General features: G+C 42.7%; 6 protein-coding genes across 44 annotated transcripts; 2 read left to right on the top strand and 4 right to left on the bottom strand.

Annotated features, from left to right (window-relative positions):
* The first annotated feature begins 5,198 nt into the window (after positions 1-5,198).
* On the top strand, positions 5,199-35,012 carry LOC110492455 (uncharacterized). 3 transcript variants are annotated; one of them, XM_090203654.1, is made up of 5 exons: positions 5,290-5,515; positions 24,287-24,430; positions 24,523-25,178; positions 25,398-25,691; positions 30,429-35,012. In XM_090203654.1, exons 3-5 carry the CDS (start codon positions 24,626-24,628, stop codon positions 32,444-32,446), a joined length of 2,865 nt encoding a protein of 954 aa, XP_090059780.1. In that variant the 5' UTR covers positions 5,290-5,515; positions 24,287-24,430; positions 24,523-24,625; the 3' UTR covers positions 32,447-35,012. The 3 variants fall into 3 exon arrangements, with proteins under 3 accessions (XP_021422459.2, XP_090059780.1, XP_090059778.1); XM_090203652.1 differs by lacking the exon at positions 5,290-5,515 and adding an exon at positions 6,145-6,688; XM_021566784.3 differs by having other exon boundaries at positions 5,199-5,515; positions 24,287-25,178.
* Positions 35,013-35,014: 2 nt separating this feature from the next.
* On the bottom strand, positions 35,015-38,377 carry LOC110492458 (cytosolic sulfotransferase 2). 2 transcript variants are annotated; one of them, XM_036947449.2, is made up of 8 exons: positions 37,988-38,377; positions 36,738-36,876; positions 36,521-36,643; positions 36,245-36,345; positions 36,034-36,160; positions 35,839-35,936; positions 35,516-35,690; positions 35,015-35,267 (listed from the first exon to the last, which is right to left on the bottom strand). In XM_036947449.2, the coding sequence occupies exons 2-8, from the start codon at positions 36,874-36,876 to the stop codon at positions 35,155-35,157; spliced, it is 876 nt and encodes a 291-aa protein (XP_036803344.1). In that variant the 5' UTR covers positions 37,988-38,377; the 3' UTR covers positions 35,015-35,154. The 2 variants fall into 2 exon arrangements, with proteins under 2 accessions (XP_036803344.1, XP_036803345.1); XM_036947450.2 differs by having other exon boundaries at positions 37,102-37,997.
* A 10,206-nt stretch (positions 38,378-48,583) lies between these two features.
* On the top strand, positions 48,584-53,674 carry LOC110492442 (cytosolic sulfotransferase 3). Of its 21 annotated transcripts, none has more exons than XM_090203647.1 (9): positions 48,614-48,860; positions 50,155-50,215; positions 51,232-51,370; positions 51,507-51,635; positions 52,032-52,132; positions 52,502-52,628; positions 52,781-52,878; positions 53,043-53,217; positions 53,320-53,674. In XM_090203647.1, exons 3-9 carry the CDS (start codon positions 51,232-51,234, stop codon positions 53,325-53,327), a joined length of 777 nt encoding a protein of 258 aa, XP_090059773.1. In that variant the 5' UTR covers positions 48,614-48,860; positions 50,155-50,215; the 3' UTR covers positions 53,328-53,674. The 21 variants fall into 21 exon arrangements, 18 of the variants coding, with proteins under 18 accessions (XP_036803340.1, XP_090059770.1, XP_036803334.1 ...); XM_036947446.2 differs by having other exon boundaries at positions 53,315-53,674; XM_036947441.2 differs by having other exon boundaries at positions 48,655-48,860; positions 52,002-52,132; positions 53,315-53,674.
* Positions 53,675-58,754: 5,080 nt separating this feature from the next.
* On the bottom strand, positions 58,755-67,244 carry LOC110492441 (cytosolic sulfotransferase 2). The gene is made up of 6 exons (XM_036945792.2): positions 66,930-67,244; positions 61,360-61,557; positions 60,588-60,714; positions 60,397-60,494; positions 60,074-60,248; positions 58,755-59,767 (listed from the first exon to the last, which is right to left on the bottom strand). The coding sequence occupies exons 1-6, from the start codon at positions 67,242-67,244 to the stop codon at positions 59,655-59,657; spliced, it is 1,026 nt and encodes a 341-aa protein (XP_036801687.2). The 3' UTR covers positions 58,755-59,654.
* Positions 67,245-72,469: 5,225 nt separating this feature from the next.
* On the bottom strand, positions 72,470-93,242 carry LOC110492439 (cytosolic sulfotransferase 3). 13 transcript variants are annotated; one of them, XM_036947437.2, is made up of 9 exons: positions 92,807-93,242; positions 89,137-89,266; positions 80,101-80,239; positions 79,837-79,965; positions 79,342-79,442; positions 78,846-78,972; positions 78,600-78,697; positions 78,258-78,432; positions 72,470-78,161 (listed from the first exon to the last, which is right to left on the bottom strand). In XM_036947437.2, the coding sequence occupies exons 3-9, from the start codon at positions 80,237-80,239 to the stop codon at positions 78,049-78,051; spliced, it is 882 nt and encodes a 293-aa protein (XP_036803332.1). In that variant the 5' UTR covers positions 89,137-89,266; positions 92,807-93,242; the 3' UTR covers positions 72,470-78,048. The 13 variants fall into 13 exon arrangements, with proteins under 13 accessions (XP_036803332.1, XP_036803329.1, XP_090059761.1 ...); XM_036947434.2 differs by having other exon boundaries at positions 79,342-79,472; positions 92,807-93,200; XM_090203635.1 differs by having other exon boundaries at positions 79,342-79,466; positions 92,807-93,200.
* Positions 93,243-96,478: 3,236 nt separating this feature from the next.
* LOC118936306 (cytosolic sulfotransferase 3) lies at positions 96,479-105,723 on the bottom strand. 4 transcript variants are annotated; one of them, XM_021566766.3, is made up of 8 exons: positions 104,757-105,723; positions 103,752-103,890; positions 103,504-103,632; positions 103,075-103,175; positions 101,470-101,596; positions 101,175-101,272; positions 97,011-97,185; positions 96,479-96,893 (listed from the first exon to the last, which is right to left on the bottom strand). In XM_021566766.3, the coding sequence occupies exons 2-8, from the start codon at positions 103,888-103,890 to the stop codon at positions 96,781-96,783; spliced, it is 882 nt and encodes a 293-aa protein (XP_021422441.2). In that variant the 5' UTR covers positions 104,757-105,723; the 3' UTR covers positions 96,479-96,780. The 4 variants fall into 4 exon arrangements, with proteins under 4 accessions (XP_021422441.2, XP_021422443.2, XP_090059764.1 ...); XM_021566768.3 differs by having other exon boundaries at positions 103,752-103,914; positions 104,757-105,722; XM_090203638.1 differs by lacking the exon at positions 103,752-103,890 and having other exon boundaries at positions 104,757-105,304.
* Between the last annotated feature and the right edge of the window lie 7,441 nt (positions 105,724-113,164).

The following is a 113,164-nucleotide window of genomic DNA, read 5'->3' as shown; positions in this document are numbered from 1 at the left end:
AGCACAAACAGACCTGGCTAGAGTGTATGGATTTGAGTGTGTCACTCAAAAATCAAGACATTCATAGATCAAGACACTGTAATTGAAGTACATAACATTCGTCATCTATACTGAATGGATATGTGTGCTCATTAATGGGTAGCCTAAGCTACTTATGTAAGCATACATATGTACTTGCATATGTGTGTATGTCTGCATACATAGGTTATTTGTGTGTGTGTGTGTGTGTGTGTGTGTGTGTGTGTGTGTGTGTGTGTGTGTGTGTGTGTGTGTGTGTGTAAGCGATGTGTGTATAAGGGGTGTGTGTGTGGTGTGTATGTGTGTATAAGGGGTGTGTGCAGCCATGTGTGTGTTAATGTGTGAGTGAGTCAGCTTTCATCTCCAGTCCAGTTGAGTTGGGCAGGAGCCGGGGTCCAGCTTTAGGGCACAGAGAGAGAGAGAGCACACAGATATAAATAGGAGTGGAAGAACAGGAGGGAAAAAACAGCGGGATGGATAGAGGAGAAAAGGGGGGGTTGACGTAAGTCCACTAAATAGGCGATATCTGCAACGTGAACACAAACACATTTGCTCGCTATGACCAAAATAGCCCTACAACCCTGTATGTTGCGTAAGTGATATGTCCCAGTGTGTGTCTTGTCTGTCTATAGTGTGTATGCTGAAAGGAGAAGATGCTGGTCCCCTGAAGCGGTTGTGTTACTCTCCTCAGCCACCAGGGGGCACACTCCCAGAGCCCCAGCACAAAGAGGGGCTTGTGTCCCCTGCCAGATGTGCAGCAGTAGGGGTGTGTTTGCTTCCCTGCGCAGAAACATGTGAGGTTTGTGAGAGAAGGTTGTGTGTGTGGAGATGTGTTACAGAGAAAGAGTATGGTGTGTGTGTGTGTGTGTGTGTGTGTGTGTGTGTGTACACGCATGTACTTGAATGCATGCGTGTGTGAGAGAGAGACCGAGTGTCTTAGTATGCTAGAAATGTATGTGTGTTGATTTATCTGTATGAGTATGCCTCCATGTTGCTCTCATTGTTATGGCTTTGGTGTTCTTCTGAAATGGAAAGACAGCGTGAAAGCCAATGGAACATCTGCCTCTTCACAACTTTCTCCGACACACATGTGCTCTGTTCTCCCCTCTCTCTCTTCCCTACACATACACCAAACATGGTCTGTCTGTCTCCTACTGTTCCTCTCCCCTCTGTCTAATAATACAAGACACATGATAGCTATTCTATTAAACAATAACAGCTGCAATATTTGTTTTATCCTCTGTTAAATAGACACTGAGATGTGTATAGTATCATACTGTACAGAGACTGGAATGGGGTACACCCCTCTTGTCCTTCCAGATCTGATGAAACCCAATGCTGGTGGAGTGAGAGGGGGAAACTGAGGGAGAGGGAGAGCGACCCCTATACAGATCTCTCTTTTTGGGGCCCAGAGTGGGGGATTATCCCTGAGTGTCTAGACAACCAGAGAGAGGCCGGAGCCAGTGGAGGTATTTTGGTGCTAAGCTCCCCACTGACTCCTCTGTGGTTATACATTAGCATATGAGAAGCCTGAGCTAGGGCTAATAAGCAAGGGTTTATCACATCAATGAAATTAATATGGGTCCTAATCTGATTGCTTTTATCCTGCTGCTGCAGTGTTATTTACATGCCTTTTTTTGGAAGGAAAGATCTGTTCTGATTTAGAGGTAGATGTGTTTGGCTTCCTGGCAGGACAGCGTTTTTTCCATTGGGTTTCAGTCTAGAAGTCCTAATGGTATGCATCTACCTCATTGTTCCAGGAAGGTGTGTGATCTACTGCCTGCCTGACTGTTTGTGTCTGACTACTGGTATGTTTGCTAACATGAGGCTGTGAATTTCTGTGTGACAGTTTGTCTCTGTGTTTTCAGACCGACAAACTCCCTCTCTCAGCTCAAGGACATTTCACAAAGAACACATATGGCTTCAAGTGTGCCGGAAAGCAAACCATGTTTGTTTCTAGACCTCCTGAAGCATGTACTGTACCCCTCTAACTTTCTGTCTGTCATGTTCTCTATCTCTCCCTGTGTCTATAATATGGCTTAGGTTATCCTTCTGTCTCTCCCAGTGGTCCTCTCGTTCTCTGTCAATACTTCTCTCTCTCTCTCTTTCTCTCTCTCTCTCTCTCTGTCTCTCTCTCTCTACCTCTCTCTCTCTCTCTCAATTCAATTCAATTCAGGGGGCTTTATTGGCATGGGAAATATATGTTAACATTGCCATAGCAAGTGAGGTAGATAATATACAAAAGTGAAATCTCTCTCTCTCCCTCTCCCTCTCTCTCTCTGATATACATTTCCATGTGAGACACATGGACACTTGAGTGAACAACCCCCCCCCCCCCCCCCATTTCGCCCTCAGAACAGTCTAAAGTTGTTGGGGCATGGACTCTACACGGTGTTGAAAGTGTTCCACAGGGATGCTTGCCCATGTTGACTTCATTGCTTCTCACAGTTGTGTCAAGTTGGCTGGATGTCCTTTGGGTGGTGGACCATTCTTGATACACATGGGAAACTGTTGAGCATGAAAAACCCAGCAGCTTTGCAGTTCTTGACACAAACCGGTGCGCCTGGCACCTACTGCCATACCTCGTTCAAAAGCACTTAAATATTTTTGCCTTGCCTATTCACCCTCTAAATTGCGCACATACACAATCCATGTCTCAATTGTTTCAAGGCTTTAAAATCCTTCTTTAACCTGTCTCCCCTCCTTCATCTACACTGATTGAAGTGGATTTAACAAGTGACATCAATAAGGGATCATAGCTTTCACCTGCATTCACCTGGTCAGTCTATGTAATAGAAAGCCCAGGTGTCCTTAAAATGTTTCACACTCAGTGTAGATATTCTCTCGTATATCGCACAGGCAGACAGATGGACTCCTGTGTTGGGCTGGTGACTCATTGGGGCCTTTTGGGGGATTTTAGGCTGTCAGCTGAAACAGGCCCAGTGATAGGACCAGATTACTGTAATCTTGTTAGCCAGGTAACGTTGCTGGGTAATTCCCCGGTCATACGCTAAACACACAGCAACACAGTCTCCCATTCACACTATACACATTCCTGTGGTCATTCCTATAGCGTAGCCTTTATGTGCTGTGGTCATTCCTATAGGGTTGCCTTTATGTGCTGTGGGCATTCCTATAGGGTTGCCTTTATGTGCTGTGGTCATTCCTATAGCGTAGCCTTTATGTGCTGTGGTCATTCCTATAGCGTAGCCTTTATGTGCTGTGGTCATTCCTATAGCGTAGCCTTTATGTGCTGTGGTCATTCCTATAGCGTAGCCTTTATGTGCTGTGGTCATTCCTATAGCTGTTCCTGTAGGAGTCATTCAAATTAAATCATACATTAAAACACATACTGTACATGGTCACAAGTTTTCATACTACACATTTACAACCTGAAAAGACGTAAGGATCACTTTCAAGTAGCTTGCTTGCAGAAATCTTATCAGAAATTCAGTTCCATTGAACTTTTTCTGACTCTGTCTCTGTCTTCCACACTGTCAACATAATTGAGGGTCAATGAAAGACAGAGACAAAGAGGCAGAAACACACAGTCATTGTCTCACAGACACATTCATAAATGCAACTCTTGTGTTTGATTGGAGAGAAAAAATGCTGTGGATATAATAAATAGTAACTATTCCAAAGTATTTTATAACAGCCTAAATGATGCGTGCGATTGCCTCGTCTGTCCGGGCAGCTGTGAAGCTATGAGAAATCTTTTGTACCTGCTTGACTTGATGGAGGATTTGTCTGTTTGTTTGTTTCCTGTCTCTCTGTGCGTTTTGAATGTCATTTGCACTCTTCACCCCAAGCCTCTCTGTTGCTGGCTCAGTACTAATGTAATGGTCCTAGGAAAATCCTTAGAGCTAAACAGTGTATTTTAGGTCCTTGTTCTCGGAGCAGTAGAGAGAGAGAGAGAGAGAGAGAGAGAGAGAGAGAGAGAGAGAGAGAGAGAGAATCACTTAGACATGGGAGTCAATTGATTATCTGTGACTTCCTTCTGAAGTCTTCATCATTGTGTGTATGGGTTGCTTGTTTACAGTCTATGTGGCAGTGGAACACTGCCTGGCATTGTGGATAGTACATGTACACAGGCCTTGTATCTGGGGTGCAGCAGGACAGATAATGTAGTTCAGCCTGGAGGACTAGAGGAAGGGTGAGGGTCTACTCTTATCACTGTTAAAAAAACTGCACTGAATAGAACACTGTTGACACAGAGTCCATGGACAGCTTAGATAAACACTGATAAACACATGACTACAGGTGTGTGTGTGTCATCTGTAACTCCCCTGCTCCTTTAAGCAGTCGCTAGGTTCTCCCTGAATCACCTGGACACACCCATCCTCGGAAGGTTTGGGGGGGGGGGGGGGGGGGGGGGCGCTATGATAGGGTGGCATGGAGCCAGGGTGCAGAGCTTGGCACAGGGAAATACCAACAGCCCTGCCTGCCTCTCTCCCCTCCATGACTGAAAGAAAGGGGAGGAGGAGGGTAGAGTTTCACTATGAGAACGCAGTTTGTTCAAACCCCTTTGTCTCTCCTGGCCTGCACTATTCTCAACCTGCCTTAGTTGAAAGTTAGACATTATCTCAGGTTGGGGTTCTCTTCATATACAAACAAGCCTTTCTCCTGGTAGCTGGAACAGTTAGGTGTCAAGCCAGCTTTCACATGATGTTTTATGACTTCCTAACTACTGGGGTGGCAGCAGCAGCTCATAACTACTTCATTTACTGCAACAACCTCTCTGAACTGAAGGTCAGAATCTGACAATCCTAGAGGTTAAATTGCTGGCTTCAGAACTATTTTATCACACCTTGTCAATATTATCACCCTCATCATGCAGTCTTACAGTCGCATTACCAGATGCTGATAGCATAAAATACGTACAAACAGAATGTAATTATGAATAATAATAAAAAAGGTTGAAAGATAGCAAAACAAAGACCTGACATTTTATCGTTTCTTTGAGAGAGAGCGCACAAGAAGGGGAGAGAGAGTGAAAATCAATATTCTGACTATGAGTGGAATAAAAACGTCCGTATTCATCCCATCATGTAAGGCTGGAATCTAAATATCGGCTAATTTGTTGGTGGGCCCGGGGTATCGGTGCTTGAGCAGATCAGTTGTGTAATAGTAACCGCTTCGGGCGGTTGGAGGTAATCGTGTTGATCCGCATGTGAGCCAGAGAGAGAGAGGGAAGGGAGGGAGAGAGAGAGAGATGGAGCAATTTTAAAGGGGCGTGAGTTCCCGTGCTTGCTCCTGCTGGTTTGGTTTATCGTAGAGAGAACTGGCTGAGGTAGTCTTAAATCAATATCGACAGTAGACCGACTTTCCGTATTTTAGCCTATAGTTTGCGGCTCACCAGAGGTGGAAGCGCGAGACCGGAGGCTGTGGATACGCATCAGTGTGGATACGCATCCGTGCCCGCTGCTATATGCCCGAGTCATAATCGGATGCAGACGACGTCATATCTGAGGACAGGACATATGAGCGAGCACAGGTAGGTTTTGAATGAAGAAAGGCGAGTATGGGAATAGCCTACATTAAAACTGTATGAACTAAGACGATGCGATAGGCCTGCAGGCTATGAATGATCCATATGTGACCTGTGCGCTTAAATATATCATATTCATATAGCGTTTTTATTATAAATGTATTATACATTTTGGCCTATGGTGCGCTATGTATGCCATATCCTGTCAATATGAATGAATAAAGTCGAACTTTAAATATTTATGTGGCTGCTGCATGCAGTCGTTTTTATATTGTTGGTAATCTGTGAAAGAGGCAAAAAGCAGGCGGGGACCGTGGGGACACAGGCTGCTGCGGAAATTCTAAACCAGTTGCGAAGATTGGCAGCATCGTCAAGTCTGTAGCCTTTCGTATGGAAAGAACGGGTAGGAAAGACGAGCCTCTCTTCCCAATGATGCGATGATACCAGATAGGCTACAACACCAGACTATTCTCCTCACGACGACCTACTCATGTTTAATTACATGTCATACCCAGATCCCCAATTTACAATCGGAAAGAGGAGAAGGGTTCAGTTTGGACACACGCAATAAAGGGATTATTGAGATCTCGATTCTGGACGTGGATTACGATTATTCAAATAGTTTAGTGTTCGTTGAATGAGCAAGCAACACGTTCATGGGCACACAACACACCCCATTAGTGCTTCTGTGTGTTTAGCCTGCTCATTTGAAAGTGCGCCTGAGGTCTGTCCTCAAACTGGCACGCGTGTTGTGTTTGTGAGTGTGTTTACAAGGGTTGCCCAACCAAGGCCCGAGGCAGATGGTAGGCGTATGGGGCGGTTGGAGAATCTAGATTCACCTGTTTCTCATCAGGACTTCAACGACAGTCGCAGTTGAATCCAGCTGAGCGAGGGATAAAGGGGGAGAGGGGGGCGTGCCACTGCGAATCTGGATCGTAACGGGCGGCAAACTGCTCCAAAGAGCTCCTGGCTTGAACACAGAGCCCTGCCAGACCACTTGGATTGCAAAGAGAAACAAAAACACGTCGATCCACCGACTAGAATAACAGAATGTCAACCCCAAGAATAGCATTTTTCTCCGGGAGGATTTACTGCCTGCTTTGATACCTACTCTTATCTTAGAGAAAGAGGCTTTTAGAAGGGACACGTGCAGACCATACACCCCAGACCACCTTGAAGGTATGGGATATCAAAGCAAACTTATGGTTTAATCTGTTAAGAGTTTATCGTTCTGTCATATGTTAGGCCAGAGTGGGGTGTGAAGCTGGCAGGATAGTGGGAGGGAAATCCTCTCCAGATAGTAAAGTGCACAGGGCAGACAAATCACCCATCAACAGCAGGACAGATAGTTCACATATGGGCAATTCCACAGTAAAATAATGATGTTGAGACTTTAAAATTGATGTCAAACAAAAACGAACTATTGAAAATGTAACCAAACCATACAACTGTTACTGTTGAATTGTCAATATCTGACTGACAAAACCTTCAAGAACAAAAAGGCTACCTGACAGAAAACATCACTCACAACCAACCCCAAAACCTACTGACCAAGCACCATGACACACCGCAGACAGAACACAGAGCAGACAGAACAGAGAACAAAACCAAAACCAGAAAACTAGAACCAAAAACAAAAGACTGCAAAATGTGTAGATCACAGAACTTGTGATCTGACATTATGCTGTGGATAGTGTAACATTCTACAGGGAAAGTGATCCATATGGATGACTCATCAATCAATCAAATGTATTTAGAAAGCCCTTTTTACATCAGCAAATGTCTCCAAGTGCTTATATAGAAACCCAGCCTAAAACTCCAAAGAGCAAGCAATGCAGATGTAGAAGCACCGTGGTTAGGAAAAACTCTAGAAAGGCAGGAATTTATGAAGAAACCTAGAGAGGAACCAGGCTCTGAGGGGTGGCCAGTCCTCTTCTGGCTGCACCGGTGGAGATTAGAAGAGTACTTTGGATGGGCAGCCTCCTCACTATTCCACTACTCTCAGCTTTTATCATCAGTTAAGAGTCTGCCAATCAGGGTGTGTTTTCTGTGTGTCTCTGCTCTTGTCTGTATTTACATCTGAACTATAGTGTTGGTATTCACAAATGTGTTTTTGGGGTTTCATGATCCTCTATGCTCTGCTCATTAGTGTTACAAAGGCAACCCGTATTTGACCTTTGTGTGTCTGTACGTGTGTTCATGCGTGAGTGGGTGTCTAACTGCAGTTAAAATACCTCCCTGTCAGAGTCAATCTTGGCCTTTGAACTGTGGCCTGTCTCAGAAGAGGCAGAACATCAGAGAAGATGTCTGCCTCCGATGTAGTTGGGTGTCCACCTCATCCAGAGGTCAAAACATGAAGGCAGGAGTCAGATGATTGGTTCTGGAGCCACAATAACAAGCCCAACCCAGTGGACCAATGGACACGTCTCTAAGGCTTTTCATGTGACCCTTCTGTGTGGTCCAAGTCACATTGGACAGGGTTATAGCCCCTGACAGAGGGTCAGGGTCAACGACCTTTAGTGCATGGCTGAATAGAGGTTTCATGATGGTGTGTTTATAGGTTTAATGGAGTTCCTTTCACCAGGTATTTATGAACTCATTTTGGAGATAACTTATCATGACAGTTATCACAAATACTGCATGTTGTGCTTATCATTGGATCCTTTAAACGCTTAATGTATTTATAACTATATGTTTTCTCATCAAGGTATTGAGACAGAGATAATGCGCTACAGGTAATCAGAGTTGTTGGGAATAAATTAGTAAGTTAGTGTGTATGTGTGTGTCAGAGGAGGGATGGTCTGGCTTGATAGTGAGTGGTTTGTTTACATTTCTGCAAGATGGTGGAATCTTAAGGATCATATAGACCCCCTCTAACCTATTTTACCCCATACATACATACATACATACATACCACAAACACACACACTCACCTCTCCCTTCTCCCCTACATGGCACTCTTATAGGCCATGCATAGGTACCTTAAGCTGAGGGTAATGCAGTAATACTTTAAAGGTCCACTGCAGCCATTTTTATCTAAATATCAAATCATTTTTGGGTAACAATAAAGTACATTACTATGATTGTTTCAATTAAAATGGTCAAAAATAAACAAAAATAACTAAATGCAATTTATCAAGCAAGAATTTTGCTAGGACTGTCTGGGAATGGTCTGAGAAAGGGGTCTAATTGGAGGAGCTGAATGGGAGAGATGTGTAACCTGAAAACTAGCTGTTATTGGCAGAGAGGAGGGCTAACTCTTTGTTATTGGTCTATTAACCTAAATCCAAAAACTCCACTGAGCCAAACAAGCTAAAATTTCAAGCAGTCTTACACTAAATGTGCATTATCATAATTTTCACAATTTCACAGTATTATTCCAACCTCATAATGTGGAATTATATATAAAACACAGGAAAAATCTAGTTTTTGACTGCACTGCCGCTTTAACTGTTCTGTTGGACTTTGGAACCGCTCAGTGTCCCTCCATGGCATATCTCTCTAGAGTGCTCTATTTCTGTCTCTCTTTCTCTATCTGTTTCTGAGCTATAAACCTCCCCTATTATTCTCACTCTCTCAACCTCTCTCTCCGCATGTATGCTATCAGTTCTTTGATCATTATTTCTCTCTTACCTCTCCTCTCTCTCTGCCACTCTGTTTCCCACTCTCGTTCTCCAGATTGAACTTTATTTTTCTGTAGCTTTCTTCCATTATTTCTGTCATTCTCCACTTCCGGCCTTCCTGTTCTAAGGTTCTAACGTAATTAGAGGGCCACCTTGACATTCGAGACCCCACAGTCACTCCCATTCACTCACTCACTCACTCACTCACTCACTCACTCACTCACTCACTCACTCACTCACTCGCTCACACGCTCACACACACACATGCAGACACACATGCATGAAGGCCAGTATGTCACCGTTCAGACTGGTGCTTGCTGGGGAGAACTCAGCGATCCCTCTGTCCACAAACAGGATAGTGTCTGTTTCTGGAAATATTCACTCAAATTAAGATGCTCAGACTCTCTGGAATCTGGCATAAATGTGTGTGTGTGTGTGTGCAAGAAATATAGAGAAAGAGTTTGTTTGTGTGAGTGTGTGTGTGCGCGTGTGTGTGTGTGCGTATGTATGTCAGTCTGGGCAATGTGTAGGTCAAAAGTGGCTATGAAATGTGGTCATTTCAGTTGAATCTGGAACAGAGATTTCTTTCAGAATTGTAGAGGTATTTAGGCTTGCTATGATTATGTGGCTTGGTTTAGGTTCAGTTTAGTTTGAGCTTAAGGAATTAACTTTACAGTTCCTGATATTTGCCTGTGGTTTTTGGAAGCCATTCTTTTTTGGAAATAAGGGTTTGCTTTGCACCTGTTTAATTTTTGCACCTGATATTAGTAGAATCAATAGTATTATCATTAGCAGTCCAGTTACGGTAATAGAAGTGTTACAAACAGAGAGAAGTGTAACTTTACTTGTAATAGTAGTAGTGGTGTCATGCAATACATATCTGTATGTATGGCAATCTGCAGCTTGTTGCATGTTGTTCTACTATATTATATTGTCCTCAGGCCTTCCTGTAGATGGATAAAGACGTTATTGTGAGAGTGACGGCATACCCCCCTCCTCCATTCCATTGCCCGCACTTAGTGTTCTTCTGCCTCAAGGGGCAGATCTCAGGATATAAATACCCTCCTCCTCCCTGCACCCATTTGCCCTCTACAGATATTCACAGAAAGACACTCACAGATGCTGTAGTATTGTGTGTGTGTGAGTGAGAGACAGACAGAGAGAGAGAGAGAGAGAGAGAGAAAGAGACAGAGAGAGAGATAGAGAGAGATTAATGTTGACAGTGATTCAGATAAAGCAGCAGGGTGTTTCTCCTCTCTATGAATCCCATTTGGCTAAGGGCCCTCAGTGTCTTAAATCAGGACCACCACCTACGCACACACACTCACACTGGATGAACTGTGATTGCAGTAGTAAGACTACCATTGAGGGGAAATGTTTTTTTGTAGGCCCATTTTTCATCTGTCAGTTTGTTTAAAGTCAGCTGGCAGGTTGCTAGTTTTACCCTGTGATAAGGTGAGATGGCTCAGTTCCACTGTGTTCCAGGCTGCCCAGAGTGACATCTTGACACACACCTCACCACAACTTTAGAGACTGTACACACTTCTAGCCCCCTCACAGTTTCTCTATCCCCTCCTGTCTCTGTTACTTTATTTTTAACTTAATCACATACACACAGACTAATTTGCTATGGTCAAGACATACCAGCATCACTGAGTCAGTTTCCCCTGAAACCGTGTCTCTCTGCCGCCCACATTCTCTGCTTCATCATATCCCTAATGCTCACCTCACCCTCTCCCTCTCTCTGTCTATCGTTTATTTTCCTTTCTTTCTCCATACTTTCCACTCCCCCTCTCTGTACCTTCCACTGTCTGCTTCGTTATATAGCTATCATCACCTTTTTCCATGCATCTCTCCCAACCCTCCTCCCTCTCTCATTTTCTTCTTCTGTTTATCTCTCTATCTTCACTGCCCTATATCTCCTCCCGCAGGAGTACAATACAACCATGTTGAAATAACACCGCCAGAATGAGGGAAGAAGGGGGGGGGGGGGGGGGGGGTAAAACAAAGTGATTCATCAGAGGTGGATTGGCCAACAGAAGGCTGGAGTCTGGGAGAAAGAGATGGTTGAGTGGGAGAAAGAAAATAAACAGCAAAACTACTGTGACGAGGTGGAGATGGAGACTTATACCTCTTACTTACGCTCTCTTTCTCTGTGCTTCTCTCTCACTATCCTGCCCTAAATCCATACATTTCTCTGTCTTTCTTAGTCTGTTTTCTCAGCTTTCTTTAACATCTATATGGGAATATTTGAGCATCACAAGCTATTAGCAAGATCTCAGTTACAGGGACAATCTGTGATTGCTACATGTGTTTTGTGACTTTTCAATTCATGAAATATAGCCATTGATTTTATAACGTGTGCCCTGGGAGTTGGGAAGCATGTTCAGGGAGTAAATCATTTAATAAATTAATGAAAAAGAATATAAAACAAGAAACACGAACAACGCACAGACATGAAACTGAAACAGAAACCATAACACCTGGGGAAGGAACCAAAGGGAGTGACAATAATAGGGCAGGTAATCAAGGAGGTGATGGAGTCCAGGTGAGTGTCATGAGGCACTGGTGCGCGGGAAGATTGTGACAGGTGTGCGCAATAATCAGCAGCCTGGTGACCTAGAGGCCGGAGTGGCAGCACACGTAACAGATCCTTGTAGAATATAACTTATAAATGCCTCATGAGCTTAGTTCAACTGTCATACCCCATCAGAACCAGAATTATGAACTTGTTTTACTCTTTGTTAAATAATGTAATTGTAAACAAACACCATGTGGTCAATATTATAATTTTGATATCATAAATGATTAGTCCTTGCATTTAAATGTTTTTATTTAAAAAAAGTAACCTTTAATTAACTAGGCAAGTCAGTTAAGAACAAATGATTATATACAATGACGGCCTACCCCAGCCAAACCCTAACCCGGACGACGCTGGGCCAATTGTGCGCTGCCCTATGGCCAGTTGTGATACAGCCTGGAATTTAACCAAAGTCTGTAGTGACGCCTCTAGCACTGACATGCAGTGCCTTAGACCGCTGTGCCACTCAGGAGCCCATAGCTCGGTCTTTGAATTTGAGAGTGTTTACATTTCTCCAGCCCTATCCCTCCAGCCCTATCCCTCAGCTGTTTACTGAAACAGTGGCAGGATGACTTTGTTTGAACTGCAGATGGCCCCTTTTAAGATTTAAATTCCTCACATGTACCCATAGATTTTCTCACACATGCTCACTCTCCTATGATGGTGTACACACACACACACGGTGTCCTTACACATACTTACTCACGTATGTCACTCCCATAAGCACTTCACACACGTGTTGTTCATGTGCAGAACACACACATGTCATGATTAGCGCACATATGTTTGTTCTTCTACATGTGATTTAAGAGAATGAGGCATTGGTATAGAAGGGGAATTAATGACTCATAACAAGTAGGATGAGGTTGCCCGAGATACTGATCCGTGTTTTGTTTTCTTCTCTAAGGGTTAACGTTAGGATTTGGTGAGGGTAAGCTGGTCCTAGATCTGTGCCATGGGTAGTTTCTCCCTAGTCTGAGTTACAGTAACTGGTTGCGTGGGTAGGGGATGGGATTTTGAGTTAGCGGATGCCAGAATGAAGGAAGGGGAGTGTTTTTGATAAGACCTGTGGGGTGAGCTATTCTGATCCAGGAGAGCAGCAGGGTGGGCATGCTTTTGTTTCAGCCCAGCTCTAATTTAATACACCTGCTTAAACCCAGCCATTAGTTTGATCAGGTGTGTTGGTGCTGTGTTCCACACCCAGATGCCCTTGGTACCAGAGAAGCTCACCCCTGGTCTTATGAAAAACATCCCCCTCAGTCACTACCTCATCCTCTGGCTCAATAGCCCACACCTGGTTAAGACAGACAGACATGGTGACTGTATGAGGATTAGACAGACTGTTTACTATGATTGATAGGATTGTGTGATCATGTACTGTAGGAGCATCCTGTTCACTGTCTTCTACTGCATCACCTTCAGCCAATGTTACTGCTGTTGATTCAGACCTGGAGTGAATGCACAGAGAAAAAATAGAGAAATAATACATCAATTATAACACAAGGAATAAATACACAATGAGTAACGATAACTTGGCTGTATACATGGGGTGCCAGTACCGAGTTGATTTGTTATTTGGATTTGCAGGGGTACGAAGTAATTGAGACAGATATGTATATTATACAGTACTGTGAAAAAGCATTTGCCACCTTTCTGATTTTCTCTTTTTTTGCATATTTGGGATACTGAATGTTATCAGATCTTAAACCAAAACCTTATATTAGATAAAGGGAACCTGAGTTTACGAATAACAAAATAAATGAATGCTTATTTTATTTATTTAATTAACATCCAATGTTAATGCAACACCCAATTCCTCTGTGTGAAAAAGTAATTCCCCCTTACACTCAATAACTTATTGTGCCACCTTTAGCTGCAATGACTGCAACCAAACGCTTCCTGTAGTTGTTGATTGGTCTCTCACATCACTGTGGAGGAATTTTGGCCCACTCTTCAATGTGGAACTACTTTAACTCAGCGATATTTGTGGGTTTTCAAGCATGAACTGCTCGCTTCAAGTCCTGCCACAACATCTCAATTGGGATTAGGTCTGGACTGACTAGGCCATTCCAAAACTTCAAATGTTTTACTTTTTAACCATTTTCATGTAGACTTGATTGTGTGTTATGGATCATTGTCTTGCTTCATGACCCTGCTGCACTTCAGCTTCAGCTCACTTACGGATGGCCTGACAGTCTCCTGTAGAATTCTCTGATACAGAGCAGAATTCATGCTTTCTTCTATTAAGGCAAGTCGTCCAGGTCCCGAGGCAGCAAAGCATCCCCAAACCATCACACTACCACCACCATGCTTGACCGTTGGTATAAGGTTCTTATTGTGGAATGCAGTGTTTGGTTTTTGCCTGGCATAATGGGACCCGTGTTGCCCACAAAGTCATATTTTTGACATTTGTCCATAGAACATTCTTCCAAGAGTCTTGATGTTCATCAGGTGCTTCTCCGTGTTTTTTGGCGAACTTGAGTCAACTTTTTGGATGAGATCGGTGCCATTTTGTCGGGTGAAAACCAAACACTGTATTCTGCAAGAGGCTGTCAATGTTGCAGCTGTAGAACTTGTTGAGGATTTGAGGGCCCATGGTGAATCTTTTCAGCCTCCTGAGGGGGAAGAGGCGTTGTTGTGCCTTCTTCACGACTGGGTTGGTGTGTATGGACGATGAAAATTCCTTAGTGATGTGGACACAGAGGAACTTGAAGCTCTCGACCCACTCGATTAGTCGATGTGGATGGGTGCATGCTCGGCCCTCCGTTTCCTGTAGTCCACGATCAGATCCTTTGTCTTGCTGACGTTGAGGGAGAGATTGTTGTCCTGGCAACACACTACCAGGTGACTGACCTCCTTCCTATAGGCTGTCTCATCGTCATCAGTGATCAGGCCAACCACCGTTGTGTTGTCAGCAAACTTAATGATGGTGTTGGAATCATGCGCGGCCACACAGTCATGGGTGAACAGGGAGTACAGGAGGGGACTAAGCATGGACCCCTGAGGGGCCCCTGTGTTGAGCGTCAGTGTGTCGACCCGTCAGGAATTCCAGGATCCAGTTGCAGAGGGAGTTGTTCAGTCCCTTGGGTCCTGAGCTTAGTGATGAGCTTGGAGAGCACTATGGTGTTGAACGCTGAGCTATAGTCAATGAACAGCACTCTCACGTAGGAGTTCCTCTTGTCCAGGTGGTTCAGTTGAACAGAGGATGGTGTTAGTAATATAGGTATAGAGAAACTGTATAAAGAGGCTGGGAGAAATAAAAAGAGATAGTCCACATAGAAGAAGAAGCCAATGAGAAAGAGAAAAATAAAGATAGAAAGATAGTGCTCATCTGCCTTGGAGGAGTGAAACCATCTGTGCTCCTTTGCTCTGATCATTCTGCAGTCTTTCTGCATTATGCAGCTTAAGGTGTGGGCCAAAGTCCGGTCTGTGTGTGTGTGTGTGTGTGTGTGTGTGTGTGTGTGTGTGTGTGTGTGTGTGTGTGTGTGTGTGTGTGTGTGCATGTGTGTGTGTGCGTTCATATGTGTGTGTGCATATGTGTGTGTGTGCATATGTGTGTGTGTGTGTGTGTGTGTGTGTGTGTGTGCATGTACGTGTGGGTCAATGACTCACTGTAACTACACACGACACCACACCCCTCTGTGTGCGTGCTGCTGTCATGCCGCTTGGACCTCTGGGAGAATTCTGTGACATGCCCTCTGAGTCAGCACAGCAGAACAGCTATAAACACCCCTCTATAAAGGCACACATACACACACACACATGCTATACAAAAACTCCTCAATAAAGAAAGAGAGAGATTCACACAAAGACCATATCTATGAACCCAAGTACGCCAGAGAGATACAAACATATCCCTATACCACTGATGCTGTATTGGCCCCTCTAGCTTTGCGTTGCATAATATGTACATGTGTGTATGCTGCTTATGTGGTTGCATGTGTTTTTCTCTGAGAGCTCCACCAAGTTAATGTGTAAATGATATATGCAGAGGTAATCATGTGTGCTCTGCGGAAGTGACATTTTATTCCAAAGACAGTGATGTGTATGTTACCAGGCCCTGAACATAATCACTAGCCGGTTACTCATCCCTGCATCTTAGACGCTGCTGCCCTATGTACATAGACATGGAACACTGGTCACTTTAATAATGGAACACTGGTTACTTCAATAATGTTTACATACAGTTGAAGTCGGAAGTTTACATACACCTTAGTCAAATACATTTAAACTTAGTTATTCACAATTCCTGACATTTAATCCTAGTAAAAAATTCCCTGTCTTAGGTCAGTTAGGATCACCACTTTATTTTAAGAATGTGAAATGTCAGAATAATAGTAGAGAGAATTATTTATTTCAGCTTTTATTTCTTTCATCACATTCCCAGTGGGTCAGAAGTTTACATACACTCAATTGGTATTTTGTAGCATTGCCTTTAAATTGTTTAACTTGGGTCAAACATTTCGGGTAGCCTTCCACAAGGTTTTTGGAGAAAAAGTTGGGTGAATTTTGGCACATTCCTCCTGACAGAGCTGGTGTAACTGAGTCAGGTTTGTAGGCCTCCTTGCTCGCACACGCTTTTTCAGTTCTTTTTTCAGGGTTGAGGTCAGGGCTTTGTGATGGCCACTCCAATCAATACCTTGACTTTGTTGTCCTTAAGCCATTTTGCCACAACTTTGGAAGTATGCTTGGGGTTATTGTCCATTTGGAAGACCCATTTGCGACCAAACTTTAACTTCCTGACTGATGTCTTGAGATGTTGCTTCAATATATCCACATAATTCTCCTTCCTCATGAAGCCATCTACACTGCTCAAAAAAATAAAGGGAAAACTTAAACAACACAATGTAACTCCAAGTCAATCACACTTCTGTGAAATCAAACTGTCCACTTGGGAAGCAACACTGATTGACAATAAATTTCACATGCTGTTGTGCAAATGGAATAGACAACAGGTGGAAATTATAGGCAATTAGCAAGACACGCCCAATAAAGGAGTGGTTCTGCAGGTGATAACCACAGACCACTTCTCAGTTCCTATGCTTCCTGGCTGATGTTTTGGTCACTTTTGAATGCTGGCGGTGCTTTCACTCTAGTGGTTGCATGAGACGGACTCTACAACCCACACAAATGGCTCAGGTAGTGCAGCTCATCCAGGATGGCACATCAATGCGAGCTGTGGAAAGAAGGTTTGCTGTGTCTGTCAGCGTAGTGTCCAGAGCATGGAGGCGCTACCAGGAGACAGGCCAGTACATCAGGAGACGTGGAGGAGGCCGTAGGAGGGCAACAACCCAGCAGCAGGACCGCTACCTCCGCCTTTGTGCAAGGATGAGCAGGAGGAGCACTGCCAGAGCCCTGCAAAATGACCTCCAGCAGGCCACAAATGTGCATGTGTCTGCTCAAATAGTCAGAAACAGACTCCATGAGGGTGTAATAAGGGCCCGACGTCCACAGGTGGGGGTTGTGCATACAGCCCAACACCGTGCCGGATGTTTGGCATTTGCCAGAGAACACCAAGATTGGCAAATTCGCCACTGGCGCCCTGTGCTCTTCACAGATGAAAGCAGGTTCACACTGAGAACATGTGACAGTCTGGAGACGCCGTGGAGAACGTTCTGCTGCCTGCAACATCCTCCAGCATGACCGGTTTGGCGGTGGGTCAGTCATGGTGTGGGGTGGCATTTATTTGGGGGGCCGCACAGCCCTCCATGTGCTCGCCAGAGGTAGCCTGACTGCCATTAGGTACCGAGATGAGATCCTCAGACCCCTTGTGAGACCATATGCTGGTGTGGTTGGCCCTGGGTTCCTCCTAATGCAAGACAATGCTAGACCTCATGTGGCTGGAGTGTGTCAGCAGTTCCTGCAAGAGGAAGGCATTGATGCTATGGACTGGCCCGCCCATTCCCCAGATTTGAATCCAATTGAGCACATCTGGGACATCATGTCTCGCTCCATCCACCACAGACTGTCCAGGAGTTGGCGGATGCTTTAGTCCAGGTCTGGGAGGAGATCCCTCAGGAGACCATCCGCCACCTCATCAGAAGCATGCCCAGGTCATACAGGCACGTGGAGGCCACACACACTACTGAGCCTCATTTTGACTTGTTTTAAGGACATTACATCAAAGTTGGATCAGCCTGTAGTGTGGTTTTCCACTTTAATTTTGAGTGTGACAATTTTTGTGTGATTTTGTTGTCAGCACATTCAACTATGTAAAGAAAAAAGTATTTAATAATAATATTTCATTTATTCAGATCTAGGATGTGTTATTTTGATGTTCCCTTTATTTTTTTTAGCAGTGTATTTTGTGAAGTGCACCAGTCCCTCCTGCAGCCAAGCACCCCCACAACATGATGCTACCACCCCCGTGCTTCACGGTTGGGATGGTGTTTTTCAGCATGCAAGCCTCCCCATTTTTCCTCCAAACATGACGATGGTCATTATGGCCAAACAGTTCTATTTTTGTTTCATCAGACCAGAGGACATTTCTCCAAAAAGTGCGATCTTTGTCCCCATGTGCAGTTGCAAACCGTAGTCTGGCTTTTTTGTGGCGGTTTTGGAGCAGTGGCTTCTTCCTTGCTGAGCGGCCTTTCAGGTTATGTCGATATAGGACTTGTTTTACTGTGGATATAGATACTTTTGTACCTGTTTCCTCCTGCATCTTCACAAGGTCCTTTGCTGTTGTTATGGGATTGATTTGCACTTTTCACACCAAAGTATGTTAATCTCTAGAAGACAGAACGCGTCTCCTTCCTGAGCGGTATGACAGCGTCGTGGTCCCATAGTGTTTATACTTGCGTACCGTTGTTTGTACAGATGAACATTGTACCTACAGGTGTTTGGAAATTGGTCCCAAGGATGAACCAGAGGTCTTGGCTGATTTCTTTTGATTTTCCCATGATGTCAAGCAAAGAGGCACTGAGTTTGACGGTAGGCCTTGAAATACATCCACAGGTACACCTCCAATTGACTCAAATGATGTCAATTAGCCTACCAGTAGCTTCTAAAGACATAATTTTCTGAAATTTTCCAAGCTGTTTAAAGGCACAGTCAACTTAGTGTATGTAAGCTTCTGACCCACTGGAATTGTGATACGGTGAATTATTAGTGAAATAATCTGTCTGTAAACAATTGTTGGAAAAGTTACTTGTGTCATGCACAAAGTAGATGTCCTAAGCGACTTGCCAAAACTATAGTTTGTTAACAAGAACTTTGTGGAGTGGTTGAAAAACGAGTTTTAATGACTCCAATCTATGTGTATGGAAACTTTCGACTTCAACTGTATATATATACCAGACTCAGACATTGCTCGCACTAATATTTCTAAATTCCATTTTCTTACTTTTAGGTTTGTGTGTATTGTTGTGTGTTTATAATGCCAAAGAAGCCTTTGTTTGGAGGATATATTGTTGTTAGGCTTAAGACAAAGTCGAGTGGCGGCAAACCGTGCCAATATATCCTCCAAACACCGGCTTCGAGGGCATTATCACTTTTATACAATGGGCTACCAACATATTCAAATAATGATTTCATCCTTCCACAAGATATAGTCCCGACACAAATCTAGGGTTGCTACGGCTGGTTGTTCGTTCTACCAGTTTGGTTGCTAGAGACGCGACCCAGTCGTTCAGTCTTTTTGTTCTGTATCTATGGATGCAACCCAGTCGTTCGTTCTAAATGTTCCATTGCCATACTGGCTGGCAATGTTCTTATCCCTTGCTTGCTAGCTAACCATCTACTGCTAACTTACAGTCACGTCAAAAGGTTTAGCCAGAATAACACTAAAGCAGCTGCATTTGCATTTGTTTAAGTTGTTTTCGAGATAAATTTATTTGGATATATCCATAACAATGAGCTATTGAGTCGCGATTTCGCCTGGCATAGAAAATGTGCTCACTCGTCCGGACACTCTGTTATTCAGAGGAGCTAGCCAACAACACAGCTAACACAATCACTTCAAACTGGAGCTGGAAAGACTGCAAACTAGCTGCACTTTGTTTCGTGGTACCTTTTTTCAATTTACATTTCTTTGTATATATCCATAAAAATTATGTGAGCTGATTCATGATTTCGACTGGCTGAGAGACGCTGCCTGACTGCCTGCCTCGTCCCAACCCCCAACACGTTAATTACTATGGGACAGGTGGAGATCAAATTTGAATATTTAAACTGTTGCAAATGTCGGAGGGACAGACAGCAAGGTTTATACAAATCTTAGCTGTTGAAAACGAAATGTTAGTCTAAAAGAAATGTAAGATAATGTCTAGATCAAGTTTAGAAATTGCTTGGTTGGGCTGATGAGACAGTGGATTGCGCAGTCAGATTTTTTATATTTTAAAATTTTTTAAAATTTTTATTAACAACAAATCAATACAGAAAGTACATGAGGGAACATAAGTATATATAGATTATATACAATGGACAATCGAGCTTGGGGGTACAATATCACATTACAATTACACAAGGACCTTAAGGGACATACATACACTTTCAGTTCTAACAGCTTTTTTTGTTAGTAGAGTATCTAACTGTCTTAAAATACAGATCAATTTATTTTTGTAGGGTAAGAACATGTTTTTTTGTTTGTAAATTTACATTTGTGTATATGAAATTTGGCCAAAAGAATAATGAAATTAATTACATAAAAATGTTTCAGCTTATTTCTATTGTATGTAAAGAACCCAAGCAGTACATCTCTCCACAATAGTGTAATATCTTCATAAATGTGTTCAATTATAAATCTACTGATGTCTTGCCACGGTTTTCTTACATGAATACAATGCCAAAAAAGATGCAACACTGTTTCTGGGTGGTCATTACAAAAGGAGCTATTTGAGTTGATGTTTTCCTTAAACTTCTTCATATAGTGGTTGGCAGGATAATAATTATGAATAATTTTAAAGGAAACTTCCTTAATTTTGTTAACAAGTAGGTATTAATGTGTGGCAACATCCAAACTTTTTTCCAACAGATATTATCAATAAATCCATTCCAATAAGGCATGACATAAGGTATAGATACAACATCCTGCTGAAACAAGGATCGTATCGCTCTGTTGTTGAATGGACCAAAAGAGAAACAAATCTTTCCTACTGATGAGTCAACAGGGTCAATAGAAGGTAGGCTCTGAGGGTCAGGTCTTGACACGTTCCTGAATAACAGAGCAACACCTGAGGGAATGGCATCTAAAACAATTGCAAAATCTTTAGGTGTTACAGGGACCTTGTAAAGTGATAAGAATTCCTTATAACTGAGTAAAAGACCCTCTGCATTTACCAGTTGGCTCACCAATAGGATATTATTTCGGAACCAATATTCTAAAAACAAATAATTATTTTTATACAATATATCCCGATTATTCCATATATAATATCTGTGTGGAGAAAAATTGTGTTTATAAGTCCAGAAAATTCAGTCCACCATTCTCATAAGTGTTCATTGCAACAGTTTTCCTAATGTAATGAGTACGGCTTCTCCAAAGAAAGTTGAAAAGCATCTGGTCTATCTCCTTGCTTATTTTACTGTCAAGATATAAAGATAAGTGCACCATATGGACTCTACCTTTTAAAGTCTCTCTGTAGCCATTGATTTAGTTTCTTCTGGGTATTTTTAATAAGAGGGTTAAAATTTAGTAAGCTTTTAGACTTTTGATCCTTTGTAATGGTTATGCCTAAATATGTAAGTTCTTCTTTTTCTGGAATACCATAATATGAAGGTGTCACACAATATTTGACAGCTTTGAGTTCACATTTATTCATGTTATGGTATAGACCAGACGCTTTGGGAAAGTATTGTATCACATTGATCGATATGGGAATTTGGTTAGCGTCTTTCATAAAAAGTGTACTATCATCAGCCAGCTGGCTTATAATAATTTCTTTACCAGCTATGGAGATACCTTGTACAGGACTATTATTTAAAGAATTTGCAAGAAGTTGGGTGATTAATAAAAACAGGTACGTAGAGATAGGACAACCTTGCCTAATTCCTCTCTTTAACTCAAATCTAAGTGAGGTGCCATATTTCAATTTGATAGAGCTGTTACCATTTGCATAGAGAGTCTTAATAGCCTTGCAGAAAAAATCCCCAAAGCCAAGTCTCTCAAGGGAGTGGAAGAGGAACTGATGCTCTACTGTGTCAAATGCTTTATAAAAATAAAAATAATAATATGAAGCTATCCTCAGTTAGTAGGTCTGAGTAGTCAAGTATGTCTAATACTAGTCTGACATTGTTAGAAATATGTCTGTTCCTCATGAAGCCAGACTGTGTTTCATCAATGATTGCATCCAGGACTTCTTTAATTATTTTTGCAAGTAGTAAGGCTAATATCTTATAGTCATTATGTAGAAGACAAATTGGACGCCAGTTATCGATGAGCAGCACTTCTTTTTTAGTATCAGTGTTATTAACCCCTGACTCATTGTAGGAGGGAGAACATTGTTTTTAATACTCTCTAAAAAGACTTCAAATAGGAAGGGAGCTACTTGTTCAGAAAATAATTTGTCAAATTCTGATGTAATTCCATCAACACCTGGTGATTTATTGTTCTTTAGATGTTTGATAGACTCTATAATCTCTTCAATTTTGTTCATCACACTGTTTAGATTCTATGTCACTGTTAGAGTGAACATTATTCAGTGAGTTAAAAAACATATCTGTGGATTCCTGACAGTACGTAGAGCTATACAATTTTCTGTAAAAATTGCTACAGTATTTCATCTTTAATAACACCATCAATGTTTAACTTATGGATAGTGTTATTTTTAGAGTGACATTTCTCAAGTCTAAAGAAATAAGATGAATTCTGTTCTCCCTCCTCAATCCATTTTGTCCTAGATCTAATAAAGGCTCCTTCTGCTTTTAATTTATATATTATCCAGTTAATTTTGTAACTCAATTAGTTCCATCTTCTCCTCCCCCGAGAGGTTGGCTGGTAGACATTGTTATTCTTTCCCACACTTTTTTCATCTTTTGCCACTCTCGTTTTCACATGCTTGATTTCACCACATGCAAACTCCAGTCTTTTTCAAGCCTTCGATAACCATGGTGTTCGCGCCAACCATTTTCTCAATGGCGTCAGACCTGTAGTTGATGAGTAAGGAGAGGGTAGCCACGATGTCAGAGTTCATGTTGAGTTTTTTGGAGGGTGGAGGTTTGCACGGAGTAATCGGTAAAGAGGGGAATTCGTCATCTTCAACAGCATTCGAAAGCATGATATTATCCATAGGGCAAGCGTAGTTATGGCAGTTGTCTATAAGCACGTTTCTCTCTTGTTGATTAGCATTAGAACGGCTAACTTCTTCCTTTTTTTTTTTGACACGACTTTGCATGGACATGCCGAAATAAATTAGCCAATTATTATTCCAGTAACAGGAAATGTCTTATATCTTAAACAAATAAAAATAGCAATGACTGTAAACTTGTTTTTTTCACAATCTTTCTGAAGTTTGGTACGGAGCTTGGTAAAAAAGCGTCTGTTCAAGCCCCCATCTTGGCACCTTCGATTGCGCAGTCAGATGGAACAGAGTAAATAGGCATTTTAACATCAAAGATTTAGCAGGTGGTAAGTTGTCAAAAAGACACCGGCTGGAATGCGGTTTTAATCAATTCAGGATTAGACCCACCCATTGTATAATGTTAGATATTACTGCACTGTTAGAGCTAGAAACACAAGCATTTCGCTACACCTGCAATAACATCTGCTAAATATGTGTATGCATCCAATACACATGTTTATTTGATTTGATATCATAAAACTGGTTGTTTGCATCCTGGATTCTGATTGATATGCGGAAGTTGTAGGACAACAAATCCCGCAAAATACCATCAGGTGTTAATGTCATCAATCCACTGTCTCGCAGCCCAGGCAGGAAATTCAGAAACTTCATCTCCCGCAGGAAAAAAGCATCTACACATTATTTTTCCATGCTACTATTTGTTTTGCAACCGTCTGGCTCTACAACCTGTGCAACAATGTATCATTTTACAAATGTGATCACTCCCATTCCAGTAGGCTAGCTAACCCAAGAAAGAACCGTAAACACTCTGAATTCCATTCATTCATTAAACAGCACAGTGCGGTCTATGTAGGTCAATTGGATATTTATTAAATCGTTATTTATTGAGGTTCTTGTCTCTCACCATCATTGAATCTCTGCTAGCTAGCTACATGCCATTGATTTGTTTAGCATAGCAACGTCGAATGAATAGAATTATTAAAAACGGGGTCAAAACATGAGAAAATAACTAACAACCAGCCTACTTGGATAGCACCTTCAGAAAAAACAAAAACAAATGTACTCATAATAATATTTGTTATAAAAAAATGTCATTCATATTTGTATACATATATTGGCAACCATTTTATAACAGCAATAATGCTTTCAAACCCATTAATTATCATGTGACAACTCCCTCCAAGGGCTGTATCCCGGCCCTTGGCTTCGCCTCGGGCCTCAGAACAACCCTTGTCGGGGGTGGGCACAAGATAATTCCCAGATTCTCAGAAATTATTGCTGAAATATTCACTGAGTGAACCTCATCCATATCTCTCTGTTCTCTCTGTGTCTTCAGAGCTCAGTAAGAGGATGGTGTGACAGACGGACACACAGACGGACCGTATAAATCACCACCCTCAACAGCCAGACCATGGCCACTGCATCCCTCCTCCTCACCCTCACCTTCCTCCTCTTCTCTCTCCATCCCTCTACGAGCCAGGTGATTGTTAGCTCCTCCACCTCATCCTCTTCTCTTCCAGACCCTGTCATCAGTACACCCCTCAAACCCAGCTTTCCCTCCTCTCGTCCCAGAGGCCAGAGTGATGTGCCAGTCAGAGTCAACAACAGAGATTGGCCCACAGAGAGAGCAGGTGGGGGGCAGGTGGGCTCTGACCTGGGGCAGGTTGGGGAGGAAATGGGCACTAGAACTACAGACCAAAGTCAACCCCTTTCCCCCTCTCAGAAACTCAACAGTGGATCAACCCAAAGCCAGTCTACTTCTGTTGAGGCTTGGACAGGTACTATGGTAACCGCAGAGCCAAGTGGAGTTTCATCTGCAAAGGGACCAACGGCTCTCCCACCCACCAAATCCTCAGGTGATGAACGATTAACATCAAGGGGTAGGACTTCTGATGGACCAATCATACCGGAGGATTTGGATGACTGGCCGGCAACTGGATCAGGAAGTGAACTTGTCCCTACAGTGATTGTGAAGGGGGAGTCACTGGTTGCGTTGACTACACTAGATGAGATGCCACAGTTCCGGTCACAGGCTCAGACAGAGTTCAGCAGAGGTCTGGTGTCCAAGATGGCCGAAGCTCAGACTACCCCGATGGTCAGCCTCACTGTTCAACCCCGCCTCTCTGGGCTGACAATAGCCAATAGGATCCTCTCCACACAGTCACCTGACAGAGTGACAGCCGTACCCGTGGTGACACAGTCAACCTTCATTGGAGGAGTAGTTACAGGTGAGTAACTAAAGGGTAGCTAATATGATGTTTATGAGGAATATGTTTCAATCTATGAGTGGTGGACTAATATGCCTTCATCCACAACTGAAGCTTGAGTACTATGCTATAACCACTGAGTTCTTTATCATGTTGTTATAACTCTTAAGTAGTATTTGAGTGACATTAGTGTTGTTGTCAGCAGAGAGGCTGCTTCATGTCTTTTGACTCTTTCTTCAGGTAATATATCAGATAATGCCACTACGCCAACAGACAGACCAATAGCAGGACAGACCCCCACTGTGACATCACCGTTACCCAGACCCATCACCCCTGCATCCACCAATCAACAGCCAAATTCTGTGACGCCTCAAGGAACCACAACACTAGGAGTGACCAGCACAACTACAACCAATAAGACGGCAACAAAAGCAGAACCCAGAAGTACTTCCTCAAGTACAACCAATCACCCGAAAAAGGCAACTGAACCAGAAAGAACTACAACAAGTACCACCAAACAGTCAACCAAGACAGGTAGAGAGAGGAGGCTTTGGGATGTTGTAGTTTCCTGGGTGGAAAACAACGGCAGCTGTGACTGCGCCTAAGTTTCCTTTTCCTGTGAGGATTTAAAGTGGAATTATTTATGCAGCTGGAGTTTTTCCTGGAAGTCCCTGGAACAGGCTCAAAGGAGGGAAGAGGCAGAGACAGAGTGGGCGAGAGAGGGCGGGATGGAAAGTGGAGGAGAAGGTGTGCAGGGTAGACTCAGGCAGGAAAATATGCACAGGAGTAGAGAAAGGGAGAGATGGACAGAGAGAATAGGATAGAGACAATGTAGAGTAGAGGAAAGAAGAAAAAGAGATAAAAGATGAAAGTTTGAACGATAGAAGGCAATAGGGAGGACAGAGAAGAGTAAGGAGGTAGTGAGTGAAAGAGAAAGTGAGGCAGGAGGAGAGGTGGGGCAGATAAAGTACACAGGGTGAATAATGTAAACCAGATGGATGGAGAGAGTGATGGAGGAAGGAGAGAAGTGGGAGAGAGGGAAAGCAGACAGAGAAGGAAAAGCGTCACATGGGGTATATGAATCGGTCACTTAGATCCCATCGGGAGTCGGTCTCTTAGATACCATCAGAAGTTGGTCACTTAGATACCATCAGGAGTCAGTCTCTTAGATACCATGGGGAGTCAGTCTCTTAGATACCATGGGGAGTCAGTCTCTTAGATACCATCAGGAGTCACTCTTAGATACCATCAGGAGTCAGTCTCTTAGATACCATGGGGAGTCAGTCTCTTAGATACCATGGGGAGTCGGTCACTTAGATACCATCAGGAGTCAGTCTCTTAGATACCATCGGGAGTCAGTCTCTTAGATATCATCAGGAGTCAGTCTCTTAGATACCATCGGGACAAACATTTGAGCCACGTTGAAACAACCCTCCATTTGGTCTGCCAGGAATGTACTGAAACTGAACGATTTTGTGTGTATTGGCAAGTGTGTTGATCTCGTTAGTGTGTCAGAACACGTGTGTGCGTGTGTGTGTGTGTGCAACACTTGGGGTTTGTGTGTTACAGGGTGGGGACGTCCAAGTGCCTCCAGCTGTGAAATGTGACCAGCACATCTGGGACGTTCTGAGTCCTGCTGCTTAGGGAGTGTAGTTTGGAGAAGGAAGTTACACACATGTGAGAGGGTGTGTGAGTGTGTGTTTGCGCATGTGTGACCATTTGTGTGTGTGGTTTTTCCTGAGTAGGTGTGAGAGTTAGCGTATGTACGTGCCTCAAATATTGTGTTTGATAGACGAGAGAGAGAGAGAGACTGTATTTGGCAATGTTAACATATGTTTCCCGTGCCAATAAAGCTTTTAAATTGAAATTGAATTGAGAGAGAGAGAGAGAGAGAGAGAGAGAGAGAGAGAGAGCCAGGACGTGTAACACATGTTGGAGTCAGCCTTCAGTAAGTCAGTGCATCAGGTTTATGGTGTGTTCTTCAGGGTGAGTTAGGAGCTCAAAGAGCTCTGAGTGTTTTCGGTCAAACTTTTACTTCAGATGATCCTGTTCCACTATTGATCACCATTAATTTCTTTCTCCAAGTATGCGTGTGTGTGTGTGTGTGTGTGTGTGTGTGTGTGTGTGTGTGTGTATGTGTGTGTGTGTGTGTGTGTGTGTGTGTGAGAGTGAGTGAGATTGATTGACAGAGAAGGGAGGGGGAACAGTCATATGTACATAACTGATTTATTCCACGTGACAGGTCTTTGATGGTCTCAGTATGTGTCACGTGCTTCATGCAGTTTTCCATTCCCACAGATATATTAATGCACTATATGTTTTTTATATTATGTAAAGAGATGTTCTCATCAATTACATCATCTAGTAGTGAGCAGTAAGCTCCAATTAAAATACATTATATAAATGGCTGATGACTCAGCCCTCCTTACCAGCTTAATGTCACTCTGAGTTTGTGTAGTGTGTGTGTGTCTTTACCTCAAGATACCTCCAATTAATTGTGTGGTGTGTGTGCGTGCGTCTGACATGCTAGTGTGTGTGATGCGTGCACCACTTTGATGCGTGTTATCTAATCTGTGGTCCAGACTCTACCTGTGGAGAGGAGAAGACACTCTGTATCCAGGTTATGTCGGTAGGCCCCATGCTGGGCCCTGCCGGGAGGTGCCTTTTGTAAGAGCTGACGACTGTCAACAAACACCTACTATCTACTAGAGGTCGACCGATTAATCGGAATGGCCGATTAATTAGGGCCAATTTCAAGTTTTCATATTTTTGGGCGCCGATTTGCCGTTTTTTTTTTTTTTTTTTTACACCTTTATTTAATCTTTATTTAACTAGGCAAGTCAGTTAAGAACACATTCTTATTTTCAATGACGGCCTAGAAACGGTGGGTTAACTGCCTCTTCCAGAGGCAGAAAGACAGATTTTGACCTTGTCAGCTCGGGGGAACCAATCTTGCAACCTTACAGTTAACTAGTCCAACGCAATAACAATCACTAGTTAACTACACATGGTTGATGATATTACTAGATATTATCTAGCGTGTCCTGTGTTGCATATAATCTGACTGAGCATACAAGCATACAAGTATCTAAGTATCTGACTGAGCGGTGGTAGGCAGAAGCAGGCGCGTAAACATTCATTCAAACAGCACTTTCGTGCGTTTTGCCAGCAGCTCTTCGTTGTGAGTCAAGCATTGCGCTGTTTATGACTTCAAACCTATCAACTCCCGAGATGAGGCTGGTGTGACCGAAGTGAAATGTCTGGCTAGTTAGCGCACGCTAATAGCGTTTCAAACTTCATTCGCTCTGAGCCTTGGGGTGGTTGTTTCCCTTGCTCTGCACGGGTAACGCTGCTTCGATGTGGTGGCTGTTGTCGTTGTGTTGCTGGTTCGATCCCAGGGAGGAGCGAGGAGACGGACGGAAGCTATACTGTTACACTGGCAATACTAAAGTGCCTATAAGAACATCCAATAGTCAAAGGTTAATGAAATACAAATGGTATAGAGGGAAATAGTCCTATAATAACTACAACCTAAAACTTCTTACCTGGGAATATTGAAGACTCATGTTTAAAGGAACCACCAGCTTTCATATGTTCTCATGTTCTGAGCAAGGAACTGAAACGTTAGCTTTCTTGCATAATACATATTGCACTTTTACGTTCTTCTCCAACACTTTGTTTTTGCATTATTTAAACCAAATTGAACATGTTTCATTATCTACTTGAGGATAAATTGATTTTATTGATGTTAAGTTAAAATAAGTGTTAATTCAGTATTGTTGTAATTGTCATTATTACAAATACATTTTTTTATTTTTTTAATCGGCCGATTAATCGGCATAGACTTTTTTGGTCCTCCAATAATCGGTATCGGTATCGGAGTTGAAAAATCATAATCGGTCGACCTCTACTATCTACCCTCCACACACATACACTACATGACCAACAGTATGTGGGCACCTGCTCTTAGAACATCTTATTCCAAAATCATGAGCATTAATATGGAGTTTGTCCCCCCATTGCTGCTATAACAGCCTCCACTATTCTGGGAAGGCTTTCCACTAGATTTTGGAACATTGCTACGGGGACGCATTTGGCATTCAAATTTATACCAAAGGTGTTCAATGGGGTTGAAGTCAGGGCTCTGCTCAGGCCAGTCAAGTTCTTCCATACCGATTTCGACAAACCATTTCTTTATGGACCTTGCTTTGTGCACAGGAACCATTGTCATTCTGAAACAGGAAAGCGCATTCCCAAACTGTTGTCACAAAGTTGGAAGCACAGAATTGTCTAGAATGTCATTATATGCTGTAGCGTTAAGATTTCCCTTCACTGGAACTAAGGGGTCTAGCCCGAACCATGAAAAATAGCCCCAGGACATGATTCCTCCTCCACCAAACTTTACTTTCGGTACTGTACATTGGGGCATCCACTAAACCCAGATTTGTCTGTTTGTTCTATGAGCTTGTGTGGCCTACCACTTCGCGGCTGAGCCGTTGTTGATCCTAGCCGTTTCTACTTCACAATTTAAAGTTGACCAGGGCAGCTCTAGCAGGGCAGAAATTTGACGAACTGACTTGTTGGAAAGGTGGCATCCTATGACTGTGCCATGTTGAAAGTCACTGAGCTCTTCAGTAAGGCCTTTCTACTGCCAATGTTTGTCTATGGAGATCGCTGGAGATTGCATCGCTGTGTGCTAGATTTATTTTATACACCTGTCAGCAACAAGTGTGGCTGAAATAGCCAAATCCACTAATTTGAAGGGGTGTTCACATACTTTTGTATATGAAGTGTATATCGACATACTATCTACCTGCCACACACACTATCGGGTGAAGGGGAGGAGCAGAGGGGGTGATAACAAGAGAGAGATACATACTTTACTAATTGGAATGTAGGTGAGACTTGTGTGGGGTTGAGAGAGGTAAACTATTTCACAATTGCTCTATGTGATTTTTGCCCTCATTGGAGAAAAACAACCTTTGAGTTGTCCTTTGGCCTGGTATGAGAATAGAAGGTCAAAATAATCAACTCCCTTTGGGTTATTTGATGCCTTGTGGAAGAGAACCTGCTGCGCTCTCGATACACTTCTCATAGGAAATTAGCCTCCTCTAGTGGGGTAGATTTTCCACTGTATGTGTCCACTTGTTATAGCTAGGTTCTGCTCTGTTAAAGAAAATGTTTTTTTATTATTATTGTCAATCATTTCAGTCAGATGTTTTGGGAAAGTTCAATATGATTCATTAACATAATTTCTCTCTCTGCCTCCAGGGACGACCCCCCTCCTCATCACTCCTACTCTACAGATTGTCAGAGGGCGGTACGTCCCCAAAAATGACAGCCGCCTAGCACAGAGGAACCACTCCATCCCCGTGGGCCGCCCTCGCCTCCCCCCATCCTCCACTCCCCCCCCCTCTCCCAGCTCCTTCCCCTCCCCCAACGGCACCTCTCTGCTGTGGGATGACCTGAGCAGGACGCTGTCCTTCGCCTGGGAGCTCCATGTCTACGGCTCTGCTGGCCTCTTCCTGCTCCTCCTGGCTGGAGCCGCCCTGGGCCTGGCCCTATCCCCCAGCATGCACTGCCCTCACCGCGGTGCCCTGACCCTGGCTAATGCCCTCCTACTCCTGGTGGGCGCAGCAAGAGCAACTCTGTTCATGATTGACCCCTACGGAACAAGGAAGATTCTTCCCCGGCCTGCGGTGACTGCTCTCTATAACCTCCCTCTGCCGTTACTGGTGTGGACGCAGGCTGCCCTGGCACTGCTGGCCATGAAGGGGACAGGAGTGAGTCTGTTGCCCTCTGCTCTGGAGCGCCCTCCTCTGGTAGCTGTATTGGCTGTGTTACAGTGCACCCTGCTTCTGGCTGCTGACCTGCTCTCCCCAGCCCTGTCCCCAGCCGTGCCTGTCACCCTGCAGTCCCTGTCTCTCTGCTGGGGCCTGGCTCTCTGTCTGGGCTACCTGTGCTACATCTTCCCCCGCCTCCGCCATCCCACTGCCCAGCCACCTGTCCTAGAGGAGGGGAGGGCCGTTAACGCCTGGCCGGGGCGTAGGAGGGCAGGGTTGGTGCTGGGTCGTGTGCTGGCAGTGTGTGCCCTCCTGGGGGTGCTGTGCTGTGGCCTCCATGTCCACTCCACCCTGTGGCTATACGGGATGTTGGGGGACTGGAGGCGCTTCTGCTGGGGCTGGTGGCTGGTGCACTTCTGGGCCCGACTGTTGGAGCTGGCCTGGGCCTTTTCTCTCCTCCTATTGGGATCCTGGGTGTTCTGGAGGCCCCGGGGGGCCCGAGACAGAGGAGATGGAGGAGCAGGGGAGGGCAGGGCGGGAGTAGATCTCCCCACCCCTGGACAGTCCTCTGGGTCGACACACAAACACACCTGCTGGGCCAAGATAGTCCAGAGCCTGACAGGAAAGCCCTGTGGGAAGTCAGAAAGTAATGGAGTGGGAGGATCAGTAGGAGGAGGGGCAGGGGAGCTGCCTAATAACTGGGCAGGGCAGGAACGCTCGGGGGCAGACATCAGTAAAAGCCTGATCAGAAACCGTGAGGCTCCACCCTCACAGCAGCGCTGTGTCAAGGACAGCAACCGAGGCCGCAACCAGAGGGGCAGGTCTGCAGAAAGGGGTATGTCTGACGGGTCCACAGGGTCACTGCTGCGGCTGCAGCCGTTAGGCCGGCCACTACAGCACTCTCAGAGCGGCAGCCTGGAGCAGGAGAAAGAGTCAGGGGTGTCTCTGTATGATTTTGACCTGCGACCCCCCTCCCCCATTGATCTGGGCCGCAGCATCGATGAGGCCCTGCACCGTGAGCACCTCCTCCATGGGGGCAGCTTGTTCCAGCCCCTGTGTGCCCCCTCACCCACTCCTTCACCAGGATCAGCTGTCAGCCAGGGGGGGCCCTGGCTCCGCAGGAACAGCGACCCCCAGATCTCTGACAGCAGCGAGGACCGCTCAGCCCGTACAGAGTTCTCTGTGCCACTGGGGGGTAGTGTGCTCAGCAGTGTTCCCAGCAGGCAGGTCACTGCTCCTCCCACGCCCTCTAACCAGGGGCATCGCTGGGCCGGGGATGGGGGGGTCAGTGTCCCTTCCTCAGTGTCCTGTCCCGTTTCCCTGCGCCCCTCTAGAACCTCCACGGGACATCTCGGGAACGAGGGAGGAGACGACACGAGGCCGTTCCTCACCCCAGACTCTGAGACACAGAGTGGGAGGGCAGGCAGGGAGGATGGGAAGAGCTACCTGGAGGTCAGCAGGCAGGATGACTCTGCCAGCGTCAGCAGTGAGATTATTAACCTCTGAACCCTCAACTCCAACCCAGGACATCTGGACCAATGACCAAGCCCCAAACAAAACCATCAAGAACCAAACTTACGTAATACCTTAACTCTTAGGTGATAACTTTAACTATATCTTGTCAACTAGATAGACTTTATCATAAACATTGACTCAACTACATTCAAACTGCCATGTGAATCATGGACAGAGGACTTATTTTAAGAAACTGAGGGAAAATACAGAAAAGCTTCCCCTGACTAAAATAGTTGTCTTATATGGGACATTATCCAGTGTTTGCTCTAAATCAGAGTGATTCAAAGGCTGCTAACCGGAATCAGATTCTGCGGCATAGAGCACGGGTTCAAACAACAGAACACACACACACTCATGCCTACAGATACACACCTGTGTACCTTTGATGAACTCGCTACATTTCAAGCCTCACATACTGCAGCGCATACATTCACTCTTTGTAACACTTCTGTTTAAGGTGGTCTTGAGAGAACAGAGGAATGGGCACAGGATTCATATTGATGACAACCCAGGGATTCCTTAAAATATCAATTGGTCATCCCTTCAATTCCCTCTGAGGATCCATTTCTTAGATACCATGTTTTATGGATGTATGTAAAATATGAACGTGGTAGCTCCTACTTTTATGAAAGCCATGGTGCTCCCTGTGAAAATGTCTTTATATGAATTTATTGACTTTGTTTGCGTTGATAGTATTAATCTGCTGTCCTTGATATGTCAACTTGATGCATACATACGTTAATGTGTTTTTAGGATATGTGCCATAAACATTGATAATGTCGGTGGTTGTTTTGATGTTATGCTTCAAAATACATTAATAACGCATTACCTGACTGACAATGGTGTCTTTCCGTAGTTCCTCTAGCAGGAAAGTAGCGTAGAAATCCACACTCCAAAAACATAGGATTGCTAGTTATCGGCTCATAATTGAGTTGCTGTTTCAGTGCAGTCTGCCTTGTATGTAAATGTGATGTTTATTACATAAGGAAAGCAACCGCCTAGAGATACTACTGCAGAAAGAAAGTTGACCTGTGTAGCTGTGGCTGATGCCTGGAGCTCTAGCTAAAATAGTTCCTGCTAAAACTAGACATTCTAAGACATTTTTTGTACATTTCGCCTGCTGATTCTGGTACATTCTATCATCACGGCCCGTCAAAGGATATGACTGCATTTTAACATTCAATAATCCTGGCAACAGTGTAAACATATCCACAACATTTGATCAGTTGCAGCATATCAGTGTATACCGTGGACTTGAGTTATTTTTAGCTGTACTCATTGCATCACACAGTTAAGCTGTGTTGCATTACACAACGCTGACCTACTGTGAAGCACAACGCTCCTGTACTATAGTAGTACTTTACAGATGTCTATAAGCCTAGACCTGAGCACTCTAGACTGAATTATTTTTATTACAGAAAAAAATCATAATTATATTATGTGACATAAGAAGGTATGTAAATGCGGTTCTTTTTTTCTGTTTGTAAATAAAGGTATTAACTGTGAGGACAATCGAAAGTGATCTTGCTGAAGTATAGAACAGTCTACTAAGAGAGTGATAAATGGCGCTGGCTTGGGGAGGAATATTGGAAACAGTGACTGTCCAGCCCTAATTTAGGATTGTTCAGGGATAGAAGTGTTGAAAAAGGTTTCACAACTGTACCTGGAACTGCTACAATGGTTAGTGTTTAATGTTTAGTGGTTAAAGAGCAGTGGCAATGGCACGTCCTCATTTGGAGCTGCATCATTTCAAAACTGTTCAAAACTGTTCAGTGATCTTGAACGGAGCTCAGAAGTCAATCCCATATTTCCACTTGAGACCCGGGTTGAGTAAAATAGGCACAAAATGAGAGAACATGTTTTGAAACGGTGTGAAATGGGGAGGTACTACCGGAAGCCGTCCAATAAGAAACTCATGCATTTTTTTCTGTTTCAAAATCCTTCCAAACGTGTCCTACTGAACACAACCCGGGTCCTTGTGTGACAGGATCTTGTGTTTCCTGTTTCCTGCCTTCCTCAGGGTCAGTGCAGTCTCTCCCTGTGATGTGAAATGGTTGACTTGTGTGGTATTTACAGTACAGTACAGTGGGATTCTGTTGTTGTCTACATTTCATTGACCCCGTCTGATTTCAGTGTACTTTGCTGTTTCTCTTGAGGTACTGTAGAAATCATCCTTATAACCACAGGTCCAGGATCATATTACCCTACCTCCAATTCTATCCTTAACCATTAGGGTGGGTGAAGAATATTTGACCCTGTATCAGTGATCTGGGGCAACTTCTGCCTACTTTATTTCATTATGGGTTTGAGGAGAACCTTCATCAGTGACTGACAGTTGTGGGGATGTTTGTGGTGTTTCCTCCACCAATGCGGTATGTGCCATACTACAGTAAACCAATCCGTTCTCCTCTCCATACAGTAGTGACAGTGCAGAGGTACAGTAGTAGAGATATTAAAACATTAATTTGCTCATTGACTCGGTTTATATATGAAGTTGTATTATTTTTGTGCTGCTGCCTCTTATCTGGTTTCAAATAAACATGAGAAATAAAATAAACATTGAAATCAGGTGTTGTTTATTTACAGTAGTTAGACAGTATGTCTTTGCTGCTCATACTTACAGTATTATGTGTTATTACATTTTTACATGCAGTCATGTTCTTAAGACCTGCAGAGTGCTTTAGATAATGAAGACAGTCCTAAATTGTTGTGCGAAACCTCAGCTGAGTGTTTTCCATCTTCTTCTTATAGTCTTCATCAAACTGTTCACTTTGGGCCACAGTGAAATGGTTCTTCCAGTCACCAACCTTTCCTGGAGACAGACAAACAGACAGACAGACAGCTATATTGATAGTTTGATCATTCAGTAGATCCAGGATAAAGTATTCCAATGTCTCCACACCAGGTACCAGCACATATGTGTTGGTGTCTGTGACGACGTTGTGTCTCTCAGTGTGTTCATGTGTGTCTGTTGTGATAGCTGGAAGAGCTGAGCTCCAGCAGTTTAATGTTTATTTCTCTCTCTCATTCTCTCTCTCACACACAAACACACACACACACCTTTGCGCATAAAGGGGGATATCTTAAAGTCCATGACTGGGTTGGTGGAGTAGTTGGCCATGCTGTTCTTCTTCATATTATCAAACTGCACTCCTCCTTTCACCCTCTCCTTCTCCTCTGCTGAAGGAGACAAACCTAGGAAGGAGCACAGCCTGTCCAGCTCTCTCCCCGTATCCTGTAGGATCACATACACACTGGATGTAGAAACAGCTAACCTCCTAGAGCAGCAGTTAGAATGGCTCTTGAGCATATGTGTGCACTGAGCTCATTAGATGCATCTTAATAATACTGTAACACACAACTAGCATCATCATTCTACTCACCTCAACCATGTCCTCATAGAAGAGGTAGAGGATTTTGGAGTGAGTCTGTTTCCTCTCCCACCAGCCAGTCACATGGTCGTACCACGAACCAAACACCACTGAGGAAGTGCAGCGTAGACAAATTCATAGTGTGAATGGGGACTATTATCACTTTCTCATTCATTCATTCACTAGTTCATTCTCTCCTTCACTCACTCTTTCCATCCATGAATCTCTGTAAGTAGTTGTTCCAGTCTCCTGGCTCTGGCTCGGCCTGGTTCATACGGTCAAAGTGGAAATAAGACACTGCATTGTCCTTGGCATTACGGGCCACATACACTATCTGCAGAGAGAGAGAGAGAGATTGCATTTATAAATAGGGGTTATATAGTGAAGGAACATAGAGAACAAGTTACAAATACTGTACCCTGCAGTTCTTCTCCCAGAAGGACTTGGGCAGCAACTGGACTGGGAGGTGAGTCTTGATGAGGCGAGGAGAGGTGGTTAAGTTGTCCAGCACCTCCACTCCTAGGACAAACAAAATAATCCAAAATAATGTTTGATGGATATTATCACTGTTCGGCAAATTCTGTCATGATATTAAATAGTTTAGTTACTGCTTTGAAGACATCAGCAACATTTTTTACAGAGAAATTACTAAATAGTAGAGGTATGATTAAGTTTTCCAATGTTTTATTCTAACCTGGAGGGTAAAGGGGGATGAGCAACTCCAGAAAAGGAACTTTCTCAAAGATGGGTCTCTGATGCTCATGGGTTGTCTGGCCAAAATACAGCAGGTCTAGAATGTAGGAGACCCATGTGGTTCCTAAGAGAGAAATACAGATAGGGGAAACGTACACAGTCATTCACAAACCCAAACACAATCTTTAATGAAACATCAACCTCAGACTGAGAGAGACCTGCTTTGGGGTAGGTAGCGATGAGAATGTCATCTGGTCTGGCCTGGAAGTTCTGTACATTGTCCCAGTTGTCAGTGAAGTAGTTGGTCATGGAGACTCCATGGAAGTCAAAGAGTTTTGGTCGAGGTGGCAGCTCCATCTGTAAAAGTCGGTGTATTCGATCAAGGATCACCACAGTATTGTTTATGCTTGGATATATTAAGTGATCTGAATGGCTGTATTATTCAAACATAGAGAGGAATATTGCTCCTTTGATATGATCGCCTACAAATATTAACAAAGACTAAGTCTTAATATTTCTCAAATTATGACAGTTAAAACTACACGTGAAAGCAATTCCTACAAACCAAAATAATTGACTTACCCTGTTCTCTCTGAGTAAGTTACCTCAGGGTGAATGCACTGCTTACAAAATGACTCCTCTTTTATTCTCTGTGCTCCTCCTTTCCTGTCTCCTCCCCCATTCTCTCTTCATTCTTTTGCTTTTCAGGGTCGGGTTTGTTCTGGATCTACTCCAGAGTTGAGGGACTTTTCTGCTCTCCCTCACAGTTTTTCATGTCAATACTAAATCACCAGGGGGCACTGACACTACCAGAAATACACCACTGGGTGGCAGCTGACCATTGCAATGGCTGCTGGACACAGGATTGAGCAAACAAACTACTTAAAGTTTACCATATGCTTCCCAGTCGAAACAGTCCACGCATATATTATGACAACATTTTGTGACATTTTTGTACGATTTGGTGTTCAACCCCGTACTGTCAGGTTTTTTTCCCGGCTATTCAAGCAAACATTTTTTCTTGAGGTTAGATGTTTTTCTGTGATTGGTCAACAGTTGGGATTTTTCTATTAAGTGCTTGTTGTCATTCAATGTCAGAAGACTAGTTTTCATGCAAATTTTCACTTGAGAAATACTGCACCAAATCTCTTAGTTAGATTACTCAACTAAGACCTCCTCGGCAAAAACTTCCAAATTAATTACAGATTTCTTGAATGAGCTTAGATCAATTCTCACTATTTTGAGGAAATGCACTGGCTATGTTGTTGACAAGCCGCCTCAAGAGATACAAACGGTAAATATGCCACGTTTTTCTTGTTTTTCATGTGAATGGCGTTTGCTTCACCTTGCCAAGTTCTGCTAGGAACAAACCCAACCTATGTATGCGGATGCCTTTACACACCTGACTGGACCCCAAACATACTCAATCACCCACCTTCCATCAAAGCACACACATACACTTACTCACCTGATAGGCTACTGAGTGGGCAGTGTCCTGGGGTAGATAGTGTCTTTGTCTTTTCTTTGACCTCAAACTTGCACAGTCTTCAACACACTGTCTAAATCCCTTTTCAACAGTGTGGGTGTGTCTAACTCTTACCTGACCAAAGACTAGGCTGCAGAGTGTGTGCCCGTGCAATGTGTGAGGCGTGTACACATCTTTCACCTACTGCACCAACCTTTGATCACCCAGTTGCTTGTTAGACGACCACAATCAATACAAAAATATACTCTGTAATGTTACTTGGTAAGGAGGTTTGGTGAGGAGGTCAGATGTCACAGGTAAATGTTCATACAGTAGTTGAGGAGATCCAGAGTAAATCTAAGGTATGTGTTAAGGTTCTCACAGGCATAATGAACAACGTGTGTGTGTGTGTGTGTGTGTGTGTGTGTGTGTGTGTGTGTGTGTGTGTGTGTGTGTGTGTGTGTGTGTGTGTGTGTGTGGGGTCTGGCATAAGATAAATGGTTATGTCTCATACCTATCTGCACTCAACGGCAAGTATCCATTGACAACCAACACATTAAGCTTAACCAGGTTGAAAACAACTGCACCAAAATTTGTATTAAGGGAATTTGCACTAACCTTGGAAAAAGATGAATACAACTTTATCACCTGAATGCTAGGTATATTGGTTGATACATTGTTTTGATAATAATTACAATGCATGTAGCAAGTGTAAAGAAGGCTTATTGTGAAGTAAGATTTAACAAGTGGCACAAGCGTTATGCAAAAATATATTAACAAAATTACATTTCGGTCTTTTGTTGTTGTCCCTAGGTACATAATCATCTGTGAGGACTGACTTCCCTCTTGACTCTGGTTTTGCTCGCCAGGCACAGAAAATTGCAAATGCACTGGAAAACAATCAGCTTGAGTTAGAAAACTATTTGTCAGAGAAGCTGGTCCTAGACTATTGCACCCATGTGATAACAAGTGGTGATTTAGGTGCCACTCTGGTGAAAGAGGACTTTTTTCTGAACTCATTTGTAAAAATAAAAATAAAGAATTGTGACAAAGCTAAATTCAATGGATTTACAGCTTTCTCGTTTTTTTTATATGGTTAACTAGGTATTTCTTGGCAGAACTTGACCACATGGCTGGTGTGGTGTCTTATTTCTGCTATACCAAATGAGGAGAGTTACACACTTCACACACCAGTCAGAGTTATACTTAAACTACATCTTTAGTAATAACAAGAGCTTTGCAATAGCAATTTGACTTTCAATGATGCACCATATCTAATGAACCATTGAAAGTACCAACAGAAAAGTACAAAGATCTTTTATAGCCAAGATGCACCCCTCTCAACTTACATGACGAACCACAGATCTTAGGAACAGTTCACAAAGGGACTTTATAATTGAGAAAGGAGTATCCCTTAGCCATGTAACATTCGCTATAAATTATCGTTCAGTTTGGTCCCTAAGACGAGGTTCTAATCTCATTCCTGGTACTTCAGAGCACAGAACCATTACTTCATGTTATCTGGAATGCTCTTTAGGTTTTATCACCTAAAGACATCGTAAATCTCCTCTGTCAATGCTATCTCATAGAGGCCCATACTCAGTGGAACACACACACAATAGTTAACAGAATGCTCTATTCTGTCAAATAAAACAACCATTATAATGCAATACAAGCATTATAACATAATCTTGCAATTTTCCACGACACAATTTTCAACTCTGTCAATCACCACATTCTTATTGGCAGACTCAGTAGCCTCGGTTTTTTTAATGACTGCCTTGCCTGGTTCTCCAACTACTTTGCAGACAGAGTTCAGTGTGTCAAATCGGAGGGCATGTTGTCCGGTCCACTGCCAGTCTCTATAGGGGTGCCACAGGGTTCAATTCTCGGGCTCTTTTCTCTGTATATACAGTGGGGCCAAAAAGTATTTAGTCAGCCACCAATTGTGCCAGTTCTCCCACTTAAAAAGATGAGAGAGGCCTCTAATTTTCATCATAGGTACACTTCAACTATGAGAGACAAAATGAGAAAAAAAATCCAGAAAATCACATTGTAGGATTTTTAATGAATTTATGGCTGCAGTTTTACGGGCGCCCAACCAATTGTGCTATTATGTGTATTTTTCACTTTATTTGTAACTTATTTTGTACATAATGTTTCTGCAAACGTATTATACGGCAAAAAAGAGCTTCTGGATATCAGGACAGCGATCACTCACCTCGGTTTAGACAAATATTTTTTTTCAACAAGCAAGACGCACAGGACATTCTCCAAACACCCAAACAGGGCCAAGGAGGACAAAGAGCCGGATGCCTGGTCAGGACACGGAAAAGGCGAGTGGACGAGGTACGATCACGAATATCCTACCAACGGGACATCAAAAACTGTAATATCCTATGTTTCACGGAATCGTGGCTGAATGACGACATGAATATTCAGCTAGCGGGATATACACTGCACAGGCAAGATTGAACAGCACACGGTGGTAAGACGGGGGGGGGGGGGGGGGTCTGTGCATATTTGTAACTAACAGCTGGTGCACAAAATCTAAGGAAGTCTCTAGATTTTGCTCGCCTGAAGTAGAGTATATTGTGATAAATTGCAGGCCACACTACTTACCTAGAGTTTTCAGCTATACTGTTTGTGGCTGTTAATTTACCACCACAGACAGAGGCTGGCACTAAGACCGCACTCAGTCAGCTGTATAAGGAAATAAGCAAACAGGAAACCACTCACCCAGAGGCGGCACTCCTAGTGGCCGGAGACTTTAATGCAGGGAAACTTAAATTAGTTTGGCATTGAGGAGTACACCACATCAGTCACTGGCTTTATCAATAAGTGCATCGAGGACGTCATCCCCACAGTGACTGTACGTACATACCCCAACCAGAAGCCATGGATTACAGGCAACATTCGCACTGAACTAAAGGGTAGAGCTGCCGCTTTCAAGGTGCGGGACTCTAACCTGGAAGCTTACAAGAAATCCTGCTATGCCCTGCGACGAACCATCAAACAAGCAAAGCGTCAAAACAGGGCTAAGATTGAATCATACTACACCGGCTCCGACACTCGTCTTATGTGGCAGGGCTTGCAAACTATTACAGACTACAAAGGGAAGCACAGCTGCGAGCTGCCCAGTGACACGAGTCTACCAGACGCGCTAAATCACTTCTATGCTTGAGGCAAGCAACACTGAGGCATGCATGAGAGCATCAGCTGTTCCGGGACGACTGTGTGATCACGCTCTCCTTAGCCAACGTGAGTAAGAACTTGAACCTCTCTGGGATATGTGGGAAGCTAGCGTCCCACCTGGCCAAAAGCCAGTGTAAATGCAGAGCGCCAAATTCAAATAAATTACTATAAAAATCTAACTTTCATGAAATCACACATGTAAGATACCAATTTAAAGCTACACGTGTTGTGAATCCAGCCAACATGTCAGATTTCAAAAAGGATTTTCGGCGAAAGCAAACGATGCAATTATCTGAGGATGGCACCTCAGGAAACAAAGAGAGAGAAGCATATTTCAACCCTGCAGGCGCAACACAAAACGCAGAAATAAAAATATAAATCATGCCTTGCCTTTGACGAGCTTCTTCTGTTGGCACTCCAATATGTCCCATAAACATCACAAATGTCCCTTTGTTCGATAAATTCCGTCGATATATATCCAAAATGTCTATTTATTTGGCGTGTTTAATCCAGAAAAACACTGGTTCCAACTTGCGCAACGTGACTACAAAATATCTCAAAAGTTACCTGTAAAACTTTGCCAAAACATTTCAAACTACTTTTATAATACAACTTTAGGTATTTTTTAAAGTAAATAATCAATACAATTGAAGACAGGATGATCTGTGTTCAATACAGGAAGAAAACAAACTGACGCTACCTTTCTGGTCACGCGCCTCTAACAAACAGTACACTTGAAGTGACACCCGTTTTGAACAGGGCTACTTCTTCATTACACAAAGGAAAAACCTCAACCAATTTCTAAAGACCGGTGACATCCAGTGGAAGCGGTAGGAACTGCAAGAAGGTCCCTCAGAAATCTGGAATCCCAATGAAATACCATTGAAAAGAGAGTGACCTCAAATAAAAATCTGAATGTCTTTTCCTCTGGGTTTTGCCTGATACATACATTTTGTTATAGTCACAGACATGATTCAAACAGTTTTAGAAACGTCAGAGTGTTATCTATCCAAATATACTAATAATATGCATATCTTATCTTCTGGGGATGAGTAGCAGGCAGTTGAATTTGGATGGGAAAATACTGCCCCCTGTCACCAATAAGTTAAACAGGTCAATATACACAAGGCTGTGGGGCCAGACGGATTACCAGGACGTGTGCTCCGGGCATGTGCTGACGAACTGGCAGGTGACTTCACTGACATTTTCAACATGTCTCTGGTTAAGTCTGTAATACCAACATGTTTCAAGCAGACCACCATAGTCCCTGTGCCCAAGAACACAAAGGCAACCTGCCTAAATGACTACAGACCTGTAGCACCCATGTCTGTGCTTTGAAAGGTTGGTAAAGCTCACATCAACACCATTATCCCAAAACCATAGACCCATTCCAATTTGCATACCGCCCAAATAGATCCACAGATGATGCAATCTCTATTGCACTCCACACCGCCCTTTCCCACCTGGACAAAAGGAACACTTATGTGAGAATGCTATTCATTGACTACAGCTCAGCGTTCAACACTGTAGTACCCTCAAAGCTAATCACTAAGCTAAGAATCCTGGGACTAAACATCTCCCTCTGCAACTAGATCCTGGACTTCCTGACGGGCCGCCTCCAGGTGTTGAGGGTAGATAGCAACACATCTGCTACACTGATGCTCAACACTGTAGCTCCCCAGGAGTGCATGCTCAGTCCCCTCCTGTACTCCCTGTTCACCCACGACTGCATGGTTAAGCACGACTCCAACACCACTATTAAGTTTGCAGACGACACAACAGTGGTAGGCCTGATCACCGACAATGACGAGACAGCCTATAGGGAGGAAGTCAGAGACCATTGCCCGGGTGGTGCCAGAATAACAACCTATCCCTCAACGCAACCTAGACTAATGAGATGATTGTGGACTACAGGAAAAGGAGGACCGAGCACGCCCCCATTCTCATCGACGGGGCTGTAGTGAAGCAGGTTCCTTGGTGTCCACATCAACAACAAACTAGAATGGTCCAAACACACCATGACAGTCGTGAAGACTGGCGGTGTCAGAGGAAGGTCCTAAAAATTGTCAAAGACCCTAGCCACCCCAGTCATAGACTGTTCTCTCTACTACAGCATGGCAAGCCGTACCGGAGTGCCATGTCTAGGACAAAAAGGCTTCTCAACAGTACCTCCAAGCCATAAGACTCCTTAACAGATAATCAAATGGCTACCCAGAGTATTTGCATTGTGTGCCTCCCCAACCCCTCTTTTTACGCTGCTGCTACTCTCTGTTTGTCATATATTCATAGTCACATTTTAACTATACATTCATGTACATACTACCTTAATTGGGCCGACCAACCAGTGCTCCCGCACATTGCCTAACCGCGCTATCTGCATTGTGTCCCGCCACCCACCACCCCCTCTTTTACGCTACTGCTACTCTCTGTTCATCAAATATGCATAGTCACTTTAACCATATCTCCATGTACATACTACCTCAATTAGCCTGACTAACCGGTGTCTGTATGTAGCCTCGTTACTGTATATAGCCTGTCTTTTTACTGTTGTTTCATTTCTTTACTTACCTATTTTTCACATAATACCTTTTTTGCACTATTGGTTGGAGAATGTAAGTAAGCATTTCAATGTTGTATTCAGCTCATGTGACAAATAAACTTTAATTTGATTTTATGTACATATTATGAAAACTCTTCAAGTTACAATGTTTTTGTTTTAATTCCGTCATTTAACTTTTAATAACATAACAAAAACGACATACTTTTTCAGATTCCATCTATCATTGCTACCACCATTTGGCTGATGAAATATAATGTCCCAAAGTCAGTTTTTTGCATGTTGCAGGTAGATTCTCCATAGGCCCACCATACATTCCAATCCTCCACACTGAGAGGACAAAGGATTTGTTTTCTGCCTTAAGATTTACAATGGGCGTGAGGTGTCATAAATCCCCCCATCAATCCCTCTATACCTCTCCCCCTCTGCAGGGGTGAGAGATGTCTCTGTAGGACTGTGATCCATGGAAACCTGACCTGAACAGGTTAGTCATGACAGTCCCCCTCTGGTGGGTTGAACTTGGAAGGATTCTACATTTTGCAACCCACCATAAGAATGACCATCGGATGTCCTGGTTTGTGGACCATCGTAGCAGTCCCCCCCTGGTGCTTTACCCTGGTAGGATTTCAGCAAGCTGCAGACCACCACCAGAATGGACATGGGAGGTCTGGCTGTGGCTCTGCATTCCGGCCAGTTGTCCGGTTGTGCCGGCTAGTGGATCTAGGCAGTAACTTAGGCAGACGTCCAAAACGCACAACACTCAGGCAACACATCATAAGGTATGGCTTGTTTGAGTTGGTTTTTCTCGTCATATCCCCAACAAAGTGGAGTGGATTGGAAGAATGGAGCGGTTTGTTATCTGTGTTGATTTTCAAGACAGGTAACCCACCTTCATGACCAAGTGGGTCCTCTATCGGAATGGGAGAGGAATCATCTGTTGCAAAGCTGCTTACCTTGTGCGTCTCCACATCTGTATCAAAGTGTGTAGAAAAAACCTGCAGGCATGTGTCTAGAACGAGCGGTCCCTGGACAGTGATTTGAGTGTGGGCGAGGGTAATGGGAATGTTGACACAATGGTGTGAATTTCAGCGGACTCCGGCAATTGTACACCTAGTCACAATGACTTATCCATGTCCTCTTTCTCAACTGTATTCCGCTGCAGTACATCTCTTATCAGACCTTCTATATTGTTTCGGGTTAACGTTTAGATCATTGCTGAACACTTTGTGGCTCTTGTTACACTTGTTACCCTTGTCTCCTGACCCTTTGTGAGGGTCAGGTGCAGGGACGTAGCGGCCAGGTTGATCTCTACGGGACCTTCTAGCTATCTTTACTGCGGTGGTTATCGGTGTGGTGGTTACTTGGTAGCCACCACTTTTGTGCGTCATCTTTTACCGCACCTGTCCCTGATGCCGCACCTTCCAATTGGAGGGTACAGCACCAAGCTCGAAAACCGAGCTGTCTGGGCTCTTAGCCCAGCTTGCTTTTGATGCTTCAAAAGCTGTGCTCGCAAGCTCTTGGACTGTCGAGATCGGCAAACCAACGTGAGCAGTAGGGCCCAAGTAGTTAATGAAGTTGGGAGACATGTTTGACAGAAACAGTTGTTTGAATGGTAATAGCTCTTCCATTCCTGTTTCAGTGAGCATGCCAAAGTGATCTGAACAAAGCCTATGATAGTAGGCTTGTGGGTGTTCATTTCGAGCTTGTTTGATATTGTTAGCCAACGAGCTCTCGTGTTTGCGAGTCGCAGAACCACTGAATTCTATTTTCACAATCGTTGCAAGTTTAGGCTAGTCGTTTTGCACGTGTTTCTCTTGTAGATGGATGAACCTTGTCATGTGTCTGTTGGACGTTGTCACAGGAATTTCATAATTCCTATATGTGTACATTAATTAAATCACTCAGTCTATTTATAAGAATTTGTAAGATTATTTTTGCATAAAATAGACAGCGACCAGTCTTATCAAAATTAGATAATAGTATTGTAATGCTCTGGGTGTCGTGGGTGTGGAGTCAAACGCAGGAGACAGAGAGTGCAATGCTGTGCTCTTTAATTGTACCACAATAGTAACGGCCCCAAACACGGGGAATGAAAAATGTACAACGGAAAAATGCACGACCAGGCACTAACACGTACCTCTACTACAGAGCCGAAGGTTACAATGAATAATCCCGCACAACAAACAGGCGGGCAGGCTGTCTAAAGAAGCCCAACTAATCATCACAAACAGGTGCTACCAATACAAGGAGGGGGAGGAAAGACAATCAGTGGCAGCTAATAGGCCGGTGACGACGACCGCCGAGCACCACCCGACCGGGAAGGGAAGCCACCCTCAGTTGGACTCGTGACAAGTATTTATTCTCGGAGCTCGCTGCCATGGAACCACAAACAACAGTTTATATACAAAATATGACGTCATAGGTTATAACGTATCCTTCCTCCTATCGTCCAAGACAAAACAGGTTCAAAAGTTTATTCCAACCCCCTAGCTCGCTCACTCCAGACACGCACTATATCAAGATTAACTTCTGAAGTCTCACCTTCATCTATCACTATTCAGAAGACAGCTCCAGATAATGGAAAACGTAGGGAGGCACTCGCTGCCTTATCTAAACACCCCAGAGCTAAGTTGAGTTGGTTCAACGATCCTTTTTGCTTACTTAAAAACCCACAACCCATTCCTCCCCAACCTAGTTGGAATGGTGTTTATTATGTTTAATTACCTCCTGTTTCATGCTACATAATCCCTTCCTTATGAATTAACATTATTAATCAGAGATAATAAAACAGAGTAGAGTTCAATTAGTTATAGTTATATTTAAATGTAGATATTGTTTAGTCATTATTCATAAAATTCCTAACAATCCACCCAACAATCGCTTCAACAGATAGAGCCTGTCGGCATTCGTAGCATTTGGGTAACAATCCAAGGCGTCCTCAATGTCTGCTAAGAATGTCTCTGTGTTGTTTAGCTTACCTGGGACGGGGTCAAAGATGCGGAAGCTTTTGACGATTTTGCTAAGACGTGCCACGTCAAGTGCGCGGGGAGCATCTGCACCCTCCTGTGGGGACTTGTGGGCCGAAAGGCCAAAAGGAAAAGCCAAGCTATGGTTGTGTTGGCGAGGAGGCGCCATATCACTGTGGGCTGAATAGCCAAGAGGAAGAGACTGAGGGACTCGATTGGCGATTGTCCTATTTTGTTGCACTACAACCTGTAATTTAAAATAATTTTATTTGGATTTCATGTAATGGATATAAACAAAATAGTTCAAATTGGTGATCTGAAATGAAAATAATTACTTGTTTCAGAAAATTTTAAAAAACAACAATGATCTCAAAGATAACCTGTTCTGAAAGGTCCCAGATTCTGCAACACCACTAAGCAAGGGAACCACCAAGCAAGCAGCACCATGAAGACCAAGGAGATCTATAAACAGGTCAGGAACAAAGTTGTGGAGAAGTACAGATCAGGGCTGGGTTACAAAAAATATCCTAAACTTAGAGCATCCCACGGAGAACCATTAAATCATTATTAAAAAATAGAAAGAATATGGCACCACAACAAACCTGCCAAGAGAGGGCCGCCCACCAAAAGTCACAGACCAGGCAAGGAGGGCATTAATCAGAGAGGCAACAAAGAGACCAAAGATAACCCTGAAGGAGCTGCAAAGCTCCACAGTGGAGATTGGAGTATCTGTCCATAGGACCACTTTAAGCCGTACACTCCACAGAGCTGGGCTTTACGGAAGAATGTCCAGAAAACAGCCATTGCTTAAGAACAAAAATAAGCAAACACGTTTGGTGTTCACCAAAAGGCATGTGGGAGACTCCCCAAACATGTGGAAGAAGGTCTCTGGTCAGGAAAATGCTATGTCGGGCGCAAACCCAACACCCATCATCACCCGAGAACAACATCCCCACAGTGAAGGACGGTGGTGGCAGCATCATGCTGTGGGGATGTTTTTCATCGGCAGGGACTAACTAGCAAACTGGTCAGAATTGAAGGAATTATGGGTGGTGCTAAATACAGGGAAATTCTTCAGGGAAAACTGTTTCAGTCTTCCAGAGATTTGAGACTAGGACGGAGGTTCACCTTCCAGCAAGACAATAACCCTAAGCATACAGCTAAAGCAACACTCGAGTGGTTTAAGACATTTAAATGTCTTGGAATGGCCTAGTAAAGGCCAAACCTCAATCCAATTGAGAATCTGTGGTATGACTTAAAGATTGCTGTACAGCAGCAGAACCCAGCGAACTTGAAAGAGCTGGAGCAGTTTTGCCTTGAAGAATGGACAAAAATCCCAGTGGCTAGATGTGCCAAGCTTATAGAGACATACCCCAAGAGACTTGCAGCTGCAATTGCAGCAAAATGTTGGGTGAATAGTTAAGCACACTCAAGTTTTCTGTTTTTTTGTCTTATTTCTTGTTTGTTTCAAAATAAAAAAATATTTTGCCTCTTCAAAGTGGTAGGCATGCTGACCAATCAGAGCCGGCATGGAATAAATCAAGGACTGAGAGGATGGCTAATTCTTCAGTGTCTTTGACAACATATTGCTCTGTTTCTAGGGAGCTTTGAAAGAGCAGAAACCCTCATGTGAAAACCAGTTTTCAGGGTCATGTGGGTTTATTGAAGTGAGTTGCTTTACCCCTTTCATGATATAAATCGTGAGAGTGCTAATACACACATACATGTGTTCACAAAATAAAATCCAACCCACACACTGGAAAGAAGAATTAGAACCCATTCGAAGAAAGAAGTATTAGAGCAAGTATATGTGTGCATGTGAAGCAGAAGGAGGATGGTCACTAACATGGGAATAAAAGGATATGGAGGGGGTGGCTTGACACAATACATCTGTGATGTCATTGTGATTGTAGTAACCAGAGAGAGAGAGATAGAGGGAGAGTTCTGAACTTATGTAACAAGAAGAGGAGGTAGGATAGGAATGTGAAGCTGGGTTGGAAAATCTAAACCAAAGCAGGAGAGAAAAAACATTTCTTTAGTGAGGGAAGAGAAAGGAACAGGGGAAGGAGAAAGAGAAGGAACGCTTGGACAGAGACAAGAAGAGACTGAGAAGACTGGCCAAACAGGACACTACTGAATTCCATTCAACATGGAAAATGTGAGTCTCTAGCTTTTTTTTTTGTCAAATGTTCTGTGCCAGTAGCTGATATATCTTATGATTTTATTTACATCTTTCAACATTTTGAGTGTAATGTGACTGACATTTTTTATTTTCTCTGCTCACAAATTGGTTTGTCTTACTGCAGATTGATTTCTATTGTTTATTTGTGCATGATGGTTCTGTAATTTAACATGAATAAATGTGCTTGTGGTGATCATTAAGTTCATTAAGGTTCAAAAGGAAGTTGTTATAAAGCAGAAAGTTGTTTGTTATTCAAAGTTTTTACTGACACCAATGCAAATATTATGAAATGTATTCAAATGTGCATTTTACTATTCGATAGAATCGAAGAGATTGTTGCCTGACCTATTCCAACTATTCAATGAGACTGACAAAAGTTTTACATGCCTAAATCTGAATGAAGGGAATTAAGTTAAGCGCCTGTAAATGGAACCTAATTCCCTTTTTATCGACTTTTCGCTCTACGTGCATTCTGACCTTGAATTTAAGCACGAGAGTTGTGTTTCCGAGGACGTACGGCTCTCGACCTTCGCCTCTCAGGAGTCCGTACCCGTACGGGAGTTGCAGCGATGAGACAAGACTGTAACTCCCGCTATTTTGTTTGCGGTGGAGATCAAAGAAATTAAGGTGTGGCTGAGGTTTGTCTACACACAACCCGTATTCTGACCTTGACTTAATTCCCTCATAATTCCACCACCTTTACGCGATGAAACGATTAATAAGTAGAACAACATCTGCTTTCCCTTTTTCCCGATAGAAATAACACCATTCCCCATGCACTGTCATTTACAAATTTGTATGAGCTACTGATAAGAGCTAGGTAAATGGGTAAGCCGTTTGGGAAAGGAGATTATAAATAAGAAATGTTTTAAATCTATTTTACCATATGATTGCTGGAGACAAACGTGAAACTAGTTTTATGGCAGCAAACTGAAGCATATCAACACATCCCCTTTTCCACAGTGAAGTTGATGAAATGCTGGCTTTATTAACTTGCAAGGATGACATTTGGAGACTCAACCTATAGGCTTCTGTAGCCATACACAAATGATAGTATATTGCCAACCCTACCGAGTTGATTTTTGATTTCTAAAATGTTTTCATCATATGCCAGGACCTTTCACTGTATTGTGAGCAATTTGTATCATGTTAAATATTAGCCACTAATCGGTAGCCAAAGTCCGTTACACCCCCATAAGCCTACATTTATAGCTGTCACTTTAGTGTTAGTTTCCTTATATTTTGCATCATTCCATTCCATTACATACAGAAGTTTATTCAGCGCGCACAAAGTAACCAGGCCTGCAAAGCCCGTTACGCACCTGCGTAAGGTAAGTCTGAATACCAACTACTGAGAAATGTGTAGGAAAAGTTTGTGTAAGAAATGCCTAATTTCCCAAGTCTAAATAGAACCCATAGCGCTTGTGCTCGTTTTGACGTGTGTGCAGATAAATTCTTTACCCAAAATAGATCTACCTGTAAAGACAATATGCTATGCCAGGAAACCTCCAGGCCTTTTCCCCTTAATGTAATATATCCAGCTTCTTACTTTTGCAGAGACAGGATAAAATTGCCTGTTTTAAACCTATTTTTACTGACCACATGTCAGGAACATTATGTTTGAGAATGTGAGAACTTGGGACTATGAGGTTCTATCTGCAAAAGGATGATTCTGAAATAATTGGCTTTAAAGTTCCAAATAGTGTCAGCGTCAAGTCTGCTCCTGATCCACCTCTCCGGTGCTAGAGGTCACCAGTTCACTCCTGACTATGCACACCTACCACCATCATTACGTGAGCTTTATTATGGGACTCACCTGGACTCCATCACCTCATTTACCTCCCCTATATCTGTCACTTCCTCAGATTCTTTCCTGAGTCAGCATTGATGTTATGTTTCTCCTGGCCAGATGTTTGTTTTATTCATGTCTATTTATTAAAGCCACACCCTGTACCTGTTTCTCGTCTGTCGGTACAGTCAGCTATTTTTATCTAGTACTCTTTTGAACAGAACAACATGAATTGGCGTATTTAGAGCAATATCTTGGTAGAGAACATTGAACAAAACAAAGCTATGGCAACAACTTAATTTTAACAAATGCAGATAGAACCTTATGGTCATAGTCAGCTAGTTGTACTTTACAAAGTCATCATGACTGTATGCAGTCTATCATTTTCTGTACTTTGTCTTTTGACAAGGGAACTGGCAAGGAATTATATGTTGAAAATGGGATCTCTTGTCACCTGGAGAATATGCTTGAATGAAGCAAGAATATTAGTGAATAGTTGATTATTGTAACTCTCCCTGATATCTCTCTGATCAGAGGTGGACTGTGTTGTTGTAACAGATGGAGCTGCCACCTCGACCAAAACTCTTTGACTTCCATGGAGTCTCCATGATCCACCATTTCACTGACAACTGGGAGAACATACGAAACTTCCAGGCCAGGCCAGATGATATCCTCATCGCCACTTACCCCAAAGCAGGTCTGTGTTTTGTGTGTTGCCGACATTTTGTAGGGATAAATGGATGACCAGAGACGCAGCTCTTTGACATGCCTCTCTCTCCCTTATTCTCTCTCCCCATTTCTCCATCTTCTCTCCCCCTCTTTCTCTCTCCCAGGTACCACATGGGTGTCCTACATTCTAGACCTGCTGTATTTTGGTCAGACAGCCCCTGAGCGTCAGACTTCACTGCCTATCTATGAGAGGGTGCCTTTCCTGGAGAGTGACTTCCATATTATCCCTCCAGGTTAGAATACAACCCTGATATAACTCTACACACTGTGAGGCCTGTATCTTGATTATACATCAATAAAGTGTGAAGGGCACTGTGTACTCCAAATAACTAACTGATCAGATGATAATGACTGCACTTACAAGACACATCCGAGTCTGTGTAGATCAAATCTTTGACATACTTGAATACAGAATCTGGAAAACACCATGCACTATACCAAAGTCCTTATCAACAGGCTTTTTACTGTCACAAAGTTGAAGGCTCATTTTCATGGCTTGAAATCGTATACTGTGAGAAGTTGTGCCAATCACATATTCCAGCTACATGACAATAAGCAGTTTTACTGTAAAGTCATTCTTACCTCCCAAAAAATTACAGAACCAGATCCTCACCCCTCTGTACACACAGGAACAGAGCTGGCAGACAAGTTATCCACCTCTCCTCGCCTCATCAAGACTCACCTCCCAGTCCAGTTGGTGCCCAAGTCCTTCTGGGAGCAGAACTGTAGGGTACATTATATGTAACTCTCTGCTTGTTGTCTGTGTAGTCTGTGAATCTGACTCTGCTCATGTCTGCTGGTGTAGCATATGGTTAACATTTATGCATCCTCAAACCTCCTGTGCTGCTTTTTGACCAGTAAGTGGACTTAATTAATGACCCAATGGAGGGCAGCATAGCATTACACAGTACACTAACGATCTCAAACATTTCCAGAACCAGCTTGGGACTCCTTGTGGACTGTGAATACTCTTTAGAGAAACAGTCTTTGTAAAAAGTTTTATTGTCCTAATTTTTCGCTTTTCCATTTCCTTCTGTTTGTTTTAAATATACACTTACATCAATTCATGTTGTAACTGCAATGATTTCTCTCTCTGCAGATAGTGTATGTGGCCCGTAATGCCAAGGACAATGCAGTGTCTTATTTCCACTTTGACCGTATGAACCAGGCCCATCCAGAGCCAGGAGACTGGAACAACTACTTACAGAGATTCATGGATGGAAAGAGTGAGTGAAGGAGAGAATGAACTAGTGAATGAATGAGTAAGTGAACAAATACATTATAATGAGTAAGAGGAAGAGTACTGATGCTGTGATTCTTTTCTGACTATGTATATCTCACTAACATCCTCTCATGTCCACATGGCTTTTTCCCTCAGTGGTGTTTGGTTCCTGGTACGACCATGTAACTGGCTGGTGGGAGAGGAAACAGACTCACTCAAAACTCCACTACGTTTTCTATGAGGATATGGTTGAGGTGAGTAGAACTACCTCCTGTGCCATAAAGGTTCTGACCTCTTTGCAGATTATGTAGCTCATTAACGTACATAAAGGCAGTGTGTATATCAGTGTTATATTGATAATCTCGAGCATTAGCTTTCAGTGAGGCAAGAGTACAGTGTCCAGTGTGTTTTCCTGCAGGATACGAGGAGAGAGCTGGACAGGCTGTGCTCCTTCCTAGGTTTGTCTCCTTCAGCAGAGGAGAAGGAGAGGGTGAGAGGCGGAGTGCAGTTTGATACTATGAAGAAGAACAGCATGGCCAACTATTCCACCATCCCAATCATGGATATCAAGATCTCTCCATTCATGCGAAAAGGTAGACCTCTATTTCTCCCCATACGCCTTTCTCTCTCTGTCAGTCTTTCTCTCTGCCTCAACAAATTTCTCTGCTCACACCCTCTGTCACACACAAGGAAAGGTTGGTGACTGGAAGAACCATTTCACTGTGGCCCAGAGTGAACAGTTTGATGAAGACTTTAAGAAGAAGATGAAGAACACCACTGTACAGTTCCGCACTGTAGTCTAGGGGTTGTGATCAGGTTGACTGGTGCATATGCATCTCAGCTCTGCTGGAGTCATGGTGCTGAAATGTACAATATGCTGACACTATCTCTACTGTATAAATAAGAGCTAATGATGTGTTAGTGTTAAAAGTTGTGGATGTTTTTTATATGCTTTTGTATGTGTGCATGTCACAGAATATTGTGGAATTCAATTTAAGAAAAATAGCAGTGCAAATATCACATCTGTTAATAAAGCTGCCTTCAAATTCATACAGGTGATTACATTAAGAAATTAGAAACGCCTACTAATCACAAAGCTATAATTCTGATTTAAAGTGTGACACAACCTAGAGACTTTTTGGTTATAACCAGCATGTTAGACATTGTCAAGCTCTCCATCCACTCTAAGCTTTTTGTTCCTGGAGGCTGTTGCCATAGTGATTACCAAAACAATTACAAGTGCAATGAGGAATACAAAGGCTTCGCCCACTGACACTGTAGATGATTCAGAATCATTTGGCATCTTAGATGATGCTGGATTAAATTATGTTAGATTCTCAGGCATCATCCATGGTCCAGCTCTTTCACTCATCACTGCCACAATTTGTATCCATCATGCTCACCGATGGAGGTGGCAATTGGATTGACAACAACTGTGACCCTGAGAACCCAACTGATTGAGTACAATACAGAACCTGGCACCCATTGCTAATAGCAGCGAGGTGCTGGCTGAACTGTGGGGTACAGCGCTTTTGTCCCTCTGCAAATTGACTGACTTGCAGCTGAAAAATCTCCCAAATGGTACTGAAAATGTAGCAGCAGTCTTATTACTGCTTTGGCAAATCTTCAGGCCGTTGAACAGTAACTTCAGAGGGGACATGTTTGGGGGCAGCTCCTGGCTTTGGTTTGGGGATTTGGAAGAGATGGGCTGAAAAGCCCTCCAAAGAGGATTGTAAGAGGGCTGATATAAATACTATACATACCAGTGTCTCTTGGCTAAGAGTTTAGGAGAGACTGACTGCATCACTTATTTTCATAAACAGTCCAAATTGTTTGCATAGTCAAATTACACACAGAGCTGACACACACACTTATCCCACCAGGGGTCTTTTCAGTCCACAGATCCAGAACAAATTCAAGAAAGCGTACAGTATTACATAGAGCCATTATTGCATGGAACTACATTCCATCTCATATTGCTCAAATAATCCACAAACCTGGTTTCAAAAAACAGATAAAGCAACACCTCACAGCACAATGCCTCACCACTCTTTGACCTAGATCAGGGCTGCCCAACCCTCTTCCTGGAAATCTTATAACGGATCTCATCCTCCTCTTCTGAGGAGTAGCGAGAAGGATCGGAGGACCAATGCGCAATGGTAAGTGTCCATAATGTTTATTCAAAACACAACAGAACATTGGAACAAAACAATAAACGTGAATCAATGAAACAGTCCCGTGTGGCAACAAGCACTGACACGGAAGACAAACACCCCAAACTCAAAAGTGAAACCAGGCTACCTAAGTATGATTCTCAATCAGGGACAACGATTGACAGCTGAAATCCCAAATTATAGAAAAACGAACATAGACAACCCACCCAACTCACGCCCTGACCATACTAAAACAAAGACATAACAAAGGAACTAAGGTCAGAACGTGACAGAACTACTGTCCTGTAGGTTCAGTCCAACCTTAATTTTGCAGTTCTGATTCAGCTTGTTAAGGTCTTGTTGAGCAGCTAATTAGTAGAATCAAGTGTGTTAAATTAGGGTTGGACTGAAAACCCACAGAACGGTAGATCTCCAGGAAGAGGGTTGGGCAGCCCTGACTTAGATAGTTTGTGTGTATGCATTGATATGTAGGCTGTGTCATTTTGATAATGTTTTACATAGTTCTGTCCTCTGTATTATTTCATGTTTTGTGTGGACCCCAGGAAGAGTAGCTGCTGCTTTTCCAACAGCTAATGGGGATCCTAATAAAATACCAAATATTACGCTCATTTTGATTGGAGCCCTGATTTTGTACCTCAGACCATAAAAGAGTTGAGTTGTACGGGTGACGGCATGTGTAAGAATCCCTGTCTGGGTACTCCTGGGCCAGGGATTTTACAGAGTGGTTCTGCATCATCAATGAGTTCAGGGCAAATTTGGTACTTGCCACCTGCCATGACTGGCATGTGCGTCTCAGGTTACTGTGGATCACAGTCCTACAGAGAGATCTCTCACCACCGCAGAGGGGGACAGGTATAGAGGGATTGATGGGGGGGTTATGACACCGCACTCCCATTTTAAATCGTAAGACAGTAGACACATCTTTTGTCCTCTCAGTGTGGAGGATTGGAATGTGCCCCAGAGAATTTGCCATAAAGACGGAAACACCCCTTTGTGACCCAGGGGTATAAAACATGTGAGTTAAGAATTTACATATCACACTAAAACGGACCACAGCTGCATTGTGATCTAAGATAGTCGCGACCCCACAAACGCAACACAAGGAAGAGGACAAAGAAACCTATTAACAATCTAGGCTACGGTTGATTACTGTATCTAAGAATTGGAATTCAAGACGAACCAGCCAGTTATTCTCTTTAAATCATCAGTTGACATCATGTGGACATCAGAGACTTACACCCAGTAACGAAGAAGGTGCCACCATCGGAGGAGGTCTTCGGCTATACCTCCTAAGAGGAACTCAGTCCAGGAAGAGATATGCAATGGAGACCTTCAACAAGTAATTACATCATTATAATTCTGACCCATAAGAGCGGCAGTTCGGGGCAAGGTGTTCGAGCTAAACTAAGCATAGTTTACAAATGTATCCAAGTGTGCTTTTCTCTCGTGCACTCTCTCTCTCTCTGTCTCTTTCTAAATCCCCATCTTGTGTAACATGTGTCATATTGTGTTGGTCCGTTAGGGACCTGTTTCCTTGTACTAAGTTCTAATCAATAGTCTAGACTGTATGTTTGTGTATGTGTATCTTATATTATCATTTAGCTTGTTGTGGTACGGAATGATTTAGTCAGACCCGGGTTGGTGCAGATTTACAAATTATGCGACGTTCAGGATGAGACAGTTTATGTGTCGGGGGGCTAGGGTCAGTTTGTTATATCTGGAGTACTTCTCCTGTCCTAATCGGTGCCCTGTGTGAATCTAAGTGTGCGTTCTCTAATTCTCTCCTTCTCTCTTTCTTTCTCTCTCTCAGAGGACCTGAGCCCTAGGACCATGCCCCAGGACTACCTGACATGATGACTCCTTGCTCTCCCCAGTCCACCTGGCCGTGCTGCTGCTCCAGTTTCAACTGACCTGAGCCCTAGGACCATGACCCAGGACTACCTGACATGATGACTCCTTGCTGTCCCCAGTCCACCTGGCCGTGCTGCTGCTCCAGTTTCAACTGTTCTGCCTTATTATTATTCGACCATGCTGGTCATTTATGAACATTTGAACATCTTGGCCATGTTCTGTTTTAATCTACACCCGGCACAGCCAGAAGAGGACTGGCCACCCCACATAGCCTGGTTCCTCTCTAGGTTTCTTCCTAGGTTTTGGCCTTTCTAGGGAGTTTTTCCTAGCCACCGTGCTTCTACACCTGCATTGCTTGCTGTTTGGGGTTTTAGGCTGGGTTTCTGTACAGCACTTTGAGATATCAGCTGATGTACGAAGGGCTATATAAATAAATTTGATTTGATTTGACTGTAGAGGAAATTAATTAATTAGCGATGGCTGTAAAATCAATATTCTGAGATTCTCTGAGTAAATTTGGCAAACGAAACTCATTAAACAGCCTTTTCCCATGGTGCCCCAGGTTACTGATTTAATGATTACCTGATTACATGATTCATTTAATCATGTAGTTATAAACATAGCTAATTATCCGATAAACAGCAGTCATCACATTAATGACACTACTTTACAACATATTTGGTGCCCCCTGTGAGGAATCTAAGATAAAACTAGGCCTCACTTTTGAAATCATTCCATAGCAATTGGGTAGCAAGATGCGTTTACACCAATAAAAGCTTTTGTCAGGATAATTGTTGAGAGGGTAATGTGTGTGGTTTTTCCTTTTCACCCAGATACTGGTAGGGGGAGAACCACTCCTGTGTTGTATATCTGACGGAAGTCAGTTTGTATGGGTTTTAACGAATACTACGAGCTAGTGCATATGAACCGGCCGATGTTTAGGTATTCTAAAGGAATACTGGGGCCACAACGTAGTGTTATTTCTGTCTATCGCTGGTAGTATTTTAAGGGAGGACATAGGGCAAGCCGATTGAAATTTGAGTAGATTTATTTATTTTTTAAATTAATTTTACCTTTATTTAACTAGTCAAGTCAGTTAAGAACACATTTTTACTTCCGATGACGGCCTAGGAACAGTGGGTTAACTGCCTTGTTAACTGCCGGTCAGAGTGTCAGATTTTTACCTTGTCAGCTCAGGCAGTCGATCTTGCAACCTCTCTGTTACAAGACCAATGCTCTAAACACTAGGCTTCCTGCCGCCCTATATATAGCTTCACCAAAGCGGTTAAGTATCTCTCCAGACCAACGGTGTATTTCTTTGTTCTCCGCGCGTTCCGGTCAACATCGTGAAACACATCGCAGAAATGTTGAACGTGAGACGTCACTTAGTAAACCTGATCCATTGTTGGAGGGAACTTTTCTTGTGCTGGGAAGTGGAATTCCTACACAAGTGAAGCTAAGCATTACACCAAGTGCTAAGCTAACAAAAGGGGGAGCAGACATTTTTGTTTTCCCCTTTGTTGAAAGTGAAATCCTGAGCAGGGGGGGAATCCCATATGATTTCAGCTTGTGCTATCAGTGACCTCTGGTGGTGAAGAATCAGCACACAATGCAAATTGTCCGGGTAGCCATTTGATTACCTGTTCAGGAGTCTTATGGCTTGGGGGTAAAAACTGTTGAGAAGCCTTGTCCTTAACTTGGCACTCTGGTACTGCTTGCCATGCGGTAGTAGAGAGAACAGTCTGTGACTGGGGTGTTCAACAATGTTTTAAGGCCTTCCTCTGACACCAATAACCTAAAACACAAGGCCAAATATACACTGGAGTTGCTTACCGAGATGATACTGAATGTTCCTGAGTAGCCTAGTTACAGATGAGGACATAAAACGGCTTGAAAATCTTGGGCAAAACAAGAAAATGACTCTCTAGCAGAGCTTGAATAATACAGTTGTTGGAAGTCTACCTACACCTTAGCCAAATACATTTAAACTCCGTTTTTCACAATTCCTGACATTTAATCCTATTAAAAATTCCCTGTCTTAGGTCAGATAGGAACACCACTTTATTTTAAGAAAGTGACATGTCAGAATAATAGTAGAGAGAATTATTTATTTCAGCTTTATTTCTTTCATCTCTTTCCCAGTGGGTCATAAGTTTACGTACACTCAATTAGTATTTGGGAGCAGTGTGTAACTTGGGTCAAACTTTTCGGGTAGCCTTCCACAAGCTTCCAAAAATAAGTTGGGTGAATTTTGTCTCATTCCTCCTGACAGAGCTGGTGTAACTGAGTTAGGTTTGTAGGCCTCTTTGCTCGCACACGCTTTTTCAGTTCTGCCCACAAATTTTCTATAGGATTAAGGTCAGGGCTTTGTGATGGCCACTCCAATACCTTGACCTTGTTGTCCTTAAGCAATTTTTCCAAAACTTTGGAAGTATGCTTGGGGTCATTGTCCATTTGGAAGACCCATATGTGACCAAGCTTTAACTTAACTGACTGATGTCTTGAGATGTTGCTTCAATATATCCACATAATTTTCCTCCCTCATGATGCCATCTATTTAGTGGTGCAGCAGTCCCTCCTGCAGCAAAGCACCCCCACAACATGATGCTGCCACCCCCGTGTTTCACGGTTGGGATGGTGTTCTTCGGGCTTGCAAGCCTCCCCCTTTTTCCTCCAAACATAATAATGGTCATGATAGCCAAACAGTTCTATTTTTGTTTCATCAGACCAGAGGACATTTCTCCAAAAAGTATTATATATTTTTTTAGCTGGCGCTCAAAACAATTGGGGCTCTACCCCACCTGCCCTGAATGAAGGGTTGACACTGATGCAGTCACATTCTTAAGACCTGTAGAGTGCATTAGATAATGAAGGGAGTTCTATATTGTTGTGCAAAATCGAAGCGCCATATGTATATCATATATATCAGACAATCAACCTGACCACAAAAAATCAGACAATCAATCTGACCACAAACAATCAGACAATCAACCTGACCACAACCCCTAGACTACAGTGCGGAACTGTACGGTGGTGTTCTTCATCTTCTTCCTGTAGTCTTCATCAAACTGTTCACTCTGGGCCACAGTGAAATGGTTCTTCCAGTCACCAACCTTTCCTGGAGACAGACAGAGACTGACAGACAGACAGACAGACAGACAGACAGACAGACAGACAGACAGACAGACAGACAGACAGACAGACAGACATATTGATAGTTTGATCATTCAGTGGATCCAGAGTAAAGTATTCCAAAGTCTCCACACCAGGTACCAGCACATATGTGTTGGTGTCTGTGACGACGTTGTGTCTCTCAGTGTGTTCATGTGTGTCTGTTGTGATAGCTGGAAGAGCTGAGCTCCAGCAGTTTAATGTTTATTTCTCTCTCTCATTCTCTCTCTCGCACACAAACACACACACACACCTTTGCGCATAAAGGGAGATATCTTAAAGTCCATGACTGGGTCGGTAGAACAGTTGGCCATGCTGTTCTTTTTCATGTTGTCAAACTTCACTCCTCCTCTCACCCTCTCCTTCTCCTCTGCTGAAGGAGACAAACCCAGGAAGGAGCACAGCCTGTCCAGCTCTCTCCCCGTATCCTGTAGGAACACATATACACTGGATGTAGAAACAGCTAACCTCCTAGAGCAGCAGTTAGAATGGCTCTTGAGCATATGTGTGCACTGAGCTCATTAGATGCATCTTAATAATACTGTAACACACAACTAGCATCATCATTCTACTCACCTCAACCATGTCCTCATAGAAGAGGTAGAGGATTTTGGAGTGAGTCTGTTTCTTCTCCCACCAGCCAGTCACATGGTCGTACCATGAACCAAACACCACTGAGGAAGTGCAGCGTAGACAAATTCATAGTGTGAATGGGGACTATTATCACTTTCTCATTCATTCACTAGTTCATTCTCTCCTTCACTCACTCTTTCCATCCATGAATCTCTGTAAGAAGTTGTTCCAGTCTCCTGGCTCTGGCTCGGCCTGGTTCATGCAGGCAAAGTGGAAATAAGACACTGCATTGTCCTTGACATTACGGGCCACATACACTATCTGCAGAGAGAGAGAGAGAGAGAGATTGCATTTATAAATAGGGGTTATATAGTGGAGAAACATAGAGGACAAGTTGCAAATACTGTACCCTGCAGTTCTGCTCCCAGAAGGACTTGGGCAGCAAGTTTTTTGTACGTTTTGGTGTTCAACACCGTACGGTCAGGTTTTTTTCCCGGCTATTCAAGCAAACATTTTTTCTTGAGGTTAGACGTTTTTCTGTGATTGGTCAACAGTTGGGATTTTTTTATTAAGTGCTTGTTGTCATTCAATGTCAGAAGACTAGTTTTCATGCAAATTTTCACTTGAGAAATACTGCACCAAATCTCTTAGTTAGATTACTCAACTAAGACCTCCTCGGCAAAAACTTCCAAATTAATTACAGATTTCTTGAATGAGCTTAGATCAATTCTCACTATTTTGAGGAAATGCACTGGCTATGTTGTTGACAAGCCGCCTCAAGAGATACAAACGGTAAATATGCCACGTTTTTCTTGTTTTTCATGTGAATGGCGTTTGCTTCACCTTGCCAAGTTCTGCTAGGAACAAACCCAACCTATGTATGCGGATGCCTTTACACACCTGACTGGACCCCAAACATACTCAATCACCCACCTTCCATCAAAGCACACACATACACTTACTCACCTGATAGGCTACTGAGTGGGCAGTGTCCTGGGGTAGATAGTGTCTTTGTCTTTTCTTTGACCTCAAACCTGCACGGTCTTCAACACACTGTCTAAATCCCTTTTCAACAGTGTGGGTGTGTCTAACTCTTACCTGACCAAAGACTAGGCTGCAGAGTGTGTGCCCGTGCAATGTGTGAGGCGTGTACACATCTTTCACCTACTGCACCAACCACTCGGTAATGTTACTTGGTAAGGAGGTTTGGTGAGGAGGTCAGATGTCACAGGTAAATGTGTGGGTGTGTCTAACTCTTACCTGACCAAAGACTAGGCTGCAGAGTGTGTGTTGTTGAGGAGATCCAGAGTAAATCCACCTTTAGTAAGGTATTTGTTAAGGTTCTCACAGGCATAATGAACAACGTGTGTGTGTGTGTGTATGTGTATGTGTGTGTGTGTGTGTGTGTGTGTGTAGAACTAACTAAATGTTAGTTCTATGGGGTTTAGAAATACTGTTAGGGTTAGAATTACGTTAAGGTTTAGGGTCAGGAGCTACGGTTAATTTTAGGTTTAGGGTTAGGCTTTTGGGTTAAGGTTAGGGTTAAGGTTAGTGTCCCCACAAGGTTAGCTGTACAATACTGTGTGTGTGTGTGACACCATCATTCACAACGTTCTTTTGGAGAGATTGGAAACCCTAATACGGCTACACGGACAAGTTATTGCCTGGTTTAGAGCTTATCTGTCTGAAAGAGAGAGATATTATATTCTATACATTCTACATATTCCACCCCTTGGTGATGTCATTCGGGAACACAATGTCAACTTTCACTGCTAAGTGGACGACACACATGAAATACTGTGAAGCCACAAAATTGTCTACCCTGGAATCCTGTGTTTCAGACAAAAGGAAGTGGATGGCATCAAATGTTTAACTTTTACACTCAGACAAAACAGAGATGCTATTTCTAGATCCAAGAAACAAATGGATCTGCTGTTGGATCTGACAATCTTGATGGTTGTACAGTCGTCTCAAATAAAACTGTGAGCGACCTCAGCGTTAATCTGAACCCTGATCGCTGTTTTGATGAACCTATCAAGGGCAGATTTTTTCCGTCTTTGTAACATTGCAAAAATCTATAACTTTTTGCCCCAAAAGGATGCAGAAAAGCTCATCCATGCTTTTGTCACTTATAGATTAGACTACTGCAACGCTATACTCTCTACCCGGAGAAAAGCACTACATGAACTTCAGTTATTGCTAAATACTGTATGTCTGCTAGAATCTTGACTAGACCCCCAACATGTTATCATATTACTTCAGTGCTAGACTCTCTATGCTGGCTTCCAGTTTAAACTAGGGCTGATTAAGGATTTACTGCTAACCTACAAAACATTTCATGGACTTGCTCCTAACTATCTCCGATTTGGTTCTGCCATACAGTGCATTTGGAAAGTATTCAGACTCCTTAACTTTTTCCACATTTTGTTACGTTACAGCCTTATTCTAAAATGTATTAAATTGTCCCCCCCCCCCCCCCCTCAATCCACACACAATACCCCATAATGACAAAGCAAAAACAGTGTGCTTAGGTTCGTTGTCCTATTGAAAGGTGAACCTTTGCCCCAGTGTCGTGGAAATTCCTACTGAGAGAGACTGTGTCATTTCTTCAAACAATTATCTTTATTTAAATGCCAGAGATGTTATCATCAAATGCCCAGACTGAGTTTGATATAAATTGTCTTACGCTGGCTCATAGCACTCATACATGTTAACGCCATGGATCATTGTCACTCTTCTTATGCTTCTCAAAGTGTGTGGCCCTATCACGACTCAGGATAGGACCCAGTTGCAGCCACAGGAGGCGGATAGTACAGTTCTCATAATATGTATTATACAAGGGGACAGGCCAGGGCAGGTCGAGGTCAGGCAGGTCATTAATCCAGGGCAGAGTCAAAGAGGCACACAACAGCAGGCAGGCTCATTGCAGGCAAAATGGTCAGTAGTCCAGGGCAGAGTCAATGAGGTACAGAACGGCAGGCAGGCTCAGGGCAGGCGGAATGGTCAGAACTAGAAAGACTAGAAAACAGTAACTAGACAGACAATTGAAAATGGGACAACACACTGGTAGGACTTGACGGGACAAGACGAGCTGGCAACAGACAAACAGTTAACACTGGTATAAATACACAGGGGTTAATGTGGACAAATGGGAGACACCCGTTGGGGGGGTGGAGACAAGCACAATACAGATGCAATAGATCAAGGCCTGACAGGTCCTCACGCCCTTGGCCGCTCCAACAGTGGGCTTCATGAGTGTCGCACAAAGCTGGACAAACAGGTATTGGAGGTGATTTACATGGGACGGGTGATGAATTTCACCTAATCACAGTGTCCACTGACCACTAAGGATGGACTGTACAGTATCTTACCCCAGATGAGGTCTTTGATGTCCCTATGAAGGTGTTTGGTTTCCAGACCAACTCAGAGATCATTGAGACATGAGAGAGAATAAAGTAGACGGCGCGGGTCAAACGTCTGATTTATGACCCTATGAGGATTCCAACCTATTCCAACCTGAGGATTCTACTGTTAAGACATTCACAGACAGCGGCCCCAAACCCCTTTATCATGCAAAACCCGGGAGTTTTTCTCCTGCGCTGCGTATGAGAGAATTGCTTAAGATAAGGCCAGCGCTCTGTCAAATTGAACAGGCCCTAAGTGGTACAACCCTGCCAGGATATTCAATGGAAGAACTTGTGTGCGAGCGCTGTGATTTCAAGGCCCTAAGCATCGCTTCAATGGCGTATAGCCCCGACTCCAAAGTGACAATTTTAGCATGTGAACAATTTGGTAGTACAAATGCGGCAAAGTCTGTCAGTTCATATGTATTTTCCAAAGCCTGCAAGGATGTAAACTTTTTATGCCCGTATTTAGCTTTAAATGGATTGATTACCCTATATTCATAACCCTGATGAATAAGCTGGACAGTCTTTTCTAAAATCGTGAACAATTACGGCGCTGGCCGCGTCTATCCTTAAGACATGCCCAGGATCTACATGCCAGACGTTTGATCTATCCCTGGAGTGAAAACTTACGGAGCCTTGATGGAGCGTGTGTGGGATATCCTGCGAGCAAGAGAGCCTGTCTTGACGCTGGTGAATTGGAGACGGATGGTGGTCAGGGCTAACCGGCCCTTTATCTGTAATAAATGAATAGTAAAATTGTTTTGGATTAATTATAAGATGTTCTAAAAAGGTCTGTACTAAATATTATGAATTAAATAAATGGTTTTAAAGAGGTATCTCACCTGCCTACACAACTGCTTACAGATTTACAGGCCTTGGGGTGTCATGTTTCAATTTTGTGTTTTTCGTAACAGTTGGCCGAAGGACATGTGCTGGGACAATCCGTACAGAGTGTCAGGTTTAAGTGCTGCATCGGACAATTTTCATCCAGACATACTGAACAGTTATAACAGCACGAGTGCCCCCCCTTTCGGGTGTAGCCGGTATGGCAGGATGGACACATATGGTGCGCCTAAAAACGCTATGATGTTGGTAATAGCATAATAGTAGGTGTTTTGCACATAAAAATACAGAATCTGAGGATGAGGTTGTGGGTTGTTTTGGAATTTCAAGAGAGCTGCATTAGCTCTACTGTGGTACAAAACACAATCTTGATGTTCAGAAAGTTTTCAAATTGGACTATGTCCAAGAAAGCCCCCGCATCCTGTATACCTAGACCCACGGCCGTTTGGAGCTCTCTAGCCTTGTGTAATGCCGCTAGATCAGTACACCCAGCGTTAAGTACATGTGCTAGGCCTATTGCAAAGCATAGCTTATTACCAGGATTGTGAACGTTTATGAGATATGCCCTTTTATTGCTTATGATTTCTGATTGTATTAGGCTATCTAGTTACCTTCTCTGACCCACGCCACCCAGGGGTTGATGTATTATTTGCACTACAAGCTCGAGGGTCCTATCAGCTATGATGGATAAATTAGATTGAACAAGTCGTTCCAGCAGGGCTATAAATTGTTCAAGATCTGCTTCGCCGTTGGGTAAAATAAGAGATACAGTGTTATGCAGGCTATCTCCACAAATGTCCTACTGTAAGACATCACGAGGTTCACCATAATCTCTTGCCCTGTCTAACAGTTCGTTCAGAGTATCCAGGATCATCACATAAAACATTGCATAATCAAGATTCTGATTCACCCATGTGAAATTGAAAAATTGTCGAATCTCTGTATTGCTGAATTTAATTCGGTACACAACCCGAACACTTTTATCAATACCATCTCCCGCCTCATTAATTAGACAATTTTCCAATTCCTCAAAACCATCGTATTGCGTTTCAGACTCTTCGGACATGGGCGTTAATGGCGGGGTTTGTGGGGGGTCCGATGTAGAAGATCTTATGCTCTCATTCATCTGGTTAATTATTGATATGAGGGCTTCAGGAATCTGGGATAACAGTTTTTCATCGGTCGTCCCTGACTCATTCATACGATTAATTATTCTATGAGTTCGGCGGGAATCTGGGATAATATGTTTTCATCTATCTGTATTATGTCTGTTACCCCAGCCTCATTCATATGGTTAATTATAGCTTGGAGTTTGGGTGATATCTGGGATAACAGGGTTTCAACTGTCTCAGTTATGTCTGTTGGCTCAGCCATTTGGATAATTAATGATGTGTGTTCTTGTGGTATTCTGGAAGGATACATGTTACATATATGTTTTTAGAACCTGTATTTGCGTTTTTTAATCGGATTGCTGTTTAACAAACGTGGCATTGTTCTATGCCAGAAGGATTGATCCTGATGGTATTGTCACTCGAGTAAAGTCCCCATTCGTTTGTGGAGCAAAACCTTTTGGAATTTTAGAGCCCTGGAAAAGGCTGTGCAAAACCTAGCTTGTTCTATTTCAGGTTCGGGTGTTTCCACCAAAGAATTGGCTGAATCAAGAAGGTTGGCCGCCTCCCGTAATAGCAGGTTGTCTACCTCTGAAATGTCATTTAAAACAGTGAAATCCTCCGGTTTCTGTGTTTTATTATGAATGTCCGGTGAGCCGAAATCCTCCGTGTGCTCTAGGTGTGTGTGGGGTTCTGTGCTGTTATATGCCGGGGAGAAGTCTGAAAGAAAATAATACATACAGTGGGGCAAAAAAGGATTTAGTCAGCCACCAATTGTGCAAGTTCTCCCATTTAAAAATATGAGAGAGGCCTGTAATTTTCATCATAGGTACACTTCAACTATGACAGACAAAATGAGAAAAAAAATCCAGTAAATAACAGGATTTGCAGAATCACCCCCTCCCGAAAAGTGCTACCTGGCAACTGCTTCAAGAAATGGCACTACATGTACACGGTATGGGACATGGCACAGGCAGGTCGTTTTCCGAGTGCATTCCACAAAGCTGTTTATCATGTCCGCCTTATCCACGGCCCCCATTTTGAGGTTATAATCAAGTACACAATCTGGTTTGATCTTTCTCTCTCCCATCAGGTGGTCCACCTTCCCTGTGGCCGACATGGTTGCTGTATGGACAGTGGAGAGGACATGGACGTCTCGCTTGTCATGCCACTTTACTGCCAGCTGTTGACCGTTCTCCTGGAACTCCACCTCCCCTCTCTGCATCTTCCTGCATCCAAATGCTGCCATCCTCTTCCTGTTCGACCTGACTGTGCAACAGGCACCTGTGCTGTTGGAGATCAGATGCTGGAAGAGTGTGGGACTGCTGTACCAATTGTCCACGTACAAAGTGTGTCCCTTGCCGAGATGAGGAGCCAGCATGGTCATCACCACGGATACGGACACCCCAAGCCCCTCATAATGTTTGATGTCAGTGGTGGACCCTGTGTAAACTATAATATCCTGGACAAATCCTGTCTTCACGTCGCACATGACAAGGAACTTGACTCCAAACCTGTGCCTTTTGGAGGGAATATATTGACGGAACGCCAGCCTACCTTTCCATAACATCAGGGACTCATCAATGCATAGGTCCTTGTATGGCACAAAGACCCGACCAAATGCTGATGTCAGGCTGATAAGAACATTTCTTATTTTGTATAACGGGTCACTTAGGATGGCAGTAGCATTGTTGACGAAATGCAGGCATCGCAGCAGAACTAGGAAGCGGTCTTGGGAAAAGAGGGTGGCAAAGAAGGGAGTTGCAAACATAGGATCTGTGCTCCAGTATTCTCTTAGGGAGTTCTTCTTTACTATCCCCATGAGAAGGACTGGCACCAGGAAGGTATACATTTCACTAATTGTGGTTGTCACCCATTTAGCGAGTTTACCCCTCACTCCTGGCTCTCTCTTCTCCTGTAGCTCTAAGGCATAGCGATTTGTCTCCTCAACTATGTCTCTCACCAGCTCCTCTGTCAGAAACAACTTGAAGCACTCTGCCTCAGTTGGAAATGGCAAGGGGCGTTGCACTCCAGACTCGTCAAAGCAAACAGCAGGGCCAGGAGGGGTGAAATGACTGGTGGCCTTCCAACTACCACAGAACTCCTGTACTTCATCCACTGTCGGTCTGCCTCCATCACCACCAGCATCTTCAAAGGGACCTGGTACTTCGTCAGTGGACAAGGGAAATTCAGATTTGGGGTTCTCAATGGCTACAAGGTTGGGGGGCATCTCCTCACTGTCACTGTCATAATCTGATTCCTGACTTTCATACTCAGACTCATTGTCAGAATCTCTAGAATTTCCACATAAGTAGAGAACTAATAACGTTCCAACCGGAGCATACGTTTTCATCTGCAGCCAAATGGAACGATGGGGATATCTACAGACAAATGTACAGGGAAATTGGGAAATTTCAGGGAAATTGCATTCTGCCAGGACAGTGACTCATTCCCCTCCCATTCGGTCAAAGTTCACACTAGAGGCTCCATTCCACGTTCTACTGAATGAGGACATCTAGTGAAAGGCGTAGGAGGTGCTAACAGATCCATATCTTATTTGGAAGTGAAGAGGCGATGACTTAAAATTAGACCCGCATTCAGAATTTCACTTCCTGTTTAGAAGATTGCCTGCCCTATGAGTTCTGTTATACTCACAGACATAATTCAAACAGTTTTAGAAACTTCAGAGTGTTTTCTATCCAATAGTAATAATCATATGCATATATTAGTATCTAGGACAGAGTAGGAGGCAGTTCACTCTGGGCACGCTATTCATCCAAAAGTGAAAATGCTGCCCCCTATCCCAAAAAGGTTAACAGGAAGCAGGCCAACTCGGAACAGGGGACACATTTGTGAGTTGCACAAGACGTGGAGAGCAGAGCTTTTTCTTTTCGTTCATGTATTGAATACAGATTGCCCCGTCTACAATTTGATAGATTATTAACGTTTAAAAATACCTAATGTTGTATTACAAAAGTAGTTTCAAATATTTTGGCAAAGTTTATAGGCAACTTTTGAAATATTTTGTAGTGACGTTGCATTTTTCTAAGCTGTTTTTTTATGGATCAAACTCGCTTTATAAATTGACATTTTCGATATATATGGACGGAATTAATCGTACAAAAGGACCAATTGTGATGTTTATGGGACATACTGGAGTGCCAACAAAAGAAGCTCGTCAAAGGTAACGCATATTTTATATTTTATTTCAGTGTTTTGTGTAGCGCTTGATACGCTAGCCCCTTTGTTTACTGCTAGTGAGGATGGCAGCAGGCTATCAGTTAATAGCTTCATATGCTTTCGCCGAAAAGCATTTTTAAAATCTGACATGTTGGCTAGATTCACAACGAGTGTAGCTTTAATTTTTTAAATTTTTTTATTTTACCTTTATTTAACCAGGCAAGTCAGTTAAGAACAAATTCTTATTTTCAATGACGGCCTGGGAACAGTGGGTTAACTGCCTGTTCAGGGGCAGAACGACAGATTTGTACCTTGTCAGCTCAGGGGTTTGAACTCACAACCTTCCAGTTACTAGTCCAACACTCTAACCACTAGGCTACCCTGGTGAGTATCTTACATGTGTGATTTAATGAAAGTTTGACTTTTATAGCATTTTATTTGAATCTGGCGCTCTGCATTTCCCCTGGAAATTGGCCAGTTGAGACGCTAGCGTCTCCCCTATCCTCAAGAGGTTTAAAACCTCTTAAAGCTAGGGGGCAGAATTTTCACTTTTGGATAAATAGCGTGCCCAATTTCAACTTCCTGCTACTCATGCCAAGAATATAAGATATGCATATTATTCATAGATTTGGATAGAAGACACTCTGAAGTTTCTAAAACTGTTTGAATCATGTCTGTGAGTATAACAGAACTTATGTAGCAGGCAAAACCCCGAGGACTAACTGTTCAGAATTATTATTATTTTTTTCCCATCTCTCTTCCCCATATAGTCTTTGCCATTGGAAATTTAATAGGAACATACTTGCAGTTCCTACCGCTTCCACACGACGTCGCCAGTGTATGGAATATGGCTGAGGATATTTCTTTGGTGGGAATAATGGTGGGAATGGTGGGAATAATTTGACCGTAGACAGTGTGTGTAAACCTCACAACCCTCCCTTTTTCTTTTGTATTGTTTTTGGTGAGTTGTGTATTTATTAAACATGTGGAACTCTAAGTACGCTGCGCCTAAGTATGCTGGCCCCACACACCAGGCTTCCTGCGACGACCCCTAGTCCAGCCTTCTGCGAGGGTTCGCAGTCCAAAGCCTCCAGCGAGGGTTTGCAGTCCAGAGCCTTATGTTATGTTTTGTGTGTCTTTTTGTTGCTTTCCATGTCTTGTGCTATCACTCTCTTAGGAACCAGAAGGGGAAAGTGGAGAAACTAAGGCTGCTCCATCTGCCATTGAATGAGACCGCAGCTTCAGCTGGAATGGCATTTCGTTGTGTGATCACAGTTCGGAGGCCATAAGTTTCTGAATTTGTACACCTCGCGGTAACTGTTCATTCTTTGTTCATTTGTTTGTTTGTTTAGTTAACGTTTTATAATCATTTGTTAATTTTTTTATTCATGTTTTATTGTCATTGTTTATAGATTTATTAGTAATTTCCATGTTTATATGAATTGAACATTAGGATGCTATTGTTCAAGAGGAGGGACTGTTGGAATCAACACTTTGAACATTGAGATAATAAAGACATGATAGATCAGACGCATAGTATATTAAGTGGGATATATATATCTGGATGGGAGAAATGTTGAGTTGTCTGAATACAGCTGTACAGAACATTTGGGAAGAATTTAACTTGGTTAACAAAATTACATTTCCCTCTTTTGTTGTCCCAAGTGTTAGGTACTTATTTTTCTAAGTAAATAACTCACGAACACTAGAGAAGCTTTAAGCAAAACAATTTTTTTTTTACATTTTATAAAATGTATTACAAATTTAAAAACTGAAATATCACATTTACATAAGTATTCAGACCCTTTACTCAGTACTTTGTAGAAGCACGTTTTAGCATCAATTACAGCCTCGAGTCTTCTTGGCAATCAAATCAAATCAAATTAGTCAACTGTGCCAAATACAACAGGTGTGGACCTTTCAGTGAAATGCTTACTTACGAGTCCCTAACCAACATTTCAGTTAAAAAAAATATGGATAAGAATAAGAGATAAAAGTAACAAGTAATTAAAGAGCAGCAGTAAAAAATAACAATATATACAGGAGGGTGCCGATACAGAGTAAATGTGCGGGGGCAACGTTTAGCTGAGGTGGTACATGTAGGTAAAGTGACTATGCATAGATGACAACAGAGAGTGGCAGTGGTGTGGAGAGGGGAGGGGGGGGGGGGGCAATACAAATAGTCTGGGTAGCCATTTGACTAGATGTTCAGGAGTCTTATGGCTTGGGGGTAGAAGCTGTTTAGAAGCCTCTTGGAACTAGACTTGGCGCTCCGGTACCGCTTGCCGTGTGGTAGCAGAGAGAACAGTCTATGACTGGGGTGGCTGGAGTCTTTGACCATTTTTAGGGCCTTCCCCTGACACCGCCTGGTATAGAGGTCCTGGATGGCAGGAAGCTTGGCCCCAGTGACGTACTGGGCCATTCGCACGACCCTCTGTAGTGCCTTGCAGTAGGAGGCCGAGCAGTTACCATTCCAGGCAGTGATGCAACCAGTCAGGATGCTTTCGATGGTGCAGCTATTGAATCTATTGAGGATCTGAGGACCCATGCCAAATCTTTTTATTCTCCTGTTTGGGAATCGTTTTGTCGTGCCTGCTTCACGACTGTCATGGTGCGCTTGGACCAAGTTAGTTTGCTGGTGATGTGGACACCAAGGATCTTGAAGCTCTAAACCTGCTCCACTGCCCCGTCGATGAGAATGGGGGCGTGCTCGGTCCTCTTTTTCCTGTAGTCCACAATCATCTCCTTTGTCTTGATCACGTTGAGTGAGAGGTTGTTGTCCTGGCAGCACATGGGAAGGTCTCTGACCTCCTCCCTATAGGCTGTCTGGTTGTTGTCGGTGATCAGGCCTACCACTGTTGAGTCATCGGCAAATTTAATGATGGTGTTGGAGTTGTGGCTGGCAGTGCAGTCATGAGTGAAAAGGAAGTACAGAGGGGGCTGAGCACGCACCCCTGAGGGGCCCCTGTGTTGAGGATCAGCGTGCCAGATGTGTTGTTACCTACCCTTACCAACCTGGGGGCAGCCCGTCAGAAAGTCCAGGATCCAGTTGCAGAGGGAGGTGTTTAGTCCCAGGGTCCTTAGCTTATTGATGAACTTTGAGGGCGCTATGGTGTTGAACGCTGAGCTGTAGTTAATGAATAGCATTCTCACATTGGTGTTCCTTTTGTCCAGGTGGGAAAGGGTGGTGTGGAGTGCAATAGAGGCTGCATCATCTGTGGCTCTGTTGGTAGGGTATACAAATTGGAGTGGGTCTAGGGATTCTGGGATGATGGTGTTGATGTGAGCCATGACCAGCCTTTCTGAAGTAATTTAGGCAGGTTACCTTAGTGTTCTTGGACACAGACACTATGGTGGTCTGCTTAAAACATGTTGGTATTACAGACTCAGACAGGGAGAGGTTGAAAATGTCAGTGAAGACACGAATTAACCTGAAAGCGTTGCTGTATCTAAGTTCATGTGGAAAAGTTGAATTTTGTCTCATTGGTTGGAACAAATCAGTTTGTGTATTATCCCAATTAACGACCCAGAAAAGTAGGATGGCAATTTAACTTATTTATTAGATTGAACGAGACAATGATATCCAATCAGTTGAGATTGGGTGGATAACATACAGTGTAACCTGAAGTATTTAAAAACAATTACTGGTGATTCTTCACCACCAGAGGTCACTGATAGCACAAGCTGAAATCATACGGGATTTCCACCCGGCTCGCGATTTCACTTTCAACAAAGGGGAAAACAAACATGTCTGCTCCCCCTTTTGTTAGCTTAGCACTTGGTGCAATGCTTAGCTTCACTTGTGCGGGAATTCCACTTCCCAGCACAAGGAAATTTCCCTCCAACACTGGACCAGGTTTACTAAGTGACGTCCCACGTTCAACATTTCAACGATATGTTTCACAATGTTGACCGGAACGCGCGGAGAACAAAGAAATACACAGTTGGCCTGGAGAGATACTTAACTGCTTCGGTGAATCCATATATGGGGTTGCAGGAAGCCTAGTGTTTAGAGCGTTGGTCTTGTAACAGAGAGGTTGCAAGATCGACTGCCTGAGCTGACAAGGTAAAAATCTGACACTCTGACCGGCAGTTAACAAGGCAGTTAACCCACTGTTCCTAGGCCGTCATCGGAAGTAAAAATGTGTTCTTAACTGACTTGACTAGTTAAATAAAGGTAAAATTAATTTTAAAAATAAAAAAATCTACTCAAATTTCTATCGGCTCGCCCTATGTCCTCCCTTAAAATACTACTAGCGATAGACAGAAATAACACTACGTTGTGGCCCAATGCGTCTATTCCTTTAGAATACCTAAACATCGGCCGGTTCATATGCACTAGCTCGTAGTATTCGTTAAAACCCATACAAACTGACTTCCGTCAGATATACAACACAGGAGTGGTTCTCCCCCTACCAGTATCTGGGTGAAAAGGAAAAACCACACACATTACCCTCTCAACAATTATCCTGCCTATAGCTATTATTGGAGCATACGCATCTTGCTACCCAATTGCTATGGAATGAATTCAAAAGTGAGGCCTAGTTTTATCTTAGATTCCTCACAGGGGGCGCCAAATATGTTGTAAAGTAGTGTCATTAATGTGATGACTGCTGTTTATCGGATAATTAGCTATGTTTATAACTACATGATTAAATTAATCATGTAATCAGGTAATCATTAACTCAGTAACCTGGGGCACCATGGGAAAAGTCTGTTTAATGAGTTTCCGTTTGCCAATATAACTCAAAGAATATCAGAATATCGATTTCACAGCCGTCGCTAATGAATTAATTTCCTCTACAGTCTCATCCTGAACGTCGCATAATTTGTAAATCTGCACCAACCCGGGTCTGACTAAATCATTCCGTACCACAACAAGCTAAATGATAATATAAGATACACATACACAAACATACAGTCTAGACTATTGATTGGAACTTAGTACAAGGAAACAGGTCCCTAACGGACCAACACAATATGACACATGTTACACAAGATGGGGATTTAGAAAGAGACAGAGAGAGAGAGTGCACGAGAGAAAAGCACACTTGGATACATTTGTAAACTATGCTTAGTTTAGCTCTAACACCTTGCCCCGAACTGCCGCTCTTATGTGTCAGAATTATAATGATGTAATTACTTGTTGAAGGTCTCCATTGCATATCTCTTCCTGGACTGAGTTCCTCTTAGGAGGTATAGCCAAAGACCTTCTTCTCTGATGGTGGCACCTTCTTCGTTACCGGGTGTAAGTCTCTGATTGTCCACACAACGTCAGTGTCCTTTCTCTTAGTGGTCTGTTCCCTTGCATTCTTTCTGTGAGAGTGGAATTCTGAGGAGGCTAATCAGCCATGTCGACCCTCCCAGCTTGAATAGGAGGACCGTATAGACAACCGATGATTTGAAAATAATAACTGGCTGGTTCGTCTTGAATTCCTCTTCTGAGATACAGTAATCAACCGTTGCCTAGATTGTTAACTTCTTATGGCTGCAGGGGCAGTATTGAGTAGCTTGGATGAAAGGCCTGCTCCTCAGTCATAGTTGTTAATATTTGCATATTATTATTAGTATTGGATAGAAAACACTCTGAAGTTTCTAAAAGTGTTTGAATTATGTCTGTGAGTATAACAGAACTCATATAGCAGGCAAAAACCTGAGAAATTCCACTTCCTGTTTTTTTTCTGGAGGTGGCATATTTTCAACCAAGGTCTCATTGAAATTACAGCGAGATATGGATGAGTTTTCACTTCCTAAGCCTTCCACTAGATGTCAGCAGTCAATAGAACTTTGTCTGATGACTCTAATGTGATGGGGCGTCATTTGACACAGGTCAACAGCCATGACTGGACCATGCTTTCACCAGGCGCGTTCACAGGGGAAGGACTTGCGTTCCACCGCTCATTTGAAGTCATTCTAATTCTCCGGTTGGAACGCTATTCAAGATATCTGTAAACAACATTCTAAAGATTGTTTCAGTACATCGTTTGACATGTTTCTACTGACTGTTACGGAACTTTTGGACATTTCTTCACGTTATAGTGGACGCGCTTTGTGACTTTGGAATTGTTTACCAAACGCGCTAACCAAAGTAGCTAATTGGACATAAATAATGGACATTTTCGAACAAATCAAGCATTTATTGTGGACCTGGGATTTCTAGGACTGCATTCTGATGAAGTTCATCAAAGGTTACGAAACATTTGTCATGTATTTTCTGGTTTCTGTTGACTCCAACATGGAGGCTAATTTGGCTACTGTTCTGAGTTCCGTCTCAGATTATTGCATGGGTTGCTTTTTCCGTAAACTTTTTTTGAAATCTGACACAGCGGTTGCATTAAGGAGAGGTATATGTATAGTTCCATGTGTATAACTTGTATTATCATCTACATTTATGATGAGTATTTCTGTTGAAACGATGTGGCTATGCAAAATCACTTGACGTTTTTGGAACTAGTGAATCTAACGCGCCAATGTAAACTCAGATTTTTTTATATAATTATGAACTTTATCAAGCAAAACATGCATGGATTGTGTAACATGAAATCCTATGAGTGTCATCTGATGAAGATAATTCAAGGTTAGTGATTAATTTTATCTGTATTTATGCTTTTTGTGAATGCTATATTTTGCTGGAAAATGGCTGTGCTAATTTTGGTTTGGTGGAGACCTAACATAATCCCTTGTAGTGCTTTCGCTGAAAAGCCTATTTGAAATCGGACACTTTGGTGGGATTAACAATGAGAATAGCTTTAAAATGATATCAGACACATGTATGTTTTAGGAATTGTAATTATGAGATTTCTGTGGTTTGAATTTGGCGCCCTCTATTTTCACTGGTAGTTGTCATATCATTCCCGTTAGTGGGATTGCAGCCATAACAAGTTAAGAGGTTCCTTTGTCCTCTTCCTCGTGTTGCGTTTGTGGGGCCGCGACTATATTAGATCACAATGCAGCTGTGGTCCATTTTAGTGTGATATGTAAATTCTTAACTCGCATGTTTTATACCCCCGGGTCACAAAGGGGTGTTTCCGTCTTTATGGCAAATTCTCTGGGGCACATTCCAATCCTCCACACTGAGAGGACAAAAGATGTGTCTACTGTCTTACGATTTAAAATGGGAGTGTGGTGTCTTAACCCCCCCATCAATCCCTCTATACCTCTCCCCCTCTGCGGTGGTGAGAGATCTCTCTGTAGGACTGTGATCCACAGTAACCTGACCCGAACATGCCAGTCATGACAGGTGGCAAGTACCAAATTTGCCCTGAACTCATTGATGATGCAGAACCACTCTGTAAAATCCCTGGCCCAGGAGTACCCAGACAGGGATTCTTACACATGCCGTCACCCGTACAACTCAACTCTTTTATGGTCTGAGGTACGAAATGAGGGCTCCAATCAAAATGAGCGTAATATTTGGTATTTTATTAGGATCCCCATTAGCTGTTGGAAAAGCAGCAGCTACTCTTCCTGGGGTAAACATAAAACATGAAATAATACAGAGGACAGAACTATGTAAAACATTATCAAAATGACACAGCCTACATATCAATGCATACGCACAAACTATCTAAGTCAGGGCTGCCCAACCCTCTTCCTGGAGATCTACCGTTCTGTGGGTTTTCAGTCCAACCCTAATTTAACACACTTGATCCTACTAATTAGCTGCTCAACAAGGCCTTAACAAGCTGAATCAGAACCGCTAAATTAGGGTTGGACTGAAAACCGACAGGACAGTAGATCTCCAGGAAGAGGTTTGGGCAGCCCTGATCTAGGTCAAAGAGTGGAGAGGCATTGTGCTGTGAGGTGTTGCTTTATCTGTTTTTTGAAACCAGGTTTGCGGTTTATTTGAGCAATATGAGATGGAATGGACTTCCATGCAATAATGGCTTTATGTAATACTGTACGCCTTCTTGAATTTGTTCTGGATTTGGGGACTGTGAAAAGAACCCTGGTGGTATGTCTGGTGGGGTAAGTGTGTGTGTCAGAGCTGTGTGTAATTTGACTATGCAAACAATTTGGAATGTTTCTTATGAAAAGAAGAAGTGATGTAGTCACTCTTAGCCAAGAGAGACTGGCATGCATAGTATCTATATCAGCCCTCTACTTTGGAGGGCTTTTCAGCCCATCTCTTCCAAATCCCCAAACCAAAGCCAGGAGCTGCCCCCAAACGTGTCCCCTCTGAAGTTGCTGTCCAACGGCCTGAAGATTTGCCTAAGCAGTAATGAGACTGCTGCTACATTTTCAGTACCATTTGGGAGATTTTTCAGCTGCAAGTCAGTCAATTGGCAGAGGGACAAAAGCGCTGTCCCCCACAGTTCAGCCAGCACCTCGCTGCTATTAGCAATGGGTGCCAGGTTCTGTATTGTACTCAATCGGTTGGGTTCTCAGGGTCACAGTTGTTGTCAATCCAATTGCCACACCCATCGGTGAGCATGATGGACACAAAAATTGTGGCAGTGATGAGTGAAAGAGATCAGCCCTGGTTTAGGGATGGAGGAACATGGATGATGCCTGAGAATCTAACAGCATTTAATCCAGCATTTGATCCAGCATCATCTAAGAAGGCAAATGTTCCAGCGTCATCTAAGTCAATTGATTCAGCATCATCTAAGATACCAAATGATCCTGAATCATCTACAGTGCCAGTGGGTGAAGCCTTTGTATTCCTCATTGCACTTGTTGTAATTGTCTTTGCTGTCTACTGTTTTGGTTATCACTATGGCAACAGCCTCCTGGAACAATAAAAGGCTTAGTAGATGGAGAGCTTGACAATGTCTAACATGCTGGTTATAACCAAAAGGTCTCTAGGTTGTGTCACACTTTAAATCAGAATTATAGCTTTGTGATTAGTAAGCGTTTCTAATTTCTTAATGTAATCACCTGTATGAATTTGAAGCCAGCTTTAACAACAGATGTGATATTTGCACTGCTATTTTTCTTTAGTTGAATTCCACAATATTCTGTGACATGCACACATACAAAAGCATATAAAAAACTAAGACATCATTAGCTCTCTTATTTATACAGTAAAGATGGTATCAGCATATTGTACATTTCAGCACCATGACTCCAGCAGAGCTGAGATGCATATGCACCAGTCAACCTGATCACAACCCCTAGACTACAGTGCGGAACTGTACGGTGGTGTTCTTCATCTTCTTCTTATAGTCTCCATCAAACTGTTCACTCTGGGCCACAGTGAAATGGTTCTTCCAGTCACCAACCTTTCCTGGTGTGTGACAGAGGGTGTGAGCAGAGAAATTTGTTGAGGCAGAGAGAAAGACTGACAGAGAGAGAGGTATAGGGGAGAAATAGAGAGGTCTACCTTTTCGCATGAATGGAGAGATCTTGATATCCATGATTGGGAGGGTGGAATAGTTGGCCATGCTGTTCTTCTTCATAGTATCAAACTGCACTCCGCCTCTCACCCTCTCCTTCTCCTCTGCTGAAGGAGACAAACCTAGGAAGGAGCACAGCCTGTCCAGCTCTCTCCTCGTATCCTGCAAGAAAACACACTAGACACTGTACTCTTGCCTCACTGAAAGCTAATGCTAGAGATTATCAATATAACACTGATATACACACTGCCTTTATGTACGTTAATGAGCTACATAATCTGCAAAGAGGTCAGAACCTTTATGGCACAGGAGGTAGTTGTTCTACTCACCTCAACCATATCCTCATAGAAAACGTAGTGGAGTTTTGAGTGAGTCTGTTTCCTCTCCCACCAGCCAGTTACATGGTCGTACCAGGAACCAAACACCACTGAGGGAAAAAGCCATGTGGACATGAGAGGATGTTAGTGAGATATACATAGTCAGGAAAGAATCACAGCATCAGTACTCTCCCTCTTAATCATTATAATGTATTTGTTCACTTATTCATTCACTAGTTCATTCTCTCCTTCACTCACTCTTTCCATCCATGAATCTCTGTAAGAAGTTGTTCCAGTCTCCTGGCTCTGGATGGGCCTGGTTCATACGGTCAAAGTGGAAATAAGACACTGCATTGTCCTTGGCATTACGGGCCACATACACTATCTGCAGAGAGAGAAATCATTGCAGTTACAACATGAATTGATGTAAGTGTATATTTAAAACAAACAGAAGGAAATGGAAAAGCGAAAAATTAGGACAATAAAACTTTTTACAAAGACTGTTTCTCTAAAGAGTATTCACAGTCCACAAGGAGTCCCAAGCTGGTTCTGGAAATGTTTGAGATCGTTAGTGTACTGTGTAATGCTATGCTGCCCTCCATTGGGTCATTAATTAAGTCCACTTACTGGTCAAAAAGCAGCACAGGAGGTTTGAGGATGCATAAATGTTAACCATATGCTACACCAGCAGACATGAGCAGAGTCAGATTCACAGACTACACGGACAACAAGCAGAGAGTTACATATAATGTACCCTGCAGTTCTGCTCCCAGAAGGACTTGGGCACCAACTGGACTGGGAGGTGAGTCTTGATGAGGCGAGGAGAGGTGGATAACTTGTCTGCCAGCTCTGTTCCTGTGTGTACAGAGGGGTGAGGATCTGGTTCTGTAATTTTTTTGGAGGTAAGGATGACTTTACAGTAAAACTGCTTATTGTCATGTAGCTGGAATATGTGATTGGCACAACTTCTCACAGTATACGATTTCAAGCCATGAAAATGAGCCTTCAACTTTGTGACAGTAAAAAGCCTGTTGATAAGGACTTTGGTATAGTGCATGGTGTTTTCCAGATTCTGTATTCAAGTATGTCAAAGATTTGATCTACACAGACTCGGATGTGTCTTGTAAGTGCAGTCATTATCATCTGATCAGTTAGTTATTTGGAGTACACAGTGCCCTTCACACTTTATTGATGTATAATCAAGATAAAGGCTTCACAGTGTGGAGTTATGTCAGGGTTGTATTCTAACCTGGAGGGATAATATGGAAGTCACTCTCCAGGAAAGGCACCCTCTCATAGATAGGCAGTGAAGTCTGACGCTCAGGGGCTGTCTGACCAAAATACAGCAGGTCTAGAATGTAGGACACCCATGTGGTACCTGGGAGAGAGAAAGAGGGGGAGAGAAGATGGAGAAATGGGGAGAGAGAAAAAGGGAGAGAGAGGCATGGCAAAGAGCTGCGTCTCTGGTCATCCATTTATCCCTACAAAATGTTGGCAACACACAAACACAGACCTGCTTTGGGGTAAGTGGCGATGAGGATATCATCTGGCCTGGCCTGGAAGTTTCGTATGTTCTCCCAGTTGTCAGTGAAATGGTGGATCATGGAGACTCCATGGAAGTCAAAGAGTTTTGGTCGAGGTGGCAGCTCCATCTGTTACAACAACACAGTCCACCTCTGATCAGAGAGATATCAGGGAGAGTTACAATAATCAACTATTCACTAATATTCTTGTTTCATTCAAGCATATTCTCCAGGTGACAAGAGATCCCATTTTCAACATATAATTCCTTGCCAGTTCCCTTGTCAAAAGACAAAGTACAGAAAATGATAGACTGCATACAGTCATGACTTTGTAAAGTACAACTAGCTGACTATGACCATAAGGTTCTATCTGCATTTGTTAAAATTAAGTTGTTGCCATAGCTTTGTTTTGTTCAATGTTCTCTACCAAGATAGTGCTCTAAATACACAAATTCATGTTGTCATGTTCAAAAGAGTACTAGATAAAAATAGATGACTGTACCGACAGACGAGAAACAGGTACAGGGTGTGGCTTTAATAAATAGACATGAACAAACAAGAACAGCGTCTGGACAGGAAAAACATAACATCAATGCTGACTCAGGAAAGAAACTGAGGAAGTGACAGATGTAGGGGAGTTAAATGTCGTGATGGAGTCCAGGTGAGTCCCATAATAAAGCTCACGTAATGATGGTGGCAGGTGTGCATAGTGAGGAGTGAACTGGTGACCTCTAGCACCGGAGAGGGGGAGCAGGAGTAGACTTGACACTGACACTATTTGGAACTTTAAAGCCAATTATCTCAGAATCATCCTTTTGCAGATATAACCTCATAGTCCCAAGTTCTCACATTCTCAAACATAATGTTCCTGACATGTGGTCCATAAAAATAGGTTTAAAACAGGCAATGTTATCCTGTCTCTGCAAAAGTAAGAAGCTGGTTATGTTACATTAAGGGGAAAAGGCCTGCAGGTTTCCTGGCATAGCATATTGTCTTTACAGGTAGATCTTTTTTGGGTAAAGAATTTATCTAAATCCATCCCTTTAAATTTGGTGTACCTTTCATTTGATTTTTCTTGAAAGACTCACTAGAATATATGGAGAGAATGGTTCAGAATATTAGGGGATCAACGACAAAGTTCGAATACTTATTTCCCACCATAATTTGCAAATAAATTCATTAAAAATTCTACAATGTGATTTTCTGGATTTTTTTTTCTCATTTTGTCTGTCATAGTTGAAGTGTACCTATGATGAAAATTACAGGCCTCTCATCTTTTTAAGTGGGAGAACTTGCACAATTTGTGGCTGACTAAATACTTTTTTGCCCCACTGTATATCCAAGTTGAGGGGTGTTTTCGGCAAAAAATATGAGCAAGGTTACAGCGATGAGGTGTTCACCATTACTGAATGTCTACTGCGCATACCCAATGTCTACAAGTTAAAAGATTATGATGGGTTGCTTATAGAGGGACCTCTTTATGAGAAGGAATTACAGAAGGTACAGTTGGGTAAAGACAAAGTCTTTCACGTGGAGGAGATTCTAGATCAACAGAGAGAAAAGGGTAAAAAAAAATGGGTGCTTGGTCCGCTGGAAAAACAGGCCCCTCATGGAACGGCTATCCGCTCCTGTGACACTGAAACATGAGTCATCTCGGGGAGAAGCCACTGTTCCCGTTCTGATATCGAAACTATGCCCCGTCAACCTGTTAGGCCGGGATGTAATGACTAAACTGAATGTAGCCGTCACTCCCACTGAGAGGGGGGGGGGGGGGGGATAACGGATATTCCTAAAACTTGATGGAACTCTCAGACAAAGTAGTACCAGGACTCATTAACCAGTTGGATTTAGGGGGCGCTATTTTAATTTTTGGATGAAAAACGTTCCCATTTGAAACAAGATATTTTGTCACGAAAATATGCTCAACTATGCATATAATTGACAGCTTTGGAAAGAAGACACTCTGACGTTTCCAAAACTGCAAAGATATTGTCTGTGAGTGCCACAGAACTGATGTTAAAGGCGAAACGCAGATAAAAATCCAACCAGGAAGTGCTGCATTTTTTGAAACCGCCTCATGCCAATGACTCCTTATATGGCTGTGAATGAGCTACGAATGAGCTTACGTTTTCCACATTTCCCCAAGGTGTCTACAGCATTGTGACGTCTTTTTAGGCATTTCCCTTGAAGAATGGCTGTAAGGGAGCACCTATTTTGCCTACAAAAATAATATTTTTGGAAAAAAGGAACATTTGCTATCTAACTGGGAGTCTCCTGAGTGAAAGCATCTGAAGTTCTTCAAAGGTAAATGATTTAATTTGGTTTCTTTTCTTATTTTCGTGAAAATGTTGCCTGCTGCCAGCAGAGCCTAGCATAGCATTATGCCATGATAAACTTACACAAATGCTTGTCTAGCGTTGACTGTAACGCATATTTTGAAAATCTGAGATGACAGTGTTGTTAACAAAAGGCTAAGCTTGTGTTTGAATATATTTATTTCATTTCATTTGTGATTTTCATGAATAGTAAAAGTTTATAGGGGTATTTATGTCCGTTGCGTTATGCTAATGCATTTGAGGCTATGATTACGCTCCCGGATACGGGTTTGCTCGTCGAAAAAGGTTAAGATGTCCCCCGATGACTTACACTGTACTCTCTGCTATAACAAACACCCAGGTCCAGATCCAGTCTATGAGGAAGCATTTTCACTATGACAGCACTCATGCTGCTGTGGAAGTGGAGCTACCTCCTCAGAGTTAGAAGCTGTTTAGAGAAAGGTGGAGTCCCCATGTATCTCTCGCCAAGGAGCCCTCGGAAGGGTAGGAGGACATGGGCCAGTGGGTGTTAAAGCGGAGGAAAATCAGACTGGGTAGACATGATTAGTAGAGATCAACACAGTCCATCAACCAAGGTATCGCAGGAAGCTAAATTGGAGAGCTAATAGTGTTCCTGGTGTACATCTGAATGAGTGTGTAAAATACTGAGGAGAGGAGTACCTGTTAACAGAAGAACAGGAGTTAGATTTACAGATAGTCCCTGAACATTTATGGTCACAAGGTCCAGCAGACGTAGGATTAATTAAAGGGGTAACTCCAATACAGGTAGTACCTAAATCTAATCATAGGCCATATCACAACCAATATCCCATGAAATCAGAGGCAATAAAAGGTATTACTCCAATTTTTTAGCAATTAAGGAAAGGAGGGGTAATCATTCCAGGCGATTAAGCATTTTGTAATTTTCCCCTGTTCCCAGTTAAAAAAGCAGCTCCATGTACAGATTGGAGAATGGTAATGGATCTACAAGGGGTTAATAATAGTATCATTCCACGGGCTCCATGTGTGCCAGATCCACATACATCGTTGAACCAATTGAAACCTGAAAATGCTTACTTTACAGTGATAGATTTAGAAAATGCTTTCTTTAGCATGCCAGTACACCCCGATAGTCAAGGGTGGTTTGGGTTCACTTTTATGGGGAGCAAATGGACGTACTCGAGGACTCCCCAGGGATTTTCGGAAAGTCCCACAATTTACAGCCAGGCTATTACCCAAAATCTAGGTCAGTTTCACCCTCCACAAGGAAGCCACATTTTGATATATGTAGATGACATTTTGGTGGTGAACCCCTCTCAAGAGGGCTGTAAAGCTGACAATCTAGCTCTGTTAATGTTTTTGGCTGAACAGGGCCATAAAGTCAGTAAGAAAAAGTTGCAGATTAACAGTTTATGAGCATCAAGAAGCTGTTAACTTCTTAGGGCTGAAATCCCGTTAACGGGAGTGATGTGACAACAGCCAGTGAAAGTGCAGGGCTCCAAATTCAAAACATAAAAAATCTCATAATTAAATTTCCTCAAACATACATATATTTTATACCATTTTATAGGTTCTTGTTGTTAGTCCCACCACAGTGTCCGATTTCAAATATGCTTTACAGTAAAAAACGACAATAAACACAGCCATTTTTTCCAGCCAAAGATAGCAGTCACAAAAAGCACAAAGAGATAAAGTTCATATTTATCAAAATATGAGTTTACATTGGCACGTTACATTCACTAGTTCCAAAAACATCCAGTGGTTTTGCATAGCCACATCATTCAACAGAAATACTCATCATAAATGTAGATGATAATACAAGTTATACACATGGAATTATAGATATACCTCTCCTTAATGCAAACGCTGTGTCTGATTTCAAAAAAACTTTACGGAATAAGCAACCCATGCAATAATCTGAGACGGCGCTCAGAAGAAATAGTCACAATAGCCGCCATTTTGGTGTCCACATAAACAAGAAATTACATGATAAATATTCCCTTACCTTTGATGATCTTCATCAGAAAGCACTCCAGGAATCCTAGGTCCACAATAAATGTCTGTTTTGTTCGATAATGTCCGTTATTTATGTCCAAATACCTCCTTTTGTTAGTGCGTTTTGTATACATATCCAAACGCTCATTCTGGTCAGCGTTACGTCGGACAAAAACTTCAAAAAGTTATATTACAGGTCGAAGAAACATTTCAAACTAAGTACAGAATCAATCATTAGGATGTTTTTAACATGTAGCTTCTATAAAGTTCCAACCGGAGTATTCCTTTGTGTCTTGATGAGCAACGGAACGCAAGTGGATACCATGAGGAATGCGCATGATCAGAAAATGGCTGACTGCCAGTCACCTGATACATTTTGCTCTCATTCAGTCCCACAACACAGCAGAAGTCTCATTCAAATTTCTATAGACTGTTGACATCTAGTGGAAGCCCTAGGCAGTGCAACATCATTATGGCTAGGGGTTCCGCTAGCTGAAAAGGCAGTGCGCGAAATTCTAAAATATTTTATATTTTTGTTAGATCACCACCAAATCCAAAAAAACACACAGCCATTTTTCCCAGCCAAAGGTAGTCACAAAAGTAGAAAAATAGATAAAAATGAATCACTAACCTTTGATGATTTTCATCAGATGACACTCATAGGACTTCATGTTACACAATACATGTATGTTTTGTTCAATAAAGTGCATACTTATATCCACAAATCTTAATTTACATTGGCGCATTACGTTCAGTAATGTTTTGCTTCCAAAACATCCGGTGATTTTGCAGAGAGCCATATCAATTTCCAGAAATACTCGTAATAAACATTGATAAAAGATACAAGTGTTATTCACAGAATTAAAGATGGACTTCTCCTTAACTTCTTGGTAACAGGGGGCAGTATTTTCACGTCCGGATGAAATGCATGCCCAAATTCAACTGCCTGCTACTCATCCCCAGAAGACAAGATATGCATATTAGTAGAGTTGGATAGAAAACACTCTGAAGTTTTTTAAACTGTTTGAATCATGTCTGTGAGTATAACAGAACTTATTTAGCAGGCAAAACCCAGAGGACAAACCATTCAGATTTGTTTTTTTTAGATCACTCTCTTTTCAATGGGTTTTCATTGGGAATCCAGATTTCTAAAGGACCTTCTTGCAGTTCCTATCGCTTTCACTGGATGTCAACAGTCTTTAGAAATTGGGTGAGGTTTTTCCTTTGTGTAATAAAGAAGTATGGCCATCTTGAACGAGGGTAACTTGAAGTGTACTGTTAGATAGAGACGCGTGACCAGAAAGCTAGCTATAGTTTGTTTTCCTCCTGTATTGAACACAGATCATCCCGTCTTCAATTTTATTGATTATTTACGTTAAATACCTAAAGTTGTATTACAAAAGTAGTTTGAAATGTTTTGGCAAAGTTTACAGGTAACTTTTGAGATATTTTGTAGTCACATTGCGCAAGTTGGACCCTGTCTTTTTCTGGATCAAATGCGCCAAATAAATGGACATTTTGGATATATATCGACAGACTTAATCAAACAAAAGGACCATTTGTGATGTTTATGGGACATATTGGAGTGCCAACAAAAGAAGCTTGTCAAGGGTAAGGCATGAATTATATTTTTATTTCTGCATTTGTGTTGCGCCTGCAGGGTTGAAATATGCTTCTCTCTCTTTGTTTACTATGGTGCCATCCTCAGATAATAGCTACGTTTGCCTTCGCCGAAAGGCCTTTTTGAAATCTGACATGTTGGCTGGATTCACAACAAGTGTAGCTTTAAATTGCTATCTTGCATGTGTGATTTCATAAAAGTTTGATTTTTATAGTAATTTATTTTAATTTGTCGCTCTGCATTTTCACTGGCTTTTGGCCAGGTGGGACGTCCCACATATCCCAGAGAGATTAATGCAACCGCTGTGTCAGATTTTTTTTTTACTTTACGGAAAAAGCACATCTTGCAATTATCTGAGTACGGCGCTCAAGAGACCAAAACAGCCAAAGATATTTCCGCCATGTTGGAGTCAACATTAGTCAGAAATAGCATTATGAATATTCACTTACCTTTGATGATCTTCATCAGAATGCACTCCCAGGAATCCCAGTTCCACAATAAATGTTGATTTGTTCGGTAAAGTTCATCATTTATGTCAAAATTCCTCCTTGTTGTTAGCGCGTTCAGCCCAGTAATCCATCTTCATGAGGAGCGAGCACTAGGTCCAGACAAAGTCCAAAAGTTCCGTTACAGTCCGTAGAAACATGTCAAACAATGTATAGAATCTTTAGGATGTTTTTAACATAAATCTTCAATAATGTTCCAACCGGATAATTCCTTTTTCTGTAGAAAAGCAATGGAACGAGAGCTACCTCTCACGTGAACGAGCGTCACGAGTTTGTGGCACTCTGCCAGACCACTGACTCAAAGAGCCCTTATGAGCCCCTCCTTTGCAGTAGAAGCCTCAAACAAGTTTCTAATGATGGTTGACATCTAGTGGAAGCCTTAGGAAGTGCAATTTGACCCCATAGACACTGTGTTTTCGATAGGCCAAGCTTTGAAAAACAATAAACCTCAGATTTCCCACTTCCTGGTTGGATTTTTATCAGGTTTTCGCCTGCCATATGAGTTATGTTATACTCACAGACATTATTCAAGCAGTTTTAAAACTTGTTGTTAACCTGTTGGATCTCTAGGGGCGCTATTTCATTTTTGGATAAAAAACGTTCCCGTTTTAAGCGCGATATTTTGTCACGAAAAGATGCTTGACTATGCATATTCTTGACAGTTTTTGAAAGAAAACACTCTGACGTTTCAGAATCTGCAAAGATATTGTCTGTAAGTGCCCCAGAAATCATTCTACAGGCGAAACCAAGATGAAACGTCTAACAGGAAATGAGCAGAATTTCTGAAGCTCTGTTTTCTAATGTCTCCTTATATGGCTGTGAATGCGACAGGAATAAGCTTAGACCTTCTGCCGTTTCCCCAAGATGTCGGCAGCATTGTGACGCATTTGTAGGCATATCATTGGAAGATTGACCATAAGAGACTACATTTTCCAAGTGTCCGCCTGGTGTCCTGCGTCGAAATTGGTGCGCAAAGCCAGCTGCAAGTTTTTTTCCATTTGATTGAGAGGAGAAACCATGCTTCCACGAACGATATATCATCGAAGAGATATGTGAAAAACACCTTGAGGCTTGATTCTAAACCACGTTTGCCATGTTTTCAGTCGATATTATGGAGTTAATTTGGAAAAAAGTTCGCGTTTTGAGGACTGAATTTTCGGGGTTTTTTTGTAGCCAAATGTGATGTACAAAACGGAGCTATTTCTAATACACAAAGAATATTTTTGGAAAAAACTGAGCATTTGCTATCTAACTGAGAGTCTCCCCATTGAAAACATCCGAAGTTCTTCAAAGGTAAATGATTTTATTTTAAGGATTTTATGTTTTTGTTGAAATGTTGCGTGCTGGATGCTAAGGCTAATGCTAACGCTAAATGCTACGCTAGCTAGCTACTTTTACACAAATGATTGTTTTCCTATGGTTGAGAAGCATATTTTGAAAATCTGAGATGACAGTGTTGTTTACAAAAGGCTAAGCTTGAGAGATGGCATATTTATTTCATTTCATTTGCGATTTTCATGAATAGTTAACGTTGCGTTATGGTAATGAGCTTGAGGCTGTAGTCACGATACCGGATCCGGGTTTGGGAGATCAGAGAGGTTAATCCCACCACAGTGTCCGATTTCAAAAGGCTTTACGACAAAAGCATTCAATGCGATTATGTTGTGTCAGCACCTAGTCACAGAAAAACATAGTCAGAAATAGCATTATAAATATTCACTTATCTTTGATGATCTTCATCAGAATGCACTCCCAGGAATCCCAGTTCCACAATAAATATTTTTTTTGTCCGATAAGTCCATAGTTTATGTCCAAATACCTCCTTTTTATTCGCACGTTTAGTTCACAAATCCAAATTCACGATGCGCAGGCCAGATGTGAAGTAAAAAAATTCCATTACAGTTCGTAGAAACTTTAGGATGTTTTTAACATAAATCTTCAATAATGTTTCAACCGGAGAATTCCTTTGTCTTCAGAAAGGAAAAGGAACGCAGCTACCTCTCATGGGCGCACGCCTGACTGAGCTCATGACATTCTGCCAGACCTCTTACTCAATCAGCTCTTATTCTCTCCTCCTTCACAGTAGAAGCCTGAAACAAGGTTCTAAAGATTGTTGACATCTAGTCAAAGCCTTAGAAAGTGCAATATGACCCCATAGACACTGTATATTGGATAAGCAAAGGCTTGAAAACCTACAAACCTCAGATTTCCCACTTCCTGGTTGGATTTTTTCTCAGGTTTTCACCTGCCATATGAGTTCTGTTATACTCAAAGACATCATTCAAACAGTTTTATAAACTTCAGACTGTCTTCTATCCAAATCTACTAATGCATATATTAGCTTCTGGGCCTGAGCACCAGGCAGTTTACTCTGGGCACCATATTCATCCAAGCTACTCAATACTGCCCCCTGCCATAGGAAGTTAAAACATTTTTCTCCACACAAAATTCTAAAGACAGGTCACCAGATATAAACTCCTTCGGAAATTTTAGCATCTAACACCCAGAGTACATTACAATTGTTTACCTCATTTATTAATGCAATCATACAGATATTATCCCCTATATTCGTGAATTAAAAGCACTGACCTTATTAATTGCAGCTGAGGTTTCAATGTTGGTTGGATCTCATCACCGTTTCTGTCGCATACCAGTTTGCCACCGGCCTGTACAGAACCCTCCGAATGGGGCCAGGTCTCGGTGCACGGTTTCGGTGTCTCTATGGAACGACAGAAGCAGATATTGAGATCCGGCTCAAAGGACCAAGCTGTCACGAGAATTTTCAATCCCAATGATGATAACTAACAATTACTTAAGCTTTGACCAATCCCCAAGGTTTGTAAGACCCTGGGTTTAATAATAATTAGGAAAAGACTCAGCTTATGCAAAAGGTTGGCTCTTTATTCACAAGAACGTTCTGACGTCCATAATACAAAGACATGCCATTTTATAACTCACCCCCTCCCTACCTACTACACGCACATACACGCACATACAGACACACAAACAGTAGGTGGGATGTATCTTTCCCCATAGTTCTCACCACTCGTTTATCACTACCAAGCTGGCAGTTCCATCCTCCCGAGATTAGAGGGACCTTGACGGACTCCCTTTCCTGCCATAAGTTTCTCAGAGATCTAACCATGCACAGTTTAATTGTTCTCTGTATTTTCTTAGTCACACACACACACACATTTCTACTTGTCTCGACCAAACCTTATTAGACTGAAGTTTATCATTCTAATTCATTATACATGTTACAAAATCAAATAATGACTAATAGTTACGTTTGTCTAATTATTCCTTACATATGTTACATAATCTAATCATTATGTTTCAGGGTGGAATTCTTTAGTCATTACCTTAAAAATAAATGACCTTATCAGTAACAAATCAAATCCCAGGACATAGGCATATCTGATATGGGCAGAAAGCTTACATTCTTGTTAATCTAACTGCACTGTCCAATTTACAGTAGCTATTACAGTGAAATAATACCATGCTATTGTTTGAGTAGAGTGCACAATTATGAACTTGACAATGTATTAATAAACAAATTAGGCACACTTGGTCAGTGTTGATACAACATTTAGAACAGATGTGCAACAGTTCATTGGATATGTCTAAAATTTTGCACATATACTGCTGCCATGTAGTGGACAAAATATAAATTGTGCCTGATCTGGAATAATACATTATGGCCTTTATCTTGCATTTCAAAGATGATGTTACAGAAAAATAAATGTTAAAAAAAATGTATTTGTATAATCTTTTACCAGATCTAATGTGTTACATTCTCCTATATTAATTTCACATTCTCACACGCTTCAAAGTGTTTCCTCATTTTAGGCGAAACATTAAAGAAAGGGTCGGATCCTTTTAACAAAGCCTAAGTCTTAATGTTTCTCAAATGGTGACAGTAAAACCATACTACACATGATAGCAATTCCAACATACCAAAATAACTGACTTACCCTGCTCTCTCTGAGTAAGATACCTCAGGGTGAATGCACAGCTTACAAAATGACTCCTAATTTATACTCTGTGTTCCTCCTTTCCTGTCTCCTCCCCATTCTCTCTTCCATCATTTTATTTTCCCTTGAGGGAAAGGGTCTGGTTTGTTCTGGATCTACTCCAGAGGTGAGGGGCTTTTCTTTTCTCCCTCTCAGTATCTCATGTGTCACTACTACATCGCCAGGGGCACTTACATTACCAGAATTCACCACTAGGTGGCAGCTGGACACAGAATTGAGCGAAGTTATTATTACCTTATGCTTACCATATGCTTCCCAGTCAAAACAGTTTGCGCAAATATTATGACAACATTTTGTGTAATTTTTGTTCGTTTTGGTATTTAACGTTTTTTTGTGGGCTGTTGAAGCACACATTCTTGAGGTAAGTTGAAGTTCTGCAATTGGTCAACAGTAGGGATTCTTCAATTAAGTGTTTGTTGTCATTTAATGACAGACGGCTAGTTTTCAAGCTATTTTTTTCACTTGAAATATACGCACCAAACATCTTAGTTAGATGTAAAATTACTCAACCAAGACCTCCTCGGCAAAAACGTAAAAAATATTAAATTATCTTAGATTAATTCAGACTATTTGAGGAAGTGTGCTGGCTGTGTTTTTTATATGTCATCTGGTGATTCTTAGTAACTATACTGTTCTCTTTGAAGTAGAAAGAAAAATGTATATAAGTTGACATATTAGACATGTGTAAGCAGAATGAAGGCTGAAGCCCATGTAAGTGTACAAAGCTGCAACAACAGAGTTAAACATTAAACATGTAAAAAACTGAACGCAAGCAGAATCTGTGTGGATGAGGCATGGTAGATTAACAAAACGTGACTGGTCTGGGTCATGGGCCATCTTGTGAAGGCTATTGGACATGCACATGGGTTAATCATACATAGACAACATCGGCCTGAACTTGTGAAGACCTTTGACAGGAACATTAGCTAATCAGTGATAGGCACCAGTAGGAGTATGCATGTCACGCCACCAATAGAATCTATGCCTCAATGTCTGAGCCAATAAGAGAATGGAAACTAAGTAAGACAACAAGATTCACAAAGTGGAGTGATGATGTTATGTAAGGGTAAAACTGTATAAAACCAAGCACTAAGAATGAAGAGTCAGTTCTTTCATGGAATTGCTTGGCTTTGTTACTCTCTGTAATAAAGTCTATTTGAATTCACAAGCTCCGGTATCTGATAAGTATTTGATTCAGTATTTCCCACAACACCATCTCAAGAGGACAAACAGTAGAATTGCTGCTTGTTTCTTGTTTTTCAAGCGAATGGCTTTTTAAGGGAGAATGCGAGGCTTGCTTCGCCTCGCTGAGTTCTGCTAGGAACAGACCAAACCTGACCTGAACCCAAACATATTCAATCCCCCCCCTTCCATCAAAGCACACACACACACACACACACACACACACACACACACACACACACACACACACACACACACACACACACACACACACACACACACACACACACACACACACCTGATAGGCTACTGAATGGGCAGTGTCCTTGGGTAGATAGTGTCTTTGTCTTTTCTGTGCCCTTAAACCTCCTGCATTGTCCTCAACACACTGTCTAAATCACTTTAGTGTCTAATTCTTTCCTGACCAGAGACTAGGCTGCAGAGTATGTGCCTGGGCACTGTGTCAAGCTTGTACACATCTTTCACCTACTGCATCAACCTTCTTTATCGCCAGGTTGCTTGTTTGACACCAACAATCAATACAAAAAGATACTCTGTAATGTTACTTGGTAAGGAGGTCTGGTGAGGAGGTCAGATGTCACAGGTGAATGCTCATACAGTAAATGAGGAGATAATAACCAAGCATTGGCTACCTCAACATAAAGCCTCATCAGGCACCACATGCATTTATTTAAGTATCATTACAGATGCTGGCAGTGTAGAAGTTTAACATTTAACATCACCTCTTGCACTTAGCCATCCCGGATCCGGGATCGTGAATACAGCCTCAAGCTCATTACCATAATGCAACGTTAACTATTCATGAAAATCGCAAATGAAATGAAATAAATATGCTAGCTCTCAAGCTTAGCCTTTTGTTAACAACACTGTCATCTCAGATTTTCAAAATATGCTTCTCAACCATAGGAAAACAATCATTTGTGTAACAGTAGCTTGCTAGCGTAGCATTTAGCGTTAGCGTTAGCATTCAGCAGGCAACATTTTCACAAAAAACAGAAAAGCATTCAAATAAAATCATTTACCTTTGAAGAACTTCAGATGTTTTCAATGAGGAGACTCTGTTAGATAGCAAATGTTCAGTTTTTCCTGAAAGATTATTTGTTTAGGAGAAATCGCTCAGTTTGGTGCCAAACGCCAAACTTTTTTCCAAATTAACTCCATAATATCGACTGAAACATGGCAAACGTTGTTTAGAACCAATCCTCAAGGTGTTTTTCACATATCTCTTCGATGATATATCGTTCGTGGAAGTGTGCTTTCTGTTCTGAATCCCAGGAGAAAATGCCCGCAGCTGAAGATTACGCACCAATTTAGACAAAGGACACCGGGCGGACCCCTGGAAAATGTAGTCTCTTATGGCCAATCTTCCAATGATATGCCTACAAATACGTCACAATGCTGCAGACATCTTGAAGAAACGACAGAAAGGGCAGGCTCGTTCCTGGTGCATTCACAACCATATAAGGAGACAATGGAAAACAGAGCCTCAGAAATTCTGCTCATTTCCTGTTTCGCCTGTAGCATGAGTTCTGTGGCACTCACAGATAATATATTTGCAGTTTTGGAAACGTCAGACTGTTTTCTTTCCAAAGCCGTCAATTATATGCATATTCGAGCATCTTTTTGTGACAAAATATTGCGCTTAAAACGGGCACATTTTTTTTATCCAATAATGAAATAGCGCCCCCATAGATTCAACAGGTTAATATCAAATACAATAGACCACATTAACTGGAATGACATTCACTCTCACGTGTGAAAAAAAGACCCATTAGCAACACCTCCAACTCTTCTGATAAGCTGTCACCACTACATTGCCCCTGCCGCTATTCAATGTGCATGCGAATGAGTTGTTGGTGTCATGCCCTGACCATAGAGAGCCTTTTATTCTCTATGATTGGTTAGGTCGGGGTGTGACTAGGGTGGGTCATCATGGGGATTATGTTTCTATGTTGGCCATGTATGGTTACCAATCAGAGGCAGCTGTTTGTCGTTGTCTCTGATTGGGGATCATATTTAGGCAGCCATTTTCCCCTTTGTGCTTTGTGGGATCTTGACTATGGATAGTTGCTTGTTAGTACTATTGTTAGCTTCATGTTTCGTTTTGAGATTTATTGTTTGATTTTGCTGTGAGTTTCAATAAGAAATAAAAAGATGTGGAACCCAGATCACGCTGCGCTTTGGTCCAGTTATTCTAACGATCGTGACAGAAAATCCCACCAACAACGGAACAAGCAGTGTGCCCAGGAGGAAAGCCAGGAGTGGAAGACATCCTGGATGTGGGAAGAGATTATGGCAGAAGACAGAAGCCTGCCATGGAAGCAGGCGTAGGCAGCGAGGGAAGAACAGCGACAACGCCAGGGTTCACTGCCACGACGCAAGCCCAAAAGAGCCAGAAAAACTGTTTTGGGGGTGCACACAGAGTGGTTGGCGACGCTGAGGGGTGAGTCAGAGACCGAGGAGGTATATTGGGACAGATTGAGCGAGGAGTGGGCAGAGAAAGTAGAACCAGAGCCAACTCCCCATACTCACCGTGGGGAGAGTGTGACCTGTCAGGCACCATGTTTTGCGGTGACACGCACTGTGTCTCCAGTGCGCATTCACAGCCCGGTGCGTTCTGTGCCAGCTCGTCGCACTTGTCGTGATAAAGTGGGTATCTGTCCAGGACGGGTTGTGCCGGCTCAGCGTGCCTGGTCTCCAGTGCGCCTCCTCGGTCCAGGATATCCTGCGCCGGCTCTACGCGCTGTATCCCCAGTGCGCCTTTACAGCCCAGTACATCCTGTACCTCCTCCCAGCACTCGCCCTGAGGTGCATGTCACCAGCACGGTGCCACCTGTACCGGTACCACGAATCTGGCCTCCAGTGCGTCTCCACAGTCCAGTACATCCTGTGCCTTCTCCCCACACTCGCCCTGAGGTGTGTGTCACCAGCCCGGTACCACCAGTGCCGGGTCCAACGCGTCAGGCCTCCACTGCACCTCCACAGTCCAGTACGTCCTGTGCCTGCTCCTCACTCTCATCCTGAGGTGTGTGTAACCAGCCCGGTACCACCAGTGCCGGCCTCACGCACCAAGCTTCCGACAACAGTTCCCAGTCCATAGCTTCCGGCGACAGTTCCCAGTCCAGAGCTTCCGGCGACAGTTCCAAGTCCAGAGCTTCTGGTGACAGTTCCCAGTCCAGAGCTTCCGGCGACGTTTCACAGTCCGGAACATCCAACGACGGTCCACAGTCCGGAAACTCCAACGACGGTCCACAATCCGGAACCTCCTACGACGGTCCACGGTCCGGAAACTCCAACGACGGTCCACAATCCGGAACCTCCTACGACGGTCCACGGTCCAGAACCTCCTGAAACGGTCCACGGTCTGGAACCTCCAGCGACAGTCTGCAGTCCAAAGCCTCCTGCGACAGTCTGCAGTCCAGAGCCTCCAGCGACAGTCTGCGGTATAGAGCCTCCCGCGACAGTCTGCGGTCCTGAGCCTCCAGCGGTGGTTCTCAGTCCATAGTCCCCGGCGATGAACCATGGTCCGGAGCATCCGGTGACGATCCACGGTCCGGTGCCTCCGGCGACAATCCACGGTCCGGTTCCTCCGGCGACGATCCACGGTCTGGAGTCCCCGGCGACGATCCACGGTCCGGAGCATCCAGTGACGATCTCCGCACCAGAGCCGCCATTGAGGATAACGTATCCTCGAGCGGAGTGGGTGCTTCGCCCCACACCGGAACCACCGCGTTTTGTTTTGAGATTTATTGTTTTGGTTTTTCTCTGAGTTTTATTTAGAAATACAAAGATGTGGAACCCAGATCACGCTGCGCTTTGGTCCAGTTATTCTAATGATCATGACAGTTGGAAGCAATTTAGAAACTTTCATTAAACAAAAAATACATAATTTGATTTCAGGCAAATTGAATAAAGTATAATATTTTAAGTACAAGTACATGAACATCAATGTATTACGTTTAGTCATACTGTATACGAGTAGGAATTGTTACAGTTTCAAAGTATGTATATTTTTGAAACAGAATAAAACAATGCTTGATGCTTAATAATGCTCTTCTCCATTTACATATTCATTACTGTATTGACTCTCACGTATCACACTTTCACAAAAAACATGAAGACATGGCTAAAGGTCAATCAGATTTGTGAACATAATCCCTAGCTGTGTATTGCCGCTTTCCATTTTGTCTGTTGTCTGTAGCTTGTGAGGTGTGGAAACACTTTGTTGCTTTTATGGATTTTGTCTTGTTGCTTTTTGTGCCATGTTGCTCTGTCTGTATGCTACGTCTTGCTTGTCCTATGTTGCTCTGCGTTTGCTCACTGCTCATTGATTGTATGTATTGTAATTGCTTTTAATAACCTGCTCAGGGACTGCGGTTGAAAATTAGCCGGCTGGCTAAACCGGCACTTTTACTGAAACGTTAATTAATGTGCACTGTCCCTGTAAAAAAAATATCCTCAAACAAACATCAATGTATTACATTTAGTCATACTGTATACAGTATACGAGTAGGAAATGTTACAGTTTCAAAGTATGTCTATTTTTGAAACAGAATAAAACAATGTTTGATGCTTAATAATGCTCTTCTCCATTTACATATTCATTACTGTATCGACTCTCACTGTTTTTTTCTCAGACACTGAAAAACAGACCAGGCAAGAGGATTTACAAATAGCTCACATTGCTAAGAGTGTACTGTGCAGTATGTCCTCATTTTATTTTTGTTTTTAGTTCTCAACCTATAGCTCATATCTCAAAGTAGCATCAATCATTCTCAAAAAATTATATAAGACACTTCATGATCTTTCTCATTCACACTCCAGGATATGACACGATATGATCCTCACTCTGTATATTTCAACACTATAGCCCAGTTAACTGTGGACCAATGGAAGACTGGCACCCCAGCCGAGCCTATCGTAAGTCTATGTGCGCCAAATAAACAATCAATCAACCTGACCACAAACAATCAGACAATCAACCTGACCACAACCCCTAGACTACAGTGCGGAACTGTACGGTGGTGTTCTTCATCTTCTTCTTATAGTCTTCATCAAACTGTTCACTCTGGGCTACAGTGAAATGGTTCTTCCAGTCACCAACCTTTCCTGGAGTGTGGGAGAGTGAGAGAGAGTCATGAGCAAAGAAAAGGTGGTGGATATAGAGAGGGGAGGAGAGAACGACTGACAGAAAGAGAGATATAGGGGAGAAATGAAAAAGTCTACCTTTTCGCATGAATGGTGAGATCTTGAAATCCATGATTGGAACGGTGGAATAGTTGGCCATGCTGTTCTTCTTCATAGTATCAAACTGCACTCCTCCTCTCACCCTCTCCTTCTCCTCTGCTGAAGGAGACAAACCTAGGAAGGAGCACAGCCTGTCCAGCTCTCTCCCCGTATCCTAGAGGAAAACATACAGTGGATACTGTACTTGTAGTATTATCTAAAAGTATTATCTGCCAGTCCATGTTGTCCTGCATCTGAGTGAGGACAATCCCTAGCCCAAAAGACGATGCATGTGCTGATACCTTTGTCTTAGCGTGGGGACGGTACTGGGCCAGCACTCTCTGTGGGGCCAGGTCTCCATTGACTTTCTCAAACGCCGCATGTTGCATGTGACCCAATGACCAGTCATTCCCTTTGGCTAATAATTCTCTTACGGGTTTGGTTTTGTCTGAAACCTGTGGGAGGAACTTACCCACGTATGTGACCACGCCTAAAAAGGTCCTAACTTCAGCCACGTTCTGGGGGAGGAGCATGTATGTGACGGCACTGATCTTGTCCTTGTCCGGCTCTATTCCAGCTGCACTGAATCTGTGTCCCAAGAACAAGACCTCTGACTGTGAGAAGGTGCCTTTTTCATTGAGTGTCAAGTCAGTGTCCTGGAGTCTAGTCTGAACTGCTGTGAGTCCTCATGCTCTGCTTTGTCCCATCCGCAATCGAGCACACGTCCGCGTGGACTATGACTCCACTTTGCCCATCCAACAGCTGGGACATGCGTCTTTGTAATTGGACCGGAAGCGATTCCAAATGGCAAAACGTTGAAACAGTAGCGGCCAAACCGTGTTATAAACATTGTGAGCGCCCTACTCTCTGGTGACATCGGTATCTCCTAAAATCCTGAGTGGTATCCAGCTTTGTGATGACCTGTGAGCCATCGAACTGGACCGGCGACTGTTCGATGTGTCTCTCTCTGCAGAGTGCCTCATTCAAGTTAGTCATGTCCATGCAGATCCTTATGTCCCCATTGGCATTTGGGAACCACCACCGTCCCTGCACACCAGTCAGTGGGACTCTCTATTTTAGACACAGCCTCAATTTCTTCTATCCTCCCCAATTCGTCCTTTACTTTGACCAATAAAGGGATAGGCACATGGCGGGGGGTGGTAATGGCATTGGGGATGTCATCCTTCTTGAGGCAGATTTTGTAGTCACCTTGTAGCCTAGGAATTTCTTTTTCAAAACTTTGATTGTCAGACAGCTAAAAGTGTCCTCTCCTGTGACATTTCCTGCATTCCTCATCTTTCCAGTTGTGGAAAGGGGATTTCCCACATTTGCCACAAACGCTTGAACTGGTTACTGGCCCTGTCCGTGATTGTTTTTTCCACGTCTGTCTCTGTGTTCCCCTCAGGTTTTTTAGCACGATATGAGAATGCATATATTTCCTCACTCACTTCACTCTGTCTGCATAGAACTTCCTCTGCACAGCATTTCCTGCTGTTTTTTACTGTCTCACTGTGTGATTTACAGCTTTGGACAAGGTAAGCTGTGAATCCAACTATAACTTCAGAAAGTTAGATATTTCTTATTCCCACTAAAATCTGATTTTGGATCAGTTCTTTCCTGAGTGAGCCAAGCTGTCAAATTGACAATGTTCCACTAGCTTGTGAAGAGCTGTGATAAGGCTGTCGGCGGTTTCACCCAGCTTCTGTTTGTGCACATTAAACCAACCTCTCTCAAATATAATGTTGTGTTTTCCTACGAAATCTTTAAGGGCACTGCAGTTAAGTTTCTCTTCCTCAGTCAACAGTGAAGCCTTTAATATGTCCTCGGCTTCATCACCCATAGTGTAAACCATACAATCAACATTCTCAGCGGAGCTAATGCGAAATCTGTCAGCACTAGCCACTGGCCTGTCCAGGTTTGTGCAAGAGCGCATTGAACTTGGGAGTCACCAGACCTGAAATCCCACCAGCTTCTTCAATAGGGTCTAGCTGCAATGTCATCTGTCAGAGCAGTCATCCTTCAGGGTCTCTATGCTGCTACCTACTGATATGTCATCTCTCAGTGCATCTCTCAGGAAAAGTGGGGGTGTATAAAGGAACCACATTAGGAGAAGTGGGGATTTCAAAAAGAGTCTTGAAATACTAGAAACGCTGTAATTCTATAACAACTAGAACCACCATGGCTTGATATTTCAATTATTATTATTTTAAATATTCAATAATATTCCATATTCAATATTGAATATCACCCTTATAATAATATTCAATATTGTAAAATTAATGTATGCTCTTATAAGTAAAGGTAGCTAACGTTCAAAGACAACTCACACAACTTTGTGGGCTATACTCGGCCTTGTCTCAGGATCGTAAGTTGGTGGTTGAATATATACCTCTTGTGGTCTGGGGCCTGTGCTTTGGCAAAGTAGGTGGGGTTATATCCTGCCTGTTTGGCCCTGTCCGGGGGTATCATCGGATGGGCCACAGTTTCTCCTGACCCTTCCTGTCTCAGCCTCCAGTATTTATGCTGCAGTAGTTTATGTGTCGGGGGGCTAGGGTCAGTCTGTAATATCAGGTGTATTTCTCCTGTCTTATCCGGTGTCCTGTGTGAATTTAAGTATGCTCTCTCTAATTCTCTCTTTCTCTCTTTCTTTCTTTCTCTCTCTCGGAGGACCTGAGCCCTAGGACCATGCCTCAGGACTACCTGGCATGATGACTCCTTGCTGTCCCCAGTCCACCTGGCCATGCTGCTGCTCCAGTTTCATGTAGTTTATGTGTCGGGGGGCTAGGGTCAGTCTGTAATATCAGGAGTATTTCTCCTGTCTTATCCGGTGTCCTGTGTGAATTTAACTATGCTCTCTCTATTTCTCTCTTTCTAACTTTCTTTCTTTCGCTCTCTCTCTCGGAGGACCTGAGCCCTAAGACCATGCCTCAGGACTACCTGGCATGATGACTCCTTGCTGTCCCCAGTCTACCTGGCCGTGCTGCTGCTCCAGTTTCAACTGTTCTGCCCGCGGCTATGGAACCCTGACCTGTTCACCGGACGTGCTACCTGTCCCAGACCTGCTGATTTAACTCTCTAGAGACAGCAGGAGCGGTAGAGATACTCTCAATGATCGGCTATGAAAAGCCAACTGACATTTACTCCTGAGGTGCTGACCTGTTGCACCCTCGACAACTACTGTGATTATTATTATTTGACCATGCTGGTCATTTATGAACATTTGAACATCTTGGCCATGTTCTGTTATAATCTTCACCCGGCACAGCCAGAAGAGGACTGGCCACCCCTCATAGCCTGGTTCCTCTCTAGGTTTCTTCCTAGGTTCTGGCCTTTCTGGGGAGATTTTCCTAGCCACAGTGCTTCTACACCTGCATTGCTTGCTGTTTGGGGTAGGCTGGGTTTCTGTACAGCACTTTGATATATCAGCTGATGTAAGAAGGGCTATATAAATACATTTGATTTGCATTTTTTGCAGAACTGAAATTCCATACTGTCATCTGTGGAGACCATGAGTAACATCCGATAACCCAAGCGATGTCTTGAGTGGCACCTTTCGCACTCCACTTCTCCGTATATGGTTCCTTTCAAAACATCCACTCCTTTCAAAAGCCCCACTTTCCTGAGAGGTGCACTACACTGAGATTCCATATCATTAGGTGTCAGTATAGAGACCCTGAGGGATGAGTGCTCTGAGAGATGACGTCGCAGCTGGACCCATCTCGGCTTCTACCTCTTGTAACGTTGCCCGCAGTAACATAGTCCTCTCTCGTTAACTAGCCCAATTATGATCTACGCTGCTAATCTCTGTTTCTGTGCCCTCCTTGCTTTGAAACTGTCTGTCGGCTGTATGATTCACGTGGTAAGTCCTTCACGTTTTTGTGATTATTAAAACCATTCTGACACCATGTAGTATTATTTCAAATAAGGAGGCACAACAAGGTTCAAGCTTCAGCATGTCTACTGGGCTATGCTGTGCATGTCCTACATAGGTTACGGATACCCACAAGGGACATCCTATTACAGTACTCTTCCTCACTGAAAGCTAATTCTTGAGATTATCAATATAACATGGACATACACACTACCTTTATGTACGTTAATGAGCTACATAATCTGCAAAGAGGTCAGAACCTTTATGGCACAGGAGGTAGTTGTTCTACTCACCTCAATCATATCCTCATAGAAAACGTAGTGGAGTTTGGAGTGAGTCTGTGTCCTCTCCCACCAGCCAGTTACATGGTCGTACCAGGGACCAAACACCACTGAGGAAAGCAGCCATGTGGACGAGAGGATGTTAGCGAGATAGATAGAGTTGCATATATAGTCAGGAAAAATACTGATCAATAAGCCAGAATCACAGAGCCTCATCAACATCTGTACTGTGCTATCTCTCTTACTCATTGTAATTGATTTGTTCACAGACTCGTTCATTCACTCGTTTATTCTCTCATTCACTCACTCTTTCCATCCATGAATCTCTGTAAGAAGTTGTTCCAGTCTCCTGGCTCTGGGTCGGCCTTGTTCATACGGTCAAAGTGGAAATAAGACACTGCATTGTCCTTGGCATTACGGGCCACATACACTACCTACAGAGAGAGGGAGAGAGAGAGAGAGAGAAATCATTGCAATTACAACATAACTTGATGTAAGAGTATATTATTTAATTATACAACGGGTGGGTCTAATCTTGCATGCTGATTGGTTAAAACCACATTACAGCTGGTGTCTGTTCCACAAGTTACCACCGGCTAAAGCTATGATGTTGAAATGCCTATTTACTCTGTTCCATCTCACTGCGCAATCCACCGTCTCATCAGCCCATCCAGGCAATTTATAAACTTGATCTCCACTATAAAAAGCATCTAGACATTCTCACATTTCTTTTAGACTAGCATTTGTATAAACCTTGGTGTCTGTCTCTCTGACATTTGCAACATTGTTTCAATATTCAAATTCAGTCTCCAGCGGTCCCATAGTAATGAACGTGTTGGAAGTCAGGACAAGAAAGACAGGCAGGCAGCGTTTCTCAGCCAGTCGAAATCATGAATCAGCTGGCATCATTTTTATGGATATATACAAAGAAATGTCAATAGGAAACAGGTCAAGTGAAGTGAAATGCAGATAGTTTGCAGTCTTTTCAGCTTCAGTTTGAAGTGAGTGTGTTAGCTGTGTTGTTGGCTAGCTCCTCTGAACAACAGTGTCCTGACGAGAGATCATATTTTCTACATCAGGTGAAATCGCGCATCATTAGTTAATTGTTATGCATGTATCCAAATAAATGTCACTAGTAATTCTGGATGCTCTGTTTGACATGACTGTAAGTTAGCCATAGTTGGATAGCTAGCAAGCAAGGTATAAGAAAATCGCCAACCAGTATGGCAATCGAACATTTTGAACGAACGACTAAGGGGCGTCTATAGATACAGAACAAAAAGACATAACAACTGAGTCCCGTCTCTGGCAACCGAACCGATAGAAAGGATGACCAGCCGGCTTGGGTAGCAACCTTAGATTTTTGATGGGACTACATCCCATGGAAGGATGAAAAAGTATGAATAAATTCATCAAAATAATGTTTTTTAATTAACATTTGTCAACCCGTTGTATAAAAGTGATAATGCCCTCGAAGCTGGTGTTTGGAGGATATGGTGGTACAGTTTGCCGGACCTCGACTTCATCTCAGGTCCAACAACACCCATGTCAATATATCCTCCTAACACCGGCTTCTCGGGCAAAATCACTTAAACAAACCACACAGAAGGAAATGGAAGAGGAAAAAATTAGGACAACAAAAACTGTTTACAAAGACTGGAGACTTCGCAGTCCACACGGAGACGCACGCTGGTTCTAGAGAGGTTTGCAAAAGTTAGTGTATTGTGTTATGCTGCCCTCCATTGGGGATTCACACAAATTGTGTCATTAATTAAGTTCACTTACTGGACAAAATGCAGCACAGGAGGTTTGAGGATGCATAAATGTTAACCATATGCTATACCAGCAGACATGAGCAGAGTCAGATTCACAGCCTACACAGACAACAAGCAGAGAGTTACATATAATGTACCCTGCAGTTCTGCTCCCAGAAGGACTTGGGCACCAACTGGACTGGGAGGTGAGTCTTGATGAGGCGAGGAGAGGTGGATAACTTGTCTGCCAGCTCTGTTCCTGTGTGTACAGAGGGGTGGGGATCTGAATCGGTTACTTTTTGGAGATAAGGAAGATTTTTACAGTAAACCTGCTTATTGTCATGTAGCTGGAATATGTGATTGGCACAACTTCTCACAGTATACGATTTCAAGTCATTCAAAAAGTCCTTCAACTTTGTGACAGTAAAAAGGCTGTTGATGAGGACTTAGGTTATTGTATTGTGTGTGGTGTTTTCCGGATTCTGTTTTCAAGCATGACAAAGATTTGATCTACGCAGACTTTATTGATGTGTAATCAAGATAAAGGCTTCACAGTGTGTAGAGTTATATCAGGGTTGTATTCTAACCTGGAGGGATAATATGGAAGTCACTCTCCAGAAAAGGCACCCTCTCATAGATAGGCAGTGAAGTCTGACGCTCAGGGGCTGTCTGACCAAAATACAGCAGGTCTAGAATGTAGGAGACCCATGTGGTACCTGGGAGAGAGAAAGAGGGGGAGGGAGTATGGAGAAATGGGGAGAGAGAGGCATGTCAAAGATTTATTTCTACAAAATGTTGACAACACACAAACACACACACAAACACACACACAGACCTGCTTTGGGGTAAGTGGCAATGAGAATATCATCTGGCCTGGCCTGGAAGTTTTGTATGTTCTCCCAGTTGTCAGTGAAATAGTGGGTCATCGAGACTCCATGGAAGTCAAAGAGTTTTGGTCGTGGTGGCAGCTCCATCTGTTACAACAACACAGTCCACCTCTGATCAGAGAGATATTATCAGGGAGAGTTACAATAATCAACTATTCACTAATATTCTTGCTTCATTGAAGGATATTCTCCAGGTGACAAGAGGTCCCAGTTGCCACATATAATTCCTTGCCAGTTCTCTTGTCAAAATAAATACAGTACAGAAAATGATAGACTGTAGATGGTCACAATGACTTTCCAAAGCACAACTAGCTGACTATTAACATTGTATGTTTCCAACATAATGAGCCTGATATGTGATCTATAAAAAAAGAATTGGTTGAATAGGCCATTTGATCCTGTCTCTACAAAAGTAAGAAGCTGGTTATGTTACGTTAAAGGGAAAAGGTCTGCAGGTTTCCTGGCATGGTCTCTATAGGTAGATGGTCAGTAATTTCGGGACCAGATCTTATCTGTACACACTTCAAAACCAGAGCACAAGCACTTTCAGACATAGGCATGTAAAACCTTTGTCAGTCTCATGGAAAAGATCTAAGAAAAGGCAACAATCTCTTCGATTCTATCGAATAGTAAAATGTACATTTGAATACATTTCATAATATTTGCATTGGTGTCAGTAAAAACTTTGAATAACTTAAACAACTTTATCTGCTTTTGACCCATAATGAACTTCATGTTCACCACAGTCACATTTATTCATGCTAAAATACAAAGCCATCATGCACAAATACACAATAGAAAGCCATCTGCAGTAAGACAAACCAATTTGTGAGCAGAGAAAATAAATAAAAGTCAGTTACATTACACTCAAAATGTTGAAATATGTAAATAGAATCATTAGATATATCAGCTACTGGCACAGAACATTTGACAAATAAAAAAGAGAAGCTCACATTTTCCAGGTTGAATGGAATTCAGTAGTGTCCTGTTTGGCAACTCTTCTCAGCTTTTCAGTCTCTACTTGTCTCGGTACAAGCACTACTTCTGCTTCCCCTTCCCCTGTTCCTTTCTCTTCCCTCACTACAGTCAATGTATTTTCTCTCTTGTTTTGGTTCATATTTTCCAACCCAGCTTCGCATTCTTATCTTACCTCCACTCCTTCTTACATAAGTTCAGAACTCCCTCTCTTGTTACTGCAACCACAGATGTATTGTGTCAAGCCACCCCCTCCATATCCTTTTATTCCCCTGTTAGTGACCACCCTCCTTCTGCTTCACATGCACACATACACTCACTCTGATACTTCTTTCTTCTAATGGGTTCTAATTCTTCTTTCCAGTGTGTAGGTTGGTTTTTATTTCATGCACACATGTATGTGTGTATTAGCACTCCTCTCACAAATGATGTCACAAAATGGGTAAGGTGACAAGAGCCTAAAGCAACTCACTTCAATAAACACACATAAGGTTTTCAGCTCTTTCGAAGCTCCCTAGAACAGAGCAACATGTTGTCAAAGAAACTGGAGAATACCCATTCTCTCAGTCCTTGATTCATTCCACGTCTGCTCTGATAGGTCAGGCTAGCGGATATGAGCAGATTTCAACAGCACAGTGGATCCCCAGAGAGATGCGTAGAAAGTCTGCATGGGTCTGGTTCTAGATGACCTCTCCTCTCTCTTGAAGTAATGCACTGGTTGGATCCTTTGTGCTCTGGGTCTGTGAATTACCACTTCACCATAATGTTCTTTAGTCCTCAGGTACTTTCCCTCTTAATGTCATTGTTAAGCCTAATTTAATTTTACCCCTCGGACACATTGTTGGCCCCTTTTCAAGTAAGCACTTGCTTACCGGAACCAAGCGACCCTCGAACCAAAGAATTTGTCTACTCAGAGAAGGGGGGATTTGTGAAAACAGTTCCCATAATATGTTGTCTACAGGCAACAGTATATGTTAAGGAGATTGCATGTGTGTGCGTGACACAAACTGAAAATGGGAGTATGATTCTCTGAGGTATGTGCGTGACAGAGAGTATAGGGTGGAACAGAGTGAGAGAGGGAGGGGCACTCTTCCACCGCTCTCATGCAACAGAAAGATAAACTATTTTCACTCTTGCATGTCAGAGAGAAAGAGAATGTGTGCCTGTAATCAATCAATCAATCAATCACATCTATTCATAAAGCCCTTTTTACATAGGCAGATGTCACAAAGTGTTTATACAGAAACCCAGCCTAAAACCTCAAACAACAAGGAATGTGGATGTAGAAGCATGGTAGCAAGGAAACACTCTCTAGAAACGCAGGAAACTAGGAAGAAACCTAGAGAGGAACTTAGTTCTCTTGTACCCCTCTGCCTCTAGTCCACTGGGACACATTGTTGGCCCCTTTTCAAGTAAGCACTTGCTTTCCGGAACACTGAACCAAGCGACCCTCTGACCAAACAATTTGTCTACTCAGAGAAGGGGGGATTTGTGCAACCAGTTCCCATAATATGTTGTCTACAGGCAACAGTATATGTTAAGGTGATTGCATGTGTGTGCGTGACACAAACTGAAAGTGGGAGTATGATTCTCTGAGGTATGTGCGTGACAGAGAGTATAGGGTGGAACAGAGTGAGAGAGGGAGGGGCACTCTTCCACCGCTCTCATGCAACAGAAAGATAAACTATTTTCACTCTTGCATGTCAGAGAGAAAGATAATGTGTGCCTGAAATCAATCAATCACATTTATTTATAAAGCCCTTTTTACATCAGCAAATGTCACAAAGTGCTTATACAGAAACCCAGCCTATAACCCCAAACAACAAGCAATGTGGATGTAGAAGCACAGTGGCTAGGAAAAACTCCCTAGAAAGGCGGGAAACTAGGAAGAAACCTAGAGAGGAACTTAGTTCTCTTGTACCCCTCTGCTTCTAGTCCACTGGGACACATTGTTGGCCCCTTTTCAAGTAAGCACTTGCTTTCCGGAACACTGGACCAAGCGACCCTCTGACCAAACAATTTGTCTATTCAGAGAAGAAGGGGGGATTTGTGAAACCAGTTCCCATAATATGTTGTCTACAGGAAACAGTATATGTTAAGGTGATTGCATGTGTGTGTGCGTGACACAAACTGAAAGTGGGAGTATAATTCTCTGAGGTATGTGCGTGTAAAAATGTTCTAAGATAAATACACAATGCAAGAAGGCTAGAGAGCAATAGAACTAGTGCTTTTCAGTTCAACATCTTGATTAGGATCTGTGTAGGAATTTCAGTCCGGGACTCATAGCTACATGTGGAAGGTTTTCATTAGTCCAAATTGTCTATACATTGAGCCTGAAACGGGATACTTGGTATTTGGCCACTGCCTCAATTTCACTGCAAGGAATTCTAATTGGTCAACCACAGGCTAGGCCTGGGTAGAAACTACATCCTGGCTCTTTGTTCAGTGGAGAAAACACTGAGGACAGGGAAGAATAAACATCTACTTTCCAGCATAACAACTATGATTTGTTCTCTTTTAATAAATATATTTTTCTACTCCTGATTTTCTTTGGTGTCTGTGTTATTGAAGAATAACATCAACTGCTAAAGTGCGACAGCGAGTAAAAGGTGGAACAGAGTGAGAGAGGGAGGGGCACTCTTCCACCGCTCTCATGCAACAGAAAGATAAACTGTTTGAACTCTTGCATGTCACAGAGAAAGAGAATGTGTGCCTGTAATTAATCAATCACATTAATTTATAAAGAAACCAAGCCTAAGACCCCTAACAGCAAGCAATGTGGATGTAGAAGCATTGTGGCTAGGAAAAACTACCTAGAAAGGGAGGGAACCTAGGAAGAAACCTAGAGAGGAACCAGGCTGTGAGAGTTGGCCAGCCCTCTTCTAGCTGTGCCGGGTGAAGATTATAAGAGTATATGGCCGCTAAGGCCAGATTGTTCTTCAAGATGTTCAAACGTTTATAGATGACCAGCAGGGTCAAATACTAATCACAGTGGTTGTAGAGGGTGCAACAGGTCAGCACCTCAAGAGTAAATGTTAGTTGGTTCTTCATAGCCGAGCATTCAGAGGTCAAGACAGCAGGTGCGGTAAAGAGGGAGAGGGAGAGGGAGAGAGAGAAATAGGGTAGAAAACAGCAGGTCCGGGACAAGGTAGCACGTCCGGTGAACCGTTCTGGGTTCAATAGCAGCAGGCAGAACAGTTGAAACTGGAGCAGCAGCACGACAAGTTAGCACATCTGGTGAACAGGTCAGGGCTCCAATCGCCGCAGGAAAAACAGTAGAAACTGGATCAGCAGCATGACCAGGTGGACTGGGGATGGGGACAGCCAGGATTTATGAGATATGGTCCTAGGGCTCAGGTCCCGAGAGTGAGAGAGTGTACTTAAGTTCACACAGGACACCAGACAAGACAGGAGAATTTCACCAGATAGGACAGACTGACCCTAACACTCTGGCCCTGTCAGATAATACCCCCAGATAGGGCCAACCAGGCAGGATATAACCCCACCCACTTTGCCAATGCACAGCCCCCACACCACTAGAGGGATATCAACAGACCACTAACTTACTACCCTGAGACAAGGCTGAGTATATGAAGATTTCCTCCACTGCACAAGTCTGAAGGGGCTTCAAACCGGACAGGAAGATCATGTCAGTGACTCAACCCACTCAAGTCGAGTATTGCAAAAAAAGCCTGGCACGACGTGACGCACCCCTCCTAAGGACGGCATTGAAGAGAACTAGTGAGCGACTGACTCAGCCCACGTCATAGGGTCAGAGAATCCCAGTTGAGGGAGGGGAGCAGTCCAGGCAGAGACAGCAAGGGCGGTTCATCACTCCAGTGCCTTGCCATTCACCTTCACACCCCTTGGCCAGGCTCAATTATAGGACTTACTGAAGAGATGAGTCTTCAGTAAAAACTTATCTCACATGGATAGGCAGACCATTCCATCAAAATTGAGCTCTATAGAGAAAGCCCAGCCTCGAGCTGTTAGCTTAAAAATTCTAGGGACAATAAGGAGGCCTGCATCTTGTGACTGTAGTGTATGTGTAGGTATGTATGGCAGGACCAAATCGGAGAGATATGTAGGAGCAAGTCCATGTAATGCTTTGTAGGTTAGCAGTAAAACCTTGACATCAGCCCTAGCCTTAAAAGGAAGCCAGCGCTGGAGTAATATGATCAAAAATGTGGTTCTGGTCAAGATTCTAGCAGAGGTATTTAGCACTAACTGAAATGTATTTAGTACTTTATCCAGGTAGCTGGAGAGTAGTGTTGCAGTAGTCTAATCTAGAAGGGACAAAAGCATGAATGAGCTTTTCTGCATCATTTTTGGACAAAAACTTTCAGATTTTTGCAACGTTATGAAGATGGAAAAAGCTGCTCATTAAATATTCTTGATAGATTCATCAAAAAAGAGTCTGTGGTCTAGAGTAACGCCAAGGTTCTTCACAGTTTTATTTGAGACAACTGTACAACCATCATGATGAATTGTCAGATTAAACAGCAGAGCTCATTGTTTCTTGGGACCTAGAACTAGCATCTCTGTTTGGTCCGAGTATAAAAGTAAAACATTTGCCACCATCCACTTCCTTGTGTCTGAAACAGACTTTCAGGGTTGGCAATTTTGGGGCGTCACCATGTTTCATCAAAATGTATAGCTGTGTGTCGTCCGCATAGCAGTAAATGTTGACATTGTGTTTCCGAATGACATCACCAAGAGGTAGAATATATAGTGAAAACAATAGTGGTCCTAAAATAGAACTTTGAGGAATACAAAAAGTTATCATTGATTTGTCAGAGGACAAACCATCCACAGAGCCAAACTGATATCTTCTGACAGATAAGATCGAAACCAGACAAGAACTTGTCCGTGTAGACCAATTAAAGTTTCCAATCTCTGCAAAAGAATGTGGTGTTCGATGGTGTCAAAAGCGTCACTAAGGTCTAGGAGCACAGGCACAGATGCAGAACCTTGGTCTGATGCCATTAAAAGATTATTCACCACCTTCACCAGTGCAGTCTCAGTACTATGATGGGGTCTAAAACCAGACTGGAGCATTTTGCATACATTATTTGTCTTCAGGAAGACAGTAAAATGTCACGCAACAGCTTTTTCTATAAAGTTTGAGAGAAATGGGAGATTCAATATAGAAACATCGTTTTTTAAATTTTCAAGGTTTGGCTTTTTCAGGAGAGGCTTTATTACTGCCACTTTAAGTGAGATTGGTAAACATCTGGAGAATAGGGAGCCATTTATTATGTTCAACATAGGAGGGCAAAGCACAAGAAGTATCTCTTTCAGTAATTCCGTTGGATTACGGTCCAGTAGGCAGCTGGAGGGTTAAGAGGCCATTACTATTTTTGTGAATGTGTTGAGAGATACAGGATTAAAAAAACTTGAGTGTCTCCATTGATCCTAGTTCCTGGCTGTTTTATGCAGACTCAGGACAACTGAGTTTTGGAGAAACTCCTGTAAGAGGAGTCTGTAATTTTCTTTATAATGATCATGATCTTTTTGTCGATTGATCACTGCTGAAGTGAAGGTCATCCTCACTTGGAGAATGTGATTTTTAGTTAGCTTTGCAACAGTATCAAAAATAAATGTTGTATTGTTTTTTATTCTCCTCAATCATGTTGGAAAAGTAGGCTGATTGGGCGCCGTATGGATGGTGTGACACAATTTATGGATAGTGTGGCGCAATTGCGGAGCCTCTGGAGCCAATTTCAGCTCCGTAGCACATTGCCGTGTGCCTCTCAAGTTTTTTAACAGTGTGTAGGGCTACATATAGCTCCGCATTGACATGATTGGTTGACTGCAGGTGAGTGAGGGAGAACCTGTATAAACACACAAACATACTTCCTTGACAACCTCCTTCACAACAGCACCGTGCTGCACGGCGAAGTGCAAGAAGTATGAATGCCCTGACTTCTGATTAAATTGTTATAAAGAGTTAAAAGTGAAATAGTCTGGCAAGTAGCAACAAAGAGTACAGCAGTATGGAGACGTCGCAGAAATGCATTGCGTCACCAGTCACCAAACACACTGAGTCAGCGTTGACTGACACTCATTCAAAAAGTAAATGGGACAGCCATTCAGAAAAATTAACAGAGAAACATAAACACATTGTTTTGGTAAATAACACATACAATCTGTTGTGAAATCATATTTCTACACATCTATTTCAATAGCTGCAGAAATCATCAGTTGAAATATAAGTTTTATGTTATGTCTCTTTTTCAGCAATCCATCATCCTCTTCTTTTTCAGCAATCCATCATCTCTGCCACCTCCGCACAGTGGATGTCAAGCCATTTCTCACAATTTATTTAGTATTAGGACTACTATTGTTTAATTACTGTATATCTCAGACAGTTGTTCTATCCAAGGCATCACAGAAAGTAAGCCACATCATGTAATCCAATATGTACACAGTTGCATGATTTACATTATTCATTATTCATAATTATTTCATCATTAACTTTTGGTTCATGCATGTAACCGACCAATAGCTCACGAGGCTTCTTCTCTCCAAGCTGAGACATTGAAACTGAGATATCCCTTTCCATTCTCAAAACAATGTTCTGGGTGTACTGCCTAATTGCTTCTACTAATACTGAGGATTCCTCCCACTCATGATCAATCAGTCACTTTCATGAACCCAGTCTAATTGGTTATTAGAAAAGCACATAATGTTCCTTCACATTCCCTTCTCTTTTAAATGTAACCATTGCAACCATTGCAGTAATATTGCACAGAAGAAGTATTTTGTTGACACAGCTTCCAAAATGGAGTATTACATCAAGCATTTCATTAACTGTAAAACCACTCATGTCATCTATAGATTGGAATGCCCACAGTGCAAAGTGTTCTACATTGGATGGACAAAGAGACGCCTTCAAGACCGCTTAGCGGAACACAAGTACGCCATATGGGTAGGCAATGAAGACTACCCCATGGCAAGGCACTACAAATCCCTACACCATGGCAAGGCACTACAAGTCCTTACACCATGGCAAGGCACTACAAGTCCCTACACCATGGCAAGGCACTACAAGTCCCTACACCATGGCAAGGCACTACAAGTCCTTACACCATGGCAAGGCACTACAAGTCCTTACACCATGGCAAGGCACTACAAGTCCCTACACCATGGCAAGGCACTACAAGTCCTTACACCATGGCAACCCTGCCTCCCTACAAGCTATGGGTATTGATCATATTCCGGCCTCTATTAGAAAAGGGGACCGTCTTAAACAGTTAAACCAAAGGGAAAGTTTTTAATTTACAAACTACAGGCCACTAAATACCCTGGTTTAAATGAAGATATGGATTTCTCACCCTTCCTGTAGGGTTGTGATGGGTCTATTTGCTGTCATCTAGTGGACATTTTGCTCAATTGCCCTCAGCTATGTTTAGACTGTTGTTGTTCATGTTTTGCTGTGTTCTAGTGTACTATGGAATATATTGCTTTCTTATTCTTGACACTTCTCCCAGTAATATTTAAGGTTAGAACTACCTTTTGGTGTTCTGATATTTCTAGCTTGGAGTTGTATTTTTATGATAACATAGCTACAGTATTTCACCTTTTAATGTGTATAGTATTGCTTACTAGGTGTGTCCAATCAATTTTGTAACCACTCCCTCTTCCAATTAGGGCTAATTGGAAAAGCTGTTCAAAAGAGGACATGGTATTCCCTTTTTTTTTTGTACTCCCTGATGAAGGCCATGCAGCCGACAAAAAACGTTGTTTCTGTTGAACATGCCATACAAATAAAGGCATTTTAATTAATTATATGAAGAGTGCCTTGGTCCTCCTTTATTTTTGATGATCAATTTACTCCTTTTACCAAAGAGCACCTTCTGTCTACTAAAACCTACTACTGTGTACCTTAGTACCTTCTGTCTACTAAAACCTACTACTGTGTACCTTAGTACCTTCTCTCTACCAAAACCTACTACTGTGTACCTTAGTACCTTCTGTCTACTAAAACCTACTACTGTGTACCTTAGTACCTTCTGTCTACTAAAACCTACTACTGTGTACCTTAGTATCTTCTATCTACTAAAACCTACTACTGTGTACCTTAGTATCTTCTGTCTACTAAAACCTACTACTGTGTACCTTAGTACCTTCTGTCTACTAAAACCTACTACTGTGTACCTTAGTACCTTCTGTCTACTAAAACCTACTACTGTGTACCTTAGTACCTTCTGTCTACTAAAACCTACTACTGTGTACCTTAGTACCTTCTGTCTACTAAAACCTACTACTGTGTACCTTAGTACCTTCTGTCTACTAAAACCTACTACTGTGTACCTTAGTACCTTCTATCTACTAAAACCTACTACTGTGTACCTTAGTACCTTCTGTCTACTAAAACCTACTA

The sequence above is a fragment of the Oncorhynchus mykiss genome, chromosome 16, assembly GCF_057628025.1.
Source record: "Oncorhynchus mykiss isolate SJ-2025 chromosome 16, ASM5762802v1, whole genome shotgun sequence".
NCBI lineage: Eukaryota > Metazoa > Chordata > Actinopteri > Salmoniformes > Salmonidae > Oncorhynchus > Oncorhynchus mykiss.
This window is presented reverse-complemented; position numbering and strand designations above follow the sequence as displayed.

Excerpts from the sequence above, each read along its gene's own strand:
- LOC110492455 (XM_021566784.3), top strand. The coding sequence starts at position 24,362 with ATGGCCACTGCATCCCTCCTCCTCACCCTCACCTTCCTCCTCTTCTCT. Across the intron at positions 25,179-25,397 it reads CATTGGAGGAGTAGTTACAG|GTAATATATCAGATAATGCC; the intron begins GTGAGTAACTAA and ends CTCTTTCTTCAG. Across the intron at positions 25,692-30,428 it reads CAAACAGTCAACCAAGACAG|GGACGACCCCCCTCCTCATC; the intron begins GTAGAGAGAGGA and ends CTCTGCCTCCAG.
- LOC110492458 (XM_036947449.2), bottom strand. The coding sequence starts at position 36,876 with ATGGAGCTGCCACCTCGACCAAAACTCTTTGACTTCCATGGAGTCTCC. Across the intron at positions 35,691-35,838 it reads TCTATGAGGACATGGTTGAG|GATACGGGGAGAGAGCTGGA; the intron begins GTGAGTAGAATG and ends GTGATCCTACAG. Across the intron at positions 35,268-35,515 it reads ATCCCCCTTTATGCGCAAAG|GAAAGGTTGGTGACTGGAAG; the intron begins GTGTGTGTGTGT and ends GTCTGTCTCCAG.
- LOC110492442 (XM_036947439.2), top strand. Across the intron at positions 52,629-52,780 it reads GAGATTCATGGATGGAAAGA|TGGTGTTTGGTTCCTGGTAC; the intron begins GTGAGTGAAGGA and ends TTTTTCCCTCAG. Across the intron at positions 52,879-53,042 it reads TCTATGAGGATATGGTTGAG|GATACGAGGAGAGAGCTGGA; the intron begins GTGAGTAGAACT and ends GTTTTCCTGCAG.
- LOC110492441 (XM_036945792.2), bottom strand. The coding sequence starts at position 67,244 with ATGTGCGACGTGAAGACAGGATTTGTCCAGGATATTATAGTTTACACA. Across the intron at positions 61,558-66,929 it reads AGAACGGTCAACAGCTGGCA|GTGAAAGATGTGTACACGCC; the intron begins GTAAAGTGGCAT and ends TTGGTGCAGTAG. Across the intron at positions 60,715-61,359 it reads CCCACTCAGTAGCCTATCAG|ATAGTGTATGTGGCCCGTAA; the intron begins GTGAGTAAGTGT and ends CTCTCTCTGCAG.
- LOC110492439 (XM_090203629.1), bottom strand. The coding sequence starts at position 82,834 with ATGAGTGCTGTCATAGTGAAAATGCTTCCTCATAGACTGGATCTGGAC. Across the intron at positions 79,473-79,836 it reads CTTCCATATTATCCCTCCAG|AACCAGATCCTCACCCCTCT; the intron begins GTTAGAATACAA and ends AAAAAATTACAG. Across the intron at positions 78,973-79,341 it reads TCTGGGAGCAGAACTGCAGG|ATAGTGTATGTGGCCCGTAA; the intron begins GTACATTATATG and ends CTCTCTCTGCAG.
- LOC118936306 (XM_021566766.3), bottom strand. The coding sequence starts at position 103,890 with ATGGAGCTGCCACCACGACCAAAACTCTTTGACTTCCATGGAGTCTCG. Across the intron at positions 103,633-103,751 it reads TGCCACTTACCCCAAAGCAG|GTACCACATGGGTCTCCTAC; the intron begins GTCTGTGTGTGT and ends TCTCTCTCCCAG. Across the intron at positions 101,273-101,469 it reads GAGATTCATGGATGGAAAGA|TGGTGTTTGGTCCCTGGTAC; the intron begins GTGAGTGAATGA and ends TGCTTTCCTCAG.